At 40.3% G+C, this 131,390-nt stretch overlaps 6 protein-coding genes across 9 annotated transcripts in view; 3 read left to right on the top strand and 3 right to left on the bottom strand.

The window, feature by feature from the left end:
* Positions 1–11,248: 11,248 nt before the first annotated feature.
* On the bottom strand, positions 11,249–51,313 carry adgb (androglobin). 2 transcript variants are annotated; one of them, XM_065964086.1, is made up of 35 exons: positions 51,173–51,313; positions 50,760–50,910; positions 50,519–50,611; positions 49,244–49,315; positions 48,788–48,964; positions 46,403–46,542; positions 44,535–44,621; positions 42,814–42,989; positions 40,966–41,042; positions 39,823–39,997; positions 39,307–39,400; positions 38,644–38,797; positions 36,212–36,257; positions 35,040–35,154; positions 34,842–34,905; positions 34,590–34,694; positions 33,459–33,567; positions 33,148–33,286; positions 31,632–31,746; positions 30,507–30,668; positions 29,579–29,717; positions 29,293–29,418; positions 26,540–26,633; positions 25,659–25,790; positions 25,335–25,488; positions 24,863–25,050; positions 24,405–24,571; positions 22,655–22,830; positions 20,001–20,112; positions 17,501–17,664; positions 16,296–16,451; positions 16,055–16,133; positions 15,861–15,942; positions 12,002–12,185; positions 11,249–11,834 (listed from the first exon to the last, which is right to left on the bottom strand). In XM_065964086.1, exons 1-35 carry the CDS (start codon positions 51,241–51,243, stop codon positions 11,631–11,633), a joined length of 4,479 nt encoding a protein of 1,492 aa, XP_065820158.1. In that variant the 5' UTR covers positions 51,244–51,313; the 3' UTR covers positions 11,249–11,630. The 2 variants fall into 2 exon arrangements, with proteins under 2 accessions (XP_065820158.1, XP_029132978.2); XM_029277145.2 differs by having other exon boundaries at positions 22,679–22,830.
* Positions 51,314–52,533: 1,220 nt separating this feature from the next.
* rab32a (RAB32a, member RAS oncogene family) lies at positions 52,534–70,476 on the bottom strand. Its single transcript, XM_020632820.3, has 3 exons — positions 70,039–70,476; positions 58,458–58,735; positions 52,534–53,854 (listed from the first exon to the last, which is right to left on the bottom strand). Exons 1-3 carry the CDS (start codon positions 70,250–70,252, stop codon positions 53,705–53,707), a joined length of 642 nt encoding a protein of 213 aa, XP_020488476.1. The 5' UTR covers positions 70,253–70,476; the 3' UTR covers positions 52,534–53,704.
* A 1,663-nt stretch (positions 70,477–72,139) lies between these two features.
* On the bottom strand, positions 72,140–107,958 carry grm1a (glutamate receptor, metabotropic 1a). Of its 2 annotated transcripts, none has more exons than XM_020632818.2 (9): positions 107,829–107,958; positions 106,163–107,012; positions 101,501–101,750; positions 85,429–85,664; positions 83,893–84,139; positions 83,166–83,334; positions 81,084–81,210; positions 76,492–77,425; positions 72,140–74,598 (listed from the first exon to the last, which is right to left on the bottom strand). In XM_020632818.2, exons 2-9 carry the CDS (start codon positions 106,890–106,892, stop codon positions 73,782–73,784), a joined length of 3,510 nt encoding a protein of 1,169 aa, XP_020488474.1. In that variant the 5' UTR covers positions 106,893–107,012; positions 107,829–107,958; the 3' UTR covers positions 72,140–73,781. The 2 variants fall into 2 exon arrangements, with proteins under 2 accessions (XP_020488474.1, XP_020488475.1); XM_020632819.2 differs by having other exon boundaries at positions 74,306–74,563.
* A 2,866-nt stretch (positions 107,959–110,824) lies between these two features.
* Positions 110,825–116,755, top strand: LOC109983288 (F-box only protein 30). 2 transcript variants are annotated; one of them, XM_020632918.3, is made up of 4 exons: positions 110,825–110,876; positions 111,772–111,865; positions 112,865–114,914; positions 115,929–116,755. In XM_020632918.3, the coding sequence occupies exons 3-4, from the start codon at positions 112,902–112,904 to the stop codon at positions 116,121–116,123; spliced, it is 2,208 nt and encodes a 735-aa protein (XP_020488574.2). In that variant the 5' UTR covers positions 110,825–110,876; positions 111,772–111,865; positions 112,865–112,901; the 3' UTR covers positions 116,124–116,755. The 2 variants fall into 2 exon arrangements, with proteins under 2 accessions (XP_020488574.2, XP_020488575.2); XM_020632919.3 differs by having other exon boundaries at positions 110,850–110,986.
* Positions 116,756–120,366: 3,611 nt separating this feature from the next.
* LOC109983241 (hydroperoxide isomerase ALOXE3-like) lies at positions 120,367–126,103 on the top strand. Its single transcript, XM_065963727.1, has 14 exons — positions 120,367–120,700; positions 121,313–121,517; positions 121,674–121,755; positions 121,865–121,987; positions 122,122–122,225; positions 123,031–123,203; positions 123,384–123,527; positions 123,678–123,881; positions 124,434–124,520; positions 124,647–124,813; positions 124,911–125,032; positions 125,129–125,229; positions 125,488–125,658; positions 125,746–126,103. Exons 1-14 carry the CDS (start codon positions 120,554–120,556, stop codon positions 125,923–125,925), a joined length of 2,010 nt encoding a protein of 669 aa, XP_065819799.1. The 5' UTR covers positions 120,367–120,553; the 3' UTR covers positions 125,926–126,103.
* Positions 126,104–126,982: 879 nt separating this feature from the next.
* Positions 126,983–131,390, top strand: part of epm2a (EPM2A glucan phosphatase, laforin) — a 7,146-nt gene continuing 2,738 nt past the window's right edge. The window contains exons 1-2 of the mRNA XM_020632898.3: positions 126,983–127,406; positions 128,067–128,241. Coding sequence (XP_020488554.2) covers positions 127,160–127,406; positions 128,067–128,241 — 422 coding nt within the window. The 5' untranslated portion in view covers positions 126,983–127,159. The remainder of the gene's footprint in view (positions 127,407–128,066; positions 128,242–131,390) is intronic.

The raw sequence follows: 131,390 nt of genomic DNA, 5'->3' as shown, positions 1-131,390 counted from the left end.
TGTCAATAAATCCGTTTTTGATAAAGGATCATATCATGTGGGTTATGCATCTTGAAAAAAAGTGTATCCATTAACCCAACAGCTGAGCAAGCAATTAATGTACAGGTCTCCATGGTGAAGACTATTTCCTGCTCATGTTAGAGGTATAGTCTGCATTCTCAACACTCCACACCTGCAGGTGTGTAAGTAACACTTAAGAAGGAGAAGCCACCAGGTAAGAAATGGGTTCAATGTGTCTTCCATCATGGGTGAAATTGCATAATGCCTCTGAAAGGAGGACAAAACATTTTTTTTGGGTCATTGTGTCTTTGGTTGAGAACTTGTTTAGATTTTGTTCAGCCAATCTTCAGTCCCCCTTTTTCAACACAAACAATATATCTTCTGTCAGTTAGCTGATCCATCTACTCTGCTTTCTCTCTTTTACAGAGTGACTTGTCAGATCTAGACTACTTCGTAAAAAAAACAAAAAAAAACACGTAGGCCTATTTCCTATCCAACTGCTGATACCGCCTGTCCTTCCCTCTTTCTTCCTCTTTCACAATGAGGTTTTTACTTTGTTAACCTCCCTTCGTCCCAACAACCCTAAACTAAATCTTCACAGGACAGAGTTGCAGAGGAAGGCATCCTCTGTCCATTACCTCTCCATTGCACAGACTAAATGTAATGTAATCCAATATTTAAAACAGATAGTTCTGCAGAAAGGCCAACAGTTACTGTCTGTGTTTGTCTATAACAGGGTATTGCAGAAGGTACAGTAAGATGCTGAGCTCTCAGCTACGCCTCAACTTGTTTTGATGGGTAATGGTGAGAATAACTCCCACGCAATGTTTTGTATGTGTCAGTTGTCTGACATGGCAAGATGATAATTCTGCTCACTTTTTCTTCTACATCGCAGCTACAGTACTGGGACATAGATTATTTGCACAATAGGATTTATATTGATGTGCTTCAGCTAACTTGAGACATACGTTTCTCTTCTTTGCATGGACCTTCAGATAATATGCAGACATATATTGCAAAGTGGCCTGGTGATGCAATAATTCCTTAAGAGTCAGAGCTGTGTGAAGTTTGCAGGCTCTCCTAGCCAGGGCGTTCAGCTCAGGAATTCGGCCATAAAAACTGTCTTCACAGAAAACCAAATCAACTCAGTGGTCCCACTTACATCTGGTGTACCTGGTCTTAGCAGCCATGAAGTTCTACAACTTTATTATACTGGTTATATTTCCCGTTAGAGTTGAAGTGAGCCGAGTTCAGAACCTCACGGCAGCTGTAAATGTTTGTAAAGGTCACAGATGAAAGTACCAGCATTGACAAGCTCAGCTGAGGCCGCTCATGCCCGACTGACACTGACATTGCCACCTGTTTGGGCTGTTTCCTGACACATCTTCGACAGGATGCCGCCAACAGCATCATGGATGGGGGGGGGGGGAGGAATAGCGGTCTTTGCTAACAGCAGCTGATGCCAACTGCAGAATGTCTAAAAAAGGAAATTTCTACGTCCACCATAATGGTACATTGAACTAATCAATGCTGATTACATGAGCCTGTCTGTATGTGTTTGCAGAGAAGTCCTTTGTTTTGACGCAGCTTACGTAAAAGATGCATAAAGGAAATTAAGATGCTATTCAACAAAAGGGCAAAAAAGATATGAAGAGGACCAGGGAGCAAATTATTAATTCAGTAATTGTACCAGGGTGGCTTGAGAACAATTGTTGCGATGCTGATTTGCATAATGAACTGAAATTGACCATACGCACCTTCCAACCTCAACTGACATGGCCTGCTCCAGAATACATTACACGGGCAAACAAAGGGGTCCTTATTAGTCAATCCTTGCATGTGTGTGAGTGAGTGATTTGGGAGAGGACGGAGGGCTTTTGGCGACTCTGACATCAGTGATTTAATTTAGCGCCATTGTGTTGCCACTGAGCCATTCATCTGGCTGCATTGTGTGTATGTGTGTGTTGTATTTTGAGTCTGACTGCTGTGTTTGTGCTCTTTGATAAGGCTTTTCACTCAGGCCTGTGCTGTATTAGTGCTTTCTTCTATTTTTGTAAAACGCCTATATGTGTAAAGCAGGCAGGACAGACAGAGAAAGGAGAGGGGGATGGGAGGATCTGTAAATACCAAGTACAGTGGTTATTTTTACATTTGACAGATATTTCTAATATACCGCCATCATTATGTTTTGCAATTGGAAATGTTCTTTTTTTTAATCTCATTTCCTTGTCATTATTGGTAAATTGAACTATATCCCAGATAATTGTAAACATAATTGGTGGGAAAGGGACATCTGTATTAGGCCAATGACATCAGTGCAGTACATCTTGCATTCTTAGCTCCCCCCCATTATGTTCGTATTATTATTCAACACCTCAACCCTTGGAAATATGTTAATTTTGTACATAAAGATCTAGTAACTGTTGTGCCTGTGAACAGGTTGCTAATCCAGTGCTAATCCCAGGTCAGGGTTAAGGCTGGATGAGCTTTTATAACATAATAATTATTATAGACTGTATCAAGAAGCTACAGTATACTGCATCAGTGCTTTACTCGCTGGATTTCCTCAAATAACTAGAAAAAAAAAACATCGGCAGTAGTTCAAACATTTGTCAGGAAATGCGAGCTTTATCAATTGACGCATAGATATAAAACATTCCATCTAAATTAATGTATAATTGTTTCATTTAGTTTGGACACATTGGTGTTTTATAAGGTAAAATGTACAATGCAAACGTGGATGTATTAAACAGATGTTAACATACAGATTATGAATAGGCATGTTTGTATGTATGTAATCATAGACATACAATATATCAACATGCCTCTCATTACTGTAATATTAGAAAATAACATTGAAGGTTCTCTAAATGTTCGAGATGGTTCAATTTTGTTGCAATAAAAAGTCAGGGTGTAGGCATGTACATTTTCCTCACAAGTGTATGGTTTCCATCAATAATGTTAAGGGTTTTTTTTCTATATAGAATGGTGTTCATTTTACAAATGATCAACCTTTTTTGGGGGGGATCCGGGAGCCTAGCGGTTAGTGTGCGTGCCCCATGGACAGACAGCCCGGGTTCGGATCGACCTGTCTCTCTCCCCGGTTTTTGACTCTATCCACTATCCTGTCTCTAGGGTATAAAGGCATAAAGGAATAAAGGCATAAGAAAATCGAAAAAGTATATATAAAGTTGTCCCTGTTGGAGTGAATTTAAAAGCAGGGTATGCTTAAAGACATGGCTTCCTGTATTGAAAAGTTGCAACCATGACTAAGGCTTAAAAACAGCCACAAATGAATGAGTGATGTCACACTGGCTTCATCCACTTCTTTTTGCACAGTCTGAGAGAGTAAGAGGCAGTGTTCCATCAAAGCACATTTGCACCAAAAATAAGTGTCCTTACACACAGGCCATTCACCTCTAGTGGATTTGGGCCACTCAAAATCTTGTCACATTCTCAAACACTCAATCCTGATCAATTCACAGCACCACTCTGTGCACCCTCAGAGCCCGGCATCACAGCCAGCGCTGTTTGACCCCCTCCAGCAGCACGGTCTGTGCTGTCTGCAGAAAGTGAAAAATCCAGGGGGACATGGGGGACAAAGGCAGGTCACAGAGCATCGGGGTATCTGCCTGTCATGAAGAATGACTGGAGGGACAAGAACCTTCCACCCACACTGACAGCTGTACTTAATCAAGCGTATCATAGCACACCTGAGTTTAGGCCTCATGACCCCAAACCTTCCTGCTGGGTTCGAGCACTTTGTCCTTATATACCACGTAAACCAATTCATTATTGGCAAACAACTGAGAGGAGACGTTGTATCATGAAACACAAAGAACAAAAAGAAACATGTGTAGAGAGATTGTGGTTAAAAAGGGATGAAGAGGAGGCTTTCATGCAAGTTGTTAATCACTCTCACTGAGCTGCAAGTGACAGAACATGTGGTGCGCCAAAGTATTGCTAAAAGGAAATGGCGTGCAGTCGGTGAAGTAGAGCTCTGAGAAAATTCTAAATATAGGCTACACTTACATCCTCATTGATTTTTGGGTTGTTTTTTCTTTAAGTTAGCTAAAATACGTGGTACAAATGGCCCCATCTGCAGCAATGTATAGCTGATAGCCTGTCTGCTGGCACTTTGGCCGGTTTCTCAATAAAGGGGCTGAGCTGACCGCATCTCCTGTGGCTAATACACTTACCATTGACCCGGACCTCATACAACCCCACTTCAAAAATATCAAAATATCCACTTCAAAGAGCAACGCATATAGAGCTATTATGATAGACATACATACAAGCAGGTATATACATGCGCACATGGAGGTCCCAGAGGGGTTGCAAGTTAATGAGCCAATGTCCTTGAGGGAACACTTGATTGTCTGTGCCTGGTTCGATTGAAGGATGTTTTCAATGTCAAACATTGCCCCTGAAAACACACATGTGGATGTTTTCTTTTTCATGCAGAAGGAAGGTAACAAAGCTTAGAGGTACATCTGCAAATGAGCCCCTCCCCCACCCCCTATCATATATACACACACACACACACACACACACCAAACACTTGTAGTTACAGTGCGGCTTATAAATATTGATGGGAGGATAAAAGAGATGAAGGGATGGCGATGAGGAAATTTACGAGGCTATAAAGTCTTCATCACGTCTGCAGAACTGCTAATCAAATAGCTAAAGTCTAAAACAAGCATGAGTTTATGATCCTGGCATCGCACCTCCTTCTTTGACAAATAACGTAGAGGAGAGAAGGGAGTAGAAGGATCTGTCTCCAGCAAGAAATCCGTTAGACATGTTGTTTCATCAAGGTCATAAGGGCGTACGTTTCAAACAAGCCAGACATGAATGAAATTGAATGTGTGTGTGTGTGTGGAGGCATGTTGGTGCAGACAGCTCAGGGGATGGACATGACACAACGTCAGCTTGTCTCGACTTGGGGCAGCACAGCTGGTATCAATTCCAATAATCAGCCAAGGCGATAAGCCGGCCACATACACACAAACACACACACACGCCCACAGTCTAGCAGATGGATGCCACTATTAAAGGAAAGGGCATAGCCAATGTTACCATCGCAGCGACACAGGACCTCTGGGTGGACAGATTTCTTCGAAAGAATCTGTTCTCGGGCGTGCAGCCAAAGTTAAGTTTACTCAAACCAGTCATCCAGAGATGGAAGATGGAGACATGAGAGGTGGGTAGCGCTTGTCCTCAGTTCAATGTCATGGACTTAATGAGCCGAGAGACTACGACTCCTACGGTCTGTCCCAGTCCAGCAACGGTTAAATCCAATGTAGTCAATAAAAGGGCCACCAAGATTTTGCTGGTATTAGGCTGGACAGGCACCTGATTGTATCACTATCCTCTTCCCTCATTCACACACAGATATGAGGATGATGCACGAGCAGGAAGTGTGTGTGAGCATCCTGTTATCTTAGATAGCAATAATCAATGCTGAGCACAGAACAGGTTATCGATGACTCCCTTGTACAGCAACCCTCTGGTGGTTTTAGCCCTAATCAATTCACACTTTATCAAATCAGCACTTCACCCTGACCGTGTTGGTGGGGCTGTGCTGGTAGGTGGCAACACAGGAATTCTTTCTCTTTGCACAGAAGAGGGACCGTCTGTCAGGAAAGAACGCTGATATAACATACTGATTATCAGTAAAGTCTGAAAAGCAGACATAGAAAGTTAAATTCCTTTTTTTTTTCCAAATACAGTGTTGTGACGGTGAGCCTTCTTACCAATGACTCCAGTAGTTCTGGAGCCTCGGATGGTAAATTAAGCCGCACAATTATCCCCCGTGATTGGCAAAGGCTAGCGCACAATCCAATAAAGTGGGATGAAACTTAGACTCCTGTTTTATTGGCAACCTGACACCTCCCGGCTCTGCTGTGTAAACCAAATCTGCAGCGCTGAATTAATGCAATCATCTCCAACACAAGGCAATTAGGTTGTGATTCAGGCAGTTGCTGTGATGCTATTTAAGGAAATTGTTTGTATCCTCCCATCCAGCCATTTATCTATTAGATCATCCTTCATCCTCCTGTCAGCAGAGGCGCAGCTTTGATGCGGTGACATCAAATGATGCATGATTAGTGCTGAACCAGACAAAAGTGCTCCTCAACACCACTCACACATGGAATAAATCACTTTATGAGTATATGTTACAAAAACAGTAGGGAACACATCTGGAGTGAACTAACACGCCTTATGAAAGACCTTTTGAAATAAAGTGTTGAAAGAGGCAACAACAGGAAGTAACAATCATTGCATCCTTACAACCACAATGACTTCTCTACATTACCTAAGAGATTGAAGAAATAGTAATACACGTAAAAATCAAAACATAGGGTTTTATAATGCTGTTGAATACAATTTGTGTGTCAATAAAGACAAGATTAGCTTTTGACTGATATAGGCTGACGCCAGTTTCTTACTCGTCACGTAAAAAGTAATAGTTTAATGTTGGATGATACAACCAAGTTTAAAAATCTTCTTATTCAATCTGGCTTTTAATTTGGAGTAAATGGTTTTATAGCCTTAGCCAAAGTTTTAATCATGGTTTTTACAAAAGTTATGCCTGATATTCATTTAGTCTTATTTAACTTTTCATCTACTTGTATTTATTTATGACATTTGATTGTTTTTACCAGATCTTTTCTTAAGTCTTTCAAAATTGTATCTAATGTTTTCAATATCTGTCCTGAGATTGAGTCCACTTGATTGTATACAAGGTGCTCAATGAATTATGTTAAGTTGTTTGTGTGATAGACAAAACTACAACAGTCCATTTCTAGGCTAGTCACTGCTGTGCTGCTGTATCCTAATGAGTAACTAATTGTTGTATAAAAGCAATACTCATCTTTAAGTAATGCTTTTATAATGAATGTCAGCATGGCTTTGGTCATCTTCAAAATTTGCAGAGGAGACACCCGCAATCCATTTCCACTAGGCTAAAAAGGCCACAAAAAGTCCACAAGCTGAGATTTTTTTAAACTTTTCTCCAGGTCAGACGCACCCAAGTGTTGATGCCCTGAGTAGGCGCTGTCTCACACCTCTTGAAATATTTATGATCGTCTTCCGCCACATTGGCCTGCAACCTCATGCCTATGATCCAATATCAACAATCACGTTGATATTGAGCTATAACAGCACACATTGGAGTGTGATCATTCTCAAAAGTATATCTGGAAGTTAATTTTCTTATGCATGTTCTGTCTGCATAACAAAGTAATCCCTGTTGTCCAAAAAAATACATGAAAAATCTCATTGCAGTAGAAAGCAATTTATTGAATTGTAACCCAAATGTCATGCTACATATTGTAATTCCAGATTCTTGCCTTCCCTGATGACGACATGTGTGCGACTTTGAAACAGTGGCCACCTAGGATTAGCTGTAGTGAGATTAAATATCAGGGGATGTAGCTGGATCAAAACACCCCAGAGGGCTGCTCTGATGAAAAAGAAACTTGGTTCTGCAAACAATCCCTTGATCCCACTGCTGTAAACATCATGTAGTGATGTGCTGAGTGAGGGACAGCTGCCAACCTCGGCCTGTGCTTCGAATAGTAACTTGCCAGTCTCCGCTGTCACTGTCAAATCTTTAAGTGTACACAGTGCCGGACCACAGGCAGCTTATCCAGATCCCAACTCCTGACATCAGCCTTAAATATTGACTCAGTTTGACCTTCAAATAGGAATAGACGGATCTTTACAAAGTATGACTTGGTAGTCCAGGGAGGGAGCTGATAAAACCAAGGCTAGAGGGGGAATAAGGTAGATATGATTGAAAAGGTAATCTGTATAAGTTACAACCCAAATCTGATGACAGCACCTGATTCTCAATGGTGATGATGACCTTGTCTTCTGTGCTTTATTCACTCTGCACCTACAAATCTGAAGCGCTGCAGTTTTTTTCTTTGAGCTTGTGCTGTGTTGGCTTTAGAGAGAAGTGGCATTGCTGGAGGGTGGGCCAAAGAAGAGTGAAGCCAAAGCAAGGTGAGGAGGGGGGAATAGTTGGTTACAGAAATGAGGCTGCAACCAGGTCAGCATTTTCTTGTGTTCAGGTCTGAGATTCAGTTTGTGTGTGTGTGTGCATTAGAGAGAGAGAGAGTTACAGCGGTTTTGGATTGCTGCAGTAAAGTCTGGGTGTAAATCTGTGAGCCCTCACCTTGTCCTCTTCAGTGCTATTGTGATGTCAACATACAGTTTACACTTGGCCTTTTGCTCCTTGTCATCTGAGCTGAGTCAAGTCTTGGCTGTATGGGCTGCCCTCTTTCAAAGTCTCTTTCTCTCCTTCTGTCTTTTGTCGGCTTAGCGGACTCTGAAGACCGACCTCTGGAGCTGGTCAGTCCCAAGGGGGAGAGAGCAACAACAATGGACAACACTGCAGCATGCTGGGCCAATAAGGCGAAAGACCCTGTATCTGACCCAACCAGCTTGAAGCGTGTGTTGTTATTGATGCATGCAGGGGAATGCATGTGCCCGGGCAAAAGAGAAAGGTAAATAGAATTTTTTTTTTTGAAAATATGCAAAATTGTGGTCTAACTGACATTTGTAAAATCCTGGAATCACATCAGCAGTGCGTTTATTCCTCCACTTTCTGTGATAACTTCAAGTAAAGGTCTCCTTGCTGGAGCTGAATAATTAGGAGACTGATTCTTTAGTGATTTTAATCCTCTCATGAGTTCAATGTTTAGAAAAAGATAAAGCCTTTCTTGTATCGGCAGCTTTTTTGTAACAAATACACGTTGTGTAATTAAATGATAACTTGAACAGTGAACCTTATTTGGTGCCGTTAACTGGAGAAAATGGGTCCAATTCAATTTGGAAATTAATGAACCTGTTTAACTTCATCTCAAAGTAAAGAAAAATCTTTTTGTATAATATGAATGCAAATGATGCATATTATATAGAAGTGAATCAAGCTTTGCATTAATCTCACATAAATCTAAGCAGTTTTTTTTTTTTTTTTTTTTTTTTTTAAGAAAAAGAGAGCAATCACCTCGTTAACGTTTGTGTGGTTCTAGCCAAAAAACAAACTCACTTACAGTAAATCAAATACAAATGTTTAAGTTGACATTTCCTTCTCTGTAGTACAGAAATGTCAAAAAGCCATGAATGCAGATAACTGGTATGTCCTCCTTGCTGACATTCTATTTCTTTGTTTTCAATGGTTTGTCTTATTCTAGGGGGCGCTGCCTTTATTTCTATTTCTTTGTTTCCCTATTAAAGTTGCATCATCTCTACTGTGGTCATCTATCTGTTCTAAAAGTATTTTTCCTGCAGAGATGTCAACACTGACATCCAGTTAATACCACTAAAAGCTTTGGCTTCATCAGTGAGACATAGCTAGTCTGCCATGTTTAAACTATTCTTTAATAGAGAGGGTTCTTAACTTAAATGAAATGATTTGTATAATGCAGGAGAAACTAACTTAAAAGGCTGTGACTCTTTATGCATGAGATCTAGGGAAGGTGGGAGAGGACATCACCACGCTCAGTGAAAAACAGTCGGCAGGTATAGGATCTTTAATGGTGCCTTATACCTTGAAAGAAAACCAATAAAAAGAAAGGCAATTTCTGGAAGTAAGAAGGTCCCTTTTTCCATTCAGAAAAAAATAATAATGAAGGCATTCTTGAATTATTACCTCCAAAATGGAAAGTGAATTAAAGAGCTGCCACAGCCTCTACACCACTCTGGGAATGTAGATCTACTTTCACTTAATTTCATCATCCGTCTATGTGGGTCCATTTAAGAATCAAATATTCTCTCATTACTTGTGGGAAGTCCAATGCACACACACACACACAGATACAGACACACACACAATGGGCAACCGTCCCCTTGTTTTCAAGGTTACAATACAGTTCTTCTGTCGCTCACAACACATTTGCATCAAACCAGCCAACAGCTGCCAATTAAGAAACAGCCCCTCAGTTAATACACACACGTCACAGACAATTACAAAGTGTGGTGATCTCTCTCATACAACAAACACACACACACACACACACACACACACACACACACACACACAAGGAGGAGGAGGAGGAGGATGTGTGTAGGTTTTCGGGGGGGGGGGGGGACAGCAAATAACAGCTAATGTTGGAAAAAGGGAGGAACAAGTCGGGCGAGGGGGAACAGTGCAGAGACAAGAGAGAATGTTCTGTGCCAGGAACAAGGCTTTCAGGATTAGTTCTGTCATGCAGTTATACAAGGGGGGAAATAGTGGCTTGCTAGATGAGGCCTGACACACCGAGGAGACGCACAAAATGCAGTGGGACATACACACAGCACAACAGAGCACTCACAGAGCTGAAAGAAGAATGAGCAATGCACACATGCTAACGTATTGTGCATTAAGAATCGCATGCAGATAGTCACTGTAAATAATGTAAAAGATACGAGTATTACTATTTCATCATATACATCCAGGACATTTCTACAGGATGACTTTGCACATGCACACATACACAAATCCATGTCCTCTAAACACATGCACACACTGCACAATGATCATTTCCTTCATGCCGCAGCACAAAATTGAGCTATTCATTATTGTCAGCCATGAAAAAAAAGCATAGTGCAGGCATGGTAATGAAAATTTATTATAGCCCAAAGCCACTAGATGGCAGCCTCTTCCCTTTCATTTCAAATTTAGTTTCCCATTCCTCAGCTGATCGGCTGACTCCCTCTGTGGCATGGAACGCACTACATACACTTCATATTGTAAGCGAAGATAAACTGCACTTGTTTAACCGTATCGTATTCATTTCAGAAAGAAAGAACAGACTGATCAACAGTTTTTTGCATATTAGAAAGCTGACTGTCTGTTTTGAAATACTTTGACTTCAACCTTGGGGGTGTTAATCAATAGTTGCTATGTTGCCATAAAGATTTGCCACCCACCTATGATGCATTTTTCATACACAACTCTTTGTCTTGCTGTTGGAACGCACTGCTGTGGGCTTCTATCAACAAGAATACATCAATTAGCCAATCAATCAGTTGCACTCAGCTTGTGGGAGGTAGGCTTTATCCTGCAGGCCTTGAGGCGCACAGTCAATACAGTGACCTTCAAGACAATACAAGATTCGCAGAATATAATCAGGCGCGGTGGGCATGGAATAGTCGAAGACATACATTTCTGACGCGTTGGGTTGACATTCTCAGGGTAAGGACAGGGAGAGTTGTTTTACATGTCTGAAGAACGCCAATAACAGACACTTGATCATTTCAACTGTTTATTGAGGGTATAAAGTCAAGATGAAAAGAATGTAGATGAGTGCAGTCAGAATATAATTCAATATGGATTGTAAGGATGATAAAAAGACAAAGTATGAACATCTTTGATAATTGCACTTTAAGTTTTAGTCATTGTCTTTTACCAGTTAACAATCTTTGCAGGTCCATACATTTCTTATTTCTTCAAAGTTAGAGGACATGAGCAGGACATGAAAACACTTTAAATTGTGTACAGGGATAGTCAGATATTACATCATCGAGTCTTGGCTGCAATGATGTGATTAAATGAAGATTGCTCACTGTTCAAACAGGCTTGTTCAGAAGTGTCTGAGGAGGATATTGAGACAGGAAGTTAGTGCCAAAGACCATCATTTCTTCTTGCCAGCACTCTTGGCTTGTTTCTTTGGCTGCTGGGCAGCAGCAGAGGATGGGGTTGTTTTTTCCAGAACTGCCTGCTGGGCCCCCTCCACAGCCTCTTCCTCTTTTTGTTCCTTCTTTAAAGCCGCCATCTGGCGGCTACTGAACGCATCGCAAGAATCAAGGAATTTCTTACAGCGCTGCCACAAGGCTGCCTGGAGACAAAACAGATGGAATTTAGAGAATGATGTCTCACCAGAGGGGGAAGCAGCTGACAAAACATTTTCCTCACTTTTTCTTTTTGATGGTCAGAACTGATACTTATTACATCCTAAATATTCACTTCTAGACGTCACACAACTCTTTTTCCGTCTCCACTCACCTGCATGTTCTCATACATCTCCAGCTGGCGTCTCATGAGCTCCTTCATGTTGAGCTCCTGCAGTCTCCGGTGCTCCAGCACATTGTCTCGGACCAAACGGTACGTCTGAATCTTTTCAAAGCGCTCCCTCTGCTGAAACTCTTCTATCTGTGGATCCATCAGCACTGGCACATCTTTTTGGCATCTACAGATGTAATCAAGGAATTTTATTCAGTGTGAAAGCTAAAGATGTTTTCTGAGAAATACACTGTGTTGCACCTGTTCTTAGTTAGCAGGCAGTGTTTTGAGGTTCAGATATTAAAGAAACTGTAGATGAATAACCTCAAAACATGGCTTGAGTTATCATATTCCTATTCAGGCAATCCTGTGAGATAATACAGCTGACAGTGTTGATACAGGCAGGTCAAATAAACATGGAAATGTGGCTGAAAAATGCAGAGATAGACAGAGGCAGCTACATGGCTTATCTCATTTCCCTAGTCTATAGTATACCCAGATTTATAACTGAGCAGCAGTGTTGACTTTTCAGATTTACAGTTTTTAAAACAAATCATGATCTTTAAACAAACCTGAGTCAGAACTTTTTGAACCCAAAAGATATCACATCATGACACCACAAAGACTTCATCTGCATCAAATAAAAGGGAATGAAAGGCATACCATAACATATAAATGTTTAAGAAGTAAAACAGGCCAAATCTGGAATCTTAACTCAACCACAATTAAGTGATTAGCGATGAAATATGTTAACATAGATATATATCTATCAGTAAATGGCTTGGAAAAGATTGGCTACAGTCTTTTAAATCAAAGTTCAAATGTGCTACATAGAAATTCCCTGACCATGACAAAAACATGTAAGTCTTCTCTTTAGATTAATGTCACAACTTTAAGAACTAAGTACAGCTACTTCAAGTGAGATTGACTTACTACAACCGTGATAAATTTAATCCATCAACAATTTCATTATGTATGAAAGATTGTCCTTTTCCCTTTAATCCAACTCATGCTAATCATGTATTTATTAAAGCTCCTTTGAAGAGTTCATCACTGGATATGAAACAGACTGATCTAAATACTAATGCCTCTATATGACACACAATGGCAAGTAAAACCATCAGCAACAAGACTGATTATTTCTATATCTTAATTTCTAACGCCTGAAACTGTAGCCTCGGGGTCGTTGTCGGGTGAACGTGAAGAAGAAACTGTCTATTTTAATATTTTATACAGCAGATATTTCCAATGAGTACGGTAAAACATTTGACAGACAATAGACAGCAGGATGAAATTTTCTCAGTAAACATTGCCTAAACCATGTACGGGACAAGACCAGCAAAGAGACAAGGGGTATCAGTTCGTCCACAGGGGGCGCCAAAATCAACACAAACTGTGTGTCAAAGTTCCTCACAGGACCTTTAAATCCATGGAGTGCATAGCTACAGGGATGTTAACATACATTTTCTTTATACCATTAAATAACTGCTTTATGGCCTCATTGCTTCCACAATATCTTCTCTTTAAGTTTAATGAATAAAAGCTAATTTCATTGGATAGTCCAACCTGTCTGTGTAGGCTATCAGTCATCAAGGGTCATGGAAAATTTGAAACTTGAGTTAAAGGCAACTGGACTTGGTGGTTTCTAGATTTTCTACCAATTCCAGTTGCCTTTAAATCAAGCTTCATAAATAGCTTAACATAATTTTCCCTGTCCAACACCAAGTATCAACATTTGGGTGGAAAAATCATCTAAATATGGCAGCACTGCTGAGAAGTCCATATGGATGGGCTGTAATCATAATATTTTAGGAATTTCTTTGCTAATATCTGTATTATTTGTGTGTCTGTTAAAAAAAAAGAGATCATGTGAGGGGTCAGTTACTGTGTGTGTGTGTGTGTGTGTGTGTGTGTGTGTGTGTGTGTGTGTGTGTGTGTGTGTGTGTGTTTAATAAAGGAGAAATGACAGTGTAATATCCCCCTGAGGCTCATACACAGAGGAAGGAATTCAAAGAGAGATTGTAAGTGCTAAATATGGTCGCCTATTTCCTATAAGATGACCTTAATGAAGAGGGGAAGGCTGGTGGAGGTGGTGATGGAGTTCATTTGGTTAATGAACATTGCCCTGGTTTAACCTCTGTCACTGTGGGTGACAGCGTGTGCGCAAATTCTATAAAGTTGTCATGCATGAGTGTGTGTGTGTGTGTGTGTGTGTGTGTGTGTGTGTGTGTCTTAATCTATGATGTATGGGTGGTGGGCGTTTGAGAGAAAGAGGTGTTCTGCACACTAATCAGACTTCCCTAATGGACTTCTCCACAGGATCTTTCCCTCTTCTCAGATAGCAGGCCACAGTGTTAGCCGCCGTTAGAAGCTGGACACGGACACACACGCACGTGGACACACACGCATGGACACACACGCATGGACACACACGCAGCAAGGAGAGGGTGGAGAGGTGATGGGAGAAGGGGCAAATCTCATTGGAGCGTCGAGCTCATCGGGGCTCTAAAATAGCGTTCTAATTAACAGACCGGAGTATCATCTCATTTATCATGGAGAAGGATGGACAGAAGGAGAGATGGAGTCACGGACAGAGAAGACAGAGTGTGGGAGAGAAACAAGAGACTCTGAGGGGAGACCTTTCCTTTAGGACACCGACCATGACAAACGATAAAAGTCTGAACTTTATAACTGGTTTAATAATGATGATGATGATCTTGGGTGTTTCTATGTTCTATGGCAGGATCAAGCTAACAAAAACAATGCTCAATTCAGGTTTCTTTTTTGACAATATGACAAAACTTAAGAAATATTTTACAGTTCATACAAAAGAATAAGTACAACGACACATATTTCAAGGTCAAAACTTAAAAAGGTGTCAGTCTTGTATTATGGCTTTATTTTTTTTTTTTAAAGCTTTAGTTGGGTGCTTTCAGTTTGTGTTGATTTTGCTGCCCCCCTGTGGACACACTGATACCTCTAATTGTATATGTCTTATCTCTACTGATTTTGTCCTGTACATGGGTAGGCAGCTTTTACATATTTTTAAAAATCTTTTTACTTTTTTCAAACGTTCTTATAATGCAGTGAAACTGGATGGCTTCTCTTAATCTCAAAGAAAAGAAACTGAATCACAATTTGTATTTTTGTTTATATGTTTAGAAACATTTGAGCGATTGCCCGATGGGAGAGGTTGCAGCTCTGTGTTGAAAACTCTTTTTAATGTAACCAAGCATGTTGTGTGTCTGCCAGCGTGTCTGAACCTTACACAGCACACCTGACCTGTCCTCTGGAGTCCATGTGTTGCCCTTTTATTACATGAAAGGGTCAAGCCTTGTAATATATAACGCTGCTTACAGCACCAATGGGAGCAAAGGTCAGACACACATAAAAATCAAAGGACGCTTTAAGAACCATTCTGAGGAAGATACAGATGCTGGTCTACATGCAGACTGAACACACACACACACACACACACACACACACACACACACACACACACACACACACACACACACACACACAAACTAACCATGACATGACACACCATGAACTTAGTACAATAAGGCCTCTCGACTGTTGTAATATAGAAGCACAACCGTCTTGGTTATATATGTTGTATTTTCCTTCTCTAGAATTCTTCTGTTGGCTGAACTGACATCTGTTACAGACAGATATAAAACCAGCCACAGTGTGACAAGAGAATGAAACTTCAACGTCTAATTAAGTGCACTATGGTGTCAAATATATGTCAGATCATCTTTCTAACTTTGCAACCATACTTTGATAGTGAGCCATGAAATGGATTGAAAAAAAGGGAAAAAAGGGAAAAACAGGCAAAGTGTAAAGCTGGTTTGAGTACCTGATGAAGGGAGTGAAGTCCATGGGAGGAAGGGAGCTGAAAGTATTGGTCAAGTCCAGATCAGACTGAGTGAGAGAGGCAGCTGTAAAAGAAGAAACAAACGAAAAGACCTCATTACCATACTGTGACAACTAATGGGAGAAAGGAAGGACCCAAATACTAATGTGTGTGCATCCAGAGTGTTGTAACAAGACCTCTGATTTCTGCATCATCCACGGGAGTTTCGTTGTTTGCTTGCGGTTTGTTAAGAAACGTGAGACGAGACTTTAAAGCCTAAAAAGACAGAAAAACATTGAGTGAAAGTTTGAGAGGACAAAATCAAAACAGACTTATTGATAGAGATATTTCTACAGGAGATACACATCAACAGGTAAGGCTAGATTTAAAGGAATACAGGTGTACACTACATATTTCAAATCACAACCTGTGTCTTACCTTGGCACAACGGCCAGGTTCGGCCATCTCCCAGGCTTTTTTAATGGCTTTCATCTCCTCTAGTCTCTCTGTGTCCTTCGTCACCTTGATGCTCTCTGCTTTGTTTTTGTCACTGACCACACGCAGCGTCCAGTTCGCCTTTGTCAAGTCAAGGCTCTGCGCATATCACAAACCACATGCACACACAATAACCACAAAGGCTAAAGAGGGTACTGAATGGTAACCACACAGACATCCCAGCTGAAGGTCACAGAACGACAATACATCACAAGTCTCTTTCAGTGAAACTCAGACAGTCTGGGACACAGCCAGTCAGCCATTCACTCAGGGTGTTATGTCCTCTTTTGGCTGTCTAGTCATCACTCATTAATAATTATGAATCGCTCTCAGTTCATTTATTCAGAGATCATTATGTCCTTTCTGCTGAGAGTAAATATTGAAAATTGAAATTTTGCAGACAGAAACCAGCCTTCTGAAAATCTGCCCTGTAATGCAGAGGAGAATAAAATACACTTTTTTATGTGGCTGATTTATCAAGAAGCTGTGTTTCAGATGACTAGACCAAGACCCTGCTACTGCAGACCACAAGATTCCTGTTTGAATAGGTGCAGGTCATCCAGCCTGTTGTGGGATTTAATTAATGCCAAGTTTTCTCTTTGTTAGAACAGCAGAGTCAACTTCATATGCAAATGATAACCTGCTGATGAAACAAATTGCAATTACGATAAAAAAAAAGAGATGTCAGATAAGAGTTCAACCACAACACGCTCATTATGTGAGGTTTCGGATGAGAGTCTGTGAAGAGCAGTTGAGTGTGTACTCCACTGAAGTGCCTCCACATCCTCCACTTTTTAGACGTCATTATTACTGCTGCTGGTCATTCTGATGAGTTTTGACCACACCTCCTTGTCTTCCAAGTGTAACACTTGACCTTAATAACACTCATTTACGCACAACAGTTTTCATATCTACCTCTGTATTATATTTGGCTTTTGCAATCAAATGAGAACATCTAATGCAATAAAAGCCAACGGATCCAAGTTGAACTTTAAAGAAACACAATTTGCAAACATATCGAACAGCTGATCACACAAATATTTTCTGCATAGTGACTGACAGTCCCTCAACAGCTCTTTCAGTCTATAGATATAAGTACATAATATTGGTCCAAGTTTGCAGATCACAGCTTTATGGTATTTTGTTACCATTACAGCATCCTGCCGGGAGCCAGATTTTGAGACGCCAGCTGGCTTCCCTTTCTCCTTGTCACCTTCTCCTTTGCGGTTGGCTTTGGGTGTATTGGATTTGTGCCTGTCATGGACAGGGGTGTCAGTGGTGGACGTGTGCTTCAAGTCCTCAAGCCTGAATCCTGCATTTTATAAACAGAGATAAGGGAGATTCAGTTTTGTTATACAAAAACTACAGAGTTTTTAAATGTACAATGGTGTATATAATGTAATGTATTTGTCATCTTCAGTTCTGTAGAGTTAAATATTTGTATGATACTGAGTGCTGTTTAATTTCATTGTAGATGTAAAGTCTCAACAAAGGACAAGAGTTAAAAATTGGCAAAAAGCTATCCGTGCAAAAAATCTGATTCATGCTCTGGAGCTATGTTAAATTCAATTACATCCTTATCCAATAAAATAAATTCAATTCAACTCAACTGTCAGCCTCTGAAGTGATAATGGCTTTGACATTTAAATGTATCATGTTTAATATTCTGAAGATTTAACACACACTGTGTCCTTTGTCATTACAAGGAACCTCAGCTGTTCATGATTACAGTTTTTCTGAAGTGGGACTCTAACAAAAAAAAAAAAAGTGGGGAAAATGCTGCACGTGTTGTGTGGTTTCATGTGTGCTAGATGGCACTGTTGCACTTTAAAGACAGAGTGAACACAAGCCTCAGCTTAGATGAAGCGTTTACGATGAGGCTCACTCCTCTGACACAGCGAGGAATAATAATCCATCATTTAGCTGACACCCTGCCATTCTGTCTGAACGGCTTTGATGCATGCTCATCGAGTTAGTCTTATCTCGAGTCACACAGAAATGTTCATGTTCAAATTGGATCTGAATATCAATCTCTGTCGTGTAATTTCAGGCTGATACAAGTCTTGAAAACTGAAATGGCTGTTTATGGCTAAACAAGATCTATTCACTGAAAAGCCGAAAATAATCATGTTTGGATACTAAAAATGTTTTCTGGTAGTAAAAAAGCAGAAATGAAATGTCAGCGAGGTGTGGACGGAGAAAACTAATGCTGCATGTACAACACACTGCTTACATCTGAATGCTTTTACAGTATACATGGAGGTATACAGCAGTGTAAGAGTGCATGCATTTAACATGCACAGTGCAGTATTTTGACTGCAGCTTGTTAAACAGCTTGTTAAGGAGATTTCAAAGCTTGGCGTTGCATGTACTGCAGTGCACGTGTAGCATGTAGGGAGCATGATCAAGGCCGCGGCCTCACCGCTGAGACAGAGCTGAACTGGGTGAAATTAATTTGCTTTCCTGCTGAGATATTTCCCAGGGCACCAGGGGGCAAGAGCCAACTTCATTTGACTTCCCATTGACCCACTTACACAAGCTTATTGGAAAATCCACCAGAGGTTTGTGTGGACATTGGCCGACACATACTCACATGGACAAACGAGAGCAAGAAAAGCTTAGCGTGCTCACATATATCTAAGAACAGAGCACACATGCTAATGATGATATGAACACACGGCACGTTAAAGCAATAAAGAATGATGACTTTTTATCTCATACAGAACTATTACTGTCACTTATACAGGGCTGCCTGTCTGTAAACTGAAAACATCTATCTGTATATAGAGCTTGTTTATTTTATGCCTCCCACTTTGAGACACACATATCCACCTCAGATTTCATTCCATGCAAACTGAATGGGTGAGCACAGACACTATTGTCAGGTGCAACAGATAGAGAAGAATAATGATTCACTGACAAGCAGGCTGCCCTTTATCTTTCAGCAATCATGCAAATTGTCACCCATGCAGCACCTCTTTCACATCAACATTCATCCGTGCCGCAATTAATTGGTCCCCCTCAGAATTTTTAAAAAGCTGCTATAAATTTCAAAGCCCTGACTTTACTATCAATCCAATTTGTGCGACATGATTAAAGGCGGAGGAGCAGAGTTGGTGGCAGAGGACAGGATTATTGCCTCAGCCAACGACCAGTGGGCACAAGAAATCACACTCTGATCTGCTAAAGCAGCTGTATTCATTTGGCTTTCATTAGAGCTTGTGATTAACAGGACTCTGGCTAGCGGAGGCAAAGAACAAACACCGCCTGCCTTGGCCCCCTGACACTGCTGTATCTGAGTATCTGCCACATTTCACACCAAACGCAAAGAAAATATGCTGTGCACATACAAACGAATGGAATGATCAGAAATCCATTCAGGAGCAAGAAAAGGTAAAAGTGATGTTTTAAATTAAAATGTTTCAATAACCAGTGAGGTATATCTGCTGAGATGGTAACCTTATGAAGTGCTTATAGGGATTTTTATTTTGAAGTAGTATAAAGCTTCATATTGCTAAATCATCAAAAATACTTGCTTACTTTCAGGAGGAGCACATTTCAAAATTTACTAATTTTTTATTTTTCCTGACGGGTACTGAGTTGAGCTGACAGGTTAATCTAGAAATGAAGTTTGTCTTAAGTATGTACCTCTCATTTCTTTCTTCTCCATGTCTATGAGTGACTGGACAAACTCCATTTGGGATTCATCCAAATCCCAGCTCTTATAAAGCACCTCTGCTTGCACCACGTACTTGTGAACCTGTGAAAAAGACAAGAAGAGACAAAAGCCATATTTCAGTTCAAACTAGACTTGAGTGACACCATTACACAGAGAAAGCATCAAGAATCTCGATTAAAACAGAAATAAATGCAAAGCCAAGAAGAGATGAATGCTGATCAGATGTATTTAACATAGACTAAGCTGTGTTATTCATGCAGATTATTCAGAGACAGACACAGAGGTCTTAAAGAAGAAACTGGATGTTTTTGTTTTTCACAGTCTTTGACAGAAGCACATGCTGGGCACAAAGAGACAGAGGAGACCAAGGCCATGTAAATCAAGATTTTATAATGAGTGGTCACTTCCGTATCCATCACACTGAACAGAGGAGATTTCAACAAAATCCCAGGCTCAGAATCAAACTATTAGAGCAAGATATTCCCATCGCTGCACATACGATTACACAATAAGATTTGTGAGTGCCATCAGCCTGTGTGTTGTCATGCCGGTTGCCTCAAAATATAGATCACACTACAGGAGCCTTGAGCATTTACGCACAATTACTGAGCATCTTTATCTCCCTGTGCCGTAAACACAACGCTTTAATCGTTGACCCTTAGCTCCAAGTCTTAATCAATAGTCTCACTCCTGATCAACAGCTGTTTATTCTGACTGCTGCTGATCTGAAGGATGCACTACGAAGCCAGAATAATGGCTAAGTGAGGAATGTTTATCTTAATGCTTGAGACCTGAGTGCCACAAAACTGGCTTTCTTTTAACAGATAGATTAACATTGAATTGTTGATTTCATTTCGCAGGGACAAGTCCTAACGATAACGTCTACCACAACTACTGTGTCAAAAAAGAGATACAGCAATTCAAGTGCAAAATATGATACAATGTCTGAAGGATTTTGAGATGACTTGTGTGAGGTGTTTGGAGGTGCGTCGATGGATCCAGAGATGGATAGATATACTGTACAGAATATCACCTTTGTAAATGAAGCTGCACATCTAACATTTGGATTAACATTGCTTTTGGGCAGTTGTTTAGCTCAGTTAGAAGAAGAGGCATACCCATTTAGAAACTATAGTCCTCAAAGCATTAGCCGCAGGTTCACATCCTGGTATCAGCTCTTTGATGCATGTCTTTCCCTCTATCTACTCCCAACATTTCTAGTTTTCAGGTGTCCTATCGATAAAAGCAATAGTAACATAAATGGACGGAGAGTATTCTTCCTCCTATGACGTTCACTGTGAGTGATTAAGATTCTCAGGTTAGAGAAAAAAAGTCCTAAATGATCAACACGTTCTATCAGGAGAGATATCTGTGCTCCCTTAGCTTGTCCTGCTTTCAAAAAAAGGATCCTGCTGTTGCAAAGCGCAGCTAATTGTGGTGAATTGCCATGTGAGCACCTGTTGGCACATGCTCTGAGAAGAAGGCATTTAACCGAGAACGATGGGGAGAAACTGTTATTCTGATACTTCATGATCACTACGAGAGTCAAAGGAGGTTTTTGAAGAACTTGTCACCAGTCTCCTTATGTTTGTAATACAACATTAACAAAGCCTTGCAGTCACAGCAGCACAAACTTTAGGAATCGCATCAAGGTGACCTACATGCATTCTGTTGGAGAGTAACACTTTAAACACATGTCAGGTAACTTTGTGAGCTTCATGCTTCAAACAAAGATCAACAGCAGTAAATATCGGATTAAGTGTCCTGATTTATTCTGGTGCTTTGTGTGCCTTTATTTAAGTCAGGACAGTGGGTAGAGTCGGAAAATCAGGGAGAGAGAGAGAGAGAGAGAGCGAGAGAGCGGAAAAATTAGCTAACAGGTTCTAACCGCTTTGAGGACTGCAACCTCTGTACGTAGGGCGCTCAAAAACTAACCATCCAGCCACCCGGGGCCCCAGCTGTCTGTATATCTGAGGTGTGAAAATATACAAAGAGGAGATTTAAAATACTGTTTGTTCTCCAGATGTATCACTGACAGTCACTACAGCAAAACAAATAGACCTCAGGAGCTTTTCACAGGTTTATGGACCCATGCACACAGGCAATTGCTGTGTCTGTGTGTGTGTATCTGACTATGTAAGTACACACTTATAGCACCTACTATACACTTTGGGAATCACCAAACTGGTGTGTTAAATAGAGGGGGGTCTGCAGACAATCAAGAGACTCATAAATCATGCACAAATCCCTGCTCCCTGACAAGCACTGATAAGTCAGACAGTAACAAAAAAAAAAAAAAAAAACAGCCAACCAGTTTCTGCTGCTCTTCTCTTGTGATTTTTGTCAGTGTGAGAGTGTGTGTGGGTGTGTGTAAGTTTGTGTGTGTGTGTGTGTGTGTGTGTGTGTGTGTGTGTGTGTGTGTGTGTGTGTGTGTGTGTGTGTGTGTGTGTGTGTGTTTGTGTGCATTCCTGAGAGTAAGGCGTAATGTGTATCTGGCAGTGAAAAATTGATATCAACACAGGCAGAAAGCAAGTGGGTGAGAAAGACAGAGAGGAAAAGTGAGATGCGCCCTTGTGTGTGTGCACAAGTGAGACCAGTGAAGTGTTTGAGGAACAGCAGATACCACGCAGGCAGCTGTCACTGATACCGTCGTCTCCGTGGGAGGTTGAGGCTGGTCCAACGACGAGTTTGATCTCCCAGCTGTGTTGTCCTGTCGGTTTCTGTGCTGGAAAGTGTCTGCCACCTTCACTCCCTTGTCCTGGGAAGAGGATCCCTTCTTCTCGTCGTTGCAACTGTCCGCTTGAAGATAAGAAGCAAGTGGATATCTTAGAAAAGACAAGAGTGGCCGGCATTTTGAACTAAGTGTTGGAAGCAACGACTGAACAAGTGTTTGAGAGGCGAGCTTTTGAAGAGCTCTTGTGTGAAGTGCCTCTTCTATCTGCTTGTTTTTTGTCGCTCTTGATTGTGTCTGCATAGCTAAAAATTCTCGTACAGCAGTTCAGGGGTCAGTTTGACTAAAACTCAAGCAAAACTTTTAGAAAACTATTTCTTTATAACCATTTGTGAGTGATATTCCTATGACTTGAGACAACAGTGCTTTTTGCAACAATGACTTTTGAAATCTTGGGCATCTAAACAGCAATAAACGATCACAGACTTCATTAGCATATTGCTTTTAAAAAGGACTCCATGCAATGCAGAAATTGAGCTGAATCCTTCTTGTGATCGAGTCACAGAGAAAAGAGCACCACGACCTTATGACTGTGACATTATATATTTTATTGAAAAAGCTATCTAAACAATTTTATTTTGGGGCTTTTTGTGCCTTTATTTGAGAGACAGGATAGCGGTTAGAGTGGAGAGAGAATAGGGAATGACATACGGGAAAAAAGCCACAGGTCAGATTCAAACAGGACCGCCCGCTTCGAGGACTGCAACCTCTGCACATGGGGTGTAGAAACTAACCACTCAGCCACCGGGGCCCCAGCTGTCTGTATATTTGAGGTGTGAAAATGTACAAAGAGGAGATTTAAAATACTGGTTGTCACTACAGCAGTCACTACAGCAGAGCAAATAGAGCTCAGGAGATTTTCACAGGTTTATGGACCTATGCACACAGGCAATTGCTGTGTCTTGACTAGTCCATCTTGTTACCAGATCGTTATTATTTTTCAAGTCATGACAGAAGGAATAACGGTAGTGAGAGAACAGGATGGCTGAGGGAGATTAAACAGAAAATGTGAAAAGGAAGGATGTGAAAAGTTCTTGTAAATGTTAATAAACACCATCTTTGTGTCAAGCTATCTGTTCTTACAGAAAACAAAAGTGTTTGACATCATTTGCATGATTTTAAAGTAAGCTGAGAGTAATTGAAGACACATGGCAATTCAAAATATTTGGGGGAAAAAGTGAAAAACAACAATCTAAAGTGTGAGAAGTGTCCTGTTGCCTTTAGTGCACTAAAGGTAAATATAACTACAGTACTTGTAAAGTTTTACCGTCAGTCCTCACCAATCCCTCTCATACAATATGTCCCCTAAATCACCACTGTAAGGGAAACAGCTGCAGACAGGGGCCCTGCTGTTTTTAATTCTGCTATACGGGAGGAGAAATTAACCAGAATTTAAACTGAGAAGTACCATGAAAGTATATTCAATAATGGTGACAAGCTTTACATTGTTTTAAACATTCACTATTAAATATTAACTGTTAATTGATATAATCCAGATTATAACAGATGTAATCAAATGCTTTAGATAAATACTGTAACTTCCTAACACACAGACAGACAGGAGACAGATCGACAAATGTTCAATCATAATCTAGAAGGCTTTCATTTATCAGTAACTTTATGACAGAACCTGAGAGTTCACCTTCGTTTGCCAGGAAGTTGAAAACAGGAATAACCACGTGGCCCCTCCCAGTGTTGCCGATCATCTCCTTCTCCTGGTCCAGAACGGACAGACGGATCAAAACATCCGGCTTGGAAGTCTGAAACTGAATCGTTCCTAAAACATCTGCCGTCACATCCACAAGGTATCTGTGCAGAAGTTTTCAAAATGGTTGTGTGCATTAATCCCTCAGAGCATCTGCAATGTTGTCCTGTGTTAGAAAACAGGGCTTTCTAGGATGTTATCATTATGTGCTGTTGGATTGTTATCAAAACTGGTTTACAATCATCACACATCTCAGATTCAGACTGTAAACTATAGTCCAAATTGGATTTTGGCGCTATTGGTGAGCATTTTATATACGACACACCCTCTTCAACAACGACAAGTTTTAATTAAACAACAATGATGGAGTCATCTTTTGATAGAAATTCACTTACCGACATATGAGATTTTTGTCATTGGGAATGTAATAATCCCTGAATTCCTTCACTGAAAATGTGTTGAGGGGCGTCTCATGGGACATTTTTGGCAAGAGTCCCATTGAGCCAATCAGGCACATCCTCCACTTGGCACCAGCCGGGAGTGACTCAGGTATGATGGCCTCTGCTACAAATGTATAACCAAGCTGCAACGCATGGAAAGAAATGATATAATGATACCAAAATATCATTATTGTTTTAAAAGGGACTGTGTAAGACAGACTTAGATAAATAAATCAACAAAACAGGTCGCCCACATTATTTCACCAGCCATCCACAAGACTGTTCCCAGGTGTGGGAAGTATGCTTAAAGTAAAGTGTTCCATCATGGTAATAAGAAAACTGGGATCAGACTATATTAGAAATGTACTCAAAATCTATGTGGAGTACACAAAGGGTTAAAGTACAAAGATTTTGAGCACCAACAGACCTTGTTTGGTTTATAGACCTGAGCTGCTACTTTGTTGAAAACCATGTCCAGCTCCTCTCCTGTGTCGTTATTTATGACGATCATCAGACTGTTAGGGATCGGCGAGTAGACCTTTGGTACCAGCAACATCTCCTCAGAGACCAGGAACACCTCCCTTCATAAATAAAAACAACAAAGTACACAACAAGATATCTTAATCCAAGGTCTGACTTACTGTCAAATAGATTTCCTCGATTTCTGATTAAATTATGAAATGATCTGTTGAGCAATTTCCGCCTGGATTCATACTGTAGGGGTTGTAAGATTTTTATAGTGTTTTCTAACCTGAAGACTAAGACCCAGGAGTTTGCTGTGTCTTGAAGGGAGACGGAGTAATCAGTGAAGGTGATTCTGGTCCATTCATCCTGCTGACAGGGGTAGAGCTCTGCTGTCCTCTCAGAATGTTCAATGATAAACCTCAAAACACAAAGTGGGAGAGCACGTTTAGAAACGTTTCTTGTTTGAATTGAAGAATTAAATAACAAAACCAATTAATCTTCAACATCTTTATCGAAGCATAACTGAGGTGAAGGATTGTGAATTAAACTCAGTTTAAAAATGACAAATGCACCTAAAATCTCAGTGTGAACTTTGGACTAAAGTGGATGTTTCTGTCAGTGAAAAAAACAACAACTAATGCTCAGAGGGCCACTAAAACAAACCCCCCTATTCCACCATCCATACACACAGTGACCAAGCTCTCACTGCTCATGCTCACACATACTTCCTCAGGCAGCGGGTCATTCGGCAGACGCTGCTCGTCGATTGGAACAGGGAGAGGATAAACAGCAGATGGTACCACTGGGAAAAGATGGAACACAATGTGGAAAATGCTCCCTGCCTGGCCACAACAGGCCACCGCAAACAGGAGAGGGAGCAGATTCTGGGCGGGCAGTGCAACACGGAGACCAAACACCATACGAGATATATATATATATATATATATATATATATATATATATATATATAAAATATTGGCACAGGACTGTATTGGGAGCCCTCATGTTCTCTGGGATTGATGACGTATATGATATATGATACATCTGCTTGACTAGCAAGGTGTGATGTTTTGTGTATGTGTACATATTACATACATACATGAACATGTGCACACATTCTTTATGAGAAGTCGGTCATTTTGTGTATTTTTTTTATTTTTCATGTACCTTAGCAAGAAGGCAGCGTATTTTTCTGCATCCGACTCAACCTTTGACCACATGTCTAAAAGAATCTGAGATGCTTGGAGGTTCTTCTTTGTGCCTAAATGACATAAGGACACACACATCCTCACATTTAAACACACATAAATAGACACCAATAAAGAACAAGAGATAAACCATAAAAACACAACACAAACACTGACATTTTAAAGTGCAATTCTTGCCTTATTCAGTGATAGAAGTACATTATTTAAATATCACACTTATCTTGACAGACAGGTAACCACTGTGACAGAACAGAACCTTTGGTAAAATATGTCATACGATGTGTTCATGAGTAAGTGTGTGATGTGTTTCTTTTTGTACACATTGGAGAAATGCTCAAAGAGACAGTTGTGTGTGAAAGATATTTGAATACGTGTCCTCCCGCTGCCTCTACTTCCCTGTGCTCTGCTCCTTCTTTTCAAATAGCCACTTTTCTTAAACTGATGCAGCTATTACAGTGGGCCAAGGCTGCCTCTATTGAAAGATGGAGACCTCCTTATCCTCACCTTTACAACCACAGAGAGGCAACAGACAGAAAAGCAGGCAGACAGGAGAATCAAAGAGTTGAGGGACTTGTGGCATTTGGGGTTGTTTGAGATAAACAGATATACCAGGGAATATAACTCTGAGATCAGAAAAGGCCAGCTTTTTAAGCTTCCTTTAAATGAAAAGCTTTTCAAAGCGCAGTTAGACAGGCAGCGTTTTTTAAACTATGATTGGTGTTTTGCCGTTTACTTTAAGTGCCAGTCTGAAAGCTGCACTTTATGCTTTGACAAGTGAATGAATCAAATCTGAGATGACTTAACCATGACAGGTCCCATTTCAGGGACATCAAGCTTTTTAGCCTTTGTGTTCATGTTTATGGCACATAATCGACAGCAATATTTTTTGCATTGGTGGCAAATAGTTCCATAATGATGTTGATTTCTTTTGGATGTGTGGTGTGCTTAAACCACTTTTAAAGCCACGGAACACGAGGTAAAATCCCTTCTTTGCTATGAATGCCACCGATTTCTGAAAGGCTGCTTTAATGAAGCTCCTCATACCCCCATATGTTTAAAGGATTGAAATGTTGACAGTTTCATGCTCATCACAACTCAAATAGACTCAGTAAGCTTCAGGTTTTGGGGAATGAAGAGAATGTTGTGTCACCTCGAGTGTTTCTTTAAACAGTGGTGCACCATAGTAAGATAATTAGCGCAAACTCTTAAAGGCAGAATGTGCGACATTTTACACATAAATACAGAAGAAATTAAGTGTAAAAGTCTCTCTGAGTCATGGCTGTCTACAATGAGTGAGAAGTGTGAGTCTCGCCTGCTGTACTTTTGTCTGGCTGTCGTTACATCATGTTTACATGGATGGGACGGCCTTGGGTATAAAGCTGTTAGTCAAGGAAAGGAAGAAGAATAACTATTCACTGCTTATTTTGATGCCACATAAGTGGCAACTGATCGTCTCAGACATTGGGTTGGTTTAAAGGATACTGCACTTAGCTGGTTTTACTCTTATCTTTTAGAAAGAACCTTCGTGGTCACCATCGGTAACTACTCCTCCTCTACCTCTAACATTACCTGTGGTGTACCGCAAGGTTCGGTTTTAGGTCCCATTTTATTCTCCATTTATATGCTGCCTCTTGGCCAAATAATTGAACGCCACAATGTCTCCTTTCACTGCTACGCAGACGACACACAGATATACCTTCCTTTGAGACCTGAGGACCCTAGGAGCCTAGCTGCTGTCAGAAACTGCCTAAGCGATATCAACTGCTGGATGGCGCAAAACTTTCTCCAACTGAACAATTCTAAATCTGAAATCATAGTATTCAACCCGCCAAACACCACTCATATCTCAAAGAGCAGCCTCGGTCCCTTATTCACCAATTCACAGGCAATGGCAGCTGGAGCAAAGGATAATTTTGTCCGCCGCTTGTGCTTAAATGTGCTTAATTATGGTGCATTCAAATTGATAACTCCTTTGTGCGAATGCGAGGGATTGGAGGTGTGTATTGCTGGAGGAGAGTGACACTGTTTTGGTTTAATGCTGGTGCTCAAGGGCGACATCTACTGGAACAAAAAGTTACACATTCTTCCTTTAAGAAAATTGGATGTTAAAATGATTCATTTGAAACTGAGATAAATTGCCTGCGACCTGCACAAGAGCTAGTTTAATAAATAATTCTTCCAAAGCAGCACTGATAAATGTACAAAGGAAAAGCTGCTCAGCTCTGTCTGCCTCGTCACCTTGTGTCACTTTGGAGAGGTTTGGCTGATAGATGCTAGAATACTGTTTGCATGTGTGTGTGTGTGTGTGTGTGTGTGTGTGTGTGTATGTTTGTTTCCTACGTATGTGTATGTCCTCCGTGGCCACTGCTCATCTGTCAGGGTGTATTAGTAAGAGTGGCATCTCATCAATACATTTTTGTGCCTCTGCTCGAGGGCTCAATATACATGCCAACAGGCTAAATCAAACAGTAAATGGAAGGAGAAGAAAGTGTTTTGTGTGTGCATGTGTGTGTATTCAGACACAGACTAATAATCTTCAAATGAAGCTCAGGTATTCTGTTGTTATAGTTCTTATTATTTTCCCCACACATTGTGCCTTTAGCCTTACCCTCTCTGGAGATGTCTTTGTCAAACATTCAAACATTGTCTTTGTCTTTTTTAAGTTGAAAGACAAAGACAATGTTTGGTGGGGGGGGGGGGGGGTAATGTTACCTGGTTTTGAGGCATTCAGGACCTCTCTCACCAAGTGCCCTTTGAATCCAGCCTGCAGAGTGATGACTGCCTTCACCTCCCTGTCTGTTGGCTCTCTTTCTCTCCAGCCTTCTGGAGGCTCTGCATCTGCTTAACAATTAAAAACTGCAAGTTAATTTTCATACGCTAATAGGTACATATTTGGATATTAGCAATGGAGAATGACAATGAGGTGCTATAACAAACATCAATTAGGCATGTTTGATTCCTTGTGAAACTGTGTTTGAGCTGAGACATTGGCACTTACATGAAGTAGAGTGTTCTTTGGGGACAGTGGTGAACACTAAAGGGTCAGCTGTGAGGGCCACTGAAGCCAAGTGCTCCTCTGTTGTCAGCTTTCTTCCCATAGCCTCACACAGCATGTGGTAAACTGCAGAGTTAAACACCTTAAGACACACACACACACACACAAGCCATACATACAGTTAAGTGATATCATAAGTAAGTCATACAGTTAATAAAAAAGATACTAATGACACATCCGAACTTGAAAGCAAAGTTAGACTTTTTATCATGTCAATTATCCCTCATTTACCATGGCCACTTTCCAAAAATCGAAAGATGACCCAAATATTACATTTTCAAACTCATCAGAAATATGGTGTAAAACATTCCAAACACAATGCTTTCTGAAAAATGTAAGCTCCTATGAGGACTTTAGAGCTGGTTATGAAATACACTAATAGAGAAGATCGATGCCTCTTTATGACCTTAAAAGCAAACAAGACCATCAACATGAAAACGGAGAATTCTTAGATGCAAAGTGAGTGATATATTTGACTGTTAAAAGAAAAGCAGGATGAGATACTGTATACTGTAAAAAAAAAATGATTTCACATGTACAGACCAAAAAAGATTAGAGGTACTGCTTTGTCCACAGGGGATGCCAGAATCAATACAAACGGAAAGTTCTTCACAGCAGCTTTCAACTAGGAGCCTTGTGAAATAAGTATCAGTCCAGTACATTTTTTGGCACCGAGCAGAGTTGAATTATTTTTCAAGGATTCAGACAACTGTATCTGCTTTTCACTGCAGAGCCTAATTAACTCAAATAAATGCTTTGCAGTCAGGTGCACTACTTAATGAAAGTCAGTCTACCTCTAAGAACAGCCTAAAAGAAGGAGGAGCTTTTCAAATTGTCAACATCATCATATAACCAGAGGTAAACAAGCTACCTTTCGGTGTTTTGCTTGGTTTGTGTCCATGTTTCGGGGGCGGTGAGCCTCATCCAGGGCTAGTCGAGCGGCTGGCTGGTCCTGCTCATGGCTGAAGGAAGCCACCACTCTGCACAGAGCCCTGAAGATGCAAGAGGCCTGCTCAGTGAAACGAGAGCTTTCCTGTTAAAGACAGAAATACAGACTGGGAGTAATTGAATTTAGTTGAATAGTGATAAATTAAACAGAAAAAAGGTTAAATAAAATAGAAGAGCAGAACACCCACACATTGGGACTGTGTGGAAAATTGCTTCGAGCAGGTGAAATGTGGATGGCAGACAAGATCAAAACATTGCTTCTTTGTTTTTCTCACATGCATTAGACTTTCAATACACCCATGTGTCTGAAATTATTTTTGTTTCAGAAAGATGGTATTTTCAGCAACAGAAACATGAGGCTAGAATCTAGGAAAGCAGAGGGAAAGAATTACTGACATGGTGTGATTTATTAAACTGAGACAAGCCTTTTCCAAAAATGTTACAGCCAGGATATTGCTACAAAGGCAATTTCCTTCTCTCCTCTCTGTATATTCAACCAAGCTCTGTGTTGTACTTTTTAAAACTTCACAACTTAGGATGCACGGGTTGCACTCTCCATTTGTTTGTCTCTGTGTGTGTGTGTGTGTGTGTGTGTGTGTGTGTGTGTGTGTGTGTGTGTGTGTGTGTGTGTGTGTGTGTGTGTGCAGTCTTGGGGTGCCTTGACAATGAAATTCACCGCTCTGAGCGGTTTCTTGCTCCTTTGTCTAGTCACGGTATTTCTCACTCACTACATGTCCTTCTCAGAGCCTCTTGGTAAGTGTTTGTTGTGGGTAATTTTAGCTTTCTGGTGAGAAAATGATCTGGAGGCTGAGAATAGTATTAAAGCAATATGCATATGTTGTTTGAACTGTCTTTTATCAAATGATGAGGGCAGTCATGATGCTAATTTGAAGGGCTATATATATTGTATATATATTGCTTTAATGACATGCTTTGTTTCCTTACTGTACCTCACTCCAGCTGTAGTCAGAAAGGTCATCCACATATAAAAGATAACTATATGACCATGACTGTAAACTGTAAACTGTAAACTAAGGCCCTCTGTCACCTTGGTAAGCTGTGCCATGACGGTTTCTTCATCCCCAAAGATAAAAGGTGATTTGCTGCACAGGTGAATGTGGTAACCCAGTGCTGCCTTCGTATGGAAGGACAACACATGGCGCCTGGAGGAGGGAGAAAGACTTGTGAATATTATTTAAAAACAGGACCACAAAGTCCAGACTCACTCTACCTAATAAAACAGGGGTCATCAATCTTAAATACTTAGGATCATAGCTACACAGTATGTGCTGCCCCTTAGTCAATCAAAGAGGGATGGTTTCAATTGAGACGACTGTACAATTAGACAGAAAATGTGAACAACTAGCAACAGTCCATGCATTCCACTAAATTCCCTTTCAAGTCTTAATAATGGAACTATGTTTCTGTCACAAGGGCAGCAGCCTAATGTCCTGTCTGCTGAGTGCCAGGCTGAGTTCACAGGGCCTTGTCGGGCATGAGAGAAAGAAACCCCACTTCCATGGCCCCATTAGCTTTACATAATTCAACAATCCAAGCCTAACTAGATGGATGAGCATCAGGCAAGTGCTGCAGGAGAAGAGGGCATTCTACAAAAGGGAAATGGAAGGGAGAGGGCGAGAGAGAGAAAAAAAAAAGGAGAGAGTAAGGAGGAGAAGAAAGGGAATAAAAGGCAAATGTAGGGTGAGAGGAAAAGCAAGAGACTTGTACAAAGGGAGATGGATGATGACATCACTTAATAGAATAACACAGGTTAGTATGTTCCAATAAAGTGAAAGAAGAAAGCACACTGGGTCAGCGAAGAGATTAAAGGAGATCGTGTAACACCTTCTGATGGGATGACCTTAACAAACAGAGAGAAAAAGAGAGGGAGTGCATTCAAAAATGGTCGCTGCTGAGAAGCATGGACACATTGTCTCATCTCTCTTAGTGACAGTGTGCTATGGGGCATGTGGGCATGATAAGTTGAGTGCTATGTGTGTGATTATGGCTCAGTGGTAATTGCACTGCTGCACACCTGCACATGACCCCAGAAAACTAGGCCCTCTGATTCTAGGCCAAGCAGCACCCATTAATAGAGACTAGGACAGAGGCTTTTTTGCTGCTTTCCGGAGCATCCGAGGCTAGGCAAACATCCTCTGCTCACTCTACAGTATGAGAGTAGAGCTTTAAGTAGACTTCAGAATGGCAGGGCAAAATCCAAATAAGAGTGAAAAGCTTCCTTTTCAACCAAAGCTTCCAAGGGTGCCGTGCAAAAAAAAAAAAAAAGCATACATTTTTAACACAGGTTCCCAAAGTGGGAATAAAAAAGCTCTAACCATGGCAGCAATGGTACCATTATGATGAGTGCTTAGGGTGATTTAAGGTTATGAGATGTACGAGACTACTTGGATATCATATTTCAAGAAACATAAATGTAGATTACAGAAACAAGTAGCATAGATTTGCAACATTGTAGTTTGTACTGGTTCCCTCATGAGCCTTATCCCAGCTTTATTTTGATCAATACAGTGCACAGTTCTCGGTATTCATTAATGCTGTCCTACCCTGGGGGTAAGTTAAGCATGGCTGCCTTCGAGGACGTAGACTTGATGGTGAGAAGTGGCAGCTGAGACTGCAGGCTTATCCAGGAGTACGGCTGAGCGATAAGAACTGCAGACCTGCGTGCAGCTGTCATTTCCTTTTCTAGGAGTGGAGATAAAAGGTAAAAGGGTCAAACAACACGGTCAAATATCACAAACATGGTGATTGTGATCGTACATATTTCAATCCTGGTGATACTTATATTATCAGAAAACTGTTTTTTTAATCTAGCTATAGATGTGTGTGCGCGTGTTTTTTGTAGATGGATTCTTACTCTCCTCGGCTGTCTCTCCCCAGAGGAGCAGAGGACAGAAGCTGACGAGGATCTGTGTAGTTTGCAGGCTGTCCACACACAGGTAGTGAGTGCCTCTCACCTCTAGACACTGGGGGGGGGAGACACGGAGACACACACACACACACACACACACACACACACACACACACACACACACACACACACACACACACACACACACACACACACACACACACGCTGGCTTTAGATTTCAGTTTGAAGGCAGACAAGGAAAATAACAAGTGTAAGAGGGGAAGAAGAGGAAGCCTTAGGGAGGGATGATGGATAAACTGATAGGAGGGTAGCTTAGTGAAAAATGAGCTGTAGAGAAATACAGAGGAAGAGAGTGAAAGATGGAACGGTAAGGAGAGGAAATAAGAAGATATAGGAAAAAAAACTGAATAGGATTAAGATTCATTTGAAGTGACATCTGGGTAGGAGAGTCCAAAAAGGTGGATTTAGCGTTGTAAGAAAAAGCGGCAGGTGAGAAAGACAAAGAAGGAGGGGTAAGAAAAGACAGATTAGAGAACAAGAGGAGCGGGGGGGGGGTTCAAATGAGTCTGGAATTACAAACAGACTCAGCAGTCTATACACACAAACACACACGCAAAGTTAGACAAGAACCTGGCTACACACTCATGCACACGGTCACTTCAGAGGTATGTTCATAGGATGCGTGTGACAAAAACACACACTTATGAACAGCACGGGACATAAACTAAAGATTACTAAAGATTACTAAAGATTACTAAAGATTTTAGAGGTAGTGGTTCCATCAAAATAACAAAAATGTCCATTTGCCATGTTTTTTGTGTCATTTTTGCTTGGTTTTATACTGTTCCAAAGATCTACAGGTGGGAGTAGAAAATGCAAACAGGTGTGCTCAAAGGGAGAGGAAAAAACTGTAAGCTACCTGCACCTAACACATATTTTAGACCACGAGGTTTACAAAGAATTTGTTTTTAAAGACTTACACTGAATGGGGGAAAAAAATGATTTACAAAAAATCTCAATAGGGCACCTCTAAGTGATGATGACTGAATACTTTGTACAGGATTAGGTTGTATAGTAGAGGATGGTGTGCATGTCTGTGCGTTTTCTTGTGTATACCTCATGTCTTGCTACAGCAGATGACACATGGAGGGACCCAGTAGTAAGAGAGTGCGTAGATTCATTACAGGTGGGGCTTGTCGCAGTTTTGGGCAAGACGGTACTCTGTAGACATAAACACACTGAAATGAATAACAATATATCCTGTGCTGACAGTAATTATTCAGAGCACCGACACATGGAGTCGTACGGGAATGCAGACATTTTTCATTTCTGTATGTTCTGTATGTTATTTCATGAAACATACTCTACCTTAAAATGAAATTTATGGACATGATGTGGATAGATCTGTGGTTTATGGAAGACCAAGAGATTCCTGGGAAGAAAATATGAATACAGGATATTTTTAGCCTGATTTATAAAACCTGGATTTTGTTACTTCTTCAGCTTTTTCCAAATTGTATACATCAAAATGCAGTGCAAAATTAAACATGTGTGTGTTTGTCTCACTGAAAGCAGTTAGCAAAGTCCTCTAGGTCCACCCAGGTCTGCTGCAGGACAGATTTCAGCAGAGGAGCAGAATGTTCCTCAGTAACTTGCTCCTTTGCTGCAGTTTTGGGGTGATCTGGAAGGAATTTTCAAATTCCAGATATAAGCATGACATCGTTTGTGATTAAGAAAGTATTTGTTAACATTATTCTCTGTGTAAAGCAGTAGGATTGCATTAGTCAGTCACTTAGCAATTAGATAAATGTCATCTAAAATTGCTTCTAAAAATGTGCAGCATCCAAACATAGGAAAAATATGTCCTTATAAAGCTGAGTAGCATTTGAGTAGACTGGTTGTTTTCATGCCACACTTAAGAGCTATAGAAAAGCCTGTGAAATCTCCTTTTTCAAAATGCTGCAAGTATCAAAAAGCCTTTCCTCTTGTGACTCATAGCAAGTTATCCTAGACTCAAATCATTATCTGAAACCTGGTGAGCCAAATTGGCCAAACTCCCACATAATGGCACAGTGTAAGCGCACATGCACATCCATACGCCCACTCGCTGACTCCCACGATCTCAATGCATGCAGAGCATAGCCATAGACACAAGCAGGCTGACAAACACTCCGCCCTAAAAGCACGCACGCACACACACACACACACACACACACACACACACACACACACACACACACACACACACACAGTTGCTCTGCCCCCAAGCTCCTCTCAAAGCCAGATGTCTGATCAGAGAGCTGAGGCGGCAAGGGCCACTGGCTCTGCTGCTGAGCAATGGTGGTCCGCTAACTCAAACTGCAGGTGTTACTAAGCAACTAAACGGGGGCAGAGAGAAGGCAGGGAATTGGCTATTTGTCATAATGCATGATTTCAGTCCCAATGTCTTTAAAGTGTCTTGGCAAACCAAAGGAGGTATTGAGAGAGAGAGAGAGATGGAGGGCGAGAGAAGCTAATACTTGTGATCACATTTATCGAACTATGTTGCTCGGATGCTGCTTAAGTCAACCATTTATGAAGACTTTTTTCAAAATCCTACCCTCAAACTGAATTAACAAGCATCTACCCATTCAAGTAGCTTTTTTTTTTTACTGCCCTCATGTGGGGCTGTTCAGTTTTATAATAAAGTCTAGATTATTTTAATTTAGGGCCCAGCATCGCAAAGACACTGGTTTTACCATTTGAGTTGTCATCATTGTCCTTCTTCTTGTCCTCTGCAGTAACCTTAAAGGAAACAGGAAAAGAGAGAGAGAGAGAGAGAGGGAGAGAGAGAGAGAGAGAGTGAGAAAGATAGTTAGAGAGAGCGGTTGATAGAGTTACATGGCCAGAGATCCGCCTCCACCCTCTAGTGATTTCATGCCAGCTGTGGCGTTGCACCATTTTCGCGAACACCCCGGGACACAAGACACGGTTTTAATGTGACAAGGGCTGCTCCTCTCCCGCTACAAAACACCACCAGGGAACAGCAGCGCTAATTTACTTCCCCCTGTCAGAGACAAATGAAGACTTATTACATTGTTTATCATGTTGTTCCTCTACTGGACTGATTTCATATTTGTCTGTCCAACACAAGAAAGAAATGAGTCATTATCACATTTTTCAAATATTATGTCAGAGCCAGGCAGGACCTTGTGCCTGGAAACAGGACATGGATAATAAAGCTGGTTTCCACCAGATTATTCTGCTCTGAGTAAGAAACATGTCTTTTTTTTCTGTAACTTAGAGCAACCCCAGCAAGACTTTTCTAATGAGTCAGAGTGAGTGTGTGTGTGTGTGTGAGTCATCACTTATTTGAATAAGTACCCGGAGACCCAGACAGACGGAAAGAGGCATTGTGACTGGAAGCACACTTGATCTCCTCTCGACGACAATAGCAACACTTTCATTCTAACCAAACATGTAAATGTGTGTGTTGTCGCAAGGGTAGACAAGACTCTGAGTCGAGTACCAAAGCAAGCATGGTAGGTTTCGTCTGCCCACAGAACACCGTTTTATTAGATCTCTCACCTGTGTGTAGTAAGAGGACACTGAGACTGATGGATCTTACAGGCAAGGCTCTTGGGATTTAAGCTAGTACTTTCAGAGGAGAAAGCTTTTTATTTTTTCACAGTGATCAAATCGTAGCCATGGGTTTGGTGGAAGAGGGGGCATTCTTTTAATCCCACACTTCATGGGGCTTTATTTCACACAGCCACAGTTAAGTCTTTGCTCACAGAAAGACTTCCACTATTTTCCCCTGAAGTGAATTTTAATTCATGTAAAAATAACATCTCTTTGTGTTTAGATTTCACAGGCACAATGAAATCCAATGTTTTTTTGGGCTTCTGTGAAATTTTGGAAGCTGTATTTCTCTGTTATTTGTAAATTAAACCATGGAGGTGATATGTTGATTTAGCGATTGTACAGATTTCAGGCATCTTATACAGGAGTTGAAACACCAAAGTTACACAGGAATCTAATTCTTTAACCCCCCCTTTTGCTGAGTGAGTAGGCCATTGCAGGTATTAAACACCATGTGACACAACCTTCTACAGTTCTAGGAGCTGCATAGACAGAGAGGTTAGTGCTGTCAGCGTAGGTTCAAAGAATCAGAGGGAGGGGACGAAACAGCAAAAAAATCCTACTCACTTGATGTACAGTCCCCGAACACATGACACACCATGTGCTCGCAAAGAGCCGGAACGCACATTAAATAAATAAAAATGTGGCACATGTATGACACACACACCGCAACAGTGCATGTGCGCGCGCACATCAAACGACACATCAAATTAGCGTGTCCATACCGCCCTCGCCCGGGCCGCTCTATAACTGGTCACTGTTACACAAGAGGGCGATTAATATGAACTCTATTTTTTCTCTGTATGCTAGGAGTGAAGTGTAATAATGAACCCCCCAGGAGGCACAGACACTGATGGCTCACTATCTAATTGCACTGCTTTTTTCATCATCGCGGGTACACGACCTCTCCCTGTTTGAAACCCACGCGCCCCGCCGAACACCAGAGATCCTCTGCTTCCTGCGCCACTTTCATCTTTTCCTGTCCAACTGTCGCTTTCGGTCCCATTTTTCAGTCCCCCTTCTGTCTTATTCAATACAGTTGTCCCTCTCTCTTTATCCCTCTCTCTCTCTCTTTTTTTTCTAAGCTCGTCTCTGTGTCCCTCTTGCTGCTAAAGCCCACCCTTCACATCCCTACTCATCTCCCCTCTTTTGCTGGTGCTGTCTTTAGTGCAGATGTGCCCCTGGTCAGTGGCGGCATGGCTGGGAGACAACAGAAGTGACTTTGAGACTGGGGGATGGCAGCCTTGTTGTCACTGACACACACAGCTACCCGGGTGAGCCTTCAACTGCATATTTACAAGGGGGGGGCAGGAGAGGAAATAACAAGAGGAGACAACTTTTTTTGGTTGGCTGTTATTATTCTAGTTTTTGAACATGTGGGATTTCGCTGGACTTCAGACACCCTCATAGCTATTAAAAAAAAAGACCTTAGGCAACCAGAATCAACGAAGGTTTTATATTAAACCAGAATCTCTCTTTATTATTAAACACACACATTGTGAATGTTTAAAATGACCTTTGTGCCCGAGCAAACAGAATCTCTATTTACCTCTGTTGCGTCTGTTGTGCCGTTCGGGGAGTTAGAGATGCATTCAGCTGCATTAGACTCGAGTACTTCTTTGCGGTCTCTCTCCTCTCTCTCAGCAATAGACACCAGCAGGGATCCATGGGAACGCCTCCTCTGAGCGCTCTGCTTGGCCTCTCTGACACACAAAGACACATTTTCATGCTGCATGTTAGAACGACATACGGCATCACATCATAGTCATGACGTACCCACATCCCATCTCATGGCATTTTGAAGCAACACACTGTATCATCCACAGCATGAGTCATGCATTTCACATTATAGACATGGAATGACACTGGAAGAGCCTTTCTATCGTAGCATTGCTTTGATGTATTTATATATGTGTGTGTGTGTGTGTGTGTGTGTGTGTATCACATTTTTCATTGCCCTGCTGCAGGGAGAAACATGGGAACAGATTTGGGGACAGTAAGAGGTTCAGGAAAGAGTGTGAGACTTTAGGATGTTTAACCAAAAATAGAAACTTCTTTTTCACTTTCCTTCCTCCACAGTGAGTTCAGAGCACAGGTTAGCTATAGAAACATTAAATCCTCCACCAGCAACAACACAGTTACATGTGCAGAACAATAGAAGAATGCTCATCCTCTTTCATGTCTAAGTTTTAGATCATTTCTGTGTACGCACAGCTCCGGGATCGGGCCAACGCTGCTCTTGACACGGTAGGAGAGAAAAGGGCTGGCAACCTCTATGCACCACTCTGGTTTTGACAAAGGAAGCTCTACAATAAAGAGAAATGGAGAAAAAAAAAAATCTCACACATCATGCCAACACTACTTTTTTAACACTCTTAAGCTTTTATATGCACTTTTTTGTTTCCCTCAGAGATCAGCTGATGTCAGATAAGCCTGAGCCAGCAGCTATTTTCATTACAGAAATATTGTAGCTATCCTCCACCTTTTTCTCATTTCAGCATGTGGTACTGTGTGCCCTCTGTACTGCAGCTTCTGAATCTCCTGCATTAGCACTCTCCTTTCTAGTCATATTTATTTATGAAATTCACCTACACTCTATCACATAATTTGTGATTTTTTTTTCATTTGTTTGATATCCTCCCCTGCATCCTCCTCCTGGTTTCCCCTTCACCACCTATCCTTCCAAATACTATTTTAACTCCTGCCTCCTTCTCAGTCTCTCACGCACTCCGTGGTTCATCGGAGACCACGATCTCCTTGCGCTGGCGGATGAGTTTCCATCGGGGCACAGGTGGAGGTTTGGGCGGTGCCTCCAGCTGGCATGCTCGGGTTCTGGTCAACAGGACGATATGGCTGTGCAGCAAGGAGAGACCGTACTGACGCAGATACTCTGAGGAATTAGCCTGTGAGCAAGCATGTAGACAAATGCACAAAAATAAATATTCATCTAAACCCACTAATGAACATTTCAAGTGCATTTCCACCAACAAACCCTATATACTATCAAAAAAGGGGGATCTTCCTAAAGTTTCAAACGTGATATAACACCTCTATCAGAGGAGAATTCTGGAAACTGTCCACCAATTAGCCATAGCTTGTGTGTAAATTATAAAACAAGTGAGGCCTGTTGAGGAAACTCATCCAAGTAGAACACACCATGTCCCCAGGTCACAAGTACTATGTGTCATCTTCTTCACCCTCGTGTTGTTATAGGGCTTTTGTACATTTTCACGGTGAGAAAAACAGTATTTTTAAAGAAGCTTAACATATGGATAGTTTTTTACATTAAGGGTAAAGGGTTTATGTGGGATTTAATTACGTGAAATTTTACAAGTCGAAAATGAATTTCTGGAGCGCTGGTGGCTGAGTGGCCCCGTGAGAGGCTCAAATCCGACCTGTGGCTTCTTTCCTGCATGTCATTCCCCACTCTCTCTCTCTTTCCACCCAATTTTCAACTCGATCCACTGTCCTGTCTCTCCAATAAAGGCCCAAAAATAAATCTTTGAAAAAAATGTTTATTAATACTTTTAATCAATGTGTTTCAACAAAAGTTTTTTTTATCAAGAACAGCTACAGTATGTCATGGATAGACAGGTTTGCAGTTCCTCTCCATTGCTTTGAAATGTGCCTGAAGACAATCTTGCTGCCACACTTTGCATGCTGATGGACACAGCCACCCACTAGCAGGTTATAGGCCTTCACAATCCCATCATCATGTGTTGTCCTCATTAGCAGTCACTTAATATTGCATAACTCATAATCCATTTGGTTTAACATTTGTTGATTTGCACTTTTGATAACCTATTTATCTTGATTAATTACACACAATGGATGAAGCCAGAGAGGAGGAGGAGGAGAGAGGAAGACTTACCATTTGTCCAAACCCAAAGGAATTATTATGTGGATGGACGGGGTAAAAGCTGGCACACACCACTACCTCAGGGGTACCTGGGAAACACACACATCAAGACTAACGTAATATGCAAACTTCAACAATAAACACACATACATAAACATAAAAAAAAAAAATCGATATACTTGAACTGATTGACTAACATTGCAGACCTCACCTTGACACAATAAAGATTAGTTAAAGATGATTAGAAAGATTAGAGATGCCAATGAAAATGAAGCTGATTTAGGTTTTATTTCTTGATATAAAGTGAATCCCTGGTGATGTGTAAGCACTATTGGCCTCCACAGGTATACATAAGACAACAAGAGAATATATACTGGTTATCTCTGGAGCTCCCTGCCCCCTATAGTGCATTTTAAGAGTATATCATATACGAAGCACATGGGCCAGAAGACATGGAAAATCAATTTGAGGGACCATAGTGAAGAGAGATGGGAGCACCGTTAGACTAATAAAAAGGCTTCACATTAAGAATTGAACAGAGAAGTGGTTCTCTCACTGCATACTGATTTATGCATTTCAATGTATGCATTTCAATGAAAGAATGTGGTGAGCAGGGAAACAGTGACAGGGAAAGATTGTGTGGGTCTCTGGTGTTTTGCATGTAAGTTTCCTTGTGCAGTAATGTTATTATGAAGTATTAGCACTTTGTGTATGCATGTTATTGCATCATGTTAATATACTCACCACTTCAATTATTGTGAATAAATGTGATCATAAGAGAAACTAAGGGGCAGATGGCTATCACAAAGAGCAGGTAAGAGCAAGTAATACTTCATTGATGTGTTTGATTGAGTTCATAATATTAATGTAATACAAATCATACTGAACATTGTTTTAATTTTACACCCGTAAGTTCAGCTTGTTTCTGTTATCCTAAGCAGGGTTTGTGGATGAAAAATGCTAGACTATTCCTAGTGTGATCAGCATTGTTAAGGATAATCCTACCCTTTTGTTTAAGAATTTTCAATTAAAACTGAAGAGTTCAACCTTGAAAATAATGTTTAATCTCTGTACTAAAATGACCTGAGACAACTTCAAGCCACACACTCTTTTTCTGACGACATCACTCAATCCTGCTTCCATCACACAACCACACTTGCCTTGGGAGACTCTCCTGCCCTGAGGGAACACCAAATAATTCACCCTGCCACTGCTCCCTCTGCTGGTTTATTTATAGTCCACCGCACACACATTAACGCTCCCTGCGCTCCATTATACATGAGCTTGGGAAAACAGGAAGTGATGCTTGAAACAACAGGAAAGGGGCAGACATGAGGACAGAAATGGATGTATTTTGCAATAGGGCACAAAGTGACCTTAGGCCTGCAGCTTGTCCCAGTGCTAACGTTAATCACAAAGCTATACTATGAATGTTGCAAAGGTGCATGTGTTATGACTGCTATATGAGAATCACATAGAAAGGAATCATTGATAAGTGCGAGTTTCTGTAGGACAATGAAATATTCATTCTCGTGCTCCATACTAGTTAAATTATGGATGCAGGGAGGAAAATAGTGACATACACACACTGTGCATTCACATACATACGTACAAAAGGTATAGTGTGGTCCTGCACATACAAGACATAAAACACAACATATGGTTTCCAAACAAGCCGTTGATAAATGAATAAGCTGTAGTGTATGCCAATCATCACGACCTAATGGATGATTGATTTAATTGACTCGCTCAATTAAATGTGCAAGCAGAGTGTGTAATGGAGATGTATGTTCAGTATGCGTTTGTGGCTCTCTGCGTGACTGTGTGTGTTTGTGGGTGAGACTATGACACCATTCAGACCTTCACTTTTCTTTGGCTCATGCAGCGACGGACTCCTGCTGTCATTAAGGCTGGATTCTCTCCCTGCAGCTGGATCTGCAGTCTGAGGCTTCACCTCCGGTACACTCTCATCTGGATGTGTAAATATCGGGATGCTGTCTTGTAAGAATTCCCAGGTTTCCCCCACATACATAGACCTGAGTGGAGTAGAAATAATGTTTATATTTACGACAGGCTACAAGAATTAAAGAATTTATCTTGCATTTGAAAAATAATCTTCTTTTCTTTTAAACTCCATTTAGCTGTAGCTCAGTTGGTAGAGTCGTCGCCTCTCAACCAGAAGGTCAAGGGTTCGATCAAGACACTAAACCCTGCATTGCTCCCGCTGCTTCGGTGGTGGACTAGTACTTACTCACTGATGTACGTCACTTTGGATAAAAGCGTCTGCTAAGTGAATTGTAGCATGCAGGTTAGTATCTTTTTGAGCTGCTTTTGAAATATCGTTTGTCTACTCATCAGGTGGCGTTAATACGCCTGCTTGAAATGCCTAACTGAGATTGTCTTCCAGATATAAAATCTAATTTTAGTGCAAGTATGAAAGAACTATCTCTGGCCAAAGCTGTTTTTGTAAACTGGTACTGGGATTAATGCTTGAGAGAGTGATCCAGTGACGCTTTCCTGTTTGTTGAGGAATATCTTTTTGTTACATCACTGTTTCCCTTATAAAGTGTTTATCTATCTCATCTGAGTACCATTCTGATTTTTTAGACATAAATAGATGAAATGACCTCATCATATTCAGATACAACACTGCCACTATCAGATAAGGTAAACTGTTTTTGCACTTTCTCTCTTGGACCTGAGTCAGTTGTTGATTCTTTCCGTCACTTTCTTGTTTTCTATTTGTGAAAACAAGCTGATGGAGGTCTTTATATCAGCATTTCTGTCTTACTGGAAAATAGAGCACATTATTCAATCTTCTCTCTCCTTCACCACACACAAGTTTTTACAGAAGGTACTCCAAGCTTATTTGAACAAAACGTTTCATACAAAAAGCCAATTCAAAGTGCTTAAAATTACATATTTAAGATAGGTATTTATAGGTTACGTATTTGAAATAATAAATCAAATAACAGAGAAAACTGAAGCTTCACTGCACAAACATATTCTTTTTATAAAGTTTACCCCAAAGAGAGGGATGAGCAGTCTTAAACTTCAGGCAACCTTACAAAATAGTTCCTGCTATAGTACTTGATAGCTTGTTTGCAGTAGAAGGTGACAGCAGAAGGGAGTTATGATGAATCAGAGCAGAACTTTTTCCTTCTTTTAAATATGTCTCAGTTTTAAGCAGAGTGCTTAAGCCAAGTGGTCAAGCAGTATTTGTTTCTTTCTTCCAAACTATTGCTTTATCATGACTCGTGATCATGGCATGTGACTGCCCATACTTTTGTAGAAAGACACATTTCTCTGCTCGATGTTGCAACACTGTCTGGTATAGAATAGTATCATCAAGAGGAAGTGATATGCAGCCAGCTTGTCAGATTGTGTGAGTTTGTTCAGCGCCCACAGTAGCTGTAGCTCTATAACATGGATTAGAAGCTCTGTTATTCGTTTTTCAAAGAGGAGAACTAAAAGAGAGAATGTCAATTCCAATATTAAAGACACAACAAAGGGAGAAATCTATGGGGGGAAATTAGAACAAGAGTTGCAGAAGGCAGAGGTGTAAACATCACTGAACTTACTTTAGAGGGCTGATTTCTGGGATCCAGCCGGTAAGGATGTGGATGAAGGTGAACTCCCCTATCTCACCACGGTGCTCTGATACTACACTAAGAAAACCAACACACACACACACACACACACACACACACACAAACAATGTTTTAGAAAATATGCTACAACCTAGAGACTAATCATCCATAGTGGCACTGGCACTGTTATCAAAACAGACTTGTTATGAATCATGACGTTAAATTGTACATTATGTACTTGACATTCAAGTGTGTGCACTCATGGCAATGTTTTGCGAGGCAAATTAGAACAAATTACTTCAACTATATGCTACTTTCTCCGTCCCTGTGTCTTTATTTCCCATCACATTCAGGAATGAAGCCAGCAAGAATTACTGACCTCCATGAGCTGGAAATATCATCTTTTCTCAAGAAAATGTGTACTACTGAAGGACTACAGATACTCAAACTGACAACATCTTTACCAGCCTGTTCTTAAACTACTCTCTTTCACATTTCAGTTTCTGCTCTACAGTTACACATTTGTGTGTTTTGCAAGTATTATTTAAATCTCTAGAACTGATTTTGAGAAAGGTGTGAGAATGCATGTATTCTGTGAACCAAAATGTTCAGCTGAAACAGTAGCTGCAGCAGTTGTAATTGGTCCTTTTGGGATCCTGTAGCCAACCTGTACAGTCCACAGTGATGATACTCAAGGAAGTGTAATCCACACAGCTGAAACAATAATGCCATACCCCATAACCACGAGAAAAAATAATACTCAGCAAGGAGCCTTCAAATTCCATTTTTTATTCAATAAAAAGGACTACTGAACTCCCAGCAGACTTCTAGAAAAAAAGTTAGGTGCCAGTTCAGTACGGAGAACTTTCACTACGACTTATAAATGATTCAACAGGAGAGCGGCTCCTTTGTTTCCTGTCTGGGATGAAACATTTATACCTCGACCTTCTGTAGACACTGCAACAGCCACCTTTACCACACGCCATGTTGCCCCATCACAGACACGCACATCGTCTGTCTGTCACCAAATTCAGCACAGCCCGAGGCAGGTGAAGGTTTGGCTGAGCCAGCGAAAGACACTCTGTGGGGGCCCTGCAGGTGTTTGAGTTTTAAATGGTGTTGTTCACCTCATTAGGTACGTTTATGTGTATTTCATAGATTCCTTCCCACATTGTGTTATTTGTTCTACTTTGTGCTCCTCTGTGATTGTTCCACTGGGGCAAATAAACTCATTTGAATTGAATTCTCCATCAGCGTGTGCTGTTCCAGTGGCTTTCTTAAAGTAAGATACACTGTTATATACCTGGAAGAAGATTAACTCTTCAGATCTCCTACTTTTTGCATGAAGCGTTTGTGCTCTGAGAAGAAAAGCGCTGCACGTCCGTCTCTATGACAACAGTTTGTTGGCAACGGCCGTTGTATGATCGACACAGCTCCATTCCTTTGTACTGCAAGTTTGATATTTGAGATCATTTTTTACCCTAGCAGACACGGAGCAAAGAGGATTTGGGTAGAAGATACAATCTGTAGGAGGCTTAAATACAGGGAATATCTTACATTTGGAAAAGAGCGCCGGTGACGTCAACAGCGCCTTTCTGAAAAGTTGAAAGATTTTCAACTTGATCGTTCCGAGCGGCCGCACAAAAATGGCAGAGCGCTTGTAAAAAAGACGCTTGGCCCTGCGTTTTTCATCCAGATGGCTGAAGCTCTCTACCTACTGAAAACAACTGAAAAAAGACGGCACTGAGAAGAAAAAAAAATCGCTAGGTGGACACAGGGCCTTAAACAACTCTATTTCAACACCTTGGGGGATAGCTGAGATGCTTACAAAGATTCTGTTGGAAGCTACAGTAACTCACTTTGTGTTGGCCACTTTAATGAGAGCCTTAGCCAACAACATAGGCCAAAGCTCTGACTGACAGGTGGAGGCAGGGAGAAGCAACTTGTTTTCTCCATCAAATGGCAAGGAATCATCTACTGTGATCTTCCGCCAACAACCCTGAAAGCAAAGGAGAAAGATTCAGTATGTGGAGATGATAGTGTATAACAATTAAAAAAAGGCCGTAAGAATCAAAACACCAAAGAAATTAGACTGTCCTAAATCTGTTTAGATTTCATACAGACTGTAGCAATCCATGTCATTCGGCAAAAGCAAGGTTTGACCTTTAGTTGGAAACACATTTATATGCTTTCTTGGCAAAAGTCAGATGAAAATCAATACCAATCTCATGGCTCTGGGCTACAGCCAGCAGCAGATATCAACAAGCTAAGGAGGCCTTGTCCCGGCAGCAGAAGCCAGGCTCTCAAGTAGACGGAACTCCCCCAACCTTCAGCCAGCTGATCTAGCACTACAACCACCCGTTGTCCCTGACGCCCAGCCACCACCATCGGACTTTGTCGTCCCCACATCCACCGCCATCCTCATTCATGCACGGCCTGCTCCGACCTCCACCTCAGCGGCAAGGAAGTGTGGACAAGAGGAACGCGAGGAATACAAAGGAGAAATCTTTCCTGCATATTATCCCATATGCTCTTTTGTGAAGCGTCTCGAGATAACACTTGTTACGAAATGGCGCTATACAAATAATGATTGATTGATGATATCTTAGCTAAGGACTGGAAACAGTAGGAAACAGCTAGCCTTTCGCATTAAGTTTGATTCTTGAGAAAAACAGAGAGGAAAAAAACAACTAATTGACCAGGGGTTTGCTGCCAGGATTTCTTTTATTTTGTTTCCTATATCAAGCCGAGCAAAATTCAAACTTTCCTTTAACGTGTAGTATCTTCAATACACCACAAACACAAAATATGGTACATTTTCATTAAAAGTTATACTGTTCACTGCTGTGCAATTACTACTAAGACATAGCTATAAGCCCAGAGAGAGATCCCCCCCCCCCTAAAAATCCAATACATACAGTAGCTCAACACATCTTCTTCAACCTATTGTCTTTATAATGCAACACGTCTCATAACATGAGCTGCCTTATTCATGCGTCTTAGCATCCTGATTGGTGTCAGAGCCTGTTACATGCTGTCTGTGTGGTGGTCTGTCTATGGCCGTCTGGGGGAGTTTCACACTGCTTGTAAGAAAAAGCAACACAAGCAGGTGATAATCTGACTGACTGCACACAGCTGTGCCTCTCCTTATCTATCAGAGAAGTGTTCAAAAGCAGTGCAAGCCTCCGAAGAGTCCTGGTAAACACACTGACACACTCCTTTTCTTGGATGTTCTTCTACTTTCTTGTCACAGCGTCCCTCTGAGGAGAAGCTCTGTGTGCGCGCAGACGGGGTAAAATAGAGTGCAAAAGGGCAAGTTAGGAAAGGAAACAGAAGAAAGGAAGAAAAGGGAGAGAGACAGAGTAAAAGGATGAGAAAGACAGGGTGGTATGAGAGGTATGTGAATGAGAGACTAATGGGGATCATATGAGCAGGGGGAAAAACAGGTAGCCTATGAGCAACAAGAGGCGAGGAAATTACAAGGAGGGGGTTGGGTGCTTAATGCCATCTCAACAACCATCTGTTAGCGTGCTATGGTTGGCACGGGGACTGCTGCCTACAACCGTGTCATGCCAGTTTGTCAAGGCGAGAGTCACAGTGTTACAGAACACCATCAGTTTTTGCTCCGTCTTTTCTTCTCTCTCTCTTACTGACCCACATTCTTGTGCCCGCAGAAGAAGAAGTCCCCTTTTCTGAGATGAACTGACAGTATGATAGAGCTCCCACTAATTAGAGATCTGTGGCAAGGAACGAGCACACGGAGACTTTGTAGACAAGCAACTTTAAAATGTCCAATCTACGGCATTACATCATTTTGAGGTAAAACTCCTTGAAATGTTTACAAATAATGAACATGACTGGCACAACAGTGCATAAAGCCCTCTCAGGGTGGTGCCTGCTCTCATGGTCTCATTGGATGTAGATACACAACTTGAGCCTAGCTCTCTGAGAAGCAGCTGACTCCTGTTAAGCCCTATCTATTCATCAGGCAGTGTATGAAGCCCAGCCACTTTTGGCAACAGCAGTGAGACTGATTGATTTGAGCTCTGAGTGGATAAGACTTTTTCATCCCTTCCCCCCTCCAAGCATCAGTCCTTCCTCGTTCCCCTCTCATCTTCTGCATCCTATGGGGTCTGATGCGGAATACACTGCAATCGTATGCCATGCATTGCATGTTTTTTTACATCTGCAGGGATGTGTGCTTTATTCGTCTGTTTGGGTAGATTTGTGTGCACCGTGCTCACCATCCAGTAGAGTTTGACAGCGTACTTCCCATAGTTGTTGTAGTGTGGCACATGACCTTTCACGACCTTACACAGTGAGTAGATGTGCTCCCAAGGTCTCCAACCATCCCCATCTGTAGATGTGCTGCCGTGCAGAGTCCAAACAATATAGATCTCACTGATGATCCACCTCATCAGCTTGACAGAAGATTGAGGAGAGAACGGAAGGAAAAAGTAATCACAGATCTAACAACTCAAAGCCAATCTTTAAATCTATCTGCTGAATCACTAACTATCAGATCTATCATTCACAGAATCAATAGGGCATTGTGTTACCCAGGTCTAATTCATTTCTGTCAGTCAAACGTCAACATGTCGGACGTCTAAATTACGGCATCCAAGGGCTGATCGATGCTGGTTAGCAGAAAGTCAGTGCAGTCTTCAATTGAAAAGTAGAGAAAACAGTTCAAAGCTAACCTCACTGCAGGTCAGGTGATCATTGGAGGAGATCAGGTCGAAGGATGTTTGATTTTCAACAACTGTGAGACCCTGAAATGAAACACAGATTGGAACATTCGCCCCTTTTACAGTCAGGATTAACTTTCTGCACTCACACAAATCCCTAAACTTCAGAATATCAGAGTAACATGTCTCCTGTTCAAAATAGACACAAGTATATGACCTACTTAGTGCTTTTTATTATATCCTGAGCCTATACTGGTGTAACCTCGCCATGATACCCTCAACATTGTGTCTGTGATGAATACTTCAGTACCGAGTTAATAGACTCAGCCATGTAACTAATTAAAAATGAATTACTGGGTCAGGGGATAGTGAGAATGATCAATTATGTTAGTCACAGGGTTTTTTTTAATTGTCACAGCCTCTCTAAGTGTGAACCAATCTTTGAAATATTCTCCCAATCAGTCTGTAACATCGACATCGATTTATTTTGAAACCGCAAACTTATGTGTGCTGACTAAGAGAGAGTTTCACAGTAGAGCTGTAACCTGCATCTGCACGGCTGATGGCTTTTGTGATTAGAGTTCCTCTTGTATGAAATTAATGAAATGCTTTCGACATCTTGAGGGAAAATGCGAGGACTAATTCAGAAAGCAGGAAGCTTGCAGTAATTGCCCAATTCTGCACCAAGAGAGGGTAACTGAAAAGTGGAGTGATGCAATTAAAACTTTGTTGGAGGCGAATAGAGAGCATATTTCCTTAACTACATTTCACACTGTGTGGCAGAGAAATGCACTTTGTTAATACATGTAATGCTGCAACCAACAGCTACTTATCAATTTTTTTTATAAGGAATTGAATTATTTAGCCTTTGCAAGCCCAAGAAGCCTATTTGACCTTAAGTCTAAAATAAAAATTGTAAAGGCAACACAACCATGAGAGGCTACAGGGAGCTAATAAGGGCTTGAAATTCATTATGTGTTGTAGTTCCATGACCTTACATGAATTTAATATAAAATGATATAGGAGGGAGCGGAAAGAACAGTTAAGGAGAACGTGAAACCAGAAGCTTTAGAATAAATTGAAACAAAATGTGTGATCTATGAAGACTTTTGTATACTCACACAGCACATGTGCTGGCTCTTTGACATGTATTTGAACAGCAACATAGTGAGCAATAGTCATTTATGTTTAATACACATGGACCAATGTACTCATTTGGGCCAGTAGAAGTTTGACAACTTCTTCCCCTAAGACGATTTGCCATTAATATAGAGGCATGAAGGTTACCTTGTTGACAACCAACTCTGTAGCACGCTTCCAGGTGTGCACTTTCAAAGATAAAGGCAAGGAAATTTTTCCCTCGGGGTCTTCAAAAAATGGCTGAAGACAAAAGCATACAAACATGAAATACAGACACAATGTATGAAAAATCATAACATTTCCAATACACTGCACCATTCGGTATATTTGCTGTTCACAAATAAAAGAATGATGTTTCAATTCAAATTGTTGAAATCTCCAGATTTACCGCATTTGGACTCTTGCTTGTCTTTCCATCTTCAGGTCCTTTGCTTGAGTCCCATTTCGCTTTGTTGACTTCTGCGTCACTCCACTCTGGCCATATGGGGAATCTGCATCCTCCTAGGCTCTCAGAGGAAGTGGCTGCTAGGGAAACCGCACTGCAATGATGACACATGAAGCTATTCACTACATTTGTTCTTGGCTTCCCTTTTGTAATATATTCAGAGTCAACATTAGTTATCTCAGTGCCACCCTGGAGTAAACTGATCAAATTCCTGTTTTCTCTATTATAGCTTGAACGATAGATAGATAGATAGATAGATAGATAGATAGATTTTCTAGCGTAGCTCTTCTGATGTCGTTTTTGCTAATGTCAAAGCCAATCGGCTGACCTTAATTATTGCTGATAACCAAACTCACTCTGTCTGTCGCTCGGATAAAGACACTTTGCTGGAGGTGGGCTCCTTTTTCTTTGGTGTTGCCTTGGACATTGTACTGGCGCAGCGTAATAATTTAACAAGATAAGTTACCCTTCCCCGGGTAGCGTTTGTTTGGGTTTGGCCAGCGCTCTTAAGAGTTTGCTGGTTGCTAGGCGACGTGGCTTCACATGGGCGGGGTCTGAACGACACTAGTTGCCAGACAGAGGAAGGATTTCCTTTCCAAACCTCTATTTACAGAAAGTTCCTTAACCTGGGGAAGTACTTACCTTAAAATAAACATGTGGTCTTAATGTGCAGAAGCGCTAAGAAATAAAATCAGACACATTATCTCGTTATTGTGAGGTATTTTCTCATAATAATGAGATTGCGTTCCGTAGCTGATGTGTGCAGCTGAAAATGTAGCCTACACCTGTTAGAATAAAAAATACAAAACCTCATACTGTGCTGAAGGGTTGTACCTTTAAAGACTTTCACAGATTGTATTTGCCTGATGGATAGGTATTGAATTGCATTGTATTGCCCCACAAGTCACCATGTGATACACACATGGTTCATAGAACAGCGTCCAGAGAAACATTGAGGGGGGGAAAAAAACAGTGCTGTCAAGGCTCCAACTTCACTGACATGCATGCTTAAATGCTTTACTGTTGTGGATTGCATTGTTGGTAAGTGAATGAAAGTGGCTGTAATGTTTGCACACAATAGTGCATTCCTGATCTGCTAACAGTTAGGTGTGTGGAGGAGCACAAGCTGTAGTGTCGTGAGCACAGTGTCTGATGACTATCACACACTGTTTCTTGAGTGGAGTCACATGGTTCTCTCCCTCACGTGCACGCATCAGCACACACGCGCACACACGAGGCTTTCTCCATAGTCCTTTGTGGCACAAGGTTTTTTTTTTTTTTGCATGGGTAGATTCAGTACATATGGTGAATCTGCTCAGGCATGGGTAGATTATTGCTGTGTAAAATCCAGACAGCTGAGATTGTGGAAGTGAAACCGCAAAATGTGTGTTTCATTTTGTTGTGTCAAAATTAAGTTGCTACTTCATCATTCTTGCAGTGTAGGCCTAATAAGTGCACAGTCCAACTCTAACCAACTCAAGGGGCTTGAGATGCAAGATATTGCAGTTGAAACAATTAACATTATCTGATTCAGCACATTTGCTTATGAACTATAACATCAAAATGAGTTAATGAAAGTTTTATTCAGTGATTAAGCGAAAAAGTTTGATTTATGTTAATCAAACTCTTTATGTTAGCATATCACATGCAATAAAAACCTTTAATTTGACAGTATAATAACTTGTAGGCCTATAATAATAACTAGTAGACACAAACAATCTGTTCAAATGTTTATTCTATTTTGGTCTTGTAAATTTAAAGTATTTTCACATGTAAACTTCCATGTTTTAAAAAATCCTTCATATTATATCTTAACACTTAAACAGGTTACCTTTCTTATGTACAAGAGAGTATAGTCCTCTTCAGGATTCTGTTTTCATGACATCCCACAGGTTGTATAATGTATGCCCCAACACATTATTAAAAAAAAAAAAAAAAACATTCTGTAAATAAGATCTACATTTTCATACTGGTGCAATGACAATTCAACAACGTTTTCTCAGTGTGTCACACATTTATCATGAATACAGTGCTTCTTCCTGAAATACTGTGGTCTTTGTCAGTGTGCTTGTTAATGTTCAAGAAAACAACAAAAGTGGTCCCCTCTTATCAACATTACAAAATAACTATTGGCATGACGGCACAGCATTTGAGAGAAAATATGGCAAAAAGACAGAAACAATAACACTTTGATAATGCATAACTTATTTGCTTTTTACACAGTAGTCTTGAGAACACCTGGGACACATGTTTGCTTTCAAAATGTGTTGTTTAAGGGGAGCTATCTTTATTAAGTAAAGTCATATTTTAGAAACACTGAACAAGAACGTGTATTGTTTCACAGGTAAAGGTAACTGAAAGGATACTGAAAAAGAATTGACCAAAGTGAACAAGGCTACGGGTAGTTTTCTACTTTTTGTTTTACAATTTTCTACTTAGTTTACACCCCTTCTTAAGAATGGTACAGTCCAGGACTTGAGAGGTTGTCAGGGCAATAGGAAGAGTGACAGGGTTCAAGTATGGAGGGCTGGGTTGGGGATCTTAGCAGTAGGCTAATACATAAATATGAGGTGATTAAAATAAAAGACATTAATAAAGATTTTTAGGATTATGAAGTGAGAGACAAGGAGAGAAAAGGCCAAGGGAAGTGGCAGAAAACATCAAGATAAAAGAGTGGTTTTATTCTGGCCTACAGGGAAAGCTTCAACAAGAAACTTGGATGTGCTGGTCAAATGGGCGTCACTGCAAAAGAGGAGAAGATCCTGGAGCTTTGAAGACCCAAAAGACTTCCAGTAGACTTGCAGTAGAGTGCTGAGAGCCACAGGCTGGGTGAGCGGGTTGGATCCTGCCAAAGGGAGGCGGACTACAAGTGTGAACGGACTCCAGTGTTAGCAGCAGCCTGACTTGCTCTCAGCAGCCACAGTCTCCTGGTCCAGTTTGATCCGGTCTCCATTGCTCTCCTCGTATGGTAATCCTTTGTCATTAGCCAAGATATTCTCTACCAGGAAACACGCTGCCTCGTCCACGTTGATGTTTTCCTGAGAAAAGATCATGTGGAATAATTAGACATTTATTCAAAAGAGGAAATACTGTACATTTGTAAGATAGACGCCTGTATTTTCCGCTCATGCTTCTTTTTTAGGATGACTAAAAAGAAGTCCACTAAACCCCCATTAAATGAAGCAGCCCTTGAAAGCAACAGCTGGGACTGTACTGACTCTCTCAAGCTGTCCTATCAAATGAAGACAAAAAGCCCAAAAAATGAATTAAAATAAAGGCAACAGCTGTGAGACAGCTAGGGTTTCAGGGACACAATCCAAGGCCAGTGGAGACAAGGTAAACAAAAAAAAAAACGTTGCTATTGTCCTTCACAATGCAGCCCAAAGCTGTCTGCACATGGTTTGAAGACGTAATGATGAATATTAATGACTCTTCACCAGTACTGAAGTTTAAACACAGGATAAATGTTTTAAGTCATTTAAAACAATGTTGTTATATGCCAAATACAAGCACTTGGTTGCAAATGTAAGGACATGCACTACAAATTGAAGTCCAACAATTGCTATTAAAAAAAAAGAAGTAAAACCTCAGACAGGAAGCAATAAGAGGGATTGGAAGAACATTTGGATATATTATGAGCAGGGGTATGTCCAAGGAGTGGCACCATCTGATTGGCGACTCCAGGTACCACCCAAAAGTCCTAAACTACTGGTACTGTAGGTTTTCTGAAAGGCCAGTGATAGCCTGCATTCATGTGGTGTCGGATGCATCGGAAAAACAAGTTTCCGAGTTTGAAAATTCACGTGACCGCCCACTCAAGCCGGAACAACAACTCAGAAACTTGGGGAGAGAACTTGGTACCAGACTTGACGACTTGGCGTCATATTCGTCATCACATGCTGGGCAAAAGATGTTTTGTTAATGTTAAGATGTTTTGTTATTAATTCACCTATTGCCTCGACTTTTTCCTCAAACATAGCTTGTTACAATGACATTCTACACAACATTTCAACTCTCCGAACTGAAAGCACGTGAAAACACTGAAGCCTGGAAGAACAACTTCCAAACTCGGAAACTGGGACCACCCAAGGAGCACATGAATGCAGCAGTAGACTTTAAGTTTCAACCAATCTGTGGGGGCTGTAGTAGCTTTTTCTTTTTTGGAGGAGCCTTTATGTTTATGTTATATTTTCATCAAAAACGTGTCTCATATGTATGATACCTTAAAAGATCCTTCAGAAGGACGGAAGTATTTTAGATTTTTTGGAAAATGTTCTCTCAAGAGAATATTCTCTGTTGCCTTCAGTATGTATTTATTTATGAATCTGTCTGCTAAATATAAGTATTCATGTAAGATCTTATATTTCATATTTGAGCTCTTTTGCTTAATTTATGGTTTTCTGTACGTCACTCTGTTTATGTATGTCTTCTACATACATGCTGCTCCAACCCATCGTCCCAGGGTTTAATCCAGTTCTGTTAGATGATTTGAATTGAATTGCCCAATTTGTGCCAACCGAGTCAACACACACAAGTCCCTTATTATGGGGACAGTCTAGATAACTTTTTGACTCAATTTTTGGTTTACTCCTGATTTGTCAATGAGTAAGAAGATGTGCACCAATCTGGACCTCCTAATTAGAGGAACTAGGTCAATGATAACGTCATTGCAGAGGTTGATTAAGGCAAGAGAAAATTAACAGCCACTCAAAATCTGACCCAGTAACCTGCCATAGCCCCAACCTCAACAAAACTGTTACAGAAATACTTCATGATGGTGTCTTGTTCTCTTATAATAATGCCTTTTTATAAAAGGGAAGTACACTGTCAGAGAGAAACTGAAAGAAAGTTTGGTACTCTTTTGTTTACATCATTCCTTTCACATGTTGTTTTAGGTTTAGTCACATGATAGACACACAGGAAGGACACCACTTCACTGAAAGAAAGGGAATGAAAATAAATACTTTCCATACACACTCACACACACTCACAGACGTCACATGACACAGCACGTGACACAGCTGCAGGACTTAAGGTTATCCCACAATTTCAATGAGTTAATACAATAACTCAAAACATTCCTCCACACGAGAGAAAAAAAGATGGTGATGGTTGAATGAGTAGAAGGGTTTGTTTTTAAGTATCCTCTTGACTTATTATTAAAGTTAGCAAAAAGACGGGAATGTGGTGGGAAACAGAGGCAAGAGAACCATGGGATCCACTAAAAAATAAACTGAAAGTGTTTCAAACACAACTACATGTTTCAAAAGGAAGTCATGTTATGCAGACTGGCACATGCAGACAATCAGAAGCATTTGGTTTGACTATGTGCTTGTATAAAGTTACCGGCTTATCATTTTAATATTTCTTTAACAGTTTGCAGTTAGTCCGATAAAACTATCTTTATGAAAGAGACTACCAGCTGCGTAAAGTGAGCAGGTAGATTAACCACAGGACTTTTTTTTTTTCAGGCGTAGTTATGACATGGAAGACATTTCAGTTCTGAAAATGTGATGTATTATTTAAAGAATTAACTACCAAACAGTAAATCACAAAGTTAAAATTACAAGCTTAAAGTACTGCTTTGCATTACATAACATCAAATAAACAGTGGGAGGGGCCGTTTAAGGTATTAGTCATTTCAGGTTCAATACTTTAAAGCTCCTTTTGGTTTGTTTTGATTTTGGTGCCTTTTGTGGACGAAAGTGGTGCCTCTAATCTGTCTGTGTAGGTTCTTGGTCATCCAGGTCATTGTGAATTCAAAGCTTGATCCAAAGGCAACTAGACTAGGTAACTGAAGTATAGTGTTTTCTGATGAAAAATCTCATCCTGCTGTCTTTTAACAATTGCTTCACCCACTGTGGATCTTTGTTGTGACAAATGTTAACCAATGGCGTTTTTACAACATGCTGTAACTTACATCGTCTGACACCTACCCGGCGACATTGGTTACAGACATTAAAAAATAAAAAATAGAAATAATCAATCTTTCAAAAATAATTTGAAATTAGTATTAATCTCAGTCTGTTTCACAACCAGCTAAAAACTCCTCATGGGAGCTTTTTAAATTATCTAAAATAATATTTGGCACAAAGAACATTTAAGATTGCACAAACGTATCTCTGAGATGAACATTTGTTGAAGTGAGAGGCAGCAAAAAGGATCTCACTTCACCAGATCCTACCCACAAGGACAGAAGTAGAGAAGGACAGCGTAAAGACATAAACACAGTAACACCAAACTTGTGAGAAATTCGACAAAACATTATCTCTCAGAGAGCCCTGCCCCTGAATCTCTCACATCTCTGTGCTTGAACATCAATCAACGTCACATGATACATTATCACAGCAGCTGTCCAACAAATCCTTCCACTCCTTTGAAAGATAAGTGTCTACACAAGTTGTGAAAGAGGGGCAAAGATAGAGGGGAAACACATTTTTTCGTTACTAATGGTATCATAAGTCAAGTTTCATAGTTTCAGAAATATTGCAGAACACATTACAGTCTCAGCTTTAGGGCCTGTGTCCATTTACAGCCTGCTCACTAACTTCTGGAGCTTATTGTTGCTAGGCTACGGAATTTAACATCCATTTCACTCTGTATTGACCGTTAGGTCTGTTTTAGATAGCTGTGTGTGCTTAGTATCTGCTTTTATTCAAGGAAATATCACCAGGAAAACATGAAGATATTGTAAAGGAATCCTGTCTTGGCATTAGTAGCAGCTCTAGACCCTAAAAATGAAAAATGATACCCTCAAAAAGACGAGTCAGATTAGTTTTAGTTTTGTTGTTATTGACAAAGATGATATCAGAAGCCCTGACTGTTCTTGATTTTGACTGGTCCATCAAGTAGAAGTGACATTGGAGAGCCCAGCAAAGCACCAAATGTTGACCTTTTTCACCTTTTTGGTGTTGTATTGAAAATGGATGCAGCCAGTGCAAAAAGCACCAATAATGGACCCTAATTCTTACTTTTTTTAATTTTCAAAGACAAAGGTGTTTTAATTAGAGACACATTTGACTCTTATAAGACAGCAGGATAAGATGTGTCATAAACGCTACTTACACATCAACGAAGGAAAAACAACAAAACAACAAGATGTCCTGCTTTTACCACAGGGGGGCGCCAAAGTTGAACCCAGTTGAAAGTTCCTCACAGGAGCTTTAACATAGAATTTCAAGTCAATATGTTGTTTAAAATTTAAAAGTTTAAAATGCTTTTAGTTAGGGCCCAAGAAAATTACTTCACAATCACCACAGTGTCGTTACACCTCTCAAAGTGGGCCCGTCTTCCCTGCAGCGTGCCTTCTAATCATTATATCTGTGAAGTAAAAGAAGTGACGAATCCATTCATTATAATGGCAGAATGTCTTCACAATCAAAGCCGAGTGGCTCTTTCTTACTCTGGCCCAGACATGCAGGCATTTCAAAGCCCATATCACATCTGATTGGCTAAGTCTGGTCATTTCACACTGCTGAGCTTTTTGTGCTAACCCCTAACACCTAACCCTAACCCTAACCCAAGCGTGGAGAAACAAGAAATAAAACATCAGAAGCCTGAACACATATACTATAGAAGTGTAAAATTGCCTTGATCTATTTCATGCACTTGGTACATCCATCTAATGGATCGATCTCTCACCTTAGCTGATGTTTCAAACCAGCCCAGAAAGCCAGTCTCTCTGCAGAAATTGTCCATTAGGGCCGTGCTGTTGGAGATGTCTTTCTTCTGGTCGCATTTATTGGCGAGCAGCACAGAGGGGATGGGGTTGCCGTTAGCCAGCTTCACCTTGCTGTCCAGGTCATGCTTCCACTTGGCAACCGCCTCAAACGTGGAGCCTCGTGTCACGTCGAACACCACGAACGCCCCCACGGCCTCTTTGTAGTACACTCGCGTCATATTTCCAAAGCGTTCCTGACCTGCAGAGGACAGAAAGAGAATGTAGTTGATCAGTTTGACGAAACATTTACCTACGATACAGTGAAAAGTAGGTGTTAATGTTTTGTGTAACTGAAACTGAATGAGATGAATCCTTAAGTGTTTAGAAGTCTGAACAAAAAGCAACCGAAGAGTGAGCCTCCATGCAGAAACTGGTGCAATATCAAGCATTTAATTTTTGTCTCAATTTTTTTTTTTTTTTTACATCTCAATGAGGGCTCGGCAATTTTCTTCCTTGAAATGCGGCACCAAAAATGATGATCTTCTTTGACCTACTTTCCCCCCTCAGAGAAGGGTAGAAGTAATCTGCCAGGATAATAAGCCCATTCTCTGTACTCATTCTGTGAGAAAATCTGAGGTGATATTTCACAAAGGCAAGGCAAGGGGAATTACCAGCAGCGTATGAGGTGTCATCATCAATCTGAGAAGCATTCTTTTAAATACAACTAGATCGTAACTCTCCTTTCACTGAAGCCATCTTTTCCCCTGTGCTTAATGTCAGTGAAATGATCCATCATTTCTGATCTCCAGTGTTTGTTTTAATATTTCGATTTGAGAAGCCGCCGCGAGGAACGTATCAGTCTAGATGTAAGGTTTAAGAACTTTTCAAATTTCCCTACGATCTTAAGTTAATCTCAAATGAAACCTTGACAAGGAAATAGACTCTTGAGGTGAAAAATAAGGAACAGTGCCCTTCTATACCTTCCAGTCTCCCCAAATCGCTTCACACGAGCATACATGTTCACTGAGGTGACTACTACAGGACTTCAATAAGGGAAGTGAATCTATGATATCATTTATGAAAGGCAGCTCTGCTAACACTTGGCTGACGTCAGATCCTCAGGCTTATTGATGTGATCTAAAGCTCAGATTGCTCTATTTTTACATACAGTATGAAATCTCAGGTTGCAAGTCAGGACCTTGTCCATTTTATGCTTCCATCATGAAGTCTCATTTTGCCATGAAAGAATGCATCTCCTACAAGAAAATAACAAGGCTAACCACTTTCTATGTTTTACGTATTCATGACAAATCTTGTGGACAAAGTGTAACAAACATCAGTTATTACAAATCAAATCAAACATTAATCAGATCAATCAACTGGGACTGTTAGAGCCTGCAGATTTGCAGCACAAGACAATGATTTTTCTGTCAACTTCCGCCAAACAAATCATGGTCCACTGACTTTTGGTTAATGTTTTGGTTTGAAAAAAAAAGTTATTTTGTTAAGAGACCAATAAGCCATGTGACTGAGATCTTTCACTGGATTCTGTTACAGAAATGTGTAGCAATGTAGCAATGTAGCAACTTAGCACGGACAAGGACGGACTCTACAGTTTAAACATGATCTGTTCATTAGTCAGTCTGGGCTAAAAAAACACAGAAACAATACATTTTCCAACAGAAAGTTTGGAAAATGTATTTATCATGGTAATGACCAGAACATATGCTTGAACTAATATGTACTACATGTTCAGTAAAACAGAACTTTTTGTCAAGACCAAACAGAAATAAGTTAAAGGCTGATATTTAGATGCAATCCTTCTTCACAACATGGTTGCCTTTTGGTAAATGGTAAATGGACTTGAGCTTGTGTAACGCTTTTCTAGTCTTCTGGCTACTCAAAGCACTTTTACATTGCATGTCACACCTACCCATTCACACCCATTCACACACTGATGGCAGCTATGTAAAGTGACCATCAGACTAATACCATCAGGCACATTCACATGCCGCTGACGAAGCAGCGGGAGCAGTTCAGGGTTAAGTGTCTTGCCCAAGGACACATCGGACATGTAGCTGCAGGAGCTGGGGATCAAACTGATCGAGAGACGATGAACTAAAAGGCGCTCTCTGGTAAACCTTGCGCAAGGTCCTGTTCCACATTTTGCTGTTATTGTGTTTCATGTAGTTTGGAACTTCCTTTTTGGCCTATTCTTGTTCTTGTCTCAGCTTAAATACACTCTGGGCTTGATCATGACTTGGATGTGATTGAGACGGTGTTGGTTGTAACACATCCTGTGACAAAAAATCACACGTCTTGACTTTTGCTACAAACGCTTCTTAACATAGGATCAGAGATTGTGCCTTGACAGCACCTGTCATTACATATACTGTATATATCAGGCTTGCAAAGTTAGTTAATATTTGACTGACTTAGCAGCTTTTTTCTGTGTAAACAAAGAGAAGCATTTGAGGAACTGTGAGCACTGCTTCTCTAAGCATACTTTCGTTTTATTGTAGGTATTAACCCAACAAGGAAGTAGAGTGATGGGCGCAGTGCGGGTGTGAGCCAGAGAGTGAATACACTGTGGGGCCCACAGGCCTGACGGTAATTGCTCATAATTGAGAGTCTAATTTTAGCCAATGTAACCCCAGGTGAATTCACAAGAGACACGACACAGTGGGATAAAGAGCCAATAGATGGAAATAAGGCTTTTATTTCCAGGCCTCATAGAGCTACATCCAGCAGAGTTGAGCTAAATGCAGAAAAGACATTACTGACTTAATTGTTTTACAGTCAGTTATACATTCTATTTAAAGGTCTGACGGGGCCGTACATAATGTTACAGCAGAGTGGAGTGACTCGCCAGCACAGGAGCGAAACAGTCACCCTTAGCTGTTAGCTAATATCGCAATGAAAAACTACCAAAAATCCACCTCCACATAGGAGAATAAAGCGGGGTGAGAGAATCAATCGACCATATTCACACATCTGCCATTTCCCTCTTACAGTAAGTCATGCTCAAGGTGTTAAGCTCACATAATTTTATGTGCACACATCATTGTGATAGCATTTTTGTTAGAGTGATAAGCCACTGAAAAAGTCAATGGACATAAAAATCTGGAGGGACATGGAGTTTTACGTTAAAGCCATGTGTTTTAACTTGTTCAGATATAGGAAGCATTTAGGCACTACTTGATAATATTAGCGTAAGCAAGAAGTGGCAGAAAACTCATGTTAACATTTGGTGGTTTACACAAAACAATAGGAAAGGCGTTTACTCCTAGCTAATGTAAAGTTAGCCAAGAATTAATTTACTTTCTAGCTAACGTAATTTTTGCTAGAAAGTGGTTGAATATTAGTAATGTCTAACCATAGAAAATGTGTTCCACTTTGAAACATAGCCTTCAAGTTGTCTTCTAAGTTGCTCTGAATAGAAAAAGCAGATACCCTACATTTAGGCAACTTACAACCTGGAACACGGTTGTTCGACGTTAAATCCGATCCGGAAGCATTTAAGTGGCGGCCATGATAAGAGTCGTTCGAATTCTCTAAAAGCTAAGGAAAGGTGGGTCAATGCTTCCCAAAAAAAACAGTGTATCCTAACCTCCTTTAGCTTAGGATACACTGGACCATCCTTTACCAAAGGAGATGAGATATGCCACCCCACAATTCCTTGTGGCTGCAACATTTAAAGCGAGTCGCGCATCCGACCGTTCACGAACATTAACGATGATCGTCAAGTGACACAGATCATGTAATAAGAGACATCCTTAGCCAGATGATGTTTTATTCAACATATTTCATCCACTTAAGAATGCTTTGTGCAGTTGTACATTTGTATGCTTGAAACATTATGTGTAGGCTATATCTTGCACAATTGTAACAATTAATTTCATACATGACGTTTTCCCCGGGGTTAAGGTAAAGTGGATAGTGAAAGGGGATAGGAGGTACAATTCGAACGCACCTTTAGTGTGTAAATGGCGCGAGCTAGCAGAATAGCTTAGCAGTAGCATGGTCAGAGGTTTACGTCAGCACTGTATCAAACTCTTAGCTCCAGTAACCAAACAATGGGAGTCATGACCTTTTGGTAGCATACAAAATGATTCAATATATATGCTTATGCTACCATAAACCATATTTTCTGACTTTTAGAAGAAAAAAAAAAACATTGTTGAAATTTTACAAAAGGCTATTAAGTCAGCACAGTTCAACATGTTTTAATCAGCCTGAAGAAAGAAACTTTCTGTGACCGATGAATGGAAAACAAAGACAAATCAGCAGACCCATCATTGAACTCTGACATTCATAACACCTATGATAAAAAAAGAACTATGATAAAAAACAAGGACATTAAGTATGATCATTCATTTAGTCTAGTCTTTACAAGGACAACCTGTTCAATTAACTGTGAAGCAACAGTGACAGCGTGTCGTTGTCTACATCCATCACTTCACTTGATTTCCTTAGAGGTCTGTTACTCTTTGCTGGGTCGATGTTTAAGCACAGCCAGTCCTGTAGTGTTAACCTCACTACTCCTGAGAGAGACCCATGCTGCATCAAAAAGACTTGCAAGGGTTGTATTTTATCGATCAATATCACTGATTGCTGTTGCACATGAGCGAGTACACACATGTGCACACTCACACATACACACCTGACTGTTGTAGGTTGTAATGAGTCATTTGGGGTATCGATAATGTGCCGTCGGTTCCAAGCAGATGTCACATGCAATAACTGACAGCAAATCCCATGTTGCCTTCAAGTGTCATAATAAATTCTGACATGTCATTCTGCTGCATTTACTTATCAGAGTCCTGTTGCTCAGAAGTCTGTGTGTATCAGTCATTTTATTTCCAGGTTGACAATAGAAAATATTTATCATTAGATTATTTCTAATTATTGTTTCCATCATCAAATTGAAAACTGGCAATGTTTTCTTTTCTTTATCAGTAATTATGTCCCACAACTTACCACAATTATAAGTGATGTCTTTAAATATGTTGTTTTGGTTAACCAACAGTCCAAACCTAAAAAAGAATTAACTAGCTTACTTGTGTGCACAACATTGAAAACTAACAAATCCTTACATTTAAGGAACTGGAACCAGCTTCCTTAAATAGAACTACATTTTATTTATTGAAAAAGCAGCAGATTAATGCCTACCCTAAACTTAACCTTTGATGGTATATAATGCCTCAACATATAAATAAAGTGTATCCATCTTCATTTTGCTTATTGTTTTCCTTGTTTTGATTTAATAAGTAAAAAAAAAAAAGGCTGTGCACTTTGTTTACAACTTGATGAGAGATTCATTTAGACAGGCCGATTGAGTTCATATATAGCCTGATGGTTGTCCCTTCCGTATGACCCTGATGAAGGCCACAAGCCGAAACGCGTCGGTCTAATTTGTTAACAAAGTTGATCTTTGTGCTAAAAGTGTTGCTGGAGCTTTTTGACCTCTTCTAAGCCTTTCACCCTTCATGCACCTTGGTAGTTGGTGAAGTTAACTTGTGCCAGAAATCCTCTGCTTCTTCGGTTGTGTCTTCTGTTAAAGGTTTGACTCTATGAACAGGAGGATGCCAGCAAAAGGATTAGTACAGGAACCAAAGCTTGCTTTATCTATATATTGTTTTTACAATTCCTGTTGCTTTAAGGCAAAGATGGGGCAATATAAATACGCAATGGAAGATTATACTTGATTTGTTTTCATTATTATTCTACAAAATAATATATGTCTTTCAAAAAAAAAAAAAAACTTTAATGAGTGTCATATGCTGCTTACTCCAACAGCATAGAGCACAGGAATGGAATGAGCTGTGTGAACAATGGAGTATTTTCACACTGAATGCCACTGAGGAGCATGAGACTGCAGGAGAGAACAAAGACATGTGCTGCTGCCTCAAACGCTCAACATGCCTCCAAACTAAAGAGCAGCACATCTGAATCTGTACTGAACAGACAACAAACTATTATGGAATTGTAGAGGCTTTTAACTAGGACATAACAGTTCAGATCACGACACTGACGAGTACTGGTGCGTGACCTTAAAGACATCTGTTCATTCTGTGTATCAACACCGGAAATCTTCAGGAATCTGCAGATACAGATCTTGACTGATGAAAAGGAAACTGTTAGATTTACAGCAGCTGTATCGCCTGTTTGTTGTGTGGGTGAAACCGAAAGAAAAAGTCTCATCATTATCCATAGCCCTGGCAACCCCAGTTTCCTCTATGGCCGTACATGCTGCGATCATGTGGGCGGGTAACCATAGAAACTGTCCAAGCCAGACACGGCAGTAGCAACAGCAGCAGTCTTCGTCTGTTGTTAGGAGGCAACTGGCTGTGAAAGTTCCCTGCACACCCTCCTAACAACTGAAATAACTTAGACAGAGCGGGGTCCAGTGGCTGAGGTAGTCGCTAGCACAAGACTTAAACGAGAAACTATGGACAACACATGACTGGCACGTTCAAATTCCACAGAGTAGCATGTGAGGAGTGACTTACTCCAGCTTACTACTGAGCAGAATCTGAGTTCAGGGAAAATCCTCTAACCTTTACAGTTTGTGCGGTTACCCTTGTTTCTCCTCACCTTCAACTTAAGGTTTGCTGGAGGATGATCAATGTAAAGCTGTGGCACAAGGTTGTAGGCATTAAGTTTACACCAACCATATTTGTCGAGGAATTTTAAGTAGGATATTTACATGTGACCTGTTTAAACAGTCAGAGAATCTGTGCAACTATCCAGAACAGGGGGACGTTTTAACAATCATAATAATTGTACAAATGGCTGTATTATATGTATTGTAAGTACTGGAAGTAAAATACGTCATATACAATATATTACACTACTACTACTACTTCCACAACCAACAATGCAGGAATCAAAATCATGTGAAGCATTTGCATGAGCCTTTGTAGTCACCTGATCTCAACCCAGTTAACCCCACTGGAAGATTTTGGAGTGAAATGTTTGACACCACTGATCACAACAATCATTAAATGTTCAATCTCTTTAGTAGAGTTCAAAAGCATCATGAAGCTGAACCAAAGATCATTGACCCTTCTGTCTCTTCTCAATACCTTTAGATAGAATTTTAGTCACCCATTGTTTGAATCTTTATTGCCACACATGCTTTTTTTACAGGCATGCTCTTGCTCCTGATGCCATTTGTTTTTCACACTGATTCTTTTAAAAGGTTATTGCATCACCTTTTGTTTACACAGTTCTTGCCAAATATAGCTAATTTATTTGGCAGTGATTTTGTGTTGTTGGTTTTTTTGACAATAACTCTGTTCATCAATTTGACAATTTACACAATCAATGACAACAGAATATTCAATAAAGCAGTCAAAAAACACAATGAATCAATTAGTTACTTTGAGAACTTTAAATGATCCCAAAAGCATAATGTAAAATAAAAACGTCCTATTTGAACTTTCTCATTTTAGGGTGTTTTTTTTCTAATCTTACAATAAACTCAATATTATTCAACACTGGAGCGTGACTCAGACCATCAGGAAATAGGCTGAAATTGTTAATTTAAAAAAAAAGTACATTATAGACAATTGACTGAAATGAACTTTTTTGCCTTTTGAGAGAAAAATAAAAGTAATAATAAGGTTTGCTGAGCAGATATTTTTTAATCCTGTTGAAAAATGTCAGCTTTGTTTTTTAGAATAAGAGGGGTTAATCTTGTTAGTGTCAAGGGTCATGGGCTTGGCTATTGCTGTCAGGACTGCAGGTTAGCACTGTGATGAAAATCCTGCTAATGTGTGACCTCTTACTTTAGGAGTTCACCAGATTCACATGGCGGCCATTTTTTATCTGACCGCATGCTCAGGGTGGGTACAAATGCTCTATAATGCTGTAACTTCCTTGAAAACTCATTTGGTAATCTCTGTCAACAGCTACTGCTGGCATTCAACCAATAGCTCACCATAGGTAGGTACACAAGGCAATGCCAATGTGATAGGAAAGGCATACTGTACTACTAGCTAACATTATTCATCTTTACTACTGCAGGTGTCGTGAGCTCAATCACCAACAATCTGGGGAAGGCCATCCAAAAAATTAAGAGACAAAAATTCCTGGCTAACATTACAGCAGCAAGGAATTTGAGAGTTTTGTGTCTTTTAAACAGTCAAATGATAGCCTAATGTTAGCTAGGAAGGTGGTTGAATGCTAACATAAGCTGTTGCTTATCAATAGCTAACTTGTTAATTAAAAGATAAGTTATTTAATTGCCCAATGCTTCTCCGTTGGCTTTTTTCAATCAGATGAGAAGTGTTGAAAAATTGTTAGATTCCCTACATATTTATGAAAAAAACATCAGAATGACTAACATTTGAATTCCCTGTCTTTAGTATGACCGCAGAGGTGCATACACATAATGAATGTTATGTCTTAAAAGGTACAGTTTTTTTCCACTCCATACCATGGTGGTAATCATCCGGTCCTTTAGTTCAAATCCAGGAGACAGTAGCAATTCTAGTTAAAGATGGGGTGGGAAAGCCAGGAGCTCCACACTGACGTCTATTGTGCCCCCTCTCCCCCCTTCTTGCACAACCCCTGATTACTATCATTCCTACTAGGGTGTAATTATTAAAGGTTGGTAGAACACACAGAAGAATCCCTGAAGTTGCTTTTAACGTTGCCAAGAAGATATTCCGCCTCCTTTTCCGCACAATTAAACGGCTTAATGGCTTGTCTTGGCGAATATACTTCCAGCTTTCACACTCACGTTATGTTACTTATCTTGTTCTCGGAGTGTCCTAAGGCCGGGCCTTGTGTGAATAATGAGGTTTAGCGACTGTGTCACCTAACCTCTGTTTCTGGTCAGGATGTGTGTATGCGTGTTTGTGTGCATGTATATGTGTGTGTGTGTGTGTGTGTGTGAGAGAATGTAGACGGTTCCTTTGACCAAATGTGTGCAGTCATGTTCCCCTGTCTCCGTGAATTATATCAGTCAGTGTGTGTGTGTCACTGTTATATTTACCCTCACCGATCCTCTGATCGTGTGTTGTCTGGCTGTGACAGGCAGACGGCCTTCCCTTTCTCTCAGTCACAGATGCCTCTCTGCACTGAGCGCATGCTGCCAGGGCCCAAGTGACAGCAGGCAACGTGGCCCATACTGCCAATCAGTCAGTGACAGACATGCAAGTTGTTCCAGACGACAACCCTACACAACAAAATGTCCACTGTCTTCTTGTCGCTGCCATTAGCGATGGAATAAATAAAAACAGCATTCTTCTAACCATCTGTCCTGATTCTTCTCAGCTTATGAGTTTTGTCTGGTGGAGTATCAGACCATCACAATCATGTGTATAACTAAAGCTAAGGCTAATTCTTTTTGAATCATGAGGGCATATTGGCTGGGCATGTTTACACATACAAGGAATTTGACTCTGGTATTCTCAGAATATAGTTTTTATTCTTTCAACGGGATGAAAAAGCACATCTGCATAAACGTTAAATGAATCACTATAGTTGCCCGAATTGATCTTTTTCCTGCAGTTGAAAAAAAAAAAAAAAAAAAAAAGAATTCCTAACACAATTTCCACTAGAGCTGGGTGATGAAGTCTCTAAGGGGGATTGCTGATTAAAATCCCACTGTAGAAAGCGAAGCCATTATAAGAAGCAGCTTGGCTCCCTGACACGGTACAAGTTAAAGTAAAAATGTTTTTGTTGTTGCTTCGTCATACTACTTTACTACAATTTAACACAAGTTTCACAAATGTATCCTTCACAAATGTGTAACAGACAACCGGGCAACTTTCGCCCATGCTGAGTTTAACTAGTGAACCTTCAATTACTGTGAAAAGGGGAAAAACTCTTTTCTTTGCCTGTAGTCCTTTTAAACTACAGCTCATGAAGGAAACAGTATCCATGAAAGTAAACCTTTTATGGATGCTCTTTTAACGAGAGCTAACTTACGTACACCACAGATAAAGGACGTCAGCTGACTCTCAAGACAGAATCGAAATCTCAGACAATAAAACATTTTACAACGAACCCTGATGAGAGGCTATTGCCGAACACAATGTACTAGAAACACTTCTCTCAGTGCAGGCTAAACACTTGCATATGGTCATTTTCAGCAATAATGACTGTTTCAGATTTTTAAAAAACATTGGTAATAGTTTACAGCTGTATATATTTTTTTCCAGCAGTGTGAATATAGTCTTTACACAGAGAAAAAAAAAGGGCTGAATCAAAGTCTTTAAATGCTTAATTCTCACAGAACTATGAACTTCTGCTATACCATTCCTCCAGGCATGTGACATCATTTCTGTTTCTGGAACTGGGCAAAACCATGCAACACACTTTGCAAACTGTAATGATTTAAAGGATGTCTTTGCTATTTACCAAAAAAAAAATCGAAATAAATGCTCACAATGATGGACACTAAATGCATTTTGTTTAAAAGTCACAAACACACACACACACACACACACACACACACACACACACACACACACACACACACACACACACACACACACACACACACACACACAGCCCTACACCATGTGATCTCATTATACCTCACATAAAACCACCCACTGTAAACCGGACTTAACTTAAGAATGACTTTATATGTGACCAAGCAATTTCACATGCCCTATTGTCAGTATGTATTTTTAGCTATGAAGATTCCATAACAACAATACAAATATTGATGCAAATGATCACATGAACCCAGCATGGTACACCATGTTTCCCTCCTGATTGGACTGTAGTCAACCTGCAATTTGTGATCTAAAACATTTTGTTTGTCTATATTTCATCCCCCCCCCCACTCCCACTCCCACCTGTCGTTTTCAAGCGCATCATTCTCAGAGCTGCTCTGTTTACAGTGAGATATTTTTTTTTTTTTTACTGCGCCTGAAGATACAGACAAACAGAGAGAGTTTGAGCCGTGGCTTCCTGTCTGCCTGCAAGTAGAGGAACTTTTTATTTGCACTGCTCTGATTTCTCTGCTTACCCAAGCTGCTGGTATGCACCGGTTAGTTGGGGTGGGTGTGTTTGTGTGTCTGTGTGTTTGCCAAGTTTAAATACTTTGAAGAGATTAAGACACTGACGTTTGACTGACTATCCTTTTCAGATGTAGCCTAGTCTACATGAGCCATATGCGGCCAGGGATATTAGAAGAATCTTAGAGACGGTGCATTGTGAACAGCGTGGAGTAAAGATGATTTGTAAACACAGTTTTCACTCCCTTGAGAAAATAAAACAAGACTAAAGTGAGTTTGGTTGATGGAGGCGGCGCTCGGTCGCTAATAACAACGTGACCTACATTCCACTGACAATTATGCTCTGCCGTGATCACAGAAGTGGAAATGACAACCAGCATGATCAACAGGTATTCGTCCATGCGTTCAGGCTCAGCTGGGAAAATTTTCACGCTCACATAATATTTTTTTAGAAACTTCCAAGTTGCAAATGTAAAATTCCATTGCAATGTGACAACGTAAAAGTGCTCCAAAGTTGTTAATCAAAGCCAGGGGGGGGGGGGACTCAGTCGTGTGTCATAGTAAACCAGTGTTTTCCTACCTGCGATATCCCACAGCTGTAACCTGACAAGTGTCTTGCTGTCCCAGTTGATAACTTTCAACGCAAAGTCGACTCCGATCGTCGCCCTGTAGTGCTGCGAGAACAGCTGGTGCACGTAGCGTTTGATGATGCTGGTCTTCCCCACGCCTAATTCCCCGATGACCAGCACTTTGAACAAGTACTCCTTGCACTCAGACACCGAGCCCCCGGCCATGCTGATTCTGACACTTGACAACTTTCTCTCTGAACTCAGACAGCTTCTGCTTTCTCGCTCATGTAGGCTTCCTGTCGTGTGAGGGGGCTGCTGAGGACTGAACGGGCTGGTGTGCCAGGGGAAGGGGGGTGTCTGAGGGTCAGACGCAACGCAGATTACATTTGTCTCACCCCACTTTTTCTGACTTTCCTTCTTCTCCTCCTTCTTCTCCTCCTCCTTCTCCTCCTCCTCCTCCCCTCAGACACCACCTGATAAGTCACAGGACCCGGAAATGTGAGGGAAAGTTGACATATGTTTGAACGAGAGTTTCCTCGTGTTCCGGCGATTACAGTAAGCATGATTATGATGGTTTCATGATTACAGTCATTTGTTAGTATTCAAGCTCCAGGGATTTTTCACGAGAAGACAAATGTTAAAGTCCCCTTGTTGTAAATTTTTTTTTTTTTTTACTTTAGTAGGCTAAATATATAAGAATAATCTATTTGGTAACATAGAATAAGCCTTCCTCTTTTTTTTTTTATCACAGCGAGCAGGGCTGAAAAAAGGAAATTTGGTGGGGTGGGTCTTTAATTATAAATCATTTTTAAAAACTTTCTTAAAAAATATGGTAAGCCTATATATCAGAGACATGGGCCTATAGGGACATCAGTCTGACCTTTACATAGTTATGTATTAAAATAAAACAATATAGACCTTTATTAAATTGTACTATAGGCTGTATAAAACATAGTGTCAATGTCACCCACTGGATTTCTGAAGTGCAGTTTTGAAGCAAAACCATGCAAGTTGCCATATTGGAAATGATTCTTCCTCAACCATCGTTTACCGAGTGACCGACAAAGCAGTAAAGATGAGCTGGGCCTGAAGCTTTTTGGCAAGCAGATACATTGGCCAGCCAAACCTATAATTTTCAATATGCAATGATATATAATGCTAATTCTAGTACTAGTTATGATGATGCTAATTGCTAAGGTCAGTGTTAAAGACATAGTGCTGGAACAACTGGATGAATGGAGAAATGTAAGGACACAATGAGGCAGACCAGGAAATAAGAGGACTGCCTGACTGAGCTGCATTGATACTGTAAGTCAGCATCGGTGTCTAAAAGTTAGCTCTTTTTGACATTTGGTGTGGGCCTCATGCTAAAGTTAGCTAGAGCTAACTGCTAGCTAACTGGAGTTGTTTGAAATGTTAGCTAAATTGGCTTTACAATAAAGTATTTAACTATCAGTGTTGAAGATGCTTTTTGTTGTGGCTTAGGTTTTTGTAAATCCAAAGAGGCTTTTTTATGGTGACTGTGATTTGGTTAATGATTATTTGTGTTTGTTGTTGAGTTGTTTATCCATTTGGTTTTGTTCAAAAGTATTCTACACAGTTAATTGGTTTATTCAGTAACATGCATTTCAATTCTAGTTTAATCAACTTGAACATTTCTGTTGTTTTTTTTAATAGTATTCTGCAGCCGAATACATATAATTTGATGTTTTTTGAAAAACTGTTAGCTCCTGTCCTGCCCTGTCATAGCTCACCCAACGACAATGCCCTCGGCCTTCTGTTAGGAGCAGGTCCTCTTCCAAAGAGTTCAATATGTTGTTATACTGTGTTTCTACAATAGAATGGAAAAACAAAACAAACAAACTAACTGTGATGTCGCAAATTGTGCTTGCAAGTACTTAACTTAAAATAGTTTTTATATACGAGTAAACTTTATACCTCCAGCTCAGATTTGCATCGAAGTGAAGTGACTGTAAGTGAAATACATTTCATAGTAAATAGGATACTTTGCCTTGAATGAAATATTTGTAAATATTAAGTCTGACTAAATCTATGGATATTTCTGTCTAAATTAATGAAACCCAGTTAATCAGTCTATCGTAGGCATTAATCAGTCTTCTTAATATAAATAGTTTTTATTTTACAGCATTGCTCAGCTTGCCCAAAACATAAAGGCCTATGTCATTCTAGATTTGACAGTGTTAAACAGGTGGCACCCTCATATATTTTACATTGGTTAAAATCATTGAACAACTTACACTATAAGAGACTAAAAACATTTGGAAATACAATACAATTGCACTATGTACTGTATAGGCTTGTACTTTGAAATAATCTTTATTCTTATAGATAAAGAACTAAGAAACTTAACCTCAAGTAATCTACTTAAATTTATAATGCAAGATTGAAGCAAAAAATTGAAACATGTATAATCTCGTTACAAGAAGCAACTAATCATCGGTTACTTTAACAACTGAATATTTTCAAGAGGATACAAGTTAGCTTTTAAAGTTACCCAAAAAACCAAACACAATGCTCCGTGACAAGTTTCTGAGGACAGTTTCAAAATGTATAAACTTCTTTTTTTCTGTTGACATTCTAAATATAGAAACATTTATCAGTATTACAAACATACCACCTGTGTGAAAAACAAGAGATGGCTTAACAGTATTACAAACTTTTAAGAACTCGTACAAGTACTGTGTGTTTCATTACGATGACACAGCAAACTCAGAAAACATGAGAAATATCAACACGGCATCAAAAAGCATAATGTAGGTCTTTTATCATGTCCCCCAAATGTGTGTAAAATTTGTTCTCAGGGTTATGAATGAGTGTAAACTGAATACACACAACCGATCACCTACAATCACGCTATAACCTGTATCAGCTACAAAATTTGAAAGCAGGGATGTAGGTCGATAACAACTGCGATTGGCACATGACTTTTTTACATCGTATATCATACAGCGCAAAGTTTTAGCAGAATCGTTAAGTTCTAATGCTTTTGTGATGAGCACACTTTGTAACACATAAAAAGTAATATTCAACCAACTTACTGCACTTTTCTTATAGTTCATCTCTTTGTAAAACTTAAATCGTGATGAGGTCCGATTACAAAAAGCTAAAGTGAGATTATAAATGACAAAAGGCAAAAATCAAATAGTTTGTGGATGCAGCTGTTCCTGCTGCACATATTAACAGACCTGCACGTGTGTAGCAAAGGAGAACAGAGCAAATTAAAAAAAGAATGGCATGAAATGCACTTGAGCTTTTACGCTCCCCAGAGCTGGATGTATCGTACAGTTCACAAACAGTAGACACACATTGAATTGTGTTTCCCTTTCTGTTTGTTACTCATAGACCTCTCTGAATGCATCCCCACAGCTACATCCTTTCATTGTGATTCTTGATGTTGCTTAATTCATCAAAATTTGGCACGACAGCTGATGAGATTTGGCACTGGTCCCTGCTTTACATTTTACAGAAAGGCTCTGTGATAAGACAGCCCTTCAGGAAAGGTAGCACTCATTGATGATTACTAGTGTTTTTCTACTTATAGTTATGATAAACCCCTTACCGATAAAAGCAGGATACTAAGTACAAGGAAGCTAATGAGAGAGCATAAAATAAATGTTAGAAACCTTAGATGATGATCAAATCATGTGGTTGTAAAGTATGCGTCTGTACATGTGTGAATTTGTATTTGCGCATGTGTAATCTGTATATGTGACAATGAATATCAGTGTTGCTCTCACAGTGTTGAGGAGCTGTGTGCAAAGTCTTGGAGGATGTTTGAGGTGTAGATCGAGCTCGAAGGGCTTCCGAGCATGGACTCCATGGCAAGGGAGCCGCTCAGAGAGTCTCCCGAGCACACAGAGTCTCTGAAGGGGGAGGGGGGCGACAGAGCAAGGGAATCCTCCAGAGTTGGCTTGCTCTGAGTCAAATCCTCGCTGTCCCCGTCCTCCTCCTCCTCCTCCCCCTCCTCCTTGGCATCATAAATGTAGCTGTGTAAGAGGTCTAGTTCCTCGTCTTCAGGTCCCTCTTCCTCAAATGCCCCAACTTTAAGGGCTTGAGGAAGCGGAGAGGATATCAGGCTCAAAGGCTCATTGGCAGGGAGGGTCTCCCTGGTGGTGTAGTCATTTAGTGCAGGGACATAGGAGCTGTGTGTGTCCACCACAGCCCCTTGCAAGCGCTCCGTGGCGCAGCCCTTCAAGTTAGAGGGCAAATAAGAAGCCGGCTTATTCAAATTAGATTCCAGCCCTTGTCCAGAGGAAGTTGGGGTCCAGAGGGGGCGCTGGGAATCGCCCTCGTCATCCTCCTCTGACAGGTTGTACAGAGGCTTAGCGGCGCGCGGTTCTTGTGAGGGATGGTGGTCTGTGCCAAGGTCGCGGGACGAGGGCTCACAACTGTGGGGGTCGGGGTTGTTAGTTAGGGGCCTGATGACCGCCGTCTGATTCAAGCCGGCTTCCTGTTTCCTCACATGCACAGACAGTCTGTGCCACACATTCCCCCCCTTCGGAGGGTGTCTTGCACCTGATTCAGACCATGACACAGACTTGCCATTAGAACTATGAACGAGATAAAGACCCAAGTTACTAACACTGGAAACCGGCAAGTAGTTGCAGAGAAAACAACATCAACACAGCAGCAACATGACAAAACAGAGCAGCAGCATTTCAACATTTCTGATGCATGTTAAAATACAGTCTAGTCACATGACATTAACAGCACTGTTAAGGGGTTCACTCATGAGCTCCGAGGAGCCAGTGATTCATAATGTGCTGAAGACAGCGTAATGATTTTTAGATCACTCATAACACTGAGCATATAGAATTTCCTCCTTTCTGGGATATTCTTTTTGGTTAAAATGGGACGCATGCTTTTGAAATAAGTATGTCAGTTGGTGCCTTTACTGGCCTGAAGACGACACAGAGTTTGGAACAGAATGAGCTAGGTCTGGCTCTGATATGATTAGTTAGAGAGATGGGGAGGGGAGGGGCGTTCATGCTGAGAAAAGTTAAATGTGAGGTTAATTCAGGATAAACCAAAAGCAGCAGGGTGCCAGTGCTACTTCTTGGAGGGCTGCAGTGTCAAAAAAAAAAAATTGACAGAGGTAATTGATTCCTAAATTTCATAAGGTAATTTAAACCACCATGAAGGCCAAGTGAACTTTTTTTTTTCTGGTTGTATTTAACAATAAAAAATGTCAGTGTCTCTGTTGGCAGTGCAGCTCTCCAGAGTCGAATGACACCCTTGCTTTAACATTAGCCAGCCTGGACACTTGCAGACAGTATGCTGCTCTCTTCAGAGTGTTAAAGGTGTTAGAAGATTAAGAAGGCTGCATAACAAGGGTGAGAGACAACATGTAAACATATTGGGACCACTGTCACACCCTGCTCCACTTCTTACTTTAGACACCTGTCCATGTGTCACTGCTGTGGATCTCAAAAAAAGTTATATGCAAGTCTTATATGTAGTTTGAAGGTGAGAAATATATACTTTTATTAATAGATGACAAATTAGCATCAATGTTCAGAGTTTTGTATTGAATTAGCTTGTTTGTTAGATTTATTTCACTGTCTGGGGAGGGGAATGCGCCACATATATTCACCTTTACTGCCCACATTTTCTAAATCATTGTTTCACTTTAATTTTAGGTAGATTTGAAATGGTAAAATTAGACCAATAATATCATGCTTCAACACTCAAATATTTTTGCAAATATGTCAGATTTCTTTTGGGGTGTGATTAGCCGACTTATCAATTTAGTGTCATCAACCCAGCTAGTTAGCCAAAATATCTCTACTGGGTATAACTTATAATGAATACATTTATCAATTCTGGCCCACAAGCAGGTCCATTGTTGTGTCAAAGAAGCAGCCGGCCACTATCGAGCATTGTAGCTCTGATTAAATGCTACAGCCATACTGTAAAATGCTCTACTACCCTGATGTACACCAGCCCAGTGAACGTATGGCATTTGGCAGTATTTTGATGGAGAAAAAATTTAAGTTATGTGTAGGCTGTGTTAGAGTAAACTGGCATATAACCACTCAACCAGAGTAATGTGTAACCAACACAGGGATGTAGTCATTAACCTGCAAGGTGGACCAAAGGCTGGTGCTTGCATTGCTAACGTTAGCCTCACGGCAAACCAATTTTGACATTGTTTACCTGCAGATGCTGTGATCCCGTGTCTATGCGTGTTGAAATAAATGTGCTCAATTTTGACTGTTTTCTGAAGGTATTTTCTTAACTTTAGACTGGCCGACTAGTAGTCATTTAAATTTGCATGTAATAAGACTTTGAAATTGGATGCCTAAGAACATCCATCAGTCATTTTAGAACTGCCAAACAACATTTTGGAAAAACTCATTGCACCATTTGAGTGTTTAGGCATTCATCGCCCCAGGAAACAACACAGAATCTGACAAGGAAACCAACTTAAAAATGATACTCACTTGGCTTTTCCAGTAACAGGCTTCTTCCGACGGAATATATTCAGGAAGTTGTTGCTCCCACACTGGGCTGACTTCCCGTCTCCCACATGCATTCGTACCACATCAGATGTGGTGAAGGCGCTTCGGACATTTCTCTCTGGTTTGGCAATGATAATGTACATTTTAGGCGTGAACATGCAGCCCAGTGCCACTGTCACACTGAGGCTGACGGAGAAAGACGTGGTTATGATCTTGTAGTTTGAGCCAAAATAGATGGGCACGAAGGCCAACCAGATGATGCAAGTAGTGTACATTGTAAAGGCGATGTATTTAGCCTCGTTAAAATTGGCTGGGACGTTTCGCGTCTTGAAGGCATAGTAGGTACAGCTCATGATTAGCAGGCCGTTGTAGCCCAGTGGTGCCACCATGCCTACGTTGCTTGTGTTACAGATGAGGTAGACCTCACGTATGCTTGGGTAGGACTTGATGGGCTCAGGGGGCTCCAGAATGATGAGTGTGATCTCCAGAGTTAGCTGCACACTGATCAGCATAGAGGCAAGGACCACCTGGGCCCAGGCGCTCATAAAACGGGGCTTCTTGGTGCAGATCTTCTTCTTGCTGCCTGCCAGGATGCGGGCGATGCGGTTTGTTTTGGTGACCAGAGCAGAGTAGCACATGGCAGATGATAGGCCCACTAGAAGTCGCTGTAAGTAGCAGGAGGCCACCGTAGGACGGGCGATTAAGGTAAACGGACAGATGTAGCCCAGGAAGATACCTATCAGGATGATGTAACAGAGTTCTCTGCTGGACGACTTAACCACAGGTGTGTCACGGTACTGGATGAACACAAAGGTGACAAAGGAGGTGATCAGGATGCCCACACAGGAGAAAACCACTGCGACTATGGATTCCACATCAGCCCAGTCGAGATACTTCAGGGGCAGGGGCTGGCAGACTGAAAAGAGCAGAGGAGTTGTTAGATTTGTCTTTTGTTGTACATCTTTGTGAGAAAAAAAGGCACATGAAGACAAGTGAAAAGAACCCATGAGCAGACAGATGTACAAGTAGAGATGTTCTGATACCATTATTTCCTTTTTGAGACTGATTCCTATCTCTAGACTCAGCCATTTGCAAGTGCCCATGGTACCTTTGCAATGAAACAGGTATTCATATTATCTGGATTCTGAATGTCTTGAATGAATAATATAATAATATAATTATTGCTATCATTATTGTATGCTGATGGAAACGTAAATCTTAAAACAAGCTGTGAACCTTTCAAACAGACTAGCACCTGTTAACATTAGTTATCATTGCTAATTTTAGCAACAACTAAGCTTAGATCTTAAACTTTATATTATATTTACACAAGCTTCTGATATTTATTCTAAATTGTTTTATTTTGTATTTTCATTTGACTTAAATTGACTCTAAATGAAAAAGTAGAGTCTTAGCATGTGCGATAGCGACAGTCCCATTGTTGACATTTGCTGGCTTTGACTTCTGCAACACCCTTGACAGCAGTGTAGGTTACTGTTTTGGAAAAGTCCAAACCATGTGATTTGTGATCTGTTGCACCACTAACCTCTGGTGTTAAAAATTAAAGACAATGCTGAATTGGAGAAAAGTGTCCACTTGAGTCTGGTTGCAAAAACCAAATAAGGAATCCCCATTAGCTCCCATTAAAAAAATGCAGATTTTTACAGCATAAAACATGTTTACAGACTGGTTTGAATAATTTTTTTATTCATACACACTGCGACAGGGTTGACATTTTCAAAAACTCATCCATTTCTGGTTTTTCATACATTTACATAGTTAGGGGCGTGTCTGATTTGACTGACAGGTGGGCACACTGTAGCACTCACCACCACCTCTTTATCTGCGACTAGATTGATTGAAAGTTAGGTTGGAAGGAAATTCCAATATAAAGGTGGTTGTTGGACTTCAAAACGTCTCTACAGAGAACAATTGGTGACATCACTGTCCATATTTTATACAGTCTATGTATTAGAAGAACAGTGCATTATCTGGCATCGTTACTGGTACCTCACACTGAATTTTAGGCCGTAGAGGGATTTTTGACACTGGTATCAGAATCAGAATCTCTTTAGGTGGGAGAGAAGAGACCAACCCAGCAGACATTAGTCATTCAAGATGGCCTCAAATAGCTCAGTAACTGATTTCATCTTCCAAAGCAGCATTTATCTCAGATTTATCTGTTGCCGTCTTCCTGTAACGCCAAATACATATGTACACACACACACACACACACCCACACACACACAGGTAAGTGTGTCAACTCTGTCATGATGCACTAGTTGCATGCTTGTCATCCACCACACAGTGGAACTTTGTCGAGCTTAATGGGAATAAAGTGACATCCCTAGACTTCCTCAGCTTAACACTTCATAAATTACATGCTGTTGCTAATAGCATTACATTTGCTGACTATCATCACAAACACAGCTATGCACATGGGAACCCTTTACTCCAAATGTGTCAAATCATGAGACGTTTTTAAATAACCTCACCTGCCACCTCAAGAAGGAGGTTGGTCATTTTCAACACAAAATTTGAAATATACTGATGTAAAAAATGAAGGTGCAAACCAGTTGTTGCTCCAAAGTATTACTTCAGCAGTTCTGCAAAAACACACGAGGAGAAAGTGTTTGAAACACACTACAGTGAAGTATTGCTTGCTTTTTTTTTTTTTATGACCACCCACCCGGCTTGGCTACACTGTGTGCAAACGGACAAGGGTGGCAAGGAGGAAAAGCACATATCTTATACAATTCTTTCCCTTAATCCCTTATTCTCAAACTCTTCATATCTAGGCTTTGGAATGACACTTAAATAATTCAAAAACAAAGCTCACCTTTCTGCTGTACTTTACAGTTATATTATGACTTGGAAAAAAAAAAGTTTAAAAAAAAGAAGCCTTAAATGATTGAACATATGGACAGTACAGCCTCACTCTATGAATAGGACACCAACTATCTCTATTAGTATTCTCTAGATGTGACATGTAATGAGAGAGAAGGGAGAATTTCTTCCTCGACACACTGCCGAAATGTATCCCCAAGCCTCTCATGTCAGTAATAGGATTTTACACCTGGGAACTGAGAGCTCCTCTCAACTCTATAAATCGCTGTCAAAACAACCCCTGGGTCACCACCATGCAAGGAGCAGGGAGGAGGGAAGTGAGCAGGCGTCACTTCTATGAGGAGAACTGTGCAGAGGGAGCAGGGTCACTGTACCTGGATGATGAACAGCATCAGTAAAAGAAGGTGTCAGGGTGTGAAGTGTCAACAGGCTTATTTATGGGTGTAGGATGAATGTAGTCCAAGGGAAACGATATGTACTGTTTATGTGAGATTGGTGTTATGGGATATAAATGTCGAGAAAATGAAGCAGGTAAAAGGGTTGGTTACCAAGCAGCGAAAATAAGGAGATGTGTTGGAGATTAAGTATTGGGTATCAGCGAGTATGCCAGTTAATGCACTGATCTTCTTTCATAACCAAAGTCCCCCAAAATAGACCTATTTCAGGAAAATTATCATGTGACAATGTCAAACAATAACAGGGTGATGATAGTATATACTTAGTCAAACCTATTAACATTTTAGCAATCAGTGTTTTTCTATGAAAATAATGTTTTTTTATTGCACCACCATCAGAAGGACATTAGGTATCAGCCACACTCAAGTCTAGGTTTTGGAATCTTAATCAGGACGGACAGAATTGTAGAGGGACATCTGTAAATGGACCTAAAGTTGTCCCCAAACAGATAACAGTATCAATATTATCCTCTGACTCAGCCTAGACAGTACAGTCATGTATCCGCAAGCACGGCAGTCAACACTCCACTTATGCCCACCTGCTCACAGAAACTGTTATACTGGACAAAACTAGTGAAATGTTAGCAATCAGCATTTTCCACCGATATTATCTACATTTCTTTAATCGCACTGTTATCAAAGGGGCACTCTGTATTGACCACTACAAAAGTCTAGGTATCAAAATCAGTATTGAGCAGGAAAAAATGGTATCATAACATCTGATGTTTAAACGTGATTTTTTTTTTTTCAAAAACCGATACATATCGACATGAAAGCATAAAATGTGGTATCTGGAATTATCCACGGATCCATTACCAAAACTAAACAGTTTTGGGAACAATTTTGTGTGTCACTAACAAACAACAACAGGAATGTGCTATCAGAGAGTGTTGTGTTTTTCAGAGCTAAAAAAATTCATTAATTTGTGTTTTTACCAACAATATTATGGATTTTTTTTTTTTTTTTTGAGTTAGAGGGGCACTTGGATTAGCAAATACTCAAGTCTAGGTGTAAGAAACAGTATCATCTATTAATGAAGTGACAGTGTCAGTCCCAATACAGCTCAAATAATGCATTAGGTGTTGGCAAGTATGCCAGTTTATAAACTAATCCAATACCTTACCCAACAAGGCCAAAAAAATGGTTTCCAGTAAACTATGTGACAATAACAAACTATAGAAGTGTAATGCTAGCAGAGAATATTAAGTCAGTCAAAGCTAGCCAAGCTACTGTGTGTTGGTTATGATTGGTTGGTTAGTTAGTTCCTCCTACCTGCCAGGTCGTCATCAGGCCACCATCCCAGCTCACATGCCTTGCAGGTAAACTCATCCTGGACGTACTCATTGTCTTTGCACGTGGTGCAGATCCAGCAGCAGCTGACCTCACCCTTCCTAATCACCTGCACGCAGAGAGGCCACACATCAACAGTGAGGGGTCAAAGACATCTTAGTGAGCAGTCACAATACTAATCGACAAAATCCAAACATGAAAAGCACATCACACGCAACGCAACCCGAAGAAGTAGTCGGCAGGGATATTAAGGATGAGGATATGATGGGGCCTTTCTTTTAGTGAGCCCCAGACATACTGTTTATAGAACAAGGCCAGCTGCATTGCCATTCAGAACACAGGGAAGCTCTTGCCAGCACTGTGATATGTAAAGCAGGGTGATAAGTGGGGCAAGAAACAAAGCAGATAGAAGGGGAAGCTTGAGCCGCCAGGAAAGAGGATGCACCCTCCCCAAGGGCGACTTAGAGCATAGCTACTGGAGACTGAAAACAAATGGCTCCCGTTGAAGCAAATCAGGGCATTTCAGCAAATAAGCATTTTATCTACGATCCTGAACTGACTTTTTACTTAAGACCTTTTTTCCATCATATTCTGATAAGACTGGGACAATGTGTGCTCGTAAATTACAAATGATAAAGTCGTTGTATATGCTTTATCTTACTTAAAGCCCTTCACAAAACATTTAAATGATGAAGCAGGGTTCCAAAATGTAGGAAACAGTCACCAAAGGGAAAAAATAAGAACCCTCAAGAACTATTCATCGTGTACAACTGGTGACATAGTTCCAGTTTTAACAAAAACAAGTTACAAGTTGTTCAGGAGCACAGGGGAAAACACCATGTCTGTCTTAACTGATTGCATACTGTGCTTATTTTTAGTCTCACTAAGGGATGGCCATGTCAGATGGTCAGTCACTCTACCACCCACTCTAACAACTATTAGGTGGATTGCCATCAAATTGAATGTGTTTATTTATGTCCTTCACAGGCTAAACGAGAGGAAACAAAACAGGAAACAAAACATTTTGGAAAATATTTTTACTCTTGTATGTTATACCTGACAAGACTGATACAACTGACATTGTCTCCATAAACTTTAAAAAAACTGCCTGCATCTTTAAACCTGAAGTAACATTTTTATCTAATGCATTTTTTGCTGAGGCCAGTTGGTAGTCATAAAGTTGATACTTCATGTAACACCCTAGGAATAGTCCAGCACATACTTCCCCCTAAAAACACATGTATTGATTTTACTCTTTGATTTTTGGATAGTTTAATCATACTAAAAAAAATTGTTGAGGTCTAAAGGTGTTGGTTGACTATGCAAATTTTGTTTCCTTTAAACAGAACAAAGCTAGGTGTGATCATGCTAAGTAATAGCTGGCTGTCAGCTATTACTGTAGACATGAAAGGGAATACCAATTGACCCCCAAACATCGGGTTTTCTGCACCATTTGTTTGGTACAACCTGCAGTCTGATTTTAAACTTTGGAGTTTGGCACATGTCTTCCAAAATATTGCATTCAACTTCGAATTATATTGAGTGCATGTTGTGCTTAAAGTAGCTACTTTTTGGAGACATGCTCATCTAAGAAACTTGGTGCAATGATAGACATTACCTGTTTAACAAGTGTATATAAGCATGCTGATGTAGCATTAGGCTCATTGCCCCTGTATGCTGAAGTACAGCCCCAGAGAGCCACTAGCATGGCTGACTGTAGACCCTCTTGTTCTAAAGGGTTTGATAGAACATTATCTCACTTGTGTTGGCATACTTGTAGATGATAAAGAGCAAGTTTTTGTGAAACCATTGTGTGTCTGCCATGAGAAATTACTCTTTGTGATGAAAGGTTTGCTACACGGAGCAGAATGGGTGCTAAATAAGATCTGCTTACTGGCATAGTGTTACATTGACACTTCAACATAGTTTTGGATCATTCTCTCAGTCTCAAAGCAAAGTCTCCACTGTTGAATCTCAGGTTTGAGGGTTTGCCAGACTAAATTTACTGTGGCAAAGTGAATTTAATGACAAAGGATCAGCTCGTAGGAGGATTTGAATGCCCACCTTAATCTGTCCTTTAGAGCAGGGCTCACTGCAGACTGAGCGGACCATGTCGCTGCTGTTCATCCACAGCTTGTAGTCATCGATGTTAAGGATGCCCTCATGCCAGGAGCCCACATTCATGTAGTCATAGCGACCATCACCCACACTCTGGAGATTCATGATGTCATACCTGGATGGAAAGACAGAAGGAAAATAATCAGCATGAATAAGTTTATGGAGTGAGAAGGGATAGAAATGAGACTTGATCAAAGAGAGAGAGCGGGAGATAAAGAGGGAGGGGAGAAGAAGAGAGTGACAGGTAATTTAATGATAACAACCTAACAGCTTAGCAAACCTTTCTTCTTATCCTGAGTCACTTAAACAGCGTACAACCCCGTTAGTGTGACATCAAGAGCTCATGCCAATGTGCACTGTGGCTCATTTCTATACTGATCCAGGATTTGCTCCACCTGACCTCTAGTTGACGGAGGAATGACACGGCTGTGTTTTCTCACTGTCAAACGCTGTCTTTTGGACTGCAGAGAGATGAAAGTGGCTGCCACAGTGGACAATCCACTGAATCTGTTCCAGTCCAAACTAATTAGATCCTTTGGTGCTTAACATTGGTGCACATGTGTGCTAATGAGTAGGACCGTTTTAGACAGGAGATATGCAAAGATTACAGCCAAGTAGATCTATAGACTCAGTTCATTTTCTTTCCTTCTTTTAAGCGTCCGCATCCTCTTACCTTCCTGGGGTGTCTCCATTTTCATCAAAGTAAATCTCTTCCCCTGAGACGCCTCTGAAGGAGGTCTTCAGCAGGTAGTCCAGCAGCTTGCTGCCATCGATGGGGTCCATGGCCTCACAGAGCCCCGTCTGCCTTGGGCACAACTCCTTATGCATATCGTGGAGGCCATGAGCCATGGCATAGATGGCATTGATGACAAAGCCCATTTTACTATCCTGAACATAGTTCTCATGCAGACTCTCATTTCCTGTTAGAGGGTAAAAAAAAAAAAGAGGATGGAATCATTTTAAATTGAAGAAAATTCCCAGATGTTCTTCTGTTGAGCTCTGTTTTTCAAAGTGCAGTTTTGTTTCTGAAACAAAAAAAAAAGATTTGGTGTTTTTTCCAAAGTGCTTGATAAACTTTGAATAATTTGATAATTTACTGCAAAACAGAATGTTATTTTGCAGCAAGTTACATAAGCACACAAGGAAACCATAGCACAGTGTTCAAAAAGCTCAATAGGAAACAGATGTCTGGGAAAATCCCAGGACTGCAGACGCCAAGTTTTCCTTGTCAGCCATGTAAAGGCACATCATTGTTTGGAGGGTGGAAGATTCTTAGTAAAAGTACATGTTTTTGGATGCTTGTTTGAAGATATTTCTTAAACATTTCCCATTGTCTCCTAAGGAAGTGCATTAAAAGTATAATCTTTAGAAGGCAACATGCACGTACTGTGATTAGTCATACGCATCCTCAAACAGGTCCTCTGTTTGGGTGAACAGTGTTGAGGGTGAGACATTCCTTTGTGCTACTGTTGTGTAAAAGTTTGGACTCATTTTCTTTTGTATTCCTCATACAGCATAAACAAGGCCAGTGCTCAGTTGTACTAGAGTTTGACTGATGCGATCCTTCACTCTGCGCTTTCCCAGCATTAAAAAACATCTCAGTTTTAAGACATTGAGTGTTGTGTAAAAGAGAACATCAGTCAAAGTCTTCCTGTCTTCGAGGACTCAAATGCTTACAGAGTGCGGGTGCAATTCTGTTTAAAGTCATCAGCATAATATTAGCTGTAAAAATGAACTTACCACCTTGAAGGTCTTGGGAATTAACAGATTATGTAACAATGTGATGCAGAGGAAGTAAAAAATAAGAAACTATGACTCAACTGCTCTGAGTAACAGACATCACAAAGCACTAATTGATTTGATTTATCATTTAATTAAAAGCATGCTTCGCAATTAATTCAAATGTGGTTATGATTGCATTGTTCATTTGATGACTTTTTAATTTTTTGATTTGGTGCAAGTAATTTTGAAGAAGTCATGAACACAATTTACCATGATCACCTTTTGGGGAGCAAAGGGAGAGAGTATTCAGAGAGGAAAACAGAGACAGATACAGTTTTTATTAATTACGAGTTTTAAAAACTCAGGTCATATCTAACCCTTATTGCCTAGTGACAGCAATATGACAGCATGGAGAGGAATACATGAACCATAAAATAGTGTTCCAATCACTTCCTTTCAAAAATAGACATTTCTCCAGAGTACCCACCAGTGCAGACTTTCTTGTAATTCTTGTTCTCCTGTGGGTGGCCTGGTAGGCGGCATTGGAAGCGGTACTGCCAGAACTCAGCGAACCAAGGGTTCCTGTTGTTGGTGTCCAGACGCAGCTTCAGGTAGTAGTCATCGAACGTCTTGACCACCTCTGACTGAAGCTTCATGGTGATTCCTCCCTCTGCTTCCTGCTCAAAACCCTCCACGACCTCATATCTGTCCGCCCATCCATCACTGCAGGAGACAGAGAGGAAGAAGAAGGAACTTTAGTTACACCACCTTAGGGGAGGACATTCAAAGATTACAAAACAGATAAAAGTCACTATTAATGACTAACAAAGAGAAGGTAGGTCTCTACCTGCCTTTTTGACAAATTTACCACAGATAACTTTGTGACGACTTGGCGCTATTTGAACAGAAATGATAAATAACCTGGTTGGCAATTCTCTGGAGTAGTGGTAACAGACTAAAAGACAATACAAAAGTAGAGTATTGTCTGGTCCAGGTGAAAATTGATTGAAAAGTTCCACTGAAAAGCAACAATTTAATTGCCATTTTTCTAGATTTTAAATGAGTTTCTGAATTCGGTAGACTAGAGCCTCTACTGTTTTAAAATGTTAAATTAGAGTGGCTGCTCTTGCTGGAGGCTTATCTCAAGTCCCTGCAGCCATCCTCAATTTAGGAAGGACGGAAATCTCAACAACAGTGTCTAAACAATAATTGCAAGCTTTCCACAATCCCTTCAGCTTCACTGTTTGCTAAATTGTTTAACCCTATAGGCCAGTTTTTCTACCTTAGCAAACTTATTTGGACACACAGCTTCTCATTTGTCCTAAACAGAAATGGATCAAACAAGCGAAGGTGACTCTGAAATACAAATTTACTGAAAAACAGCTCCAATCCGAGCCTTGCTTTTTCCACTAAATCTCAGCCCAGTGAGGGATCACAGCTTTATTTTACTCACAGGCTTTCTATCTTTAATCTCTGCTCTGGGCTACTGCCTTGAAATACCTGGGCCATTGACAGCTACACACCAATTAGGTGTGACTCACCAAGGAAGCAATTATCCTGCACACATGAGATGTTCTGGGAGATGGATGACGACATGTGTGTCTTCATTTTCTTTTGTGTGCAGGCCAAAGTTTCTGACCTTTACGTCCACAATTACTGTCAGTCATGGCAAAGCAGACATTTCACCAAATTCATGGGAATGTTTCAAGGTAACTCTACAATCAATGGGACTGAAGTAGAATATCTTTAAATTAAAGACAAAGGTCCTTACAAAAATCTGACAGGCGGTGGAGAAATCATCCTGGAAATAGTGCCCAAGTCTTGCAGTGGTTGTTAAAGTTTCTATCTTTGTGATCCTTTTGGCTTCTCACCAGTGACCAAATGTCTAATGGAAAATAGGGGCTGCCTGATAGTCTACCGGTTGTGCTCCCCATCTAAAGAGGCTCAAATTCAAAACTGACTTGGGCCCTTTGCTGCATGTCATCCCCTACTCTCTCCTCCCAACATTTCTTGCCTATCTCTAGCTGTCCTGTCCAATAAAGGCAAAAATGTGAAAAACTGACATTGCACTTCTCATTCCCTCCATGCTTTTTGATTTTCCTATAGCGCAGAGAATATCCTCACTAAAAATCTGACTGCATAGGTTAACGTTGCAACAGTTTATCATGAACCAAATGTACGTTTAAAATTTGACGGTTGTCTGTATTGGCTGTTGTTATTACAATGGGAACAAAGGCAGACATTTCTCACCAAGGAGACCAGAGTTTGAGACCTTTGTAAAACTAAATGTACATATGGACTTATCTTGACTGAAATCAGTTGTTCTTGGAGCAATGGTTGTAGGTCATTACTGTAGATAGAGCATCTGCTCCATGACTGAGGCAAAAACCTTTCAGGTTCAACTGTTGCAAACCACTACAACTTTTATCACTTATTGTTTACTGTCTGTCTCCAGCTGAATTAATTATTAAGAGCAAATCAGATTAATATATAAAAAGAAAATGTGCCAGCTAGGCCTGTAACATTTTTTCATGTAACATTACACAACAGTTCTCATAAAATAATCTGCGTATCTTAACGTTATGTATCCAACATAAAACTACAGTGACGTAATTTAACAAATGTTAATTTTCACACTCAAACCACAACATTATTCAATCTTAACTCAGTAGTTTTGGTGCTTCAACCAGTATGCATCAATTTAGCAAGATTTACTCTGTTAAAGCCAATAGAGAGATTTGGCTTCTTATTTAGCTAATTGTTACAAAATTGGCTCTGTGTTACCCACAACCAGAGCCAGCAGCGTGTGTTCAGGGCAAGTTGTGTGCAACAAAAACAGGAAACAGAACAGATGTGTTGTAAATGTTCAGATTTGTTGACCCTCTATCAAAAGGTGAAATTCAGAAAATTCTGTGAGGTTAAAAAAACGAGCTCATAGTCTAACTAATGTTTGGAAAATGTGATGACAATGTTCTCACGTTTGTTGTGTGTCGTAATGCAAGCTAATATAACTAAATACACTGTGCTGCTACTACTGTCTGCTTTTTGTTAGTCACTGGTTCCGTGTCTAGTAATGGTTAGAGCCTGACATTCAGCAACATAAGCATGCTTAACATAACCTACTGTAAAGTCTTGTTCTTCGGGTGATGATGCCTGCCTGTTATTTATCTGAAAACGCTTGCTGTAGTTTTGCTGTATTTTTAAAGAGAACTATTTAACATAGTCATCCTTTTCACTCTCCTAATTCAGTTTAAAGTCGAACACGTGAATTTCATTGGTTCTGGTCACATTTCCCTCATTCCCTCCAAGTGAATACTCTCTCTGTCCCTCCCCTTCTCTTTTAGTGCATTAAGTATGGAAGGCCACACAGACACACTCGCAACCTAAAAGTTGTTTCATAAAGTGTAAATCATAAACTTAACAGAGTAACTGCATGTATTATGGTCTGTTTATCACAACTCTGTGTTTTTTGTATTTGTCCCAACACAACAGTATATAAAAAAAACAGATTGGCTTTTAGATAATCAGAGGGGGGACGAAGGGCTTTGCAACACTATGAATGAATAATGCACAAGGCATTGAAGATATGCTTGGCTGTTTTTTTTTTAACAGTGGGGTTTGTGATGAAGTAAAATGACATCCTCTCGTGTCGCTCTCCTCTCTCTGGATCACTAAGCTGTCTGGCACAACTCCAAACAGCTCATCAAAACTCTGGGGCCATCAGTGAGACGTCTAATGGGACTAAAATCTGATTTAATGTCACCTAAATGTTCCCAGAGTCACACTGCATATATTAAAAGGCCCATCACTGCATAACCTGAGTCTGATCGACCGGAGGAACACCTGTTTAAGCAGATTAAGGAGTCAACACTGTCCAGGTATGTCATTAGTTTTGCATTGGTGGCACTGAGATGGGACAGGGTGTGTAGAGAAAGCACATAATACCTGACATGATTACAATTTGAAAACAAAACTTATTTAGGATTTCACGATGCAACTAGTCTGTGATGATTAAATGCAGCAGTTAACAGATGAAGCTAACTTAGCCTGTAGAATAACGTTATTTTGCACAGCATCACATATGATGTGATGAATGGTTAAGTTTTTCTTTATTTCTCCATTATGTCATCAGGTTGATGTTGTAAAATTTGTCTAACATGTAAAAACTAAACAATATTAAGACCCCCGGACTAAGCTACCTTCATAAGCAGCAGTCTGACGTTTTAAATCTAACTATCCTGTCGCAATAAGAAGGCAGAAGCAGACGCTGAAAGGCCTCCGCAGTAATGGCGCCACCGTCTATAAAAAACAGTAAAGCTTTATCTTGTGCTCTCTATTTAAATACCTTTTTATCTATTATCTAGTATGATCATGTTTTAAATATGTATGGTATTTTAACTTGAATATAAGGTGTTGTGAGTGTTGTATGTTTTATGGTCATTTGCAGTTTCATGGTGGTTTTCTTTCAGTTTTTTTGGTTTCTGTACTCTTATGGTGTCTTAGTGAGACTTACGACACTGCATTAAGTAAAACAAGAGTTTCATATATCTGCTACAGATATCTATCTCTTGCTGTGGCTGCTACAGTCAATTGTGCAGAAAATGTAAACGGTGTTAAAGCATTTCAACAGCCTCTGCTCTCCTGCGTGGTGAGGACAATCTTACTAAGCTCTGAAACACTGAACTAAACTACAATTCACTCACTCCTAAATAAACATGACATGTAGTTGATAGTACCCTAAGATATCCAATGTGTGACCCATGAATGCATCACATGCACATTGACAGACAGGTTACAATTTACAGGTTTACACAGTGAGACTAACACGGCTTTCCATGACTGTACAAGAAAATAGATAATTTTCTTCACTCTCAACTTTCTAAATGCATCTAATGAATCATTTAATCCAATTTTTATCTCTGTTAGTCAAATCAGCTGCATGCTGGTCCTCTGATGCCATGTGCTTAATAATGATCTGTGTGTATTTGTAAGATTTACTGAGACTTGATGATGTGAGGCATTGTTTAGAGCGGCACAGCATGCCAACAGCTGGATAATTTATAGAGCAGTATACAACAGCAAGTAGACGGAGAGCTCCCCCGACTCCCCCAGATGATCCAGTTCCAGTTTGATAGCACATTTGTATATTTATGAAGCCATGAATTAATTGGCAGGGCAGAGATTTAATCACATGCGCCATTTCCCCTGGAGGATGAGTGGGAAGAGTTACTTTAAAAAGAGAAAGGGGAGGATAGGGGAGTCAAGAGTTTCCTAATTGCTCTCTGCCAGTGTTAAAATAAAAGTTCAGGTAGTTAATGGAAAAACTTTTAATCTGTCTGTCAGTCTCAGTCCAGGAAGATGTCAATCGGTGCAATGAGAGAATTACATAACTTTTTGAACGTAAGTCTGTGAACCTAATGTAAAACACAAACTGACTTAATTTACTCCTGGCGTAAGCTATCGTCTCTTTTTCTTTCTCTTTTTGCTTAGTTATACTGAGCGATTTTCAGCAAAGAAATGTGCCCTAATTATCAAAAGTAGGAGTTCTCATATTGCAGATTGGCTTCTGTAAAAGTGAGTATTATCCCTGATGCTTGAAGAAGAAGAAAAAAGACTTTTATAGCATCAAATATTCATGTGATTATGACTCCTTTTTCAAGATAACTCAGGCTATTTGAAAATTAAGAAAAATAGATCTGAATAATTTAGGCTATAGTAATTGAATATACTGATTAAAATGATGAAACAACTTGACATTCATATGGAAGTTTTCTGTTACAAGAAGGTTTCTGTGAGAACTGTCAAGATTATTACAGAACAGGGGTCCAAATAACCAGCGAAATCTGTGAGCGTTTAGGTGTCACTGACCGCATTGGATGGCTTAGAACAGCAACAAAACCAGTTAATGAAACAGGTTAAGATTTGCAAAAGGGAACAACAAAACCTTACTCAAGTAGCTGTATAGCCTCTTCCCCCTTTTGGAAAGTAGCCTAATGGGACACCACCAAACATTTGTTGGACCACCATTAACTTGTAGTATTTTGGTGAATCAAAGCAGGTGACAACATCCAACTTTGAAACAATAGTTCTGTGTTGCCGTTCAGTATATATTTAAAAGTAAAACGTCATATTTTTCACCTGTTAGACAGCAATCCACCATTCTCAAGCGAACACAACTGTTTGATTGTGTTACAGAAAAAAAGGCCTACAGTTTTTATGAAATGATAATGTTAGCAAGGAATTGACAACTAGCTAGCATTAGGCTACAGCTTAAAACCCCCAAAGTGTCTACTATTAAGTTTAGGCTATCCCATAGGCAGTTTGGGACATATTTCAAGGTTAAATAACACATTCATTAACTATTACCTTTGAGCTCCTAAAGAACAGCACGTTAGCTGTTAACTGCTTTCTAGCTAACATTAGCTTTGATAATGTTATGGGTTAGGGTTGGTCTACATTTTTTACTAGTGATAATGTTAGCTTGGAATGAACAATTTATCATCTCGCTTTTTCAGGCAAGTTTGTCTTCTAGCTTAGCCTACCTGGTAAGCAAGGTTTTGTTTACACTGTAGCAGTAAAACATGACAATAGCATTTTAACTTCTGTGCCTTAGCTCTGTTTTGTCAGCAAACCTTACTTATTCATGCGGCAGAAGTGATTTACCCTTTTACTCTGTTGGGTAGTTTGGTTTATAACAATGCATTATAATGTAAGACATCTGTCAAACGTAGTGAATTGGCAATCCATCATTTCCCTTACAAATTATGCGCAACATATATCGACTTTTAAAACTGTATCATCCTATGTTCCACCACTGCTACCTCTAACTTTACATGACAGGAACTCTCAGGTGTAATTTTTCCAGTTCTACATTTATCTCCAAGACACTACATTCAAAATTGTAATTAATTTGAACTGTTCAAACAGGGGCTTCTCTCCTTGGCTGAACACTAATGCTACATCTCCAAAACTTTCTGCCTTCATCTCTCCCTCCTTACTTTCCCATTCTCCTCCATTTCTCTTATTCTGTGAGTTTAAATGAGGGATGGGGGCTTGTTAGCTCAATGGCAGCAGCAGCAGCAGGGCTCTCCTGAGGTGACACACAGGACCCCGAGTGAGCCAGGGAGACTTTAAAAGCCCATCCAAGCTGCTTTTTACTTATTCATCATGCCCCAGTTTTAGTTGGGAGATCAGTCTCTTCTACATCGACAGGAAGCACTGCCGGGAGAAAAACCTCTTTGCTTTTTACCGTCAAGGGACGCCAGTCCACTACTGAGCCCCGTGGCAAAGTCTTTGAACCCAATATCAGCAATGTCAGTGAGTGATGGATGACAAGATCTAAGTGTCAGTTGGTCACCTTAGTGTATAAACACTAATTGAGGTATGTTGCTGGTAAAACCTTACTGCATTAACAGAAAAATGCTTCCACACTTAACGTTTCCTGACATTTTGGACGCTCATCTTGGAAAAAAAAGTGTCCAACTTTAATTTCAAAAGTGATAAATATGTCTAGTTTTCAAAATAACCAATTCAATCATTTGTCTCAAACACTTTAAATCTCCATTAAAAGTATGAATGGAATATTTTTCCCTTCAGTGCAATGTCTCTTTCAAGCATAGTTGCACATGGAGAAAAACAGGATTTTATTCCTACCTTAAAATCAAATGCAATTTTTATTACATCCTGCATAATGTGTAAATTCTGTTAAAGTATATTTGCTATACAAAGACCATGTAGCTCTATACAATCAATGCAATATTACATTTTAGTGAGCCGGCAGAATTCTGTTTGTTTTGGTATGCTGCTGAAGCCATCTGAGGGGTTTGATGTGCACAAAATCAATTAGCTGAATTAAATAACTAAAACACACAAACATGATGTCTTGTAAAATGACTGATCCGTGTGACCAAACCCTAAGGCCACGTACATTTTAATCTTATAAATCTATTTAAAAACTCTTTATTTTTCATTTGCAAAATGTTAAACTCTATTTTTTTCATTGTAATTATGTATTTCAATTCATTGTTTTTGTTTTAATTTGAGCACAATTCTACCAATGCAGATTCTCACTTATTTTTCTCACTTTTTTTGAGTGTCTTTGGTTCAAATGTCTTTCTGCCTATCTTCTGTTTTTCTCTCTATTTATATGTTATCTCCATACACTTCGCTAGAACGCTAGCTGTCTGTACAAGAAAGCATTTCAGCGTCTGTTAATCACCGTGTGACAACTATGTCCAGATGCAAAGCCTGCGTGCTATTTTTGATCACTCCGATGTCATTCAGCCATCCCCATGCACGAGGGAACACAAGGCATCAATTGGAAAGAGAGAGCGATGTCCTTGACAATGTGTGGCTGCTTTCAATTAACATCAGAGGCGTGTTATAAATATTCAAATGTAGCGCATTGTGCTCCCTGTGCTCGCTGGAACACAAACAGCTGCAATCATGGATCCTGACCCAACTTGAATATTCTTTCCATGTGTGTACAAGACATCCTCCATGACTGGATGAACACCGTGTGCCTATCTTATAATTACAATCTTTGTTGCTGGGTGGAATTTTTCAGATGTCAGCCATATTTACCCTAGAAGGGACTATTGTTGTTTGGAGCCCTGCTGACAGACTGAGTGACAGATCTGCATTGAGACGATCGCAACCCTGCCTTGAGCCCAAACACAATCTCCATGGCGACAGCAATAGAATCAGCACACAAGCCTCTTTTTTTTTCAGTAGTACAGTAAATCCTGCCCTGCTAAGAACAAATTCTATTAAGTTTTTGAATCCTGCATGACGTGACCCAGTAAACTCTTACCAAACTTAAAAAAGAGGGCAGAATCATACCAAACAATCCCAGCTCATCTTTCTTGCGCCTTCACATTAGATTTCACATTCATGATTTATGTTGTAAGAAAGAAGGCCTTTTCTAGAAAAGAGAAGCAGATGGTTGGATGTGTGGGTCGTGCCTCAAATATCGAAGGGAAGAGGAGAGTTTTAGGTGATCATTCAAATGATTGGATTTAAGCTAAACACGGTCCTGCGGTATTTTTTTTCTCTGCGCTGGCAACTTGAAACTGTTACATAAATCCTAAAACTATCATTTCTACCAAGCAACTGAGTTGAAATCATTTCAGCAGCCCTAAATGTCCTTCATCTTGAGATCCAAGCAGCTTTCAAAAATCTGATTATATTCTACATTTAATTCATCAGAATTTATAAAGAACTGATAATACCAAGTTTCAACCAAATTCAGCTACCACCATTAGTACATCTGCAGTCCTGGATGAGAAGGATACCCTTTTATTTTGACTGTGTTACCAGAGATAAACTCTCTTTTCACTCATGCTATTCGCCAAATTACTCGCAACAAGAAGTCAATAGGCAGAATTTCACATCCTCCGCACTCGCCTTCCTGCGATGGGGAGGAGATGAAAGCCTCAGAGATGACAGGAAACAGAAAGCTAAATGTGTTGTGCCACAAGTCCTCTTCTTTTTTTTTTTTTATCCCTTTCTAACGCCCTGAACACTTTAAGTATTCAATCTCAGAGCAAATCCAGAGTCGCCCTTTTTGCAGAGCATCCAATAGGACAGCAAAATACAGAAATTCATGTAAGACACAATACCAGCTTCACAATCATGCCCTCTTAGTGGCCAGTTCCAAGTCAGACGAAGGCAGAATGTCCATGTACCTGTCCCTGAATCCGTTTTGTCACAAATGGAATAAGAACAAGTATCAAGCCTTCCAAATGGGACCCCGACCAAAAGTGTGCGTGTCAGACAGGGGCAGGAATTGAGCGTTACGTGTGGAAAAGCAGATTATGCAAATTATGTTTAGTAATAACAGCATTCAAGCAGCATTAAAGGAGAGAGAGAGAGAGAGAGAGAGAACGAATGGAGCTAATTGCAATGAGAGTAAGCAGACGGGCAAATGGGTAGGTGGGTTCACTCCACGCTGCCATTCAGTAAGCCTGCACGCTGCCTGGAAACACCAACAAAAGACAGTACAGTAGATGTATATCTATCTCTAAAAGCTGCAAAAAATGATTTCATGGCTGTTTCTTTATATAACCGAGTAGGTGGAAATGTAGTCAGGTTTCAGAAATGGACTATAATACTCAGCTTAACAAGACGGTGTAATGATGAGCGCCTCAAGGAAACCTTAAAAACACACACTGACATATTATATTTTCATGGATTCTACAGCTTTTGTCAAGCTCTTACACATGTTTTATCACATTAGACCCTAAAAAAAATGTTTATGAATCAAACCTATCTTTTCTCTGCTCTTTGAATCAAATCGGAAAAAAAAAACCTTCTCTGCGGGGCTTGTGCCATCTTTGTTCGTTTTTTTGTTTGCATAGCCTTTGGACCTGAAAGAAATCTGCAAAGAGTTTTTGAATCTTCTTTCAACTGGTTGCAAAACTCATAGATTTACAAGTTCAATTCAGACAGATGCACCCAAAGCCTACAACTTCCAATTGCATTGATTTTGAAACAATTTGGCATGAAATGTGAGATCTTTTTCCTTATGTGAGAAATGACTACATTACACTTCCAATTGTGATTAAAGTGTCCAGTTTGCATCAGATAGCTGTTGCTATGCACAATCTCCCTCTGCCAAGTGTCTCTGTTATGTAACTTGTTGTAAAGTAAGGAACACACATTTGTTGGTTTTACAAGCAAGTTACAGGCAAGTAAAATCAATTGGTTAAAATTTGGTGCCCTGATTCTTATATCCATTTCTTACAAAATGCTATTTTCTGGTGCTATAAGGTTAAATATCTGGACAAACATAATCTATAAATAGCACAACTGCTTCAGCACAAAGCACTGATCAGCGCTCAGTAACAACAACATGCTGCTGGTGAATCTGTAATGATAACTGAAGCCATCCCCTGGGAGTGATTATGCGTGTGTCTGTATCTGTGTGTGTGTGTAATGCTTCTGGGGGCAAATGAATGGCGAGAAATCTGAGACCATTTTACAGCATCAAGTGTACCCTACTGTATGCAACAAACACTATACCGTATCATGTTCCTGTCTTACAAGAGACTAATGGCCCATACACACATTGGTGAATTCTTGATTGTTTTTATGAGTGCTTTAAAAAGTCAGACAGCTTGCTTATCTCCCCAGTGAAGTGAAGAGGAAAATATCTTCACTCCAGCAGGCAAGTGGCTGTATTCCAAAAGAGAAAAGGGCTCCTCTGAAGGTAAACTGAAGCAATCGTTATTTCTGAGCAACTTCAAAGACACCTGAGTACAAAAATGTTGATGTCATTCTTTTTTGCTATAAGGTCAATTTGTCACACAAACTGCTGTGTAGGAATTTTCTTTAGTCGGTTTCTGAAAGTTCAAGCAATTTCTTTCAAAAAAAAAAAAATGCTCTTTGAAAATACATCCTCAAAACTGACACAATATTTCTTTACAGAACTTACAAGCCTTGAATTTGGATGTCATCTTCACATCCAATAACAGGCGGGGACTTTTTGAGTCTGATGACCAAGGCGGCTCTGAGAGAACATTCATCCATCCATTTTATTTACTCCGTTTTACTTGGGGAATGATTACTTTCCGGTTGTTTTCTGGAGATCTTTTTTAATCTTGTTTAGCTCATAACATAGCCTGTCTTCTTGATAACAGGATCATTTTCAACAGATCAAGAAAAACTAAACGATGTGAGAAACTGTGTGATAGGTCAGACCCTGACATGCCAAGCTGCCATTGCCCACACGAATGTGGTAAGTTTGGCCTGTTTCTATATTTGTTGTGCTTTTGCAACCCTGATAGAAGATGAATAAGTCGAGGTTTCGCGAAAACACCTGAGAGTCAAAGAAGAGAATGGAGTAAAGAAAACATTTGCACATGCATTTTCTTTTCGGGCTTCGGTAGCCGACAATCTACTTTTTATAAGGATTATCTGAGGGCTTTTTATGCCTTCATTTAGTGATAGGACACTAGATAGAGTCAGAAATCAGAGAGAGAGAATGGGGAAAGAAGCCACGGGTCAGATTCAAACCTGTGCCGCCCCCGCTTGGAGGACTACAGTATGGCCTCAGTATGTGGGGCGTGCACACTGACCACTAGGCTACCGGCGCCCCAGTGACAATCTTTTGATGAGATAATGAAATGTATTTCATGCTGTTTTTTCAACATGTACATTTCTGCGTTTTCTGATCTGACACAACTTTTGATGGACCACCTTTTGACAGGTTGATATTTTTTGCAAGTAAAATTCCAAATTAAGGTTTTCGAACCATTTTCTGATCAGATGCCACGATGGTTTGGGCTCTACTCTGTGAAGCCTGCATGACCTGATATATTTATCAATTTGAAGGCCAAACAACAAGATTTTACCAAAACTCTGACATTCACTGAAACACTTTCTATACCCATTTGTGAAGTAGCGATGGTGAATGTGAAACTAATAACGTAACCAGCGGATTGGCACTAGATACACAGATTAACATTAGCTGTGTATCTTCATCCCAAATTTCTCCCTTTTCATTTTCCCTTTCAGCAAAATCTTGTTTGGTGAACACAGGAGGATTTCTCATCCTTTCGAGAAGCCTCCTCAAATGAAAATGTCCTAGTTTAGTGATTATTACATAACACAATCTACTCCCATCCATTTTTAGTTGTCTTATCCTGCCCATGCTCTTCCTGTCACACCCTTTACCTCCTCATGTCTCTGTTTCTGTCTTATTTATTGCAAGCTCAAATCCTTAATCTGTGTACAGACCAGCAAGACTCCAAAACACAACCAATAAATCCAACGTCTCCTCCTATTCAGCTTTTTGCAGCCTAATGCAGATTTCTCCTTATCCACTCAAGAATCAGCTCCCAGGTCAGTGATACAATTACTTAGACTCATAAAATCTAACTGTGGTGATACCAATACAGCTCATCTCTATGCAGAATGTGTTTTTTAGCTAATAGAATCATTAAAGAATATTTTTGCATTCAAGAACGAAACAAATATCAGTGTTTTCTTGTATGGAATCTGTCTGAAACATGTCTTTAGAGTGCATGCATAAAAAAAATGCTGCCTTCTTATGTGTTAGTAGAAGCAGCTGATTGGCTAAATCATGATTGACATCACACAGTAAAAATGACAAGAGCCCCTTTGCCTGACAATAGCCCAGCAGAGTGGGAGTAAAGTGTTGAAGTGATGCAGAGTGGAGTCTGCAGGTCAGGGATAAAGTGGGTCGAGGCTGCTGCCTCACCTGGCCCTCGTCTGAAGAGCAGGTTAGCCGAGCGGCTGTAACAACAGCCCTCACATTCCAAACTCTCAGGCGGGTTTGTAATGACTGCAATAATACAGGGAGCTATAAAGTACAACAGATGTGTAAAGCAACAACTGTCCCACCATCTCAAAGTATAATTTTAATCCAAAAGCGGTGCTTGGATCAAAACAACAATTTCCTAGAAAGTAACATTGTGAACACTAGAGGTTGTCTGCGATGGAGGATTGGTTTATTTTGGTGTCAAATTCGACCTCCAACTTATTCTCTGATACATTTTCTGGCCTGGCACGGCTTTAAGCGGTTGGGCACTTTCCAAAATGTAAAAATCCACTTTCAGTTTTTACCATGTAGTCAAGCCATGATGTACGCTGGCTGACAAGGGCTAACATGCTGCTAAGGGTGCAAAACATTTCCACTGTAAAAACAGGCCGTCCACATTGTGGGATTTTCTTTTTTTAGTATTCAGAGTATAGTCGGTGATGTGTTTTTGGCTTTTAAGTTACAGTTGCTGTTTTTAACGACTGTGAACACGATTTTTGGTCTCTGATTGGATGTGTATAAGCAGCATGCAGCAGAAGATCATCCCAGTGTGCACCTTTTCTATCGGAAAGACGTTTTAAAGACGACAATGGTCAAAGTTGAAAAGATGTCTGCTGCTTTCTGTCACAGCACGTTCACACACAGTGATTTTTCAGATGCATCTCATAATTATCTCGCCTTTACTTACGGACTTCACCCAAAACGGAAATCGGAAAAAATGCTGCTGCATTGATCATTTTCATCACCCCTTCACCCTTTCAATATTTGAACGAACCAAATACAAACTTATAAAACAAAATGTTGCTTCTGACTTGTAATGGATTTAGACACTCGTATGTTTAAACCTGCATTACTGTTTTTAAATGGTTAATGGTAAATGGACTTGAGCTTGTACAGTGCTTTTCTTTCTTTGTCTTCTGACTAATCAAAGCGCTTATACACCGCACATCACACCTACCCATTCACACCCACATGGCAAAGATGCTCCTATGTAAAGTGACCATCAGAAGCAACTCATCCCATTCATACACATTTATATAGGCTAACGAAGCAGCGGCAGCAACTTGAGGTTAGTGTCTTGCCCAAGGACACATCGGACATGTGGCTGCAGGAGCTGAGGATCTTACCCCCACCTTTTGGTCAAGAGATGATCGACTCTACCAATGTAGCCCCTCTTACCACTCTGGGGCTGTGGAAACGAGCCCTAAACGTAACACTGACATATCATCACCTTTTCAAGTTAATGTAGTAATCTGTATGTATTCAGCGCTCACAGTGATATTAGCCTTCATTCTCAGTTTGGTCTCCGGCCACCTAATGAACAATGCCCCACAATGTTTAAAAGTGTCTCTAACCTTGTGTATGTCGTTTAGTACAGGAAGTGTACGACAAAGAGAGCAGTGAAATTTGAATGTTGCCCCTCCTTTGTCTTTGTATGCTTACATCCTTGCAGCACTTCATGGATGAAGCTTTAAAGATGAAAGCATAAACTATGAAAACAAGCTTCACATTTGATGAGCCCGTACTTGTCTGCAAGCCTCATTCGGTCGTTGACTACATGTCAGGAAACCCACACAGGGTTTGGCATCTATATCTGCCCAGACTCTGTCCCTATATCTCCTCCCCTCCTTCTCGCTCTGACCCAGAAGCACTTCTTCCGCCGATGGAGACTTCCACACAAGCTAAAAAAAGAGCCACTTTCCCATCTCTTATAGAGGAAAGAGTAAAAGGAGAGATACGAGGAGGAATGCAACCCCAGTGTCATTACAATGGATAATTTAAAAGCCAGGTTCTGCATCTGGAAAGCCTTCCCCCTGCCAGGAACTTAAACATGCACGTCTGCACTGAACATAACACATATAAGATAAACAGAAGCTGGTAAGAGCAGCACTTGATGTCTCCTTATTCCTCCCCCGGGAGACGTCACAGGAATAAAAGGAAAAGCTTCATAAGAATAATAGTGATAACAAGGAACAAAGACCTCTGTGCATGCCAAGAAAGCCAGAGAGGTGTCAGTAAGTTTCTTACGTATGTGTGTGAGTACATACAGGAAAATAAGCTGTGACATAAATTCCACTGCCAGATTTAAATCTACACAACAAGGACTCCTAACTCAGATCAGTTAGATAGATACTGTAGCCGATCAACAAGATATTTGTCAGTGTAGCCAAAACCAATTATATGTTAATGAATTTGGCAACAAATATCTATTGTTTTTTTTCAAGGTGTGTAAATTCTTAAAACCCTCAGGAACTGTCTTTTTAAACCATTTTTAGTCTAAGGGATGAATGAAACACCTTTTTTTTTAGACTTTTTTCTGTTGCAAATGAAGACGCATTCAGTGCTCTGCTCAGTTTTTAAAGCATCAGGAGTAAGGTCAATATCTTTGAACATTCTGGGAACTACAAGGCAAAGCCCTGAGCAATTTTAAATGTGCAGTAAAGAAGGACGTTTCTGTGCTGTATTGTCTCCTAGATCTTCCTGTTAGAAGATGATGGCTCAGGATTTGAGCCGCACTCATGCAGCGTTCAGCAAATCTCCCAACAAATGCCGGCAAAGCCTCGGCCATCCTTAGCTGTCTTATTAATTCCTTCCTCATGTAACATACAGCTGACAGCCCGGTGAACAGAAACCCCTCCGTCCTCTCTTAAATGATTTTACATGAATGAGCTGAAAAGTAGCATCAAGGTTTCTGTGGGTTTTTTTTTTTTACTGACAAGTGTGAATGTTCCTCGAGGGCTGTTTCATGGTGTAATGTGCTGCCGTGGAAGTGTGAGGAGACTCTTCTCGCCCTTTTTTTTTTTTTTTTTTGAAGACTCAGCTACAGTCAGTCACTGTCACTCAACGTAGACTTTCAGAGGAAGAGAAAGGAATGAAAGAGAAATTGATGAAAGAGTTAAAAACCCAGAGAAGATGAGGAAGAAGGCGTTCAGGTTTTCAAATGGAGGTGTGTTTGCTTTCTTGGGTTACTTAATGCAACAAAAAAAAAAAAAAAGACATCCCAGACAGCAAGAGAATGGACTGCAGGCATTGTTTCCCTCCCTGGTTTTGTCTCTGTCACAGAAATACCAATTATTCACCACTGGAGAACATTCCTTTTGACTGCTATTGGCATGTGGTCTGATTCTGCTTAGTTACCTGGGTGACATGCACATCAGGAAGGCAACGCAGCATCTCCTGGCCTTCTAGCCATTAGGGCCTACTTTCCATCAAGAGAGATGCTCTCAACTGTGCGTTAAAAATGTTAAAACACACGCGTACGCACATCTATACATACCTGCCGACAAGTAGGAACTCTCCATACACCCCCAGTCTCCTCATGGCCATCAGGAGACCTCGGACGGTCATGCCCTCGCAAAAACACACCACAACACGAGCTTTTGGGAGACGTTCCCGGAGTTTCCTCAAAAGGCGATCGAAGTGCTTCTCCCCCGCGTTGCTGTAGATTTTGTCCGAGTGGGCGATGCATAAGCCTTCCTGAGAGGCCAGCTCTTTGAAAGCCTCCATGCCACTCTCACCGTAGTTCCCTAAAAGTGATGAAGAAGAAGTTTGTTAAAAAGTGAGACTTCACCTGAAAGAAAACAACAACATTGTTTCCATTTGAAGTGCATGTTCACAGCCAGGTAATAGTAAATAAGCCATTGTGGGTATATATATATAAATCATTTTCTGAGGCAGTTTCCCTAATCATGTACTCAATATACAGAGCATTGTTCTTTGATCCAAGTGACACAATTAATGTTTACAGGCCTTGTTACTCACACAAACACATCAATATTTTAAAATACGGCTCTACTTGCGCTCATCCAAAACATATATAATCATGACTCTGTGACAAAACCAATGTTTTGCTTAAAGCACACAGCACTAGCTCAGTGCTTCGAGTAAAGACCGAGCTGATCCGCTGATAATGACTGTCACTGGAGACAGTTTCCTGGCTACTGATTGCAATCAAAGTCAAATAGGGGGTTGAAGAAGATAGCTATCCTTGTTTTAACTGCACATGCACCAACCCAATCAAATGCCTCTGTAAAGCTGTTTGAGTTTAAATCTTCTATTTCCATTCAGGCTGCAGCGGCTTGACTAATGTGTCACGATCGGGATTGTTGGTAAAGCCCAGGGCTCTTTAGCATGAGAGCTGGATTACACAGACAATCCAATCATTTGTGCATGCTTGAGCGTGTGTGTGTGCGCGTGTGTATGTGTGTTTGTGGTTGTCAAAGGGAAGTGAGCAGCATCTAGCCACATATCTGAAACATTTGTTGTGAAATTGCCTTTGCTCAGGTCCCTGACGGCCTCACATTGATTGATCAGGGGCCTGTCCCATACCGTAACATACAGGCTTTATACAGCAGTCACATTCCTTTGTATAGGTTGAACTATTTAAATCCACCAATTTCACCAAATTAATATGACTGCCACTTTCTTTTGAATAGAATAGAATACCTTTGTGTCATCATCAATTGCTCACGCGTGCATCCAAAGGTTGAAGATAAACTAGCAAAGTGAATCTGAAAAACATTCATTTCTTCACTTGTAAATGAATCAGCAAGTCAAAAATGGACAATGGATAGGGGAAATTAATCATCACTCAGCCATATCAATTAAAAAACATTTGGTAACCTCATTGGCACCTCTGACAGCTAAGTAGGCCTCAAACCTTGAACTTTATTGTTCAAAAGGAATTTACAAAGTTCTTAGTGTAGCCTATAACTCCTTTAAAAGGTCATTATAACATTCAGACACTTCCAGGCTTACTTTTAATTAGTCAATGTGAATTTAAGCAAATGGCTTATCAATTACATTTATTAACTTAGAATATTGCTTGTATAGATGTTTTGCCTCAGATTTTTACAATCCACTGCTTTTTAATGGTGGAAATGTCATATTTCCTTTATTTATAGGACTCTCAAGCTGGAACATGGAAGTAGGGTTCAATCCCAGCATTTACACATTTTACACACCCTGAGTGTAATGTCGGAACAAAATGGACAGTGTGTAATCAGATATATAAAGAACCTACAAAAAATGTGCAACCATAAATTGCCACAAAAGCTACTAACATGCTGCCTGTTGCAAAAAATAAAAAAATAAAAAAATAAAAATAAGTCCTGTCTGTGAGCCAATCGTAGTTTAAGGTTATTATGTGGCACCCTGTTTGGCCAATCAATTTTTATGGAGGGGGTTTCTGGCACCCTAGAATGCCTGTTGTACGTTCACCAGGGATAGGAGAACAAGCACTCTTTATATGCTATGTATGCTTTCTTTCTCGTGAGCAGAGCAGCTGAAATAGGCATCGCAGTAATGCATTTCCTCGCATTCACTCAGGCACGCGGTGGACACACGTGTTGCTTTTCCAATAGTCCTTTGATGATTTTTTTTTTTTTTTCCCCCCAGTTGCCTCATTTCATTCTCCAACCGCTAAATGGAAATGATATTCTCCAATTATTTCAAGCTTGCCATCCAGGCTGCAGACAGGTGGGTGGTGGTGCATTAGTTGACAACCCTGCTTGACAATGACCACAGAAAAAAAATTGCTTTGATTGCTTTCTACCAGCCTGATGATATTCAAAACAGGTGATTTATGCATTTTCCTTAGCTGTTGCTACGGGAACAGGCTGCATTTATAACTTGTCTGAGGTGGTGGAGAGGAGAAAACTGCAGATGGAGGAGAAAAATAAGTAGTATATGTAAAAAACAAAAATCAAATCTGCACCTATGATAAGTGTAAGAATTTGTTTACAGAAAGAAAACGGCACCATTTACTTTCAACTAAATCTTTAAATTGTGTACTTTCAACTATTTTTTGGAAAGTATCCTACTTATATCACTCACTGATGCCTTTTGGGTGAATAATGTTGCTTGCAAATCAAATCCATCCATCCTTCTCCTTACTGGTCTTTCATTACTCTTAAATTATGACTTGAGTCCCAGAGGATCCTCCTGCAGGTTTATTGAAGGTCAGACAGCTGACGCCACCTAGTTATGCCTCCAGGTACTACAGCTCCCAAACTCCCTCTCTTCATCCGTCAGCCTATCTCCTGCACCTGACTATAATAGACTTTCCAAAGATGTTTTACACTCCCCAAGAGTCCTCAGCTCCTCGGAGGGAGGGAGGGGGGTGGGGTGTCATGGGTAATGTAGTCTGTCAGTCATAGTTTGGATGCACTTCAATGACTTCAAGACTAATGAAAAGCTAGAGACATAATTCACTTCAACTAGAGACATAATTCACTCAATTTTATCCTACCCTTCTCTAATTTCACCTCATGTCTTTAAACTATGTTTTGCTGTGTCGCAGAAAAATTAACAAGAGAGTTTTCGCAAAGGAATGTGAGCACGCCAAGATGTGAATAGTAATAATGCCAGGGTTTCTGTCAAGATCATACATCCTCCCCTCCTCACCCTGACCCTTGTTCAATATAGTTAAAGTTGGAGCACTCTTGTTTGGCAGGATACTGACTTTAAATTTTTTTTTTAACAATTCTGACGCAGCGAAGTACTTCCACCTACCTTGATGTTTCCACATTTTGCCCGTGTAGCAACAATTGAAACACTTTTACATGGGGGTTTTCAGCTTTTGATTAACCAACCAGAACAGCCCAGAAAGCAGATATTTGTTGGATGCATAAGTTTACCTGAAGGCAGTATGACTCGCAGGATATTTAGGGAGTTAACAGCATTAGACTCAAAACTGTTATGGCTGTAAATCCTTGTAAAAGCTATGTAATGATTTCCATCCCACTTCAAATTAATGTTCTATTTTGTGTTGATCAATTGAATACAGTCCCAGTAAAATCCATGAGAACTTGCAGTTGTAGCATGACAACGTGTGAAAGTTCATTGTGTGATGAGGTTGTGCCTTCTCTTTTCTTGTGTTGCAGGTTGGTGTAAGGTGTGGCTGACCAATCAGTCTGACTGAGAGCATCTGGGCCCGATGCGCACAGTCATTATAAAAGCTGCCTCTTGAGTCTGCTCAGGAAGACTTTCTGCATTCGCCTTGTTTGGTTACTTTGTCTGCCTTCGCCATCCCACACATGCACGATACACTTTTCACACACCCACTCACTTACACTATTGACTCTACTGACATCCAAACTTCTTTTCTTTGGCAATTTAATTCATATTTTTGTAAATAAATCAGTTTAATTTAAGTGTTATTTGAGTGTCTCTCTCTTGATTTGCCATGGCCTTTGAGCCGGTCATGGCAGTGATTACTGCAAATATGCAAAACACTGTGATACATCATATTGTCAAAAAAGGCATCAAGTAAAAGTAGAGATTGGCAACACAAAGAGAAATCATAACCAGCTAATGTTTACACCATATTCCCTCTACTTACAGTCCATACAATAGTGCACACACACACACCAGCAGCATGATGCTTAGCATGTGTGGGAGGATGCTTTCAGTAATGTCCACATAAAACTCAACTCCAGGCAACTGTATTCAAATCCTAATTGAGATTTATTATACAACGACAGGCTGCAAAAATGTAGAGAGTCAAAGAGAAGCTTTAAAGGCTATTCTTTGAAATCAGTCCTTCTAAAAGAGACAAACTTTGCCGGCTTGGTGACTTTAATTGGGATTGTTTGAGGCTTTAGATATCCAAACATTCACGGAGTTGGTCAATGCTCATTTTGTTTAACTTTCAAGGTTCCACAAAACATCTCAAATCTAATTTTATCCACAAGAGGCCATTTTTAAATAATAGCCTAGTTATTATTTTGTATATTAAAGACTAACTTCACTTAAAATGGTTGTCTGCTCCCAAACTCAGAAATCATGGTAGTTTCTATTGACAGTAATGATGTCATGGGTGATCAAAAACAGCACAATGAAGGATGATAAAGGGACAACGTGGCTGTTGTATATGATGATGATGCTGATGATGATGCTGATGATGTTCATGTTCCAAATATTTAGGTCAGGGTCTCACCCTCAGTGTGCACCGCAGACACATAGGTCCAGTTGTGGAGCTTGACGATGTCCAGCATGGCTCGGGCCTGCAGGGTGTCAGAGGGCACCACTCTCAGGAAGTATTTGAACAGAGTCTTGTCGCTCAGGTCGATGCTGGTGGCAGAGTATGCGATCTGCGGGATGTTAAAGAGCTGCAGGAGGTTCTGCACCTGGATGGCCACAGAGCTGGAGCCGGGTCCGATCACTCCGGCGATGGGTTTCTTTGAGGGTGGAGGCTGGTGGGAGGGGGTCCCGTCGATGCACCATTTGGATCCATCCTTATCATCCCTGATGGAGATGAGGGAGTCCCGGATAAACTCAATGCTCTGCTCCAAGGCCACAGATGAGTGCCAGCAGGAGTCCCGGATTTCACAACCCAGGCTGATGTTTGGCAACAGGTTCGGGTCCGCGTTGATCCGGTCCAAGGTGTGGAACATGGCCTCCACCCTCTGGATGCCGTACTGTTCGCGGACGTCCCCGCACTTCCGCTCTGCCACCTTCTCCGCAGACGGCTGGTGGTGCACGGAGAAGAGGGCACCGATGATCACGTCTCCGTCCATGCGGGCCACGGAGCGGGACACTGCGCGAGGGACCGCCGCCCTCTCGTATATGGCGCTGCTGTGGGAAAGCACGAGGGCGCGGAAGAGGAGCGTGGGGAGACACAGGAGAGCGAAGAGACCCATCTTTACGCGTGCCATGTTGTGCCACATCGCGTGAGCCGTGCCAAGTGCGCAGGCATAGGCATACTATCTGCTGTCTGTCGATACATCCACGTTTATCCCAGCGACCATGATGTGCGAGCACGAGACCCGGGGCAGATCCGCGTGCACCTGTAGGAGAACGACACAAACTGCTTAGACAAGTGAGAAACAAGAGCAGATGTGCTCTGGCTTTATGTAGGCAGAGTTGACTTAGCACGCATGCTCATTTGCATACACGCCCTGTTATACATTCCTGTTGCTGGCAACAGTCTTCGCGCCTTTTCCACTGAGGTGCCTTTGAGCAAGGCACTTAACACACCTCTTCCTGACCAGCGGGCTTTGGTGGCTCTCCAAAGGGATTTTTTTTATTAGAGGGATAGTTAGATCTCTATGGAGCAACCAGGTACTCTAAAATCTTTTTTTTTTTTTACATTTAGAATATAAGGCTAAAAGAGGCAGGATGCACTGAGCTCGTTTTCCATTGACAAAGCCGTCCAGAAAGCAGATTTTCAGCACCGTGGACAGTGCGCTTTCCAAACACGTTGCAAGGACGTGTCAGGGAATGTTTCCTGCACTCGTTATCCTCTCACACACACATTGTTCCCCGTTTGTAATGAAACCGAGAAACAACAATCGTTCCCTATTCGACATCTATAGGAATCATACATAAAGATTATGCACGAGGCTGCGTATGGTTTAGACTCACCCTACAGTGTGCTTCTTATCCGTCATGCAACAGAGAGTACATCGCTTGATGATAATCATAACCATAACAGTAATCGATCCATCCATCCATACACACACAGAACTAGTATCTGTTAGAATTACATGAATTGTGTTTTTCAGTAGCCTGCGTTATCTTGATTTTTTTTTTTTTTTTTCATCCTCATTTTCACATCAAATACAATTAGGTCGGAAATTTCTGTTCAGTGCATCAAAACTTACCTGAATCCTTGAGACATGCCTTCGTCCGTCTTCTGTGGCGCGTGGTCCTTGGATGAATCACTTGAGTCTCTCTCTCTCTCCCTTTCTCTCCCTCACTCTCCCTCTCTCTCTCACTCTCCCTCTCTCTCTCTCTCTCTCTCCCTCTCTCCCTCTCTCATAAACGTGAACATGTAGACCCCCATTTCGCCTTCAATACAGTTTTTTTCTAAAGCCTTCAAATATGTAGGCCTAATAAAAATGTAAATGAGAATAGCACCTGCAAATATGAGCTAAAATGAAAGCAAACCAGAGCCTATAGAAATGTGTTGTCACTTATATGACTTTAATAATCACAACAACGCATGTGCAGTTATTATATGCATGATATTTTAAACTCTTTATCAGTAACTTAAAAAATGTGGAGCTCCGTTTTTTATAAGATACACGAATGTTAAAGGAAATGGGCGGAACTGCAGCTACGTCCGAACAATGTTTCTACCTCGCTTAAAACAGTTTCAATGTGTTATTAGTCCATATGTTCCATTATGTTCGATATTGGTGGCAACTTAACATTCAGTCTGCCAATAATCATGTTTTGCCAAAGTTTCAGATTTCATATTTTATGACCACTCACTAAAACGTGTGGAAAATAGAAGAGGTAGGTTAAACCATCTCATACGACCCATCCTTGAGTTTACATGAGGCCACATGGCTTTTAATAGAGCTGCTGAAAAGACACTGCAGTTAATGGTTTTAGCACCATGGAGAGCGATGAACGTTTTGCACAGCGCCATCTGGCGTTTGGCTGGAGGTCGTTGATTATGTTTCGATGAGCAGGTAAGAGCCATGCAGTCGCAGTCGTAGATTTACTCCAGCTGCTGAATGGGACTTCATTTGCAGCTAGCCTGAGATTAACAATAATGCAGTAAAGGTGTTGGTATGTATTTATTTATACAACCCAGATCTGAGTTCGTATGGAAAATGAATTTAACATCCAGTTTTTGAGTATCAGTATGAAAGAGCCAATGTACATGAGTGGGCTATTATTGTTTTGATCAAGCAGAAGCCTTGTGATAAAGAGAAAGCTAGTGATCAATAATCGGATTTATTTGAAAGGCCGTTTTCTCTCACTAAAACTGTTGTTAATGTCTTAGTTTCTGATGAGACAAAAACATAACAATGTCTGGCTTTTTCTTAAAAAAAAAAAAAAAAACATCTATCAGCGTTCAAGTCTATTTTTCAGGGGGGGGGGGGGCACGAAATTTCGCAAACAAAATCACACAAAAATGAAAAAGCAAGTGTTTGTTTTGTTGGTGGAAAAGCCCATTAAACAACAGTATAATAATACAAACAGTAGCGTCAAGGAAGGTTTGAATTTCTACACTAGACACCTCCATGAAACAGGTGGGTGGGATAGTTCACAGCCCCACTAGTGGTCAGGTTTATCATTGATTCACTTATTCAGCCATCCAACACATCCAACTGGAAGGCTATTTACTGTGGGACCTTAGTATCAGATTTTATGGTCGCCTTGCTCAGTCACTAATCCTCAAATGAAGCACATAAAACACTGAATCATAATCGTTTTCATGTCATTTTGCTTTGGATTTACAAAAAACTGAAAACAGCATGCAAGAGAAAATCCGGACAGAAACTGTGAATGCATTTTGTTCTCATCCTAAATCCTTTAAACATATTTTACATCTTCAGTCGATCTGAAGATGTAACATAGGCTTGTGCATTTAACATTTTAGATTGAATCGGATTTTGCTGTTGATGTTGTCCTTGTATCTTCTGTGTGCTCCTGCAAAACTAATTTCCCCTTGTGGTACACAGAGAATCTGATTTACAAAATACAAACACTGTCATTTTTTTTTCTTTTTTTTTTTAATACTTTGTAATTTCATTACAAGAAAGCACAATTTCGTACCCCTTTTATATTGTTAAATGTCTTTATTTTCAAACAAAATAAAGTGATGGTCTCTCTGTCTTCATGCATTTGTTTCCACATTTAAAGTCGAGTGTATTCGGTACTGCTGAGCCATGCGTTGCTGCTATGTCCATGAGTCAGCTCCTCCAGCTCCAGGGGTGCAGTTTTGTAGGTGACCCCGACCTCGAGACGTGGTGTCTTACAACACTGAACTGAGGCACACAAGTTGAACCACAAGCCGGGAGGCCACTTGAAAAACAGTGCAACAGCGACCTCCTCTGTTTGTTTCTGGTTACTGCTTGTAAGCCTGTTAGGGTCGAGAGACATGAAGTGATTTTCTTAATGAAAATGTATTTTTTTCTGTGACTGTTCATCAGAAAATAACAAGTTTTAATTTTGTATCACATTGTCATTAAAACATGATCTGACAAGCATTATAACGTAGCCTACCTGTTATCTGGATTTTTTATATATATCTTTTCATAGTTTGCATAAACAAATAGGATTATCAATGGCATATTGAACAAATTAACGTTAACTAAAATATTCTGTAATAATTAGCATATAGGCTAGTGACATTTTTGTCATATAATTATATGAATTAGAAACACAATTTTAAACGTTTAAAATAACTAAGTCTTTGTGTATTTTTTGTTAATAAAATACGAAAGATGACGTTTTTTTCTAAACAATTTCACCTTGTGTGTAACCTAAATTCTTTTAAAAGGCCTACATTTTGACTTAATAATAATAATAATAATAATAATAATAATAATAATAATAAATTAGATTTATATAGCGCTTTTCTAAATACTCAAAGACGCGTTGACAGGAAACAACAACAAAACACAAAGCAAAAACTAAGAGAACAATACAAAATAGAAATAGTGTTAAGGGAAGAGGACTTATTCATACATTTGCAAGTTCTTCGGAATTTAGATTTTTCTATTATCATAAATGCACCCTGTTCTATGTCTTCCTTTATTTTTCTTATTTGCCTAATTTCGTGTCCATCTGAGAGTCGTTAAGAACACCTGAAACTATAAATGTCAAATGACATTTTTGTCAATAAAGTTTTGAACCGGGGAAAAAAAAAAAAAAAGAAGTAGCTAGCTGGAGTTAGCAGCTTCTCCACAAAGGTAACCTCAGTAACAGCATTTGCTTGTTGTATTTGTTTTAATACCAAACATACCGGATCACACATTATTATTATTATTATTATTTTATTTTTTTAAAACGCTACGATAAGGTAAGAAGCTTCCGACATGCCAACTCAACATTATTTAGTTAAGTTAGATTATCGTGAACTTCCGAGCTAGCTAGCTGCGGTTAGCCGGCTGCGAGCAAAAACAAGTTGTAACAGCGAGAGAACATTTGACAACAAACTGTCTTCCTGTAGTGTTACAGTTTAATCAAGCGAGTGTACAGAGAAGTTACACATTCCCATTGGTGCTATTTGTTGTTAGTAAACTTGCCAGGGTATTTTTGGACTGTATATTTCCTGTTAGGGAGATTCTAGTCTCCTCTCTTTTTGTGGCTACATTTCTTATCTAATTAAGACTTTTATGCATGCATATCATGTGATTTAGTTTTGATAACTTCATGGTTTAACAACAATAGATGACGTGTGGTTTCTGATGCAACACAAGCTGCTTTTATGACGCATTCATTAAAGCTAGTCCTTAAAATAACTACATTTAGTTATTTAATACAGAGTTAGATTAATCAGCATCTACAGATTTATTAACATGAATTAAATATCAGCAAAATGCATTTAAATACACAAAAAGGAAAAGCTATTTTAATCATATTCTGCATGTTTATATTAACTGAGAACGATGTTTATAAGATACATTATAGTCACAGTGTTAGTGTCACTGTTTTTGTATTTTTCAGTCAGTATAGGAAATCATCCTGCTGAGAGGAAACTGTACAATGTGTGTGTGATAGCAGAGATCAGTCACTCACAGAAATCTACCTTTCTGTAAGTATACTTTCAAAGATTCATTCGTGTATTTGTGTTTGTTTGTTTAGGTTCTGAGGAGCACTCCCTGGAGAAATGTCCCCAGAATAGGAAAGGAAAGGTTTTGACCTCATTGATATCCAGCTGGGAAGCTTCCCTAATAAGGTATTGGTTTGAGACAACGTTTTGGATGAATCACGTGACTGCAGATGACTTTCCCATAAGGTGGAGTGGGGGCAGTGTTTAAGCAGGCTTTACAAAAAGGCTGCATATTGTTTGGTGTTTGTGTTTGTCAGTTTAGCTGCTGTGTCAGTGTTGATGAGAAAGCTTGAGGTATAAGATGACAATAGATGCTCTGTTTTCCAGTAGTGTTTTTATTCTTCTTCTCTTCTTACAACACTGTCTGTATTTAGCTTTCATGACTGATTTATGGAGTAGTTTTCTATATTTTTCCATGTGATTCCTTCCATGTGATCCATCCTGTGTACAATGTTATGCTGTCTTTATTCTTTGTTGGACAAAGACGTTTTGGAGCTCTCTTCCTGAATGTGCTGAAAAGAAATTTGAAGCATGAGTCTCAGCAGAGACAGTGACACCTGGTGGCTGGCAGTAATTATTGCAATGATTCATGACATGACCCGAGCTGCATAGCCATGCCACGCTGATTACATTATATTATTCCTAAATGGGTGTAACAAAAGTCCAAGAAGGGTTCTTTAAATATTATTATCTGCAATATTAATTTGCAAAAGTTCACAAAGATTATTTAATAAATGTGTTGCCCAAAAAGCCTGCATATTATGCAACTCTCAACTGAAGAAACTAGTGTTGTATATGTTCTCCGTGGGCAGACCACGCTTTTCTTCATGATTGTGTGACTGAGAAACACAATATGTATTGCCTAAATTCAATATGTTTCTGCTTTCCGCTACTGAATGAAGCGCTGCTCGATGTGCTAATGACTTTTGACCCTTGTAGAGTCATCAGTCACATGGTGGCTGTCATTTGACAAAACAAAGACACAATGTATTGAAACAGTGCACAAAAGACTTTTGTGCCTCTTGTTTATCCAACCAGCACTTATTTCCCCAATAGAGGTCCATTCAAACAAGAGTTTTGTCTCGTCTTAAATAATCAGACAATTCTGTTTTCTCTTATTTTTAGGAAAGTGGATTCCTCACCGACACCCTCGGGTCTGAAGATGGAGGAGGACCATGTCCACTGCATGTCCTGTGTTAACCAGAGATGCATGGTCAGACCTGAGCCAGGCATTAGTTGTGATCTTATCTCCTGTCCTCTGGTGTGTGGGGCTGTATTTCACTCCTGCAAAGCTGAAGAGCACCACCTTTTGTGCCCACTGGTGAGGGTCCCGTGCCTAAACGGTGGCTATGGCTGCCCTGCCAGCCTGCAGCGCAATCAAATGTACGCACACCTCGAGGTGTGTCCAGCTGGAGTGGTGTGCTGCACTATGGAGTGGAACAGATGGCCCGTGAGCTGCCTGGACTATATGTCCTATGAGAGCCTGAGCCGCGGGGTGGAGGAAGCAGAGCAGCTAGACATGGCACTCGCTCTTCAGGACCAGCGTACATTACTGGAGTCCCTTAAGGTGATTGCCATGACACCTACCGCAGAGAGAGAGCTGCCTGTTCCTGGAGCCTCTACCTTTATTGAGTCACCTACTCAGTCATTATCTTCCAATCAGCCTGAAGCTCCCCCACCAGGCTCTGCAAAGGAGAAAATAGCTAGTGGAATTAATGGCTTGAACGAGGAGCACTTTGGTAAACTGTACGAGGCCACAGTCGAGACTGCGAGAAGCTTATGCGCTGCTTTAGACTTTGTAAGCATGGCCAACTCTGTTGACAGCAGCACAGTGTGTGCAGACAGAGGAGCTGCTTTGCAGAAAATTAGTAATGGCGATCTTCAGAATGGACTGGAAGACAGAACACCCGTAGCCACTGAAGGACTGTATTTAAAAGACCTGGAAGAGCAAAGTGTTTGTTCCAGCTGTTTAATAGAAAACGGGGCTCCAAGAGAAGCAGATCTTAAGATTTTAAACACAGCAAATAGATCGCTTTCAGAAGCAGCGGCGATCTGTCCGGAAGCAGACTGTCCTGGTGAGGTGCAAGAAGACTTGAATGCTTGCGTTACTCCTCCAATGATAGCTCCAGTTCACGTCAGCCAGGGTGTGGCACAGAGGGCCGGTCATGTGGTACTGGAAGATAGAGGAGTCGTTCTTTTAGAGAGCCATGTGCAAGAGCGCAAGTATCACAACTACCAGTCTTTTAGGGGCCTGGGCCCTTGTTCCTTACCAAATGGACGGATAGGTTTCTTCCCAGACAGGTCACTTCATAGAATACGACCCAAAATGGAAGACAAATCAGTGGATACCTCAGACCTGGAGCAGGAGGATGATCCCATGGGTCTTGGGGAGATAGATCTGATCACAGCAGCCTTGCTCTTCTGTTTAGAAGAGTCCAGAGAGTGTAGAAGGATCTCTGATACGGTCTACGTCGATGGCTTTCGTGTTGACTTTGGCACGCAGACTTTTACTTTCCCTGCAGCCATCTTGGTAACAAACACTAGAGTGGGTGACATGGCCTCTGCGCCTGCCTGTGACCACGCCGCCCCCCAGCTCCCTTACCCCAGCCCCTTCTGCACTCTTCGCCTTGGCCTTGTCCTGGAAGCTCTGGAGGTGGAGGCAGTCCCACATAACCGTTACCTCCCTCCTAAGCCTCGCTATCAGCACATGTTCCCATTCGTCTGTGCTCAGTCATTCCGTCGGGACCAATTCTCATCCCACTTCACAAACGTACACGGGGACATTCATGCCGGCCTCAACGGTTGGATGGAGCACCGCTGCCCCCTGGCTTATTACGGCTGCACTTTTTCCCAGCCGAGGTTTTACCCATCCACCCACGGAGCAAAAGTGGTTCATGACAAGCACCTCAGGTCCTTCGGGGTTCAGCCTTGCCCTAGGGCCAAACTTCCTGCTGACTCAAAGTCTGACCAAATAAGTGGGCTTCCCATTGAGATTCTGTGGCACGTAGCTGGGTTTCTGGACAGTTTCAGCCTCTGTCAGCTGTCGCTAGTGTCACGGACTATGAGGGAGGTGTGTGCCAGTCTGCTGCAGACCAGAGGCATAGTGGAGCTTCAGTGGGAGCGGAGACAAGGTCCTGGTGCTCCTGGCACTGTGTCATGGCAGATCAAAGACAGAGTGAGTAGATGACCCACATTGTCACAAATTCCCCATTCATTAGTAAACAAAAATTAGTCGTCCTTTTGCATTTTCATGGAGTAAAGAAAAAATATTTTAAAGCCCTTTTCTTGATATATTTGTGAAGTGGTGCCCACAAAGCTTAGAACAAGTTTTGTACTTCAATATACATTTTCACTTTGAGAGGTAGATGGATGATTACATTATTGTATTTTTTTTATTTAACTGAATGTAAATATATTTGATTTGATTTTAACTTCTATTTTTATTTTTAATAATTATATTCCCGTCCCCTGTTTTCTGGAGCTGCTGTAATGCACAGATTTCCCCCACGGGGGATCAATAAAGTTTATCTTTATCTTTATGATTAGTCCTGCTCATGACCACTTCATAAATATCACAATACAGTCGATATTTATTCTTTGGGGTCTCCCTGTTCTCTGCTTCCCTGAGTTTGTATGTATAGAGTTGTTTTTGTGCCTGTGTATTAATTAAGCAACAGGTTTTTAAATAGCTCGTTTTCTTGAAGCCCAACCTGAAACCTAAAGTAACTGAAACCACCTCTGTATATGTATGGCAGACAGTCTGCTCAGCGAAGAGTGATTCAATTGTGTAATGTATTGACTTGTATTAATTACAATTTACAGTTGAGCACACGCGTCTTCACCCTTTCCTGTTTAGAATCGACCCTTTTCAAATAAATCAAACCAATCATTTTTCACAGGGTGTAGTGTTTATGGAGTTGATTTTGGGGGAAATTTGCAAGTGAATTATCCCCACAAGTCTACTGAAAAAGAGTAGCCTGTGCAGCTAAAGAAAAAGGAATAAATGAACAGGGACTAGTTCACTTTTTGGACTGACAACTTAGTTCAAAATCTCCTTTGTGAACTATGAATGTGAACTGAACTTTGAGCCAGAATTGTTTAGAAATTGCATGCAAGAATTTAATGAGCCTGAATTAATGTCATGTAGTGCCTCCATCATTCCAACAGCTGCTTTCTTTTCCTGTTGCAGGTGTGGAGATTCACCACTGCCTTCAGTCCGGTGTTGTCGTGGGGTTTCACCGACCTCCCCAGCATGTCGGACCACCTAAAAAAGTGCCCCTTCAACATAGTGGAACATAAGACGGAGCCTGTACCTCTTCCTGCCATGTGCAGCGCACGAGACGGACACTCGCTGCGCCGCGTCCTGCGTCACGTGAACCACTGACCGAACACACTAAAAACTGCACTAAATTCACTCCGGTATTATATGGATGTTACAATTTTCTGTCTCTTAAAACATAAACCACGTCATGTATCACACTAGATATTTTTAAAAGCCTTAATGAAATGATGTATCTACCTGCCACAATAAAGGTCTGTGGTCCCTATATGTGTGGAGAAGAACAAATAAAAAGATTTAGATTTGCATGGGTTTGTGCTGAAATTAATCCCTTATTCTGGTAAAATAAGTCTATTTTCTTGAAGACAAATATGCACAATAGATGTATATTATTCTGTATAAATCTCAGAGAAAGGGGAGTTGTAATGTTTTCACTATCTTGCCTTCCAGCAGTAGCCATGGGAGAAAGCAGATTGTTGGTTATTTTGCATTTTTTCTGTGTCACAGAATTTATGCCAGCACTTTACACAAGGTTTGCTAATCCCTCTAATGTTGACATGTGACACTAAATAATCTAGTCTTTCTGATCCCTACACAGTTCACCCCTATGCAAATATGTTGTCTGGGTTTGAAGTACGTCAGTAAGAATCACAACAGAGGGATGTTAACACAAGGACAGCCCAATAATGCACTTAACTTGTGACTATTTAATAAAGTGTCTACAGCCTTTTAATTGACCTGTCTTTTAAGCTCTTCTTTGTCGGATGTCAAATGTTTTTTTTATCAAAGGGTACCTGGATAACAAGAAACAGTCTTGTCTTTCCTCACACATTTCAGCATCACTTATTGAACAGAGTGTATTACTTATGGTGAGCCAGATGTCTGTGCTTTTTTTCTGTCTCAGTTGTTGTAGCTCAGTAGGCAATATGGGAGAGTACTTTCATATTTGACCACTTGTATGTTACCTTGATCTACACTGAGGGGCAATCGGAGCATGCTCAGCTAAGATTGAAAAGTATTTTGTCACGATTCAACTTCAATGTCTATAAACAGATATTTACATGGAAGTGCAGCTTTCTCAAGTTGCTTGTCGGATTAATCAAAGCAATTCACAGAAAAATCGATGAAGTTGTCCAATGCAACTGCTGCCTACTCTTCAATCTGAGCTTGTTTTAAAATAAACACAAGCTTTAATCTTCCCTCTCTGTCTTTGTTCAGATAGCTCACTGATCTCTCATGAATATGACTCCAAATAAAAGCAATGGTGCATTTAGAAACACAGCATGGATCTCTGCTGTTCATTTCTGAAAAATCAGACCTTCCAACTTTATGTACCTTTATTTCATGTGTCTTTTAAACCCACTAGGGTTGGGCACTTTGTGTGCATGACATGTAAATATTATAAAAAAATTAAACAGATTTAACTGTTTCTGCCAACCACATCTACCCTCAGTATTTATTTTCTTTGTTTCCAGGAGTCATAAATCAGTCTACCCTAATGGTATTATTGATTTTAGGGTTAACTCAAGGATCAAGAATTTCTTTATTATCCCAGAGGGTCAATTTGCTTTACAGCCAACACTACAACACAAACTACAGACAGAAAATACGAGGATACTACATGAAGAAAGACAAATGTCTATACTCTGAATTGACCTACAGCTCCCTCTGTCTGCCAGTCAACATCACTGCATCAGGACTGGACTATTATCACAAACTTTGTCTGGCCTGAAGCTGTGGAACATAATCAACAGGTCAGACGTCTGCACAGTGAAGGAGTGTTGGGTTCAAGCTCAAAATATGTCCCAAGCATTTTTGCAAGCTTGAGGGTAATTTACTGGCTCAAGTGCTTATAATAATAACCCTTTAATTGCCTGCCAAATTCAATTATTTTGTATTTAATAGCTTGTTGAGGGCACTAAGGCTCAATAGAATAATGTAAACTCTCAGACAAACGGTCCATGTTCGACAGTAAGGCCTGTAAAGACATTGAGCCTCTGGAAGAAGTGTGACAGTTTAATTTAATTTAATTATTTTTTTTGTTATTTAATAATTAGTGTTTGATGTGAATGATGTTAGTTGTTATCTTTTTTTATGGCTGCAGCATGGGTGAAGAGCCCAAGACAAATTTCTAACCTTGTGGGACAAAAATGAAGTACATCTTGAGCTTGATATTTACATCAGAATATGTACAGGTACAACATTAAATATCATAAACATAATAAGAAAAGACTAATATTTACATGACTAAATATGAAACAGTGCAGTGGTGAATAGTGCAAAAGATGCTGAAGTAACATGATAATAAGAAAAATGCAGTTATGTGACAGATGGGTCAATTAGGATGTCAATTACAGTATTTACATAAATAAGTGTGTGTATATTGATCATTTAAATTAAATAGTATTATATACATATGTATATTCACAGTGATGGTTTGGTTTAGAGTCATTTCACCGCGACATGTCTGACACTCTGTGACTGTTTAGCGTTCATCAGAGTGACTGTTCTTATGACGGGTTTTTTTTTGTGTACAGTGTTCTGTTCAGACTCGTCTCCGTCCTCGATGAGACCGATGACGGTGGTGTCGTCTGCAAATTTCAGTAGTTTCACAGAAGGGTCCCCTGAGGTGCAGTCATTTGTGTAAAGGGAGAAGAGCAGTGGGGAGAGAACACACCCCTGGGGGGCGCCAGTGCTGATTGTCTGGGTGCTGGATGTAGTGCTCCCCAGCCTCACCAGCTGTCTCCTGTCAGTCAGGAAGTCGGTAATCCACTGACAGGTGGAGGCTGGCACTGTGAGCTGGGTGAGTTTCTGGTGCAGGATGTCCGGGATGATGGTGTTGAAAGCCGAGCTGAAGTCCACAAACAGGATCCTAGCATAGGTCCCCGGGGAGTCGAGGTGATGCAGGATGTAGTTCACTGCATCATCCACCGACCTGTTGGCCCGTTATGCAAACTGCAGGGGGTCCAGCAGCCTGTGATGTCTTTCAGGTGGCTCAAAACCAGTCTCTCAAAGGACTTTATGACCACAGACGTCAGGGCGACGGGCCTGTAGTCATTGAGTCCTGTGATGGCGGGTTTCTTTGGGACTGAGATGATGGTGGAGCTTTTGAAGCAGGGGGGCACTTCAAACAGCTCCAGTGATGTGTTGAAGATCTGCGTGAAGATGGGGGCCAGCTGCTCAGCACAGACTCTCAGGCAGGAGGGGGACACACCGTCTGGTCCTGGAGCCTTCTTGATCTTTTGTTTCTGAAAGAGCTGAATTACCTCATCCTTGCAGATCGTTAGTGCAGGTGGGGAATCAGAGGGGGGGTGGGGAGGGGGTTGTGAGGGCAGCAAGAAGATCATTATAGTGGCCAAAAACAAAAAAAAATCTAAATAAACTAATATCAAAAATAACCAAATGACCACTGATGCACCATGGGGATGTGATGTACGCAGGAAAAAGAAATCCAATGTCCATGCAAGAGATCTGCGTTTTTTTTGTGGTTTATTTAAAGAAAGCAAACAAAAGAACAAAGAAAATCGTGGCACTGGTAAAAAACAATAGGCCCACCCAGGTGCATGCTGGTCCTCTACCTGCCTCTTATTTAAATAACCTCTGGTGCCCACAGTCTTACCCAAATACCTAACAAAAATACTAATACAAAACTAAATTTACTAAACAAATAACTAGCAAAAGAAAACGTTACCCAAAATCTATTCTAAATAAAGAAAACATGTAGAATAATTAAATAAACAACACCACCCAAATAAATAGCTCCAACAATCATAGTCTGAGTATCAGGGTGGTGTTGATGGGGTGGATGATGTTACAATGTTACAATTCACTTAGCAGATGCTTTTATCCAAAGTGATGTACAACAGAGAGTAAGTACAACACTAATCCATTCATACACCACCACTGAAGCAGTGGGAGCAATGCAGAGGTGAGTGTCTTGCCCAAGGACACATCGGACATGTTGGGATTGAACCTTTGACCTTCCGGTTGAGAGGCAATGACTCTACCAACTGAGCCACAGCCGCGAAGGTTGTGACCTGCAGTCACACCGGTAGTCTATTGTTACCTGCAGGGTCTCCTGTAGCTTGTGACCCCTCGCAGGCGCAAACCGTCGAAGGATCGTTATATAAGAAATTTTTCCTCAGCTGCTCAGTGTAGCTCCTCTTAGCTACCCTGATCCCCCTCGTCAGCTTGTTCCTGGTCTGCTTGAACAGGTCCCGGTCCCCACTCCTTGGCCTGACATAGACATTCAAAACCAGAAAGTTTACATTGCTCAGTGTTTCCTCATATGTTAAAGAAGAAAAACAGACTTGGAAATGCCCTCAATGAAATTAGGGGGAGGGGACTGAACAGAAAAAGGAAAGAGGCAGTGAAGAAAAAGTCAGGGAACATTTCAGGAACATCTTGAGCAGCAGCTTTGATGAAAGCACACAGAAAAGAGAAACCACCTGTGTTCAGACTTTTTCTGTTCAGTGTTGACTTCTCTTCATAGAGATTAAGTTTCTCTTTCTTTGACCAGTTTCCACAGAGCAGCCATGCCTGAGTACAAGCTGGAGGTGACAACAGGTGACATGAAACATGGAGGAACATTTGATCACATTCACCTCACCTTATTTGGAAAAGACGGGCAGAGTGAAAGAACCGAGCTGGACAACTTTGGTATCGACTTTACAACAGGGAAAGTAAGTTCCAGTTGAATTCTGACTTTAGATCAAGTACACGTAATGGTTCGTGCTTGTGCAAATATTCTATACATTGCGATAGAATTTCCCAAATCAAATGGCTAATAAGAATGCATTACATTTACATTCAATAACTATTATTAATGATGAACTACCAATACCTATTTTGAGAACATCTAGTGAGTATTGTACACTTTTATTTCATAACTCATGGGCTATAATGCACAGAAGTGAATATCCTACATTTATAAAAAACAGTTTTATTTCAACACAGCCAAGATTGATTCATGGTCACTTATTAATGTTCATTTTAAATACTTTACCAATAATCATAATCAGTATTGTGATTCACTTTTATTTCACCTTGCAATTTGCCTGATTTCCTACCCCTAGGTGAACCTTTCATCAAATGTGTCTTAATGTAAATAACCTATATCAACCATACCATCTTATGATAGCAGAACTGTTTGTATTGAACATTTTAATTGCAGATCTTTCTGTTACACCCTGTTTGACTTGTTTAACTTATAGAACACCTGTAGCGAACACACAATGCATTTTTGGGCATGTCTGGGCCTATGCTTAAATATATTTATGTTTTTTCTTCCTAAGGTGGGCACCTACATCCTGAAAACCAATTCATCACTTGGTAAACTCCTGCTGATCAAGGTTGAGAAAGACCCCTTTTTTATTCTCCCAGAAGACGAGTGGTTCTGCTCCAAAATAGTGGTGACGACTCCGGAGGGGGACGTTCTTCTTTTCCCCTGTTACAGATGGATCTCCAGGGGGGAGCTGGTGGAGCTGAGAGGAGGGAGAGGTCTGCTTTTCAGTCCAAAATATTGTATTAAAGACATGATTTTCATACAGTATATAAACTATATATAAGGATTTTAGAAATGAATATAGGCCTACATGTTTTGACAATTTCTTAAACAAAATTGAAAGTAATTATCAAGTTCTTTTTGTGTTGAAGCCATGAAGGTTTTTGAGGACGACCATCCCCTGCTGATTGAGCACCGGAAACAAGAGCTGACGTCGAAAAAAAGCTTCTACCGGTAAGTCTTGATTTGTAGAGTAGAATATGTATCAAGAACTTCACCTTTGGTCTCAGAGACCTCTGTGCCTTTATGAACTTTTTTCTTGCCTGTTTGTGTTTTTAATAAGATGGAAGATTTTGTCGGAAGGATTGTCCCACATCAACCATTTCAATAGTCCGTCAGAGCTTCCAGCTGAGGTCCGCTTCTCTGAGTCCAAATCGACAGAAGTCACCAAAACACAAAACATAATGTAAGTCTTTCAAAAATGTATACCATGGACAATGAAGGGGTTTTAATGCATTTCAAGTTGATGCAAGTCAGTTTGAAGCATTGTTATCAGTATGTAGTTGTGTAATTCCTTTTGTTTATCACGTCTTCCTTCAGGGGTTTGGAACTAAAGATCAAGGGGCTGCTGGGATCCACTGAAAAATGGGAAAGCATTGATGACCTGAAAGAAATATTCTGGTTCAAAAAGACAACAATGTCAGGTAACTTTTCTTTTCAAGGTCACATATTATGCAAAATACACAACAACCATCAACCATCAGATGCTAGAAGAAGGTGTGTGGTGTCTGTTACAAGTTATATTTGATCTGATTGTGATGTGCAATAAGTGAATTAATGAAAAGTATCTTAACTTTAATGAAACATCTTTTGCCCACCATGTGATGACGGGTGTGACGACAAGTCGGGCACCTAATTCATTCTCGTTTTTCCGACTTGACCAGGCTTTCATATGTATTTTCCAATTAAGAAACTTGTTTTTCTGATGTGTCTGACATCAGAAGAATGCAGGGTGAGTTCTGTCCTCTCAGTTTGCCCTTCTTCTGTAAACAATAGGGCATGGTGCAACGATGCTAAAGCCCCTCAAGCCCTTCAAGCTATAGACACAGGAAAAGCCTTTTCTGCACAAGGCTGAAACAAAGGGGTTTATAGGCATGCTAAAATACAGGATCAGAGGGGGGTTTGGTTAGAAACTTCACAAACATGTTTGGGAAGCTTTGAGACTTATTTAAACCAGTTTAAAATGAGTATAATATGTGACCTTTAAGTTTTCCACTTCTGTTCATTACAGTCTGTACCAAATGTGCTAGCAATCAATCCAGTAGTCATCATTTCAAAGAAGCAGAGAGTATCACCACATGTTGGTCACTTTGGGCATGGATTTTAATATTCTGACTGCATTTTACTTCCATGAACAGACAAAGCCAATGATCTTGCTGATCATGTTAAACTTGAGACCTGAAATGCAATCATTTTATACATTAGATGCGTTTATTGTTGTTCTTCCAGAGTATGTTGCAGAGCATTGGAAAGAAGACGACTTTTTTGGATACCAGTTCCTGAATTCTGTCAACCCAAATGTGATCAAGAGCTGCTCAGAGCTTCCCCAAAACTTTCCCGTGACGGACGAGATGGTGAAGCAGTTCCTGGAAAAGGGAAACTCTCTGCAGAGTGAAATCGAGGTTTGGTAGATCTGCGGCTTTGATAGTGATCATTCTTTACATTAGCATACTATTTCTATGTTCATCCGCTGTATTTATGTCACAGTGTCACAAGTCCTTGAGTAATATTACAGTACATCAGAGACAGCTTTTGATTGCTTTAAAAATATTTTTTTTCCCTGACTTCTCCTCCTAATACAGAAAGGCAACATATTCCTCTATGATCAGAGGATAATGGATGGTATACCAACTAGACTCTATGATGGAGAACCTCTGCATGTTGCTGCTGGTCTCTGTTTGTTATACTTGAACCCTGAAAACAAACTGAAGCCCATTGCAATACAGGTATTCATCTGAATCAGCAAATCACAGATTGAATACCTAAATGTGAAATCTCAGGTCCCATTCCATAGTGCTTCATTATGTTTACAGAAGTTGTTTTAATCTTCTTAAATCTTCTTGTCTTAAAATAAAATATTTGTTCTCTCATTGTAGCTGTCTCAACAACCTTCAGATCAGAGCCCCATCTTTCTGCCCAGTGACCTCGAGACAGATTGGCTGCTGGCCAAGATGTTTATCAAAAATGCAGATGCGATTGATCACCAAGCGGTCCAGCACCTCATGAAGACTCACTTTCTGTCGGAGGTCTACGCTGTCGCCACCCTCCGCAGCTTCCCAGTCATTCATCCCATCTACAAGGTACATTTAACAGCAGGATAAGAGTGTCTACTCTTACAGTAAATAGTAAGGGTGAGTTCAGCAAATGGAAAAAGATACCAAGAACAATAGTTATTTTTCTTATGTGCGTAAACACTTCTATGCACTCATCTTACAGCCAATCATTTCAGTTTTCACGTTTTCATTTTCAAATTTTTTCATTAATATCCATTTAACTATCTAATATATTTAGCTCAACAGTTTTTTCCTTGTCCATTTTCACTTCATTTTCTTTTACTAAAAAATAAGTCATAGTACCTTGGAAGCCATAAGGTTGACTATACAACAAAAGGTTGTACTTCTTTGACCTTTTCAAATCAAAACAATTATCAAAAATTATAAAGAGCAATTTCTCCTTTCCCATTACTTGTGGATTCCCTTGTACACCTGAACCTTTGCATCAAGCGTGGTTAACTTGTATGAATAGTATCATACTATGCAGTAGTACTCATCACAATCATGAAGTGCTGCCTGTGTTCATTAAGGCATTAGAATCTTACTTTGACTTAAAATGTCTCTCCCTCTCTATTACAGCTGCTGTTTCCACACTTTCGGTCCACTCTCCACATAAACACTGGAGGCCGAACATCTCTTTTTGGACATGACGGGGCTTTAAGTATTGTATGGCTAGTCAAAACACATTTCCATAATATTTGAGATGTGGTGGAGTTCATTTTTAGCCTTATACTTCTTTTTTTGTACTTTGGAACACATCATTGTTGGTCTTTCTTCATTTTTGATTTCAAGAGTTCCCTTGGATATGACGGGATGACAGAGCTCATGAGAAAGTCTCTCTCTGAGATGACCTACAGCTCCCTCTGTCTGCCAGACGACATCACTGCCCGAGGCCTGGACTCCATCCCCAATTTCTACTACAGAGACGACGGCCTGAAGTTGTGGAAAATCATCAACAGGTTACTTATTCCTAACTATATATACCTAACTTCTGTCTCCTCTTTAGCAAAGGTTTCTGTTATTTACATTATTTTCCATAATTGTGTTTTTTACCAGCTTTGTAAAGGCCGTTGTGGAGTACTACTACCCATCAGACAGTGAGGTCAAAAAAGACACAGAACTGCAGGAATGGATAAGTGAGATATTCACACATGGCGTCTTAGGAAACAACGCCTCAGGTATTTCACCCGTGTTAAGAAATACTTGGCAAACACAACCCTGCATGTAAAGGGTGAAACTGAATAATCAATTGAAAATGATTTCACTTCCAACAGGGTTTCCATCTTGCTTTAATACTGTTGAAGAAGTGAACAAGTTTATCACCATGGTGATCTTCACAGCTACAGCTCAACATGCTGCAGTCAATAGTGGACAGGTGAGGATTTTTTTGTTGTTGTTGGGAAACAGAATTTTTATAAATGTTAGAGTATTAGGTTTGTTTTAACACTTTGAATGCATGGAGCAGATCTGCATGTGCTTAACTACTACTACTTGTAATGTTATCCTACAGTTAGAGCAGCTGCAACCCATCTGAGTATATATATATATATATATATAAAGCTTAAGTGGTTCATAGTTCATGGTTAAGTGGTATATCATACATTTACCGATTTTATTATTTACCAATATTTAGTATGACTACAACTCCTGGATACCCAATGCCTCACTCCTGCTGCACAAACCTCCTCCGGCCGCAAAGGGTCAGTCAAGCATGGAGACTATTTTGGGGACCCTTCCAGATGTTGGAGAGACTGTCAGCTTTGTCGCAATACTGTGGCTGCTTTCAGAGCAATACACTGATGAGGTAAGACCAGTGTTTATGAACCCACTCCTTACTTCATTTCTGTCATGTACTGCTCTCACTTACTGTTTCATTTTGTTGTTTTAATAGGTTCCCTTGGGTGCTTATCCAGAAGAACGGTTCGATGAGCCTGCTGTTAAGAGGATGATTAAAGAATTTCAGGGGGAGCTGTCCTACCTCGATGAGGAAATCAGAGCAAGAAACTCAGAGCTTGAAATACCTTACACATATCTGATCCCTAGTCAGATAGAAAACAGTGTAACTATTTAGGAAATGCATGCATATCATCAACTCTTCTCTGTCAAGTGGTGTGTTCACTACTGCATTCAAGCAAGCTTGGGTCACCCCACAGGGCGGAATGAGTCATTTCATTATGCTTAAAATAAATGCATATGCAAAATCCAAATAAAGATGGCTTGATCTGTGTTAATATGTCTGTCCCCAACCTATTTATTCTTCAACTACAAGCATTCTTAACCTTCTAAAAAGAATAGCCTAACACATAATCTATCTATCTGTACAATTCCAGTTATTACAGTTATTACACTGTACATGAATACTGGTTTTATTGTTTTTAAGTTGAGTTATTTTCATCAGAAAAGTCTGTATCTTGGTCTGCTAAACACAATGAAAAGTTGTAAAAGATTTCATTAAAATCATCCCATGGTTGTTCAAATCTCCGATAGACAAGGTAACATTTGTTAAACAGACATAGGCATACATCCTGTTACTTCGAGTTTGCAGTTTATCAGTGACCTCCTCTCTACTGCTCATTCATATGTCTATGAAGTAATGCTTTTTTAACCAAAAGATCTAAGCTCAACTTAAAAAATACATTCTAGCTGTTTTATCAGATCAGGTTTATTTTTTTATTTTTATTTTTTTAATCCAACAGAGAGATGGTTGGTACAAGGGACATTCATGTATTGGTTAACAATGAAGACAACAACTTCCATGATCCTGTATTTCATGCCACGAGAGCATCAAAAACGACACATATAATAATTATTTTGACTCAGCCCCCTAGCCACAGAAATAACACCATTTATAGGATGTGTTATGTGTTGCTGTTGAGCTCAAGTGCCTTAAATAAATACATACATTCTTTTAAACTAATTGATGAATTGGCTAATACAATAAAAAAAATAAGAGAAGCGTAGAAATACTACTCAGTATAGGCATATAACCATTCAAATGTATGAGATTAAAAGGAGATACTCTTGTTAAAATGATACTCGAGTTTAGAACCTATTTAGTTATAGTATTGAAAATCATTTTAAAACACAGTGATTCAGTCGCTTGGTGCCTGGTAATTCTGACTGAGTGAGACCTCTTTGATTCTTCCCCTCTTTGGATGAAAAGACCACGGTACACCCTCGAGCCCGTTATTTTTAGACGAGACAACACAGACTTTGGTCCACATGGATTTTACTGAAGAGCAACATTAAAGGCTGTACTACCATAAAACAGTTGAGGACACATCATTTAGTTCAGGTTTGTCACAATGTTGTTTAGATTCGGCGTCATTCTCACTCCGGACACCTCGGATGTCAAGGTGTTCGTTTTGGGCTCGCGCGAGGAAATGGGCCAATGGGACCCGAGCAGAGCGGTCCAAATGAAAGCCTCACAGAAGCAGGTGTCAACTCATGAACCGTGTCTGTGGATAGGAGAGGTGCAGCTGACAGAGCCGTGCAGAGACACACTGTGGTTCAAGTTCGTCAGAAGAGTCAGAGGGACTTTTATCTGGGAAGGTACACATCAATTACACGTTTCGCCGCGTAAGGATATCATTTGCCACACAGAATTAGTCAACATTTCAGGTAGAAAAAGACAACAACACGCCGCCATGTTGGTTTATTTTTGTATTGCATCCTTTGCGCCACTAGATGGGGATAGTGTGACACTTGGACGTTTTATAAATGCAAATAGGTTTCAGTGTACTTGTATGTTTAAAGGGAATATAAAGCCTATTTATGACACAACCTAAAAAAAAAAAATGTAATGGCAGAAATATAACAGTGACACTTTTTTCTATCGACTCAGTTACATGGATTTCAGTGCAACCTGTTTGAAGAATAGGCTTCGTTTTCATGTCAAAAACATTTTTTTATAGCAGTATTCTGAGGCTAAGTTCACTTTACATTTTGTGTAGTTAACTTATACCTTTTCCAGATAGTGGAAATTACTTCAACTCAACATGAATTAGACGAGACCCATTTTCCCACTCTGTACCTGATGTTTGATTTGTGGCTAATTCTCTTTAATGCAACTCAGTCCCTTAATGAAATCTACCTGAATTAGTAGGCTCAATATAATATTTCTCAAATAATATTTTCATGAGCACTGTGTTCAAAACGTCCTTACAGATGATATTTACTAACTCACTGTCCTTTCTTCTTCTCTGTCACCAGGCAGTGGTCCGAGCCATGATAGATGTTGTGCATTTGATGAGAGTAATGTGGTGGATGGAGTTTACTGCAACCCCATTGGCCACTGGATAGAGGAAACGGGACACACGGATGAAATGAAACACACCACCAGTTTTTACTTCGGTGTGGCTGGTCAGAAGGCCATGCATTTCTCCAGGTAATCCTGCACAATAACATCCATCTGCAGGATGTTTGTATGGAGACACTGTGAGTGTCAAGGCAAAACATGGTGGTTTCACATTAAGGCAGTCTGGATTCAGATGTTAGAGTAGGGCAGCATGGGAGACATTATGTCATTAAGAGGCAGTCTGACTCATTTTGATCAGTTCGTTCTAATTGTGAGCGATTCAAAGGAGAACGGACAGTGGAAATCTGTAGAGACATCAGGTGATAATTCAAGGACAAACAAAAAAAAGTAACCCTCTGTGAGCTATAGTTAGACAACAGCAAGTTGGATCATTACTTTTTTTAGCTAACGTTCCCACCTGATAGGAAAACGTAACTTTCCGAGCACCCCGTAATGATTGCCAGCTGCCAATAGGAATTGAGTAAATGCTATTAGCTGCCGTGTCTGAGCTTTTGGTATCTTATAAGTTATATATATATATCTTGTTTTACATGAATATATGACCCAACATTCCTCCAGGTATTCATTACCCATTGTTCTTTCAGTTAGTCATCAATCGATAATGGTGAAATAAAACATATTCGTTAGCTCACCCCTGTATATTTTTTTTATCCTTGGATAAGACTCAACTATCTATTTCTCCTCTGTGGTTTTTATTCCAAACAAAGGAATCAGGTTTATTTTATTAGTTTATTTGAATCAGGGTCAATGTACAGCTGTGGCTCAATTGGTAGAGACGTCGCTTCTCAACCGGAAGGTCGAGGGTTCGATCCCCCACTGGCCAAATGTCCGATGTGTCCTTGGGCAAGACACTTAACCCCAAATTGCTCCCACTGCTTTGGTGGTGGTGTATGAATGGGATTAGTTACTTCTGATGGATGATACTACATAGCGATCATCACTACCATCAGTGTGTGATTGGGTGTGAATGGGTGGGTGTGACATGTGGTGTAAAAGCGCTTTGAGTAGTTGGAAGACTAAAAAAGCGCTATATAAGCTCAAGTCCATTTACCATTTACAAGATAACATTATTCTCAGAAGAGTAAATATGCTTTGTACCAGATTTAGCTAAATAGCTAATTTCCAGCTGTAGTCCCAGGGCAGATTATGGCAAAAGTAAACTACAAATCAACCAGTCATGCAGTACACATGCGCACACATTTCATAATACTGTTACTGAGGGGGGGTCAAGCATGGTATTGATTTTTCAACAAACTCTTGGCATGTAAAAAAAAATAAAAAAAATAAAAAATTCGGAATAATTTTTTGAAGGTATTTTCCAAAAAAATATGTTCTCTACCTCCAAACAGCCAGTATTATTTTTGAACCTGTAGAAAAGACAAAAAGAGATCCATCATTCCTCCCCCACTGTAACAAGCTGCAGTGTTTTAAGTTCTATGCCTTTTATGATGAGATCGTCCGTACAGATTTAAAACAATCTTCTTCAGTAGTTCATTTCTAAATGTCTTATACGTGCAGGGCACTTAGGTCACACTTTTCTTTCTTCTTGAAAGCTGTAAGACTTTCAAACTTTTTACAAGAGCCTCTTTCAAGGCAGACTAAAGCCTCAGTCACCTTCTTATGCTCACTCCTTTGTTTTTTAACCTTGCTCTCTCCCATTTCGTTATAATTGCCGTCTGTCCCTTTAAAATGATTGTCCTTTAGAAGAGTAGACTACACTTCGATTATCCCTTCCTCAACCTTGTTGGAGACTCTGGAGGAAAGGAGATGGCATTGTTCAGAATTCCCTTTTGCTTTTTTTAAGGCAACTCGTACAGTGATTGAAAGGTACTGAGCACTGAAAATGCTCACTTCAGTATCCTCCTACAGGCATTTGTTTTTATTCAAATCTCTGTCCTATTCATGAGCTTCTCATTAAAACACTGTGATTTGTCTGTGTCTGTTGATACCAGGCTGTTCACTTTAAATCAGTCTCCAGTATAATTAAAAACATATTCAGAGAATTTACAGAGGAAACTTCAACGGATAATGCCTTGTTGCATTATTTATCAGAAAACATTAGAATAAACTTCCAAGATTTTCATTTGCATGTTCATTGCTTTGCATTAGTGACATTTATTCATCTAGTGTTTGTAAGATTTGAACATGAAGCACTTCTTCTGTCTGTCCTATTTTCCTTTTTGAATGTTTATAGAAAAGTACATTTAGGAAATCCAAGACTCCCTGTTCCTTTGTTCTGGACACAAAGGTTTCAAGTTTTCCCATTTTTCCTACAATTGTGGCCGCACTAGCATTACAACTCCAGCAATGGCAAGGTGCATTGGGCAGTTAGTCCTGCAATTTTGGTCCCGACGGAAGAATCTATTATGTGGATTGTATCTGCGGGATTCTAGCGTTGACACATTTGCTGTATGTAGCTTAACATGAAATAAGTTGGTCAGGCTTAGAGGAGAAGAGGTAAGTTAATGTTGTTAAGATACAGATACTGGTTTCAGTATTGGCCAGCAATACTTCCTGGAGTGCGCTCTCAGTATCATTAGTATGCCAGTCAATGCACTGATCCCTTACTATAGTCATTTTCTCCAAATAATCGAGTGGTTTCAGGTAAACGATAACAGAAACAACACAATGTGGGGCTAGCAGAGTGTAATAATAGGGGGGGGGGGTTCACCAGTGTTGTATGTCTATTTTGAATCAAACTAGAATCAGTGAGGTGTTTGGTATTGGACAATACACAAGTCAGTGTATTGTATTGAGTATTGAGTAGGGAAAAAAAGTTATGATAGAACTACAAAAAAAAGGTCAAACTAATGACTGAGGGGATGCAGGTTGGTGTACCCCTGTATGCCTTCTTTTTGTATGACACTCAGAGCCTTGGTTCATCCGCCACAGCAGAAATGAGCCTCAGGCCCCCGAGGCAGTGAGCACATAACGTGCATAAGAATGAGTCGGCTTGGCTGGTGCCATCAGGTTCTAATTTGTGTCCCAAGACCTTACAAGGCTCGTGTCAAGGACCCGTGTTCAGTAGGAAGCATGGTGCCCTTGTATGATACCTATTAATAGCTTTTTAAATTACTCTCTGAGACCTTGCATCTGTGTAGCCCCTCGTATCATACACACTGACCTCTGCAGTAACTCATTATATGAATCAAAGGGACTTTAACTCGCTGTCTTGTACCTGCCTGGATTCTGATGCTAAGGTTCAGAGGAGAAGGGGC

The sequence above is a fragment of the Labrus bergylta genome, chromosome 15 (assembly GCF_963930695.1).
Source record: "Labrus bergylta chromosome 15, fLabBer1.1, whole genome shotgun sequence".
Taxonomy (NCBI): Eukaryota; Metazoa; Chordata; class Actinopteri; order Labriformes; family Labridae; genus Labrus; species Labrus bergylta.
Note: the sequence above shows the minus strand (reverse complement) of the source record. Positions and strands in the feature narration are given on the sequence as shown.

Bases quoted from the DNA above. Each gene is read 5' to 3' on its own strand.
- adgb (XM_065964086.1), bottom strand. From the start codon at position 51,243: ATGTCCAAGGCAACACCAAAGAAAAAGGAGCCCACCTCCAGCAAAGTG. The intron at 39,401-39,822 runs GTGCGTGAGAGA...TCTTTATTGTAG, and splicing joins GGTCTCCGATGAACCACGGA to AGCTTCCTTTGTCAAAACCA. The intron at 30,669-31,631 runs GTGACAGAGGGC...TGTCTTTAACAG, and splicing joins TCATGGCACAGCTTACCAAG to GAAAGCTCTCGTTTCACTGA.
- rab32a (XM_020632820.3), bottom strand. From the start codon at position 70,252: ATGGCCGGGGGCTCGGTGTCTGAGTGCAAGGAGTACTTGTTCAAAGTG. The intron at 58,736-70,038 runs GTAGGAAAACAC...TGTCCTCTGCAG, and splicing joins ACAGCTGTGGGATATCGCAG to GTCAGGAACGCTTTGGAAAT. The intron at 53,855-58,457 runs GTGAGAGATCGA...ATCTTTTCTCAG, and splicing joins GGTTTGAAACATCAGCTAAG to GAAAACATCAACGTGGACGA.
- grm1a (XM_020632818.2), bottom strand. From the start codon at position 106,892: ATGTGGCACAACATGGCACGCGTAAAGATGGGTCTCTTCGCTCTCCTG. The intron at 101,751-106,162 runs GTGAGACCCTGA...CATCACTTTTAG, and splicing joins GTCTGCGGTGCACACTGAGG to GGAACTACGGTGAGAGTGGC. The intron at 77,426-81,083 runs GTAGGAGGAACT...TGCTCTTTTCAG, and splicing joins GCCTGATGACGACCTGGCAG to TCTGCCAGCCCCTGCCCCTG.
- LOC109983288 (XM_020632918.3), top strand. From the start codon at position 112,902: ATGGAGGAGGACCATGTCCACTGCATGTCCTGTGTTAACCAGAGATGC. The intron at 114,915-115,928 runs GTGAGTAGATGA...TTCCTGTTGCAG, and splicing joins CATGGCAGATCAAAGACAGA to GTGTGGAGATTCACCACTGC.
- LOC109983241 (XM_065963727.1), top strand. From the start codon at position 120,554: ATGCCTGAGTACAAGCTGGAGGTGACAACAGGTGACATGAAACATGGA. The intron at 123,204-123,383 runs GTTTGGTAGATC...CTCCTAATACAG, and splicing joins CTCTGCAGAGTGAAATCGAG to AAAGGCAACATATTCCTCTA. The intron at 123,528-123,677 runs GTATTCATCTGA...CTCTCATTGTAG, and splicing joins TGAAGCCCATTGCAATACAG to CTGTCTCAACAACCTTCAGA.